The sequence below is a fragment of the Metopolophium dirhodum genome, chromosome 2, assembly GCF_019925205.1.
Source record: "Metopolophium dirhodum isolate CAU chromosome 2, ASM1992520v1, whole genome shotgun sequence".
NCBI lineage: Eukaryota > Metazoa > Arthropoda > Insecta > Hemiptera > Aphididae > Metopolophium > Metopolophium dirhodum.
The window spans coordinates 11956681-12100859 of NC_083561.1; the positions used below are offsets into that span (position 1 = coordinate 11956681).

At 30.1% G+C, this 144179-nt stretch overlaps 6 protein-coding genes and 1 pseudogene across 12 annotated transcripts; 2 read left to right on the plus strand and 5 right to left on the minus strand.

The window, feature by feature from the left end:
* Positions 1 to 1753: 1753 nt before the first annotated feature.
* On the minus strand, positions 1754 to 9193 carry LOC132939152 (uncharacterized; annotated as a pseudogene).
* Positions 9194 to 9854: 661 nt separating this feature from the next.
* On the minus strand, positions 9855 to 18802 carry LOC132939450 (sialin-like). The gene is made up of 8 exons (XM_061006617.1): positions 18438 to 18802; positions 13013 to 13518; positions 11477 to 11564; positions 11176 to 11399; positions 10949 to 11101; positions 10739 to 10871; positions 10419 to 10657; positions 9855 to 10246 (listed from the first exon to the last, which is right to left on the minus strand). The coding sequence occupies exons 1-8, from the start codon at positions 18451 to 18453 to the stop codon at positions 10034 to 10036; spliced, it is 1572 nt and encodes a 523-aa protein (XP_060862600.1). The 5' UTR covers positions 18454 to 18802; the 3' UTR covers positions 9855 to 10033.
* Positions 18803 to 21667: 2865 nt separating this feature from the next.
* LOC132937986 (proton-coupled folate transporter-like) lies at positions 21668 to 28188 on the minus strand. 4 transcript variants are annotated; one of them, XM_061004632.1, is made up of 9 exons: positions 27958 to 28188; positions 25982 to 26078; positions 25642 to 25913; positions 22854 to 23408; positions 22685 to 22786; positions 22339 to 22476; positions 22186 to 22269; positions 21944 to 22109; positions 21668 to 21869 (listed from the first exon to the last, which is right to left on the minus strand). In XM_061004632.1, exons 3-9 carry the CDS (start codon positions 25901 to 25903, stop codon positions 21788 to 21790), a joined length of 1389 nt encoding a protein of 462 aa, XP_060860615.1. In that variant the 5' UTR covers positions 25904 to 25913; positions 25982 to 26078; positions 27958 to 28188; the 3' UTR covers positions 21668 to 21787. The 4 variants fall into 4 exon arrangements, with proteins under 4 accessions (XP_060860615.1, XP_060860614.1, XP_060860613.1 ...); XM_061004631.1 differs by lacking the exon at positions 25982 to 26078 and having other exon boundaries at positions 27958 to 28187; XM_061004630.1 differs by lacking the exon at positions 27958 to 28188 and having other exon boundaries at positions 25982 to 26155.
* Positions 28189 to 33818: 5630 nt separating this feature from the next.
* Positions 33819 to 41539, minus strand: LOC132937987 (translation initiation factor eIF-2B subunit alpha). 4 transcript variants are annotated; one of them, XM_061004635.1, is made up of 8 exons: positions 40924 to 41539; positions 40150 to 40251; positions 39710 to 39852; positions 37166 to 37282; positions 36472 to 36584; positions 36234 to 36378; positions 34827 to 34952; positions 33819 to 34137 (listed from the first exon to the last, which is right to left on the minus strand). In XM_061004635.1, the coding sequence occupies exons 1-8, from the start codon at positions 40934 to 40936 to the stop codon at positions 33985 to 33987; spliced, it is 912 nt and encodes a 303-aa protein (XP_060860618.1). In that variant the 5' UTR covers positions 40937 to 41539; the 3' UTR covers positions 33819 to 33984. The 4 variants fall into 4 exon arrangements, with proteins under 4 accessions (XP_060860618.1, XP_060860620.1, XP_060860619.1 ...); XM_061004637.1 differs by having other exon boundaries at positions 41025 to 41538; XM_061004636.1 differs by having other exon boundaries at positions 41137 to 41537.
* A 243-nt stretch (positions 41540 to 41782) lies between these two features.
* On the plus strand, positions 41783 to 43977 carry LOC132937989 (protein AAR2 homolog). Its single transcript, XM_061004638.1, has 6 exons — positions 41783 to 41920; positions 41981 to 42188; positions 42298 to 42527; positions 42602 to 42782; positions 42854 to 42967; positions 43057 to 43977. The coding sequence occupies exons 2-6, from the start codon at positions 42022 to 42024 to the stop codon at positions 43481 to 43483; spliced, it is 1119 nt and encodes a 372-aa protein (XP_060860621.1). The 5' UTR covers positions 41783 to 41920; positions 41981 to 42021; the 3' UTR covers positions 43484 to 43977.
* Positions 43978 to 45213: 1236 nt separating this feature from the next.
* LOC132939401 (UDP-glucosyltransferase 2-like) lies at positions 45214 to 49614 on the minus strand. Its single transcript, XM_061006546.1, has 4 exons — positions 48666 to 49614; positions 48127 to 48346; positions 47837 to 48056; positions 45214 to 46374 (listed from the first exon to the last, which is right to left on the minus strand). The coding sequence occupies exons 1-4, from the start codon at positions 49506 to 49508 to the stop codon at positions 46086 to 46088; spliced, it is 1572 nt and encodes a 523-aa protein (XP_060862529.1). The 5' UTR covers positions 49509 to 49614; the 3' UTR covers positions 45214 to 46085.
* Positions 49615 to 60606: 10992 nt separating this feature from the next.
* Positions 60607 to 117966, plus strand: LOC132939014 (uncharacterized). The gene is made up of 5 exons (XM_061006013.1): positions 60607 to 61000; positions 80148 to 81289; positions 106193 to 106403; positions 108313 to 108489; positions 115694 to 117966. Exons 2-5 carry the CDS (start codon positions 80156 to 80158, stop codon positions 116908 to 116910), a joined length of 2739 nt encoding a protein of 912 aa, XP_060861996.1. The 5' UTR covers positions 60607 to 61000; positions 80148 to 80155; the 3' UTR covers positions 116911 to 117966.
* Positions 117967 to 144179: the final 26213 nt, after the last annotated feature.

The following is a 144179-nucleotide window of genomic DNA, read 5'->3' on the forward strand; positions in this document are numbered from 1 at the left end:
CATCGTTAATATTTACTACCTATGCACAAGCTTACATTTAAATCAATATCAAATAATAAAGTAGATATTTGTGACTAGGTTACGTACTGTTAATCTGTATTACTAGTTTTGATCTGTTTTGAATTTTTTTCTCAGAATTTACACCTCAAAGATATAACAAATCCCCTTTCGAGACCAAAAAAATACCTATTACTATTGGCTATTACATACATAAAGATCAAGTAAAAAAATCTAAAAACATGTATATTAAATATTTAGTTGGAGCTTTACGAAGTTGATTTATATACCTATTTGTGGGTCTCTGGAATAAATTGAAAATATGATACTGTCGACAAAATCCATTGTTTCCACCAATTTACCCGACAAACTTGTGTACATATATCTTAATTGTTTTTATTTTTACTTGCCATTTGACCAGAGATCTACATAATATGACATTGCTCTGGATAGTGTAGTTAAATAATTGAAGAAAATTGTTCACAGTTGAATAAAATAATCAATATATTGCATAGATACACTTGTTCATTTGTAATAGCTAGTGTAGTACAATTTATTATAGTCGTAAGGCATAAAGGTGTATGCAACTCAACGGCTATTATAATACATCTGAATATTCTGTTTCTTGGACTCTATGGTATTATTATTATATATTTATATCGTGTTTCCTATACTTTTTTTCCTATACCAGAAGTCCTACAATTTAGCCAACACCCTTGTTGCTGTTTTTCGTAAGTGAATGTTGTTTTTGTAGATTCGGTAGCTAGATACAATATTCACAATATGAGCAGCACTTCAATAATACAATATTAGTATTGGACAGTTAGTCATCTTGGGTTTATGAAGCCAATTAATATTTCTATGTGTCTCGGCACGGCGCAGTGGCTGAAATCAATCACGCAACGTGATTTTGCGTAAGCAGCTCCTATTAGTTCCCGGATGGGTGACCACCCGGGTCCATAGTGGCAAAAACCTTGACACACATACACGTGTTGCCAACCAACCGTACCAACCTTTATAAGCGTTACCCCTACAGTAGCTCGTGGCCAAAGTTGCCGGGCTCTATATTTTATCCCCCTGATATACATGATATGATATAATAAATACAATCAGATAGTTTGGACTTCAATAAAATAATGTAACTTCGTAAAAATATTGAAAAAATTTTAATTTTATCTATAGATAAAGACTTTCAATGGCCGAAAATATCATCAATACAGGTTATTTATCAAAGTAAAATATTAACAAAAATGTTTATATTTTAAATATAAATTTAAAACCATTCAAAAAATGTAATCATAATAATTACGTGTTTTATTCCAACTAAATTTGGATACCTTACTAAGAAATATTTTAAGTGTTAACATACCTAGGTTTTAAAATGTTTTAATTAACTGAAGTTAAATGTCTTTAACAAGATACCATATTATTGTGTTGTGTAAATGTATAAACTATTAAATACTGTTCAAATTTTTTAACTTAAAATCCATAATGCAAAATTTAGGCTGGTATATAGGCTTTTTAAAAGTATTTTTTACAATACTGGCTACCACTCAGTTTTGTTACTTTATTAACAAACTATGGAAAAATACAAACTCTTGAAAATTATGATAATATATTACGTTCTTTGTTTCTAAACTTATTTTAATACAACCCACAATATATTCAATTTCCATGTACAATGTATGTACAGTAACATTACGGACAATAAATTAATACCTTAATAAAAACAATCGTCATTTGTAACTATACATTGGTAACAATAACTGAATAACGGATGGATGGGTGGACCACGGACACAACGGGTATATAAAACATATTCTAAACATATATTTACAAACCTAAAACTGATACATTTAATTGAATAAATCCAGAACCTATCTAATTCTACATATTAAAACCAAAGATGTACCAACATGAGATAGGCCCAGTCTTAAAAAGTTAAAAATAAAACTTTTATTTTGTTTTTCGAATACAATGGATAAAAATGTATTCAGAATAAGAGTTCAATAAATACTTTTCAAAAAAATATTATTAAACTAGCTGATCCCGTGTACTTTGTAGCCCGTTAAAAATACCAACTAAAAATTTGTGTTCATAATATGCAATTCGTTATTTAATACCTAGCTTAATATTCAAGATCTCCCGTGACAAATTTCCGTGAACTTACCCCATATTAATCTCCATTAAAGATTTTTAACACAGTCATATAAAATAAAGGTCTAAAATTATATTCAATCATAATAACAATATATTTTCTCGCATTTTTAGCTTTGTATTCGTAAAACAATTTTTTATATCGGTAACTAATAAGTAATAACCAATCGCTAATTTCTTCATCATAATATAAATAAAAAACAATAATAAAAAAAATTGAATGATTTATGCAACAACAAAATTATGAAACTTCGGTCAAGTAGTTCCAGAAATAACCCCGAACCAACGAACAAACAATGTTTCTTCTTTATAATATATTAGTATAGGTAGATTACATTTTTTCTTATATTATACCTATCTATAAAAGTATTTAAATTATATTATGTAGGTACGTTTATAATACTTTATATGACTGCATACTGCATATTATATAGTATATTATATTATTACTATAAGCTATAGGCATATATTATTATCTTATAACCAGTTTATTATGTAAACAAATTTAAACAAATATCTGATCACTTATGTAAAATGGAAACAGCCTATAATATTGATAAGCAATCCAATAAATATACTTTATACATATATAAAATACAATACAATATTCTAAAAGCTTATACAGAAATTAATATTACATAATTTATTATATTATTAAATTATGAAATTATTTAATTAGGTACTTATGACATAAATAGATTGTTGTCTTGTTCTTAAAGTTCTTGTAGCATCTCTTTCCCAAAAGTCTTTGCACTTTGAATATAGAGTCCTAAAAAATAATGCGTTTATGTGTATTAGTCAAAAATATTTTTTGGAGATCAAGCACTACTCACATATATACAAATAAAATAGGTATAGTCAGAATGACATACATCAAAATCACTAAACAAAAATGACCAAATTTAGTAGAATACATATTATCACATGCGGTCTTATATGCCTCAATTATACCAAACGTCAATACAGAGTTCATGCACGTTTGAATGGAATACAATCGTCCTAATGCAAAATAACAATTTGTCCACTTTTTAAATAATTAATAAATCTTAAAATATACTAATATACATACCAAGATGATCGTTCTCTACTATTTTAGATGTTAATGAAATTATAATAGTTACAGCACTACCATGGCATACATATATCATGGCAACTATATAAAGAGAATATCAATTATTATTATTCACCACGATAAAATAATATAATGTAACGATCTAAGTATATTGATAATATCCATAAAAATGATTAACATTAAAATATTGGTTATTAATTATTATAATATTATTTACTAATAAAAATTTGCCAAAATTGATTTGAAATAACGTATACAACAGCAGCAATGATATAAATGATGCAAGCTGATATACCAATAGCTAGGTCACTTATTTTCATATTGTAACTCAACACAAAAACTGAGAACATAGTACCTGAAATAAAATGACTATACTTTAATAAATAAAGTAAACATACAACTTGAATGTACGAATCAAAATAAAGTATACTATTATATTTTATAACGTAAGTTGGTTTACTAACAACTAAAATTATAGAAAGTATAATAATATATTGCTATATAGACAATATTATTAAACAGTATGTGTACAAATATATATTTAAATTCCTAAAATAATATTAAATATAGAAAATGTTTATTACTATTAATTGGTAGATTTTGTTTTAAATATAAATGCCGACTATGGTTTAGTATCATAATTATTTCAAAATATCAAATATTATAATATTATTTCTTATATCCGCGAAATAATTTTTCTAAAAACAATTAATATCATTTAATTACAATAAAAACACAAATAATTACCAAAAATAATTGCCAACATTTTTATAACACTGAAATAAATATAGTCATCATTGTACCAAATAAACAAAGTACTTATATACTGCATTATTATTTCATATTCGCCTGAAATATTGATTTAAGAGGGTAGAAAAGTACATGATAAATATTATTTAATGCATCACAATACGTATATATTATAATAGACATATTATATACATATATATGACTATATAATATGTATTATATATAATATATATATATATATATAAAGTACATTGTGTTAACATGCACACCATTTTATAATAAACTTACTTCCTATTCTCGCTACTATGACTGATTGGCATATTATTAAAGTTGCTAGTACAATAGGAAACCCTTTACATTTGTTTTTAAATAAATCAATGATACCTTTGAACAGGTAGCTTGGTTTCAACCATATTATATAGTCTTCGTTACAAGTTCCAGAATTATCCTTAACATACAAATGGCCAATCAGTATGGCGAATAAATTAAACAATATAGGTACTACGAACAATAAATAACGATGTAAATAGTCTGACCAATTTTTTAAAATTGCTACTAAACCCCACCCTATTAACAAACTAAATGTATATGTTACAATAATTATCCCATGTTTCAAAGTTCTACATTCAAATTTTGAATTTTCCGTTACATATGACATCACACCAACCCAAAACATATTTCAACCGACGTACAATCCAGGGATAACTGATGTAAAGATTATATTAAATGTTGAACGCCAATACCAAAAGTGATTCACAAAGTATAATCCATCGGTTAAAATCTGTCCGATGATTGGTAAGAAAATCAAAGGTTTACGTCTTCTGCCATGACTGTCGCTCCATGCTCCTGAAATTAACTCACGTCAATAAATGTATTGTTTTTTTAGCTATAGTAATAAATAGGTAATGGTTTAATTATTTAATAGCTTTGTAAATTTTTCATAAGTTAAAATATTAAAGGATGTCCCAAAATTTAAAATGTCTATATTATAAGTTATCCTCGCATGGGGTACCTTAATTGGTAACGGGTATGACAACTCCGTGGATCCCAGTCATTGGTATAGGGAATATGGCGTTCCCACAGCTCAGTATAATAATATTATACAGCAACAGCTATTTTCCTGACCTTAAATGGTTGGGAAGATCTGGTCCTCCAAGTTGGGGGTTAAGCGATGGGCAAACAACCCGTCCTCGTTAAAAATATACTTGTTGTGAATCTTCTAAATAAGCCTCGGGACAGTCATATATAGGAACATGAAATGGAAAACGGAACAAGCACAACAATGGATTAAAGATCAGTACATGGAACATAAGAACTCTATTTAAACCGGGTGCTATGAAAACATACCAGATACAAAAGTACAAACTACCAGTTGTAACTTATAGCACTACAAGAACTACGATGGCCTGGCAATGACATTGTAAAATCTGAAAATTACACTTTTTTATATCGGAGAAGGTAGGTATGGTTATGGAGTAGAGTCCATGATTAGTGACGCAATACTACCACATGTCAAAAGCTTTACGCTAGTAAGCGATCGTCTGTGCATTTTAAAATTAGAAGGGCGTTTATCGGATATTATGATAGTAAATTGTTATGCCCCAACTGAGAAAGGAAACAACGACATCAAATGTTAATTCTACGAAGAACTAGAAAGAATATATGACACGTAACCTAGAAACTGCATAAAAATACTAATGGGGGATTTCAACGCCCAAATTGGATGAGAAACTTCGTATAGACCTACTATAGTGCTGGAAAGCTTGCACTTAATATCAAATAATAATGGCATGAGAGTAATTGGCCACACGCCTAACCTAACCTAACCACACGGCCTATTGAGAACGATTTGGTGGTCAGATTATACACCTTTGAACAGGTCGATGACTTTAAAGGTTTAGAAGTGAACATCATTCATAAAAATTATATGCACAATGAAGTTAAACTTAGGATAAGTCTGGCGAATCATGCATATTTCTCATTGAATAAACTGTTAAGTTCAAGAATGCTGTCATCGGCAACAAAGGAAAAAATGGACTTAGCTTACTTACACCCAATAATGACATATGCCTGTGAGACGTGGTCGACAACTCAAGGAGATGAGTAGAAGCTTTTTATAACTTATATTATAAGCGATATAACTTCGATTGACCTGTTTGGCGGTGAAACGTTTTTTATTTTACTTGATTAATTGGTATAAATAAATAAGGCATATATAATTACTAATTAATATCAATTATCATTAAAAGTTAAGGCACTTACACAATCTAACGAGTACTGAGTAGGTAAACAATACTAGGTAATCAAAGATATGCATATAAATATATAATATATAATATTATACGTATATTACCAAGAATATATAAAATAATAAATCCAATATATTGTTGACGAAAGTATCATTACGCAGACATAATAAATGTTTGTGTAAAACAAAATACATAAAAAGTCAGACATAATGAATAAATATAGAATATATTTTTGATATTACTTAACTTCCATAATTTGTCTCAATTCTCTCACCTATTAATGCAGGATAGTTGTGTAGTTAGTTATTCTTCATGATAATAAATTGTATAGTGTTAAAACATTGTATTATAGATAGGTAGGTACTCTAAAAAAAACTCACTTATTTACAAAAATTTTTTAAAGGAATCTACGCAAAATGGGTCAACGTAAATGTGCCTTATTAGTTATTACGCTTAGAGAAATTACGAGAATATCGAAAAATATGCCCAATAAAGAAAATACTAACTAGCTATAGCTATACAGTTATAACTAGACAAAATTATATGCAAATGATAAAAAAACTAATATTGTTACGTAACAATTATTATCGATACATCGATAAAGCGTAATAACATCAAATGTCAACTGTAAATTTAAAATATGTACATAAATACGTTGTTTTTAACTTGTGTCAACATAATATATTAATATAGTTAACATTTTAACATATTATGCGTACAATGTTATGAATTATGATCAATTACTGGACACGGTGTAGTTGGTAGATATTTTATTCCAACCGCTCCTCGCCTTTTCCTACCCTCAGCATATGACCCAAAAACCTAACGTTTGTATACATATGCAAATCGATTGGTTCAAATGGTTTTGATTATTTGATTCGGTTCATACATACCTGCTAGTAATGCAACAATGAATGAAATGGAATATTGTAAATACGTGGCGCTCGATTCTACTCGGCGTTGACCTTCATATTCACCTATTGGGCATTCACCAAATGGAATCAACGGGCCACAGGTAGATTTCTGTATCAATGCATTTTTAATAGAAGTAGACACCGTCAGTGCTGTGGTATAAAGTATCGTCACTATTATAAGGGAACGCTCCGGAGCGCAGTCGTATCGTATAAGGTCCATTATAGATTTACCACTGTATGTTTGAAGGCACTGAAAAAAGTACAAATTATATGAGGTATAGTGAACTTCTAGAATACTCCATAAAAACTTATCGATACTCTGAAGTGCGTGTATTCAACTATGTATTTCTATTGTACCTATCATTTCGTATAGGCAAAAGGCATAGTGTGTATGTTAATAATATAATTGATAATTGCTTGACAAAAATAAGTTAACAAGTCAGTTGTTTTCTATAAGTACATAATATTATTATGTACTATCTTACCCTTCGTTAAGCATTTGTATAGCGATTATGGCCAATACGATACCAGTAAAGTTGGAAACAATCGAATTCTTGGTAGTTACAAGATAGTGTGCTGTATAGTATAACATTATAGGTACCTACATGCGAAACGAGTAAATGCAAACGAACGGTTTGACTGACTTAAATCTGTTGTGCAAACGTAATAAATGTCAAGACACCTAATTTAAGTAGGTAATGCATAAAATAATATGTAGGTTCTCAGTACCTAAGTATACTATGTATTATTTTTCAATTTTTGTTGTGCAGCGTTTATATAAGTTTATAAGTGTTGATTACAGACTAGTAAGTTAATATTATCATTAATTTCATGCATTTTGATATTTTTTATAAAGTAAATACAAACAACATAATAATATACAAAAATAATTTGTTTATTTTATTAGATATAAACGGCGAATTTTATCTATAATATAAAAATGAATCGCAAAATGTGTTGGTAAGCGCATAACTCAACAACGCTTGGACCAATTTGGCCAATTATTTTTTTTAATGTTCGTTGAAGTACAAGGATGGTTTTTACAGCGAGAAAAATTCGAATAATTGCTGGGAAGACCCTAAAAACAGCCCTTTTCTTTTTAAAACAGCCCTTACTATAATATGGATATTGGATAGTATAATATTGATCGTCTCCATGGCAATGTAATCACTGATCAAGAACATCATCTATGGTGGTCGATTATTTGTGAGCTCTCTGTTAATGAACGATTAAAATTATAATGATTTGGTAGATGAACAATTTACAATGCAAATTAAATTAAATTAAATTCGTATATCGTGTTTTGTGCAGAGTGTTAAGTTACCTATGATCACTAATTATTGCATGTGACACAATAATTTATATTTGATATGCCTCCTATACAACGAAGCAATTTAGGTAGAAAAATCCGAAATGCTACAAACCAAGGTAATTACCGATCTAACCAAAATGCACAAGAAAGTGACGACCGAAATGAACGTGAAATAATTCGGATATCACAAACGCGTGAAGCGCGAGCGCGACATTCAACTAATAATCGCGCAAGTTTGAATCGAGCTGCTTTCAGTTACGATGTGTCAATTGACTACAGTAACTACCACTGTGTTATTATTGGTTCTATGAACTCGGTTTGCTCATATTGTAAGGCTTTGAAATACAAAAACGAAGCCAATGGATTGTGTTGCGCAAATGGTAAAGTGAAATTGATACCATTGGTATTAAGTACATAGAGCATTTACATCCAATTCATTCCTTCGTCTAGCAATCGAGTATGGGCCCGATATTAAATATTACGCTCATTCGAAAGTAGAGATTGGTGCTATGGACAAGGAATGTCCGCATTGTAATGCGCTTAAGTTCAAAAATGAGCCAGCCGGTATGAGTTGCGCGTCAGGAAAAGTGCAACTACCGGAAATTGAAACACCACCTGAAACAACTGAAACACCACCCACGGTTTACTTATCGGTACGGATCCAGATTCTAACCTGTTCCTGAAGTCAATTCGAACATTCAAAATGTTTCAAAATGACATCGTTCGGAGCAACAGAAATAGTTAAAAATAATGCTGCAATTTAATTCAACGACTTTTATGAAATTTTATATGCATATTCAGTAGGTCTGAAAATAAGCTACTATCTATTTTTCATACCCCTAAGTGATAATAAGGGTTGTCCAGAAAAAAAGAAAAATAAAAATAATAATAGTGTATTATATATTGGTTGCTATTAGTTAATAGGGCATGTTTGTTGATTTGTATTATTATTTTTTGTCAAAATATATACATAAAAAAGAATTTTTGTGTGTAGATTAGACCTCTGGGAAGAACATACCTAGGCTAATTTAAAAAGGATTAAATTTGGTTTTTTTTTATTCATTGGATTTTAGTACGGTTAGGTTAGGTTAGGATTTTGTATTAATTGATTATATTAATCCACCGTAGGTGGAATTGAGTAAAATCGACAAACTTGGTATAACTCTGATACTTTAGAGTTAAATCATACACTTATGTACAAACAGCACGGGGTCCGCGATCTACCGCAGGTAGATTGCCTACCTGATAATATACTGCTGCGAATTAGAATTTTTATTCCAGTCAACAGAAAAGTTAAGATAAATCTAGAACATCATACACCGAATATTAAATAACGCATTGAACAAAGTTTGAGTCATATACAGTTTGTACATTTAACGGGTAACGAAGTGCACGGGATCAGCTAGTATACTAATACAATTTATTCTATTATTTCCACAGATAACAGTACATTTTTAAAATAGTTAATAAAACAAGTGTTTGATAACTAAATTAATAGGTACCTAAATTGTATTTATATTTACAATGTAAAGGATGGTTTTGACAAATTTGTAATTTTTATAGTTATAGATTATGATTAAAACTATTTTGATGTTTTCTCATCTTCTATTGATTTCAATTGTATTACATTTGATTCATCATGTTTATTATCTTTTTCATTTTCACTTAGACGGTACTGTTTTATGTCATCCCATGGCTGTACTTCACCAGATCCCAAAAAAAGAAATATTAAAGAAGTTGACATCATGATTATCACCATGATCCAAAATACCAAACGCCACTCTAAAACGGTTCTCTAAAACATTAAAAACAAAATATTAACTAGGTATATTATATATAAAAATATACTAAATAGCATATACACTAGGTAACTAGTAGTATAGAATTAGCATTTAAAAATTCAGATCAGGTTAAATAAATAAATTTAAATTATTATTTAATTTGTATTAATGCATTAGCAAGCTTACATTTGGTGTGAGGATTCCTACGATGTATGGAGTGGCCATTCCTGACAAACATCCAATGCCATTTACCAATCCCATCAGAGTAGGTGAATAATTGGGTGACAAGTCAAGTGAATTAATACGTAAGCTAGGATAACAGAATCCCATGAGGGCCACGCCGAAGGTAAAACACAATGTTGCAATAATTTTATTACATCCAACGAACGAAGCACACATTACTCCCAGAGCGGGACCAAGATTTCCTGAAAGCATATACAATTTGTAATTTTTTTACATCATTACGGATGGTATACTTTAGTGATATTTTCACTCAATGTTTATACCTATAAAGGCATACATTTTTCTGACTTGGGTGACTTTCATTGATCCTTTACTTATTAGGCGATCTGCTAGTATACTGGCAGCAACCGATGTAACCCATTGAGCGAAAAACGGTATTGACGATAACAAACCGTTCTATACCATAAATATTTAAAATTAATATGAATAAATGTACTTAGTACATTGGCATACAGATTTTGTTTTCAACTTACTTCAGTCACGGAAAAGTGCAAGACATCACTCATGTACTTGGGAAGATCGCTGATTAAAGTAAAAGCGCCCCAGTCGTGTCCTGCTCCACCAATGACCAGCGCCCATACTGGCCCAGAGGTTAGTATGGATTTCCACGGTGTAGGCGTCAGATCCTGTACACATAAATAAAAATCTTAGTTCGTACTGTGTTAAAACAGAGGAGTACTAACTAAGAAACTGTCCAAACCTTCTTCCTTTCTAGTCTTCCGATGGATCTTTTTAAGTAGTCCCGCTCTTCGTCCGAGATGAATGGGTGAGAATTTGGATCGTTGTATACGAACATGCACCAGATTATAAACCAAATGATTGAAACAATGCCAAAAAAGTAAAAGACGTTCGGCCAACCACCGGGTATGTACCGCATGATGAACCCGCTCAACAAATTGGACAAAATATTACCGATTTGTGCACCTGTGTACAAAGTTATCCGAATAATTTATCACATAATATGTACAATGAAATTCTATCTCGTGTATAATACACGTTACCTGCAAATACCAGCGTGGCAAACTTTCCTTTTTCTTCAGGGGGCGCCCACTGCGCCAGGAGTGTGCAAAGCGCCGGAAACGTCATGCCCTATAGTGGAAAAATAATGAACTCATAGCGTACTTAAGTACAACCGAGAGTAAGTAAAAATAATGGAATATCATATATTTGTAGGTATATATACATAATAAAATATACTAGAGTTATGAGATAAAACTCACTTTATAGTAAACGTATCGAAAATATCTGTACCATTAAATGATAATTTTTAAACTAATTCGGGTTTATCTGTTTGAGATAGTAATTTATAAGGTATTTTAACGACTTTTAGAAAATGTATGCAACATTTTTAACCACGAACCCTTATAGGTAGCTCATCATATATTGCATAACCTGTATAATTAGTAATTATGCATTCGTAAATAATATGCATATTATATTATGTACAAGTGCGGTACACTTAATCATTTATAAATTTGTAAAAAATGTTTTACAGTGGTAATATGCTATTTTTTAGATTTTATAAAATAAGATGTTTACTAAAATACTATACGTCCTATTCTAACATAATAAATATATTTTTTTCATTGGTCTAGAGTCCGGCAAATATGGCCATTAACTATTGTAGAGGTTACTGTTGGGAGGGTTGGAACGGTTGTATGGTTTATTGTTAATACGTGTATATATAGGTTTTTTTGCCACTATGGACCCGGGTTAGGTTAGTAACCGTTGCTTACTCTCAATCACGTTACGTAATTGATTTCAGTCACTAACAGTAATAATATTACAAACCATGAAGTTTTAAAATGTGTAAATAGGTAGGTAGTTAATGGATTGTTCAATTTAATTATTTAGTAGGTATATTTACAATAATTATTAACGGATACCTATTGAAGTGCATATTATAATATACAAGTGTGTTTGTGGTAGGTATAATATATAAATTCATAATTTTACAGTGTTGTAGGACACAAGTTATAGGTCATCGTGCAAAATATTTTATATAATATTTTTCTAAAAACATTAATAATTAATTTTATATTACATGTTGTGGATTTTTATTCAAAAGCCCTCGTGATGCATATGTTTAAAATGTACTATATATGATTAGACAATATTGTTTGTGAGCATTAATTTTAAACCATCAAATCTACCATGTACCTACGTTTAATGTGAAAGGCTGGGCATTAACGAGTTAAAAAGTTAAAGTTAAGTTGTTTTTAACCAAGTTACATTCCTAAAAGCATTTGCTTTCGTTGTATACTTTTATCAATTAATGTACGTATTGTGATTTGACATGGATTGTAAATATTTAGTTATCAAAAAATGTACCTGATTTTTAACTAATTTAAGTTGCTTTTTTATTAAATTTAACTTTTAACTTATTAACAAGTTATAATAAATAAAAGGCTCTTTAAACTTTAAGCTTTACCTCCATTTTTCTAAATTAACTTGACTTAACTGGCATAGCGTCGGCCTTAAAATATATGATAACGCATAAACAGGTAACGTAATAGAATTGTACGCATGCGCATTACTTCACCAAGTCCTTCGACGAATCGCAGGATAGCCAGCGGCCTGGACCCGATGTGTGCCACACACGGTGTCATCAGCGTGAATATGGCCGTGCATAGTATGCCGATGCCCATGGTGTGCTTTCCTCCGTACTTCTGGGACAGCACACCGCCGGGCACATGCGTGAGTATGTAACCGTAGTAGAATGCCGACAGCACCTCCCCCTGTGTCTCCTCGTCCCAGTCGAACCTCCGGCGGTCGCCGTGCACGTGCCCCTGTTCCGTCGTCGTGGCCGCCACTGACGTCTGGTTGGACGCCGACGAATGCAGCAGTCGCCCCTGCGCCGTCGTCCCCGGCAACGGGCAGTAGTCGTGTTGCACGGCCGTCAGAGGGTCGCTCCGCCGCCCCTGCACCTGCACGGACACCACCATTTGCGTGAGCGTGATGCCCAGGCACGCCCGCATCACGTACGCCATCGTCACGCCCAGCATCCCCATCACGGCCATCACCCATCTCTGGGATACGTTTCCTGCACAGCCGGAAAACCGGACCCCCGAGGCGAAGGAAAACATTAAACAACGTCGATATTCTATTAATATTATTTCAGCAAAGGCGGGGAAATTAATTAGGTACCTAGTTAAAAAGTCTAAGTTAAAAAGTCATTTTTTTCAAACTTTTCTACTTAAAACTAGTTTGTTAATTTTCTAATTAACTTAAACATTCAACTAGAATCCAATGTAAGAACTTAGCTATTTAGAGTTGATTTGAAAAACATTGCATTGAGTTAAAATACATGTAACCCATATCTGTTGTTAACACTAATCAGTTAAATCAACAACAAATAATATTTATAGACATAATATTATAAATATTCCTTGATTTAATAATTTTGTTGATACAGATGTCTGATATTTCCTAAAGCGTCACAACTGCTAGATGCGTTAATATTGTACTTGTTACTAGTCATTATTTCCTGCAATATTTATAAAAAAATTACAAAAAAACTAAAGTTACATAATCACTATATTATATATTTATATATAGATGGTATTATGGAAACAGTCACTATTATAATAATTATAGGTGGTAATTAAAAAAATAATTTAAAAATTTCTTTTTAACAAAATTAAGTTGATATTTGCTCCGAATTAACTTTTACGTTTAAATATATTATTTGTTAATTATTTGCTTATAACTTAATATTCTTAACTTTGATTTATCTTAACTAGTTCAAGTTTATTATTTTTATTAACTTGCCCAACTTTAATTATTTGTATAAAAATATAGTCGTTTTATATCAAAACTATATCGTGTGCCCTGCAAGATGAGGAGGGTTAAGATAGGTATGTCGTGGACTCAGAACCTAAAGGTGCATATCGATTATTTTTCGATAATACACTTTATATAATATTAGTATATATTGGTTATTATTATCAATGCTCTATAATTCAAGCTCACCAGTAACAAAGTAAAGCTATTATTCAAAGAGTTTATAAATTTGTAATTTATTATAGTAGGTAATCTATAAATAGAACCTGACGGTTATAACAATTTAATGTTAAAACCAATAGATTTTTTTTACGTGATAAAATTAATTAGTGATAATCAAAAACAACTGTTCCATATTAATTGAGATATCATACAGAATAAATAATAGTATACAATCTATTATTTTGGGTATTACATCACGATATTATACCTATTCATTTTTACTTACTCAAAAAATTTTTTCAAGGAAACATACATTTAATTCAGATTGAAAAAAATTCCTACTGAGTGATAAAAATATATTAACAACCAGTCGGTTCAACCTACATCTTAAAAAAATAATAAAATGGGTAGAATTAAGCATGGCTAAATATATAGGTATGATCGCATTGAGACGCATTTTCGTAATGGGCTGCGCACGTACAATTATTGTATGTTTTAGCATGGAAAGGAATCTCAGCTGGCAGTGATTTTTGGATTTATTTAGCCAAGAAATTAATAATTTGTATGGTTTTGTTAGCAAATAAATCGAAGTGATAAAATTCACTGCCAGTGGCGGCCATGACACCTGCGTATAACAAAGTTGCGATCATACCTATATATTTAGCCATGGAATTAAGTACTTACAGGCACGTAGTGACGGATGTAATGTATTGCACTCACAATTTAGTAAGTGGCTGAGTAAGTTTACCCTATCCATACAAATTAAAATGTAGTGTAGGTTTATCAGGGATGGATCAAAGAATGAAAAAAGGGTGGACTAAACACAAATTATTTATCAATAATCTAGGTACCCATGTAAATCATGTAAACTAAAATGAAATACTCGTAAATATAAACCTATAAAGTACCTACCTATTTTAGATTCTAAGCGGAGCGGTGAATGTATTGATTTTACAATGATGTGTGTTTTTTTTTTAATTTTTAATTTTTTTTGTGTCTTTCATCACCTTTTAGAACAGTAAAAATGATTAGATTTTATTCAACAGTATCTTTTCTGATGGGAATGTGAATCTAGTTGGTACTTTGGGTGGAGGGGGGGTCAAAAGTAAAAAATTCCAAATAGTTTTCAAAAATGCGGTGAAAAACAAAAGAAAAATTAAGGAAAAACGGGAATTTTTAGGTAAAATTGGTATTCAATAATCGGTTTTGGTTTTTGGTGTAACTCTAAAACAATTTAACAGGAGATATATGACATTTTCACTGGTTGTTTATATTAGTATTTTCTATACACGATAACATTTTCAAAAACATTAATATGTTTTGAACTGTTTATGGAATTTTCAGTTTCAATTTTTTTCTATAAATGTCAATAAAAATGTATTTGTTGGGTAAAAAAGCTTGAAAATGTAATGCAAACCTCTTAATATATTGTTACAACAATATTTGAATAATATTAAAAATCCATAGTCACATTTTTTTTATAAGCATTTAAAGTTAAAATCTTGACAAAATGTATCAAATTAAAAATTTACAAATTATTCATTAGTTAAAATTTTTTTAAATGTTCTAATTTTATAGCTAAGGATTGAAAAATCTAAAACAGGATTCCACGTAAAGAGGTTATAATTTTATAAATATTTAAATTACTTAATTCACAATAATATCATAGGCTGACTGACCGTCTTCGCTCATAATCGTTTTTCTTATACAATGATATTATATAATTGAATTCTATTTTAGTACAATCCATTACAGTAATCTACTTGTAACCTAGGTACTGTACAGCAGAGCTACACCCACTTGCCCACCTTTTTTTTGTTGTCAATGAACGTCCTGAAATATACGAGAAAACATCTTTAAAATATCAAAGGGTCTTCAGTTCTCATAACTGCCTCTCGGTTTCTGAGTGAATTTTGTATATGTACCTACTATAACATCGTAGGTCTGATATATTATACGCAGAGTATGGCCTATATTGGCCTCGGCATTTTAGACGATTAGATCCTGTTGTTTAATAGTTTTCATTTATAAATATAAAATATAATATAATGTATATTATTATCGTGTGAGGCGGGGTTAAGGTTATGTACATCAATTATAACCACGATAACGTCATGCAAAAGTATTTGATCCTCGTTGCCAATAATAATAATAATAATATTATCAGTTATAAAAGTGGGCTTACAGACAAATGCGTTTGTAGAAATTTCGTCAATATGAACAGAAGGCTGAAGGACCATAAAAATATTTGATCATAATAAATTAGGTACATACATATATTATTATGATATACCTACAACGTGTCTAATTCAATAGAACAATTACAATTTTTGTTTTACTTCGAGAAATGTACATACCCGGTCGGTAGTTTAATCACGTTTAGGTAGGTACATATTATAGTCCAAGTAAAGGAAAATGTATCTTGTGTGCCTTACCCTTGCGTAATCTTTGCGCACAATGCAATAGTGTTCACTATTCAATATTAAGAATAGTTATTTTATTTAAAAGGTCTATAACACAAATCAATATTTGCCAGAACATAATAATCACACAATAAGAAAACTAAACGCACTGGAATAATTACAGATTGATATGAAGTTAATAATGTCAAGACTAAAAATATAAAGTGTTGGATGACATTATAATATTATAATGACTGATAAACAGAGATAATTATGTTTGAAATCTATTTTCCACAACAACCATTTACTATGATTACAGATTAGTGACTATATTTGTTGTATATACGATTGCTTACTTCTTTTTTTAATAAGATACATTTTTATGTTATAAATTTATAATAATTAAAAAATTATTTTAATTGATATTTTTTATTGTAAAATCATAATTTATAATGACTAATCAAACTCTACAACGATACATTTGTAAATTGATTTGTTCGGTTTTTATGAATCATAGTTGTACGCTGATAAATAAAATATATGAAATAAGTAACAAATAATAAAAATGTTTGAACACATTATAATTAATGTGTCTCTACGTTTTTAACATAACTTATTTTTAATCTTACAATTTGATTTTCTAGATCATAATATAGGTACCTATACTATTATTTTCTTAGACGTAATTAATTTTATTTTTCACATTCATTATTAGGTATTTATAGTTACTGATATTAGTTATGTCTTAAATAAAAAATAAAAATAGTGTTCCTAAATAAGAAACTTTTTTGTTATTAATGAGATGAAATAATTCTTTTGCTAAAAATAAATATATGTTTATTTTGTTTCAGATATTATTTTTATTTATTAATAATTTATTCTTATATTATTTTTAAATTGTTTAAATATACCATCAGTATATAAGGGCATAAATTCACAGTAAATATATAGGGCATATATATATATAATATATATGATTATAAATTATACATAAATATTTCAATGAGTGGACAACCGTTCAGTAGAGAAACCTATTAATGACACTAACAATAATACTTCATAGAACTTAAATACTCCTCAGTAAAAGATTAAAAAAAAAAAGAAGAAAACAGTATTCCCAGTTTGACGCATCTATTATCCTTTATCCTTCTATCCTTTATTTAATGCTCTCATTTTTATCGTTAAATTTTTTTGTATAAAACTTAATTTCGCCAAATTAAAGTTTATTATGAAGTTTTATCCAATTTAGTTAGTTAGAATTAGAGTTGCCTCATTAAATATTAATATTAATAAAATGTTCTCATTATTGCAATACTCGCGGTCAAGACATCAAAGCATGACTAAAACATAAAATGTTCACATTTTAACGCCCACAAAATTAAATAAATAAATCATAGAAATATTAAGTTAATTGATATTTACATCGCATAATTAAGTGAGAAATTATTTTGTAATATTAGAATAAAACATCAAAAAGTTGTATTATAACACATATAAGTAGTACGCATGGTTAGGTTGCGTTGTACTCTACTATACAAGAAATTTATTATATTCTATTTTAATATAAATAGGAAAACATATGCTATTAAAAAGTTTAGGATTAACGTTTACTTACGTGAATTAAATATCATAGTGATGGTTATAAATCTCTTGTTGTCTGTGTATATGCGAGAATCGTTTATTTTGGACGAAGACTTATAGATGACCGTCGTAATTCGTCCGAAAAATCGTTGGCCTTTTTACCAATTGACTTATTGCGGTAGTAATACCGTATACAAGAATCGTGGAAAGTATTTAATATTATACATCTATATATTATTTTTAATCCTATGCAAGACGTTGCCGTTGAATAGTTTTGTTAATCTGTTGAGTTCGGCTGCATCTACATAATATTATAATGGCAGTTTCTTCACAATTAATTGTATCGAGACACGAAATAATACTGTGGTCGTGCTATTCGAATAAAGTGATTAGTACGCTCTTATTTTGTATACCAATCATCTTATCTGAATTAATAATGGAGCCATATCACTTAAATTAAATTTTAATCATTATAAACACGCTGAATGCATACAATGTTTTTTTTAATATTGTTTTAGGTACCTACCGTGTATAATATTAAGTTACAAATTATATAGAATCTTTATTTTTTGAAATAACACCTTGTAGTAGTTTATGGTAGATTGGTAACCTGTTGATGATAATTTTATCAAAGGTCAGCGATTATCTGTAAAGTAAATTGTAATTGTAATTTTTTAATCGTTAAATACACGGAATCGTTTAGGTTTGCCAATTTGGAATTATAGTGATTTTTAAGATTTAAAATGTCTGAAATTAATATTCTAGAAAATAAGATTTTTTTAAATCGTTGATGAATACAGTATTATGTTGTATAGTTTATACATGCCAAACATAAGCTAATTTATCATAAATTATAGATACTTAAGCATTTACGACTTAGGTTAAATGCAAATGGAGTCCATAATAATGGATCGTTAAATATAGGAGAAAATAATGTATACTCCAACATTTTGACCATTAAATCTATATAGATTATAAGTAACCAAATGTTAAGCACTCTGTATTAATAAGCTGAATAATATTTGATTTTTTTTAAAAAATTAATTGTTCAGAAGAATATTTAATTTCATAGTATTAAATTTCAAAAGCCGAACCCAATATAATATAGAATATGAGAATATGTTTAACTTTAGCATTGTTGATGCAAGTTAAATAGTATTATATTTTCTATTGATTTATCATGGCAAAATAAAAAAAGGTGGATAAGTGGATGTCGCTCTGCTGTACAATAGGTTACAAGTGGGTCACTGTAATGGATGGTGTTAAATTTGAATTCAATGATATTATAATATCAATGTATAAGAAAAACGATTCTGAGCAAAAACGGTCTGTCATCCTATGATATTACCAAGTAAGTTTGATGATATTAATGTGAATAAAGTAATTTATATATTTATCTATTTACGTGGAATCATGTTTTAAATTTTCAATCCTTAGCCATAAAAGTTAAACATTTTATACATTTTTAACTAGGTACAAAATAATTAATAAATTATAAATTTGATAAATTTTGTAAAAATTTGAACTTTAAATGCTTATAAAAAAAAATTGTGCCTATGTATTTTTAATATTTTTCAACTGCTATTAGAACGATATATCAAGAGCTTTATATTAAATTGTCACGCTTTTTTATCCAACAAATAAAATTTTATTGATATTTATAGAAAAAAAAACTAAAAAAATTGAAAACTGACAATTTCCGTAAACAGCTCAAAAAGAGTCAAAATATTTTCAAAATTGTATGGTCTATAGGAAATTTAATTATAAACATTCAGTCAAAATTTCATGTCCCTACGGTCATTTGTTTTAGAGTTACACCAAAAACCAAAATCGATTTTCTCGAAAACAGAAAATGCTAATATAAACATTCAGTGAAATTTTCAAGTATCTACAGTCATTCGTTTTTTAATTACAATAAAATAAGAAAATTGTTACATGAGAAATCGAGTGAATATCAAATGTTGTAAAAATATAAATTTCAGACGCTCATAAAAATTTAATTTAAGTTTCTTGTAGACATTTTTTTTTTTGATAAAGGTAGACAAACTTATGAGTAATCTTATATTACATTTTAAAAGAAAATTTTTTATAAATTCTCAACTCAAAATAATTTGCTAATTTTCGTGATTTTTCCGTATTTTGTCAAAATTTGAACTTTAAATGCTTATAAATAAAAACTGTGACTTAGGATTTTTAATTTTTTTCATCTGCTTTTGAAACAATAACCGAGGAGCCTTCTTTTAAATTTTTAAGCTTTTTTACTCAACAGATAAAATTGTATTGATATTTATAGAAAAAAAACTAAAAAAAATGGAAATTGACAATGTCCGTAAACAGCTCAAAATAAGTCAAAATATTTGGAAAATGTTATGGTCTATAGGAAATTTAATTATAAACATTCAGTCAAAATTTCATGTCCCTACGGTCATTTGTTTTAGAGTTACACCAAAAACCAAAATCGATTTTCTCGAAAACAGATTTTGCGTAAAAATTCCCGTTTTTCCTTAATTTTTCTTTTGTTTTTCACGTCACTTTTGAAAACTACTGGGAAAACCTAACCTACTTTTGACCCCCCAAAGTACCAACTAGATTCACTTTCCTATCAGAAAAGTTACTGTTGAAGAAAATCCAAGCACTTTTACTGTCCTAAAAGGTGATGACAGACACAAAAATAAAAAATTTAAATCAATACATTCATCGCTTCGTTCAGAATCTAAAATCAGGTAAGTGGATGTCGCTCTGCTGTACAGTAGGTTAAGAGTGGGCCAATGTATAATGGATTGTATTAAACTTGAATTCCATGATATAATATCATTGTATAAGAAAAACGATTCTGAGCGGAAAAGGGTGTGTCAGTCTGGATTTTTTATATTGTTATTATTAATTATTATAGCCTGTTAGTTGAATTAATATTATAATATTATTATTATTTTTTATTCGTTGCTCTGGCCATAAACAAAGCGTTAGAAATTAAAATCCCGTTTTTAGCCAGTTTTTGTAATTTGTCGGTAGTTTTTCCTGTAGCATTAAATAACTATTGAGAATTGAGAAAATCGAAAAATGACCTGTCAAAAGTACCATCTTGATCCAATTTACTAAAATATAAGGTACTATATGTTGAAATCGAAGCACTTCTTCTGGTAGAAATTGTGTATACAGGATATAAAAAAAAAAAGTAAAATAAAAAAAAATAAACACCATTGTATAACCTTAAACCACTAGCTTCCTCGCTCCGCTCAGAATCTAAAAATGAACAATAAACAATTTAACACAAAAATGAAACCAATAATATAATATTCCTTCTGTTTTCAAAAGTTAATTAATAGCAGTTATATGTATTCAATTTCCACAAATAAAATATAAAATAACATTAAAACATTATTATTAACTTATAACGTATATATTATCTTGTTTTACTGTAGGAGTATCGTTTTGCATGACATGTTTGTACTTAGAATACAAAATCCTAAAAAAAGTAAATATAAATATATTTAATAGGTATGAGTAAATAAATCATTTTTGAAATGAAAAATGACTTACACAAACACAGATAATATGGGTAGAGTCAAACCGACATACAATATAGTGAACAGACACAAATGTCCAGCTTTAGTATAATGAATGTAATAAAATGCTAATTGATAAGCCGTAACTACACCAACAGTCAACAAGGAGTTCATACACATTTGAATGGAATTTAAACGACCTAGAAGTACATAAATATTATAATTTTCTAATAACATTGACAAATAATAGTATAATAAAAGTCTATACGCAGATACCGAGTTGTTCGATTGGTACCAATTTTGATGTTAACGAACTAATAATAGTGACCACTGTTCCATGGCATAAATAAATTATTGTAACTAAAACAAAAAATATTATTATATTGGTATGATTATAATATGAATTATAAAATATAAATTAATATTTACTCATAAATATTTGAAAAAATTGACCGGCAAAAATGTAGCATACAGCAGCTGCGATGTAAAAGCAGCAAACTGAAATACTAATTAGTAAATCATTTATTTTCATACAATGACTTAAAACCGAAACCGAAAACACAATTCCTGGAAACAAAAAAATAGTACCTATATAATAAATGAGCTTAAGATAAATTATGTAAAACAATTAAAAAGTATTAATACTGAATATACATTTTTAGGTCCCCAATACCTAAACTTAACCTACCTACCTACCTTAACTATACTTAAATACTAAAAATTCATCAAAAAATAATTTGGTTTTTTTTAACAATTAATATAATTGAATAATTACCGACAAATATGGCCATCGTTTTTAAAACGGTAAAACAAACTTCTTCATCATTATACCACATAAACGACTCTTTTATATACAACATTATTAAATCATAGTCACCTGAAATATAAAATGTCAACACAATTTCCAATGTACAAAATTTATAAAAATAATAATTATTACTTACATCCTATTCTTGTTACCAATATTGATTGACATATTATCAATATAGCTAATACAACAGCCGAACTCTTTAATTTATCCTTAAATAAATCGGTGAACTCCTTGAGAACATAGTTCGGTCTCTGCCACTCAATATCTCTATTACAGGAGTCAGATGTGTCCTTAACGAGTAAATTGATAACCAATAACGCAATCAAATTTAAAAATATCGGTACCAAAAACAGAAAATCATAATCACGATATCGTATTCCTATTTTTAATAATGCAACTAATCCCGCGCCCATTAAGGAACTTATAGGATAAGTTGCAATTATTATTCCATGTTTTAAAGTCCTAGATTTAACAGTAGAATTTTCTGATACATATGACATCACGCCAATCCAGAAAATATTTCGACCAACGTAAAGTGCAGGAATTATCCATTGAAAGATAAAATAATTATAATAATACCAATTCCAATAACTATTGCCAAAGTATAAACCGTCTGTTAAAACCTGTGCTATAACCGGTAAGAAAATCAAAGGTTTACGTCTTCTTCCATGACTGTCACTCCATGCTCCTGCAAGTACGATATAAAATCAAATTAGTAATTATTTAAATTCTGCAATGCAATTTTATAAATAATAAAGAATCAATTAAATTATATAGAACTAAATGCCAAGTGGTTTCTTAATGGTAAACATCTCAATTTCTTGAAAACCATTAACGCTATTAGAAATATATTGTTTTACATAATTTTATTTTATTTTTTTTATTAGGGGCTTTAACTACTAAGGTCATTAGCCTGTGGTACTGTGGGGGGAGGGTACTGTAGATTTGTTTACACATGTGTGTTTGTTTTGTCAGAATTTTTGATTTGGGCAGCCGTGGTAGGTATCTGCCATGCCCGGTCGGGGTATAGCGGCTTCTCACTCCAGACAGATGTCTATCCGGAGAAAAGTGCCGCCCGTGACCGAAATTCGAACCGGCGACGGTGGCATTGCAACCGACGCTTTAGTCCACTCGGCCACTCTGTCCACCATGTTAAATAATTTTAACTTTTGAAAACCTAAATATTTGATAAAAAAAAATTCTATATTTATTATTTTAGATTCTGGGGGGAGGGATTGAAGCGTTGGGGAAAAAAAATTAAGTAAAAAACAGATATTTTTATGCAAAACAAGTTTTTGACGAAATTCATTTTTTTATTTGTTGTAACTTAAAAACGAATAACCGTAAATACTTGAAATTTTCACCAAACATTTATAGTATCATTTTCCGTGTATAATAAATATTTTAACTCTTTTGAGCTTTAAATATCCATGAAAAGTTTAAGGTTTTTTTTATCAATAGGTAATTATCAATAAAAATGTTTTTGCTCGGTCAAAAACCGTGAAAATGTAATACAAAGTTGTATTTAAGATGTTACTAGTGTAATTTCACTATAATTTTTTGTGAGCGGCCAAAGTTAAAATTTTGACAATTTTGTCAAAATTTTGAAAATTTGCAAATTACTTAGGTAAATTGTAGAAGTTCATATAAGATGTATTTTCATACCTAACATTTTACGACATTGGATTTACATCCGTAATTGAACGATTTCCCGTCGAACGATTTTCTTATTTTGTTGTAATTCAAAAACGAATTACCATAGATGCTTACAATATTTATTTTATAATTTTATATACATGATATAATTTTCAATATATTATTTTGACTTTTTCGAGCTATTTATAGACATTCTCAATTTTAATTTTTATATAATTATTTTTCTATATCTATCGATAAAAAAATTTTAGCTGGTTTATAATGCCGCTTGAAACTAATATACAAGGTTTCTCATAAGTAGTTCTTATCGTAACCAAAATATCTTAAAATGTCTAAAAAAAAAATTGGACAAAATTATACAATATTTTAACGAAGAATAACGATTTTAATTTATTATTTTGTTGTAATTTAAAATACATTAAAATACTTTTAAAGTATATTATTATGAACCCGATGGCATTTTCAAATGCAATTTTTTCGGAAAATATCAATTCAAACTACTTTGTTACTAATGTTGTAGTGTCTAATACTTAACCTTCATATTTGTATACCGTATAGGATTGAGTAATGGTAGTAGATTTTAAATAAAACATATTTTAGCTTTGAAGTAGATTTTTGAATATTTACTTAGGATAGGCTGGAGTTGATAAAGTTATATATTTAATTTTAATTTTGTAAAGTGATTGTGTTTTGCACAAGTCGGACGTTTATCGACGGTGAGTCCTATATAGGCATTTGTTTATGCAGCTTTAGGTACGGGTTTATTGTTTAAGTGTACAGGTAGGGGTTGGTCATGGGGGAGAGTCTAAGTTGTATAGACACATTTATTTTCATTACATTTTAACGCGCCACTGGGGCACCAGATAGATAGGGTGTTGAGTGATTTTAATGAACCTCGTTGATATAAATGTATTATTTTAATCATTGATTGATCTGGGATGTTTAATGATAATGATTAATATCCAAAATGCAGCAACCAGCAACAGCAGCAGTATACAGTATACACCTAACATGTTTTATCTTTCTATTCATTATATACATATTAAACTTTCATATTATTATAATAGTGTGCATATTATACATTAATCCACAAATGCTAAAACAATCTAAAATAGTGGTTTGTTTTTGGGAATAAAAGTAATATTCAAATATTGTTATTGGAATCAACGGTGACAAACAAAAAATAAAAAAAGTATAACTCGGTGGCCAATCACGATTTTTTCTTATTCAGTATATCTGTATATCTATATGTAGTTTTCACATACCTGCTATTAAAGCAACTGCGAAAGAAATCAAATACTGTAAGATATTAGTATTAGAATACACCAGGTGTTGACTTTCATAAACACCAACAAGGCATTCGCCGAACGGAATTAATGGCTCGCAGGATCTTTTACTGCTCAAGTTATTTTGAAAGCTACTAGACACCGTCAGCGATGCCGTGTAAAACACCGTCGCTATTATCAGGTAAGCCTCCTGACTGAAGCCGTGTCGTTTTAGGTCCTCTGTCGGGTTGCGAATGTACATTTTAAAATTACTGAAACCGTTAAAATTTTCACAGTTAGTCCCAAATACTTAGCGTCACCGCGTTTACTATTTTAATACCACTCGCAGTAAATTCGTACGATGTATTATTATGCTGCAGCGGCGGCGTATAAACAATAATTCATATTTTGACACAACAACTGATCTAAGCGCATGCCTGTAAAAACTACGCGCGTATAGTAGCGCGTATAGGTAGTATGGAAATGTCTTAGTTGCGCGTACTATAGTATTGTACTAGTTATCTACAAAGTGCGCATGTTTGTACTCGGCTTGAATTGCGTTTAGAACAATGGTAGGTACCATAGAACCGTGATTGACTCATTGTGTCAACATGATAATTGTGTAGGTTAGGCTATACGGTGTGTCCGCTTAATGTATAAGAATCGTAAACATTCAATCAAGTACCTACCTATACGTAAACGTTAATGGCGACGTGTGTATTTGGGGACATTCGTTGTGGAAATCGATGCTGCAGACCCGTGGTTATTTCAATAATTAATATTCGCTGTAGCCTATAAGTAATATTTGTGTATAAATGAGAATTTGAATCTCATAACTTACGATTATAAGGCAATACGTCCTAATTACGTCCTAAATACAGCAAACATTTCCGGAATTATTAATAAAATCAAACATTACTAAATATTAAAATATATCGAAGATATTATGGTGCTCTTTCGGCAGCTTTCTTAAGTCGGTGGATAAGTAGAGAGAAAAATAACAAGGAAAGGTGGATTAATTAGGTGGAAAATTCAAGTAAAGATTATATTTATGATATTTATAATGGAAAATTAAGAGTACAGAAGTCGCTGAAACCACCAGATAACATGTACTAAGAAACGAAAAGCCAAGAGGAATGTCTGCGGTCAAGTGGTGTGAGTCACCTACATACTTGATAATCTACATTAAGTTAGCGGTTGATGTTTACATAATATAGTACCTATATATATTATATATATTTATAAGTCATGCACTCACAAGTGCCAGTTGACACCATTAAAATAATTCTAGTAATCAGTGATTCATTCGTTTTATATTTTGTTACCGGGCTTGTACGCCTAAGGTTTGAATTTTAAATGTTGAAGTGATAAGATTTATTTGTAATTAAGGCAACCGGTACCCTTGCCATTTTGTCCTCAAAAGTATACTCTGCGGGAATAACGATACCGCCTTGTAGAATCAACCAAATTTCATAATTTTTTTTTTAATTGCTTGAGGGAAATATTTTACAGCCTGCATCGATCTCTGTTTTTCAATATTTTATTCTCAAACTTTATAATATGTCTAAAAAAATACAAGATAAAAAGCACTTTTTTACATTTTTTTTAATACAATTATTTGAAATAAAATACAAAATCAGAGATCGATGCGGGCTGTAGGAAGTTTTCTTCTTTCAGATAAAAAAATAGTCATCAAAATTCGACAAATCTACAAAGTTTGAGAGTTATTCCTGTAGTCATTTTTTTGGATATAATACGCCCTATCAACCCCCCCCCCCCTCCCCCAAATAGGTATAAGGTAGTAGATTAGTTGATTAGTAGATTAGTCTTATAATTGAAGTGGCAACTAAAATATTAATTTTAATTTTCAAATTTTATAGAATTGTGGGACACTTAAGTGTAAAACTGAAAATTAAAAACGCGAATTGTGACAACAAAATCTAAAAAAAACATATTCTGTATAAAATATTATGGTTGGTAGATTGGTAGCACATCTACAGGCATAATAATTTATGAAAGGCACAACATTAGAAACCACTGCATATTGAAATATGGCTGTGTCAATGTCAATGACCCAAGACCTTGGATGTTTTTTACAAAATATTTGCTTTGTAAATCATCAATTTTTCTAGTTGCCAATCGATTACAAGCATATAGCAGCCAAGTACATATATTATTAGTACCTACCTAATAACATTTTAGGATTACGATTTTTAAAAGCAGCAAGTTACAAGTTATAAATTGTAGTCTATAAATCGTGTATTATAATATCGTTTCAGAACAAAAGAAATGTACTCAAGAATGACTAATACTTACAGAAAACAATGATCGTAGTCACATCGTAGGGATCGTACACATATTATATTCCATCAGTATAATATATTTTCTTTTTAAAATTATAACGGATTTGTGTGGCAAACACTTCTGAAATATTACTTAAAAGTTTTAACGCAGTACACAGAAAACTATAGATAATAGATAGTGGCGTGATTGCACAGAGATACAATACTATCGTGGCAGACTCAATTATTTTGGTATAATATGACATTGTATACTATTATGTTGGTGTAGTGGTAAGGCAATGTGTACTATTTGTCGGTTGCGCGCCAAGCGGACTATAAGAGTATAAACAATATACTTAATACTTATTAATGGTGCCCACTCGAGTTCATAACTTATACCTACATACTAAATTATAATAAATTATACTAAATTAATACTAAATATAATTTCAATAAATATAGAGGTATCAATGGCAAGCTTTAAGTCCATTTTTTCTCCTCAAAATCCATAAATCGTATTCTTATTTTTTCATAACTGGCTGTATTAGTTGTGTAGTTAGACCCCGTTTTTAACTGCCTATTAGGTTGTTATTTCTGGGCTTTGTAAACGGACTTGATCGGAGTGATATTAATAATAAAGAAGGTCTAAGGCCAGACATATTATATATTTCGTTGTGTACTTGACGTGTTCATTCCATCTGGTCAGCTGTTACATTTGTGACCATTGTAATTCGGTTGTCACTAGTCCGTCACTTTATCGGGTGATACAGAGTTGTTTCTACCTGTTACTTTGTGACCTATTTGTGTAATTTAAATTGCATCTTCATTTTTTTTTTTTTTGGTAGGGCTACTTCAATTTACTACTAGTTTCTAAACTGCAGTAAAATTGAAATTTAGATTTCATAATTATTACACATTATTTTTTACTAGTAGGTACCTATCTCAAGTAGTAGTAATTTATTATACTTGATATTTTTCCCTATATGACCGTTATCTCACTATAAGTATCTGATAAGCAAGTGGTGGTCCAATCGGTATTTTCTTCAAATTTCGATAGTTAGTTACAATATGCAATAGTTACTATATGCAATAATCGATAAGAAAATCAAAGGTTTGCCATTTTCCACAAACATCTCCTTCCATGACTGTCATTCACTCCATGCACCTTGCCACCTTAAAATAAATTATATAATTGTATTCATTGTTAGGTATTTGTTAATTATTTAAATGTTTTACATTATTTAAGTTCAAACTACCCAACCACACCAACCCCATAATAGCCAATCAAGGCGAAGCAAACCCACCTAATAATCCTACCAGTCGGTTAAAAAGACGTTGGTGCAGGGATTTACTAAGCCCCTGACCTCAATGACGCATGAGAGTTCTATCACTGGACAGTCTCCCTCCTCATACTAAATCATCTTGTAAATATTTTCCGTAATTATTGTCCTAGTTGCTTATTGTACATATGTTACAGATTGTAAATTTTCTATTTTAAGTGAAATAAAAATTATATTTAAATTAATTAAATTTAAATATTTGAAGAAACCCATTTTTACCGTTTTTTAATTTTTAGGTTTTTTCTTGAATGAAATCATACTTTTTAAGTATAAAATCTGTAACAGAACAAGTTTCTGATAATTTTAATAGGTACATAAAATCTATTTCGGAACGATAATTAGGATACCTATCATTTTATGTATTAGTCCTAAGTTGTAAGTATTAAAGCTTAGAAGAGTAGGATACCCATTTCATAATATATTAATAGGTATAATATTACACTTACATAATATTATTAATCGTAAATTAGTTTTTATACGTCATATTATGTACCTACTTTTAAAGTATTTAGAACCAAATAACCATAATATGTATATAATTATACCATTGATTTTATTATATAATATATTATTGTCTATTATAAAATCAACCTTACGTAACAATACTTAAAATCCTCTTAAGTATAGGTAATATTATACTGGCGATAAATGATAATTATGAAGAATATATTCAAGATTTAAATTTTAATATACCTATACTTCAAATAGTTTTCTTTAGTTTTTTTTTTGTGGTAGGTAAGATATAAGTTTATATTGATCTACTGAATGTTGCGTTTTCATTTTTAAGTAGGTTAACCTGAAAACGTATATTTGTTTAATATTATTTTTTAGATTCTGAGTGAAACGATGAATGTATTGATTTTACAATGATGTGTGTTTTTTTTTTTTATTTTTTTTTTTTTTTATTTTTTTTTTATTTTTTTTTTTATTTTTTTATTTTTGTGTCTGTGTACACGATAAGTAGTCGAAATAATGCTTCGATTTTCGACTTCAGTATCTTGTTCGATGGGAAAGTGAATATCGTTGGTGCATTGGGGAGGTCAAAATTTTAATTTCCCAGTAGTTTTCAAAAGCGATGTGAAAAACAAAAGAAAAATTAAGGAAAAACGGGAATTTTTACGCAAAATCGATTTTTAACAAAATCGATTTTGGTTATTGGTGTAACTCTAAAACAAATGACCGTAGATGCATGAAATTTTCACTGGTTGTTTATATTTGCATTTTCTATACACAATACAATTTTGAAAATAATTTGACTTTTTTTGAACTGTTTACGGACATTGTCAGTTTTCAGTTTTTTTAAATTTTTTTTCTATAAATATCAATAAAATTTTATTTGTTGGGTAAAAAAGCTTGAAAATTTAATAGAAGGCTCCTAGGTTATTGTTTCAAAGGCAGATGAAAAAAATTAAAAATCCTTAGTCACAGTTTTTTTTTATACACGTTTAAAGTTCAAATCTTGAAAAAATACGGAAAAATCACGAAAATTTGCAAATTATTTTGAGTTAGAAATTCATAAAAAATTTTCTTTTTAAATCTAAGATTTTAAAATCTAATACAAGATTCCTCATAAGTTTGTCTAACTTTATCAAAAAAAAAATTTCTACAAGAAAGTCAAATTAAATTTTTATGAGCGTTTTAAATTCATATTTTTACAACATTAGATATTCACTCGATTTCTCATGTACCGATTTCCTTATTTTCTTGTAATTCAAAAACGAATAACTGTAGATACATGAAAATTTCACTGAATGTTTATATTAGCATTTCCTATACACCATACAATTTTGAAAATATTTTGACACTTTTTGAGCTGTTTACGGGCATTTTCAGTTTTCAATTTTTTTAGTTTTTTTTTCTATAAATATCAATAAAGTTTTATCTGTTGGGCCAAAAAGTGTAAAAATTTAATACAAGACTCCTGATATATTTTTACAATAGCAGTTGAAAAATATTGAAAATACATAGGCACAGTTTTTTTTTATAAGCATTTAAAGATCAAATTTGGACAGAATTTATCAAATTTATAATTTAATAATTATTTTGTAGTTAAAAATTTATAAAATGTTCAACTTTTATAGCTAAGGATTGAAAATTGAAAACAAGGCTCCACGTAAATAGGTTATTTATAAATTACTTTATTCACAATAATATCATCAAATATACTTGGTAATATCATAGGCTGACTGACCGTTTTCGCTCAGAATCGTTTTTCTTATACAATGATATTATATCATTGAATTCAAATTTAACACCATCCATTACAGTGACCCACTTGTAACCTACTGTACAGCAGAGCGACATCCACTTATCCACCTTTTTTAATATGGTATCTAGATATAGCGTACGAGTGTATTACTCATAAATGCACTAAATACATTATGAATATAATGCATAATATGTTTTGATAATCAGCAACAATTTGGATCAAAATTATCTCTAACAACCAAATTATGATAAAAAAATTAAGTTTAAATTTTTAAATAAATCTATATTCAAACAAGGTTCATTTCTTCAGACCGCAAACTTGATTCAAAAATCGGCACCGCTGTTTATCTTTAGTACCTACCTTATATTCTTATAAATAGAGGATATATTTATATTATATTAATTCATATTATATTTATTAGATATTATTAGATATTTTAAATTTGATAAGAAATATTCACGATTTAAATCATTCTAGTTAAATTAAATCCAATTTTATTTTACATAGGTATTTTACATATTTTTAACTTTTTTAACTTATTATTATTAATATGTATATTTGTAATTTATTAGAAGATGTTTTTGTTCATAACTCATATTTTTGTTTTTAGCTTATTTTCACATATTATACAGTATACATACTCCGAATTTTAGCTATACTGATTTGTCTAGCAACTCCCTATAGTGTACATATACTATATTATACGATCTACAATTTTATTAATAAAAATAAGATAAGTTTAAGAAAATACATTAATAAAAACATAATATTGAAGTTTGTATCTCCACAGAACACTCCTTAAGTATTACAAAAAATATCAAGGTTTAAAAATATGGTCTTAAGACTTTAAATAGGTACCTATATTTTAAAAATCCAAGAATCAGATTTTGAATAATTGTATTATTTAAAAGAAAATAGTTACTATGGTTGGTGAATCTCCCTGCAGTATTTTTAACATTTTTTTGTTGCTATAATTATGTACAATGTAGAACTGTAGAAGTATAGAAGATGTTAGATAGGTACATAGTATAATTACGATATTTATGATTATAATTTAAATATTATACCCTATATCTACTAATAATTTATGTATAGGTCAAACTGTTGATGCAATAGCAATACCATTTGTGGGAATCATGGTTGACAAATTCGGAAAAATAGAAAAATGTTGTGATTTTAGGTAAATACGTCTTTAGGTACTTACTTACCTAATATAAAATATAAATATATTTCTGTTAATCGTTTTTATAATGCAATATGATAATTTATTACACAAGTAAAAACTAATTGAACATTCACATACTTTCCAGGCACAGTAATGGAAACCATACATTTTCCGTTAATATATTATGTTTGGAATCTGTCCATAGTCGTAGTTATCTTGACTTATATTTGCTCGAATAATATTCCAAATGACATGCCGGGTTATTGTTCAAATTCCCCGCTTGTCGTTGATACCAGAGCTAACTGATTTGTGTTTAGAGAGAAGCAAATATACAGACCGTTTTTAAGGAGTTCAATATAGGCAACTTGCTATGTCTGTATGCGGGTCGTTAAAATTTGTGCGTAATGCATTGTAAGTTTAAGTGACTATGTATAAATAAATACAAAGCACATGCATCTGCAATCTAAATATCAATAACGCATAACACAAATATTAATTATTTTGTTTTTTTTTTTGGCCAAAGGTTTAAAAATGCCAAAGGTATAAGCTAGACAAAACTGCACAAATTTGAAAAGTCCGATTTTAATTCTGAAAAAAATTTCTTATGAATTTGATTTGTCTAATAAGTGTTTGATCGAGAGTTTTTTTTTAAGAACAAAATCTAAACTATTATAAATGTTAAATACAAGAAACTGTTTTTAATTTTAAACATCCCGACTTTTAATAACTGAAACAAAAAATGCCCCGATCGATTACTAGTAGAATAAACAACAATTTCAGAGCCGTTTTCAGAAATAAAATCCAACCACCCAAAGCCATACATATTACATGGTTGTTTCGTTTTTTGGTCTCCATTACTATATTTTTAAATTGGTGTCCAGAATTTACAAAATAATTAGGATCACACAGTGATTTAGATAGGCAAATCAGGTTAGTACACCATGGCAGAGTGTTGATTTTCCGGTACTTCATTATAATATATTGTATAATATAATTGAAAAAAACCTCAATGATATTATCTAATAATTAATTTAAAATAAACTAGAAATATGGTTAGAATAAATAGTTTAGAATAGTAACATTAGTTTGAAAGGTAAATTAGATGTCAGTGGCCCCTATTTCCATATCAACAGTAATCACACGATACAGACGTCTTGATGTTTACCAAATGAAAAATATAATATAATATGAGTGGTATATTTCATACGAAAAAACATAGTTTTAACACAATCAATAATATGCATTATAAGATTAATACTATGATTTAAATTTATTTTATTTTTTATGTAGCATAACATTACATTTTCATTAACATAATTTTATCAACATACCAGATGTATTAAACATTTACAAGTACAGTTTTATTAATTCGTCACTTACAGCTGATGGCATCAATATTCCGAGGTCAGTAAAAAGCAAGCTGATGTAAGATGGGTGTGTATAATCCACTGAAGGGTGAGCATATAATAAATTATCATCATTTGAATTATCCCCATTGTACTAAAATGAAAAAAATAAAATAAATTAGTACTAAAGATAATAATAGATCTTTGAACATTGACAATTAATATTTATCAGTAATTAACTTTTAGAGAATTCAACTAAGGGTAACAATTTTATGAAAACCAAAGAGCAGTAAGTTACTATAGCAAATCTCACAAGATACAATATGCTAAATTGAATCGTATATCATGGTCTCAAATTTTTAATGTATTAAACGATAATTATGAAATTAAATGTATTAAATGATAATATTATGAAATTAAATGAAAAGAATCAAATAATATTCATAATTCATTGTTGATACCAAAATTGTGCTAAGGTTAACAATTTTGAAGTTTTGGTACACCTGGATTCAGAAACAAATAAGATTTAATAATATATTTTAAATGCTATCTTCTTAATAGAATAAATTAAAAATATAATATAATATCTCTTATAATATGTTGAAATTATATTAACTTTTTTTTTAACTGTGTAAGCTAGCATAAACTTAAAAATATTTGTTGTACCGTGATAAATCAGTTTTTAGTACATTGTAGGATAATTTTTATATCAATGTTATTTGTTATGTTATTATTATAATAAATTTGATAAAAATATATAATATATATAATAATAATCTAGCCAAAATTATGATTAGATTTAATCTCTATACGACCACATAAGGTTATGCATAGTAAACTTACTTTGAAATCATTAGGTAAATCTTTCTGATTCAGAGGATACATTCGCGAAAACTTGTAACTTTCTGTTAACACGTAAAATGGTTTTTTGAATTCTTTAGCACAAATAGCCATAGTACAACTTCCAATCTATAGAAAATAAAATATAAAAGAATTAACATTAAACTAGAATTACTTTCTATTAAAAAAGGATTGTTCAATATATATATATATATATAGTGAATAGTGATATATACTGGAGGACACTTAACTAATCACTTACACCTATAATCATTATCATTAAGACTGAATTTCAGAGGCATAAGCATGGTGTGACTAAGGGTCCGTTTTACAATCATAGTTTAAACCTCGGTTACGCCTAACCCACTAATTTTACCGGCCGAATTCGGTAGCTTAACGATTGTAATACAAGCACTAAGAGGGTATATCTCCCATAAATTTTTTTTTTTTGTTAAATTTTTAAAATATTTTATGTATTTACCCAAATATTATAGGTTATAGCTTCTCCATATAAATTCATCATGCTACAACCATGTTAAGAAGGGTGACATCGCAAAAAATCATAAAATTCCTGTCATAAAAAAATGTGTTACACCTGTATGCATCGAACTAGTACAAATTCTGTAAAGAACTCTGTAGTTCAACTTCTATTATTTTAAAATACTTATTCTGTAATAATAATGTTTGCATTATTCAACACTTAAGAGGACTTCACACTTCCATTTGTTGTCACTGTATGTTGGTTTTTTACGATTATTCAGTTTTTAAGCAAATTATGATCATTTTTAATTTACACTATATTATATAAATATAACTTGCTAAAAATTGAAGTAGTGTAAAAAACTAAAATAAGAACACAGATAATGTTCTTATCATCAAGTTTCATAATAGGGCAATTCGCACTAAAAAAAAACAACGGAACTAAATGTGATCTGCTGAGCGTAAATTTGCAATTTTATGCACTTGTAAGACGAAAACAACACATGTGGGTGTGGCGTCCTCTTAAAAATAAAATAAATTGTATATAAAATTAGCTAGGTAATAGATTTTGATTATTGAAACAGATTTTTACATTTTTACTCATTAACGCCAATCATTGTGTGAAGTCAAGCGCTGCACCTGATTATGCGTTTGTAAGACAGAGAGAATGTATGCGGGTATAGCACCCTCTTAATTGAATGAACTTACCAAGTATAGTTATTTATTTTACATTTACTATAATATTAAATGCATGCTAAACGTAACTATTAGATGATAACGGATATTTACCTAGAGCTATTAAAAAGGGAGTGAGTAGTCGATTTAATATTATTATAATTCATAGACTATTGTTATAGTAGCTAGAATAACATAAAGTTTGTAATATTAAATATTGTTAATATGATAAAAGTGTGTATATTAATTTATTACCTTGTTAATTATTCCGCCACTCTCTACAACACATTCAGCTCCAACCATGACCATATCAACCCTTTCCATGATGTAACCAACAGCAGAATCTAATATCAATGTGCAAGGAATATCAAGTGCCTTCAAACAATTGTACATTTCAATTCTAATAAACAAACAAATATATTTAAAAAAATTGGATAAATTATATTATTATTATCATATTATTATATATGAATATTATACGCCACCAAATTACCCGCTTTTATCAGAAGATGACTCCGATACAAAAACATGAAATCTTTTTTGTGAATTCACAGCTAATTTCATGGCTTCTAACACCACTCTAGATTTTGAATGTGTCAAGATATTCTAAAAACAATAAATTTACAAGGAATATAATATAATCTATATTTAAGGGCATAACTGTTGTAAATGGGGTATAATAAATTAAACATTTTTGTTTTTTAATAAATATGTATATACAATCATTGATTAAATATATATATATTGATATTTAATCAATGATACAATCTATTCAGATTTCAGCCTAGTATTAAGTACATATTGTGATAAGAGGAGTGAAAAAATATTAATAGGGATTAACAGATAAATTAATAATAAGATGATTAAAAATACTTTGATGAGAGAGGCAACCCATTAAGGTCTCTCACATGATTAATCAATTCAATTTACTCGTTATTATTAAAATATATTGTTAATTTCATTACATTAATGGCATATTTACAGCTATGGTTACCTATATGAATGTATATTATACTTGAGGAGAATATATTTTATAAACATTATGTATTATAATAATATTATTTTAACTATTATATTACCTATGTAACATAATAACCTATCACTGTTATATTTTTCTTTTAAAAATATCTAAATATGCCAATTTATTACATTATATATGTACAGTAGGCATGCATATTAATACTTACAGTGCCATCAACAAAGAAAGGAAGAGTAATTTTGGCAACCTTATTTCTTGCATCAGTAAGTTTCTTCAAAAATACTTTTCCTCGATCCAACATAACTTTTTTACACTCCGCAAAAGTCTAAAATTAAGTACATAAAAGTATGCATATTAACTGAAGTACTTTTTTGTTTTAAATTTAAATTTCTTGCTCTTGATACTATTAAAATTAAAATAACAGTAAGATAGATTCTTGATTATAATTTACTAAAATAAATGTAAAAAATATTTTAATAAAAATTATATCTAATTGAATTAGTCTATCATCATTTTTATACACCGACTAATATTATAACAATATAATATGAATAAGCAATTTAAAAAAAGTATTATTAACAATGTACATTATTATTTTATTTAGTTATTTTCTAGAAAAACTAGTATATTTAAATGTATATATAATTTAATAGCTCAAATACTCTTGTATACAATGTTGTTTATGATTAATATTATACGAACAAAGAGGCAGAGCAAACTTTAACACATTAATCACATTAACATAGTAACATATTTTATAACATTTGTTAATTTACATAACAATGTAATTAGATTTTATATTGTATATTATGTTACTTAAAACTAAAATGTATAAAATTAACTTTTAAACACATACAAATCTACTAGTAGACATTAAAGATAAAGACAAACAAAAAACAATGATTTTTAACTAATAATTTGATGTTTAATCTTTTTTCTTTTCAGTGGAATTAAAAATTTGACCTGAATTTGTCAAGACTATATCTTCATTTAGAAGTTATGAGGTATCATCTTCAGTATCATCTTCATCACTTATCTGTGGGTCAATGAGTTCTTGCATTATTTTGATTAAATCTAATGATTGATTTTCGGTCAATAGTTTGTTATCTAACTCCGCATAATTAATTGAATCATCGCCAATCAAGCGAATCAACAATGCTTTATAATCATTAGTTGCAATATTGTCTTCTGTTTCATTTTCACCTGAGATCAAGATACCAGATTTAATGAAACTATTTCTAACTGTTGATCTTTTAACTTCATTGATAGCGTATTTTATCCAAAGAATTGCATGAAGCACATTGATTTTATTTATTAATTCAGAACCATTGTCCATTGTTGATAGATGATGTTTTAATACGCATTGTCGATATAGAGTTTTAAAATTTTGAAAAATTCCTTGATCCAAAGGCTGGCAAGATGATAAATATGGTGGAAAAAATATTAATTTAATCGATTGCAGATTGTTAAGCGAATGATGAGAACTTGCATTATCTAAAAAAAGAACTATATTTCTTTTTGATTGAGTCATTCTGTAATCAAAATCTAAAAGCCACTCAGTCATAATGTTACGCGTCATCCATGCTTTAGTGTTGCACTTCCAAACAATTTCAAGGCTATTTATATTAATGTTTTTAAAACAATTATGTTTTCCAACTTTTCCTATGATCAATGGTTTTTCAAATTCTCCAACCATGTTAGTACATAACATAATGGTCAGTCTCTCCTTTGATAAATTTCCATCAATACAGGTCTCGTTTATAAAGCTCATTGTATTTTCAGGTAGAATTCGATAAAATAGACCGGTTTCATCACAGTTAAATATATCACATTCCTTATAACCTTTAATTGATTCTCTTACACTATTTAGCCATTCTGTAATATCACACTCTTTTAGTAATGTAGGATTTGTTCTATAAGAAATCTGATGCCTGTCTTTAAATTTTTGCAACCATCCATTAGATGCTTTAAAATCATTGAGGCCAACTTCTGATGCCAATTCCAATGCTTTTTCTTTCAGTACTGGACCCGAAATTGGCAAATTGTTGACACGAGCATGTAGGTACCATTGAAATATCACTGTATCGATTATTTCACCGCCCGATTTTGGAAAATTGCGTTTTGATTCTTCGTTTCCTTGCTCCACAAATGTTTGTGATAAATTAACTTTATTTTTTAATATATCACTAACCTGTGTTTTTCCAATATTAAATTTTTCAGCTACTGCTCGTATTCCAATATTTTTTGCTTCCACAAATTTTATAATTTCAATTTTTTGTGCCAAAGTTAGTCTTTTTCGCTTTCCACTAGACATAATGGTGTACTCGTATACATATATAATATATGTATACATATATTTTTCAAATATAGAAACTATGAATAATTGCGCTTTTTGAACTGATAATTTTTTCAATGAAGTCTATGTAAAGCCATAACACGGATGAATAATATTTGTGGTAAGTATATTAATTAATTATTTTCACTATTGATTAATGTAAAATTATATTTATCTTTACACTTGTTGGCTATTTTAAATTAAAAATATATTACAGTTGTATCGAAGGGTCCAGTAAGTTAGGAATACTTAAAGCCTATCTAAAAAGTATATTTTTGCTGGGACCCGATAAAATATCCATTAATAAGTAGTCCGCTATTGTGAGAAGTCCATAAATTTAGGTTCGCTGTCTAAATATTCAAAATGAAACTTATTTAAGTAAAATATTAGTAACACTATACATTTAAAAATACTTACAATATTATCCAATTTGGCAAATGTTATAAACCTCATAAATAATGCACATCCAGAAGATACACCAGTAATACGGAAACTACTATTGGTACTAATTACTTCTACTGCAGATTGCAAATTCAAATCGAGTTCTTGTACAGTTTCAGCTAAACATTAAAAAATAAAAAAAATTAATAATTGACTACATTTAAGTAGTACAATTATTATTAAATGTGTAACAATATAGTAAGTTGTCACAATAAATACAAAAATAATTATCAATGAGTCTTTCATTGTAAAAACATGAAAGCTTTCATATTCGTTTGCCAAATTTATAAATTTGTTTTATTTAACTGATGGTGTTGGAACTTGTAACTTTAAATAGTAATGTAATTTAAATTGTCTAAAATGTTTATGATGTGGAATCTGTACATAAATCTATTTATTTTCTAAAGTGTACTTACATTTATCATCTTCCAATAATTTCATTAACGTAGTGATTGCTGCTATACTAGCACTTATATCTGACTCTTTTTCCATAATATTACTAAAATATTGAGATACCTCTGAAAAAAAAATATAACCTTGTATTATTACATAACATTTTGAATAGTTATAATATATAGTCTGGATTTAGTTAAAAAATCAGCACACGTGTCATAAATGTAATATTTTTGTCTCCATATCCTTTATACTAATAAAACATCTGAGGCGTTACAATTCTCCTACACATAATAATATATCACATATTAATTTAATTAGACTTATAATTTCTTGATATAATTTTAATTGTCTTAAACACAAACTTTGTATTAAAATATTAAAGAATATTCCATTATTAATTCACATCTAATTAGTTTTAAAAAATGGTCAGGTTAGAACTGCAAAATTATTGTCTAATATATTCTATTATTATTATTGTTGTTTTAAATACTTAATACTATCAGATTGATATTACCATTGTTTTATTCTTTCTTAAGAACAGAAATAAAAGAATAGGTACAGAGAAAAATAATTAGATTAGCTACCTAAATTAAAAGGTATTTGGTATAAGTACTGTTGTATCAACAGACAACAGCTTTTAATATTAATGCAATTAGTATATATTATATATTATATTATACATTGGTATTAGTACACATGAAAGTGAAGTATAGCATAAAGCATAAAAGCATAAACATGGTCAAATAAATTGACTAAAGTTAATCATGCATTTTATATAACATACAATCGCTTACCTTCTTTAAACATTAATTAAACACAAACATAGAATTTTTTAACGAATAAAAATAATAAGTTTTAAATTATGAATAATTATTTCTTTGAAATAATTAATTACCTATTGTAAGTGAAACATTTAAGTCAGCAAGCAGAATGAGTATATTTTACAAAACGAATATTATGCCGACAAAATTATTAATTTGTAATAATAAGAAATAAGAATAAATTACCTATTTACTATAATATCATATTATTTTAAATAATTTGTATTTATTAATTTATACTATGTGTATAGTACTATAGTATAATTGATGAGTGATGGCATCAACGATCAACAGATCAACTTGATGTAACTCAGTAGTCAGTAGACGGTTGAAGACTTGTAGCCATGATATAAAAACAAGGTATGATCGTAATTTTATGGTCAGATCATTCGGAAGCACGTGACGTATTGCGCAGACTTGGACCAAATCTGGACTTTTGCGATCATACCATGTTGTTTATATCATGCTTGTAGCTGTAGCATGTTGATAAAAAATAAAAATGAATAGATTAAAAAAAAACATATAGTGATTATAATATTACAGGATCACAATCACCCGATCCACCACACACGTCCCACGCATAGATAATATAAGATCTTATATTATCTATGGTCCCACGAAGTAGAATGCGGATTATCTAGTATCTACTTTCAGTACATCAACAAACTACGGCCATAATGCCATATAGATATATCGCCATCTATATTATGGCCATGATATCAACCACGGTCTTAGAAGATCTTCTAAGACCGTGATATCAACACTACATCGGCTGACATCGCGATCCAATCAAAACAAACAGTCACTTACCAGCTTGTTTACCTTGTCTTTGTTGATAGTATTATCAATTTTGTCAACAACACGGTTATGACGTCCTGTCTACCATGTATAGATTTTTAAATGTGTAAAGTTTAAATGTTTACAAGTTTAAATGTTTAAAGTATACAACTAAACACGTCTTACAACACAAGTAGGTAGTTTTAATGAAAATAATTTACAAATGTACCTTATTTTCAATTGTTTATACTAGCGTCTACCATATATAATATTGAATTGAATGATACATCGATCATGGATCAAGAAAGGGCCATGAAACTGTATCTGAACGGTGCGACAGCGTTTTTTCTCGACATACCTTCGGGCATGGAATTTGGCATCGATATGATGTCCTGGGCGACTGGTGATAAATTCAAAGGAATCAAAATGATACCTCCTGGTATACATTTTGTGTACTACAGGTAATATGAATACAATGTATTATTAGTGATTTCAATTTACTACTTATTTATAATTTTAAACACGTTTGTAATAAGAAGTTCATGTTTAACAACAGTATCATTTTTACAGCGCCACTGATAAGTATGGTAATACAGCTCCACGTTGTGGATTTTTTCATGGTTTTAAAAAAGGTGAATGTCTTGTAAAAAAGTGGGATGCAAACAATGAAATTTTGGTAGATGTACCCAGAGTAGAAATAGTACAATACAAAACAAATACCTTATATTTTGATGACTGTTTGGGACCATATCCATGTGAAGAACTATCCAAGTGGAATGGTTTGTCTTCACTACTCACTGGTATGTATAACTATTAACTATAAATCTATGTAACAATAAACCTTTAGTTATCAGTTATTTATTTTTCATTTTAGAAAATTTAATACACAGGTTATGCCCTGAAACAAAATTAATCAGATCGGCAATGGAGTTATTTCCTACATCGGTTAAGGAAAACACAAAAAAAAGAAGAAAATGGGGTCCTATTAGAAGTGAAACAGATGTTGGATATGAACAATTGCCCAACTTAGTGCCGAAAGAAGAAAATAAAATAAGGTGAACTTTGTTAATTGGTATTATAATATAATGTACTTTGTATATAGATTAATATTTTCAATATTATTTAGATTTACTGAACCTCCGGAGTGTCATTATCCACCTGGTTCATCACTTTCTGAAATCACTAAATATTCACTTGATACTTCATACATACTCGATTACATGGCTGAAAAACATGATAGGTTATTATTATATTTACATAGTTATTATTATAATATTATTTTCAGTATTAATTTAATGCAATAATGTCTTTATTTTTAATTTTTTTCAGTAAAATAGATTTATTAGCTGAACTACAATTTTCCTATATTTGTTTTCTTCTTGGTTTAAGTTATGAGTCTTTTGAGCGCTGGAAGAAGCTGTTTCAATTATTTTGTATGAGTAAAGATGCAATTGCACAGGATCAAAACTTTTTTGCAAAATTTTTTATAGCAGTACGTCATCAACTAGAAACAATACCTGAAGAAGGCTTTTTGGTCGACATTGTTGAAAACAATAATGTTATTTATAATGGTCTAAAAGAATTATTTAGAACATTAGAAACTTGTGATTGTATACTGGAAGATGATCTTAAAGATGGCACGATTCAAATAAAGAGATTTTTGCAACAAAAGTTCGGTTGGGAATTCAATGGGTTAGATGAAGAGGATGACGACGAAGCCCCTGTTTTTGTGGACTGTACTGAAGATGGATTTTAAACTTTTAATATTGGGATCTCACCAACACATTATTACTTTTAATACAACTTCTTAGTTTTTATAACTTTATTAAAATTAATAATATGAATATAATTTATTATGTCCTAAAAATATGATATTATAAAAACTTAAATCAACTATTGAGTTATTAGTTGTTTCTCTTAATATCCTAATAAAATAATATTAGTTAAATATTTAGGTAAGTACCTATCTTATTATGTATATACTGCAGGCATTTAATAATATACTAACATAAATTAAAGCTGAAGAGGTCATGGCACTCGGTGAATTTAATGAGAAATTAAATCTTGGTGTTAATTTTTAATTGTTTTTTATGTGTATGTTGTGTATTGGGATTCATTGATAATATTAATAAATAATAATTATTATTGTTAACCTGTATGTAATATTAATATAACATGATATTTGTTACAAATATGCATTTGTCAGTAAAGAAGTATACCTGTTTTGTCATGTATCATATATTCACACTATTTAACGAAGTTTTACTATAATATATTAACTCAATATTATCTTATTAGTTGTTCATAAAGGACAATATGCACATTGATTATCTGTATCTTAAAAATTCAGTGACATAGTATTATTATGTAAGTATTTTCCATATTTACAATAGGTACAGTTTTGTTATTTTAACATCAGAGTAAAGTTACAAATTGTAAGACATAAAAATCAAAATCATTATCCATGCTCTCTTATTGTTATTTTATAATAATGCTGTTTACATTATACTATATCTGTACTATTTGTTGCTAGTACTTTATCGGATTGAAATGGGTGGATAAGACTCAATAACCATATTTATATTTCACTTTGTAACTTTTACATTTATATAGCTATATTCGACACACGACAACCACATTTCTGCCTGAGAACTGACCAGTGACTATCATACATCACTGTCTTCCACACCTAATAATCAATTAATAACTCATTCATAAAATCTTAAGCTAAATGTTACATTTTTTTCTCTTCAATTAATGCATATTATATATTTAAATAATAGCATGCAAATTTAAGCGTATTGGTGGTTTAATTTCCCTATCACTTTTTCTTATGTTCACTTCCTATGGATCTATAATTCCTGGATTAATTCCTAAACTTTTATCTGTTGTTCTGTTATATTCTTATCCACATTAGTTTCAATAAACTTAGAATTGTCTATGTCCGGATAAGGAGTTACTATTGTATTATCATTGACTGTTTCAGGAACTGTTAATTCAGGTTTATCTAACCTATCAATAGTTTGATTAATATGCATCTTTCAAACTGTGTCTCCTCCACACTTAATTAAATAAGTCATTGGAGATAGCTTTTGCATAATTAACCCAGGTATCCATTTACTACTATGATCACTATAATTTCTACACTTCACCTTATCATTAACTTCATACTTTTCAGCTCTACCTCCAATATTTCTAATTTTTGCTAGTACAAACATGTATTATACTTTTCCTTTGCTAGAGGTAGTACCTATATTATCAAAAATCATACTCATTTGCCGACCCATGTGCAGCTCAGCAGCAAGGATTATAGATAATAAATTATTATCTATAAACCTTGGCTCATCGCTTAGATCATATACTAGTATAGTATATGATATTTATGATCTAAGGCTCAGCAGTGCTTACTTCTGTATAGAACAATGAATCGTACTATTATAAGATAACATAAACTTGAAAATATCAACATAAATGTCACCAGAGCTCTTATTTTTATCAATTTTTATTTTCAAACATTACAATATCTTATCTACAAATTAAAAATGTTTCTTATTTCTTATCAAACCCGGATTAAGACATTATGAGGCCCAGGGGCCAAAGTTTAAAAATAGGCCCATGTACGAAAAAAAAATAATAATAGTTTATTATATACATTATGTTTATAATGTATACATTATTTAATATTAGGCACCTGTTAAAATAAATATATTTGGATATTAGGTACTTGGCAATAAATAATTTATCATTTTATTTATAAGCTTTTTTCTTCTCAAAATAATCATCAATTTTGTTTACGCGATTTATGCAGTGTTATAGCCTATAACGAAAAAAGTAATGGACATATCTGATGCCCTTAAATAAATTCTAACTATCGAGGCCCCCTCTGGACCTCCCCCCCCCATTAATCCGGGCTTGTTTCTTATGTGCACAATGTACCTAATGATAAGAAATATAAATTATAAAAATATTTACAAAATTTGAAATAAAAAATACACATTTTTGTAAGAGACGTAATATTATATAATTATATAAAACATTGTTTGTAGTTTTAATTCATATACAATTAATATATACATAAGCTATATGCAATGAACATTTTTAAAAAAGATTATAAACAGGTTATAGCTAGGACAACTAGGTAGTTATATACAGATTTTGGTCAAGTTGACTTAGAATTAGATTTTAAACAATACCTATATACATCACATTCATAGATGAAGACACATACAACGACGAGTTTCATTATTAGGTAACATTTTGTCATCATAGTACGAATTAAAATAGCATGTATACATTGTGCACATAGACTACAGTGATAGATATTTAAAAATACTAAAAATAATTATCCTAAGTCTAAATTAAGGGGTCTTAACCTTAACATAACTGTGTGAATATTTTGAAGTGTACTCGCACATAAATTTAGCAAGTTTATAAATTATGAATAATACTAATATGATAAATGTTAATATTACAGCGATCACATCCAATAGAAAGTATTGATACCACGTTAGATTAAGTCCGTGAGATTTTAAATGAGGCGCTCCTTTATGGCGAATAACATACTCCGTCCAATAAACAACTGATTGTTCTGGTGACATAGGTCGATCTTTGAAACGTTGAGAGGCAATTTTCGCATTTTTCATGTATCTAAAATAAAATCATGTTCACAATTAATATTTAATATTAATCAACCATACTTGTAGAGTTTTTTAGATTCTGAGCGGAGCGATGAATGTATTGGTTTTACAATGATGTGTTTTCTTTTTTCTTTTTTTTTGTGTCGTCTTACACGAATTCTTCGATTTTCAACTTCAGTATCTTGTTTAACGGGAAAGTGAATCTAGTTGATACTTTTGGGAGGTCAAAATTTAAAATTCTCAATAGTTTTGCAAAGCGCCCGGAAAAACAAAATAAAAATTAAGGAAAAACGGGAATTTTTACGCAAAATCAGTTTTTGACAGTCGATTTTGGCTTTTGGTGTTACTCTAAAACAAATGATCGTAAATACATGAAATTTTCAATGAATGTTTGTATTAGCCTTCTCTTTACATGAAAACATTTTCAAAATATTTTGACTTGTTTTGAGCTGTTTACGGATATACTCAGTTTCCAACTTTTTTAGGTTTTTTTCTATTAATGTCAATAAAACTTTATTTGTTGCGTAAAAAAGCTTGAAAATTAAATACAAAACTCCTACTATATTGTTACAATGAGATTCAAAAAATATTAAAATACTTAGTTTTTTTTATAAGCATTTAAATTCAAATCTTTAAAAAATACGGAAAAAAACAAAAATTAGCAAATTATTTTAAGTTAAGAATTCATACAGTTTTTCTTTTTAAATCTAAGATTTAAATATGTAATACAAGTTTATTCATTAGTTTGTCTACCTTTATCAAAAAAAAAATGTCCACAAGCAAATCAAATTAACTTTTTATGAGCGATTGAAGTTCATATTTTTATAATATTGGATATTCACTCGATTTCTCATGTAGCGATTTTGTTATTTTGTTGTAATTCAAAAACGAATAATAGTAGATACATGAAAAATTCATTAAATATTTATATTATCATTTCCTATACACCATAAAATTTTGACTCTTTTTGATCTGTTTACAGGCATTGTTAGTTTTCAATTATTTTGGTTTTTTCTTCTATAATTGTCAATAAAATTTTATTTGTTGGGTAAAAAAGTGTGAACATTTAATACAAGGCTCCTGATATATTGCTTAAATGGCAGTTGAAAAATATTAAAAATACATAGGCACAATATTGTTTATAAGCATTTAAGGTTGGAATTTGACAAAATGTATAAAATATTCAACTTTTATAGCTAAGGATTGAAAATTTAAAACAAGGTTCCATGTAAATAGGTTATACCTATATAAATTACTTTATTCACAATAATATCATAGGCTGACTGACCGTCTTCGCTCAGAATCGTTTTTCTTATACAATGATATGATATCATTGAATTCAAATGTAACACCATCCATTACAGTGACCTATTTATAACCTACTGGCTACTGTACAGCAGAGCGACACCCACTTGACCACATTTTTTAAATTTAATTTAAGATAATAGGTCCTATGTTATTTTAAAACTCACTTTTCGTTGTTAACGAGTTGTAAGATATTATTTAACAATTTTTCTTTGTTGATTGTGAACAGGTCCATACTGATTGCCATTTCAGCAGTAACTAAGTTGTCTATATTTCTCGGCTGGTCAAAAAACAAGGGAAAACCAAGTACAGGAACTCCACCGTCTAATGCTTCATAAACTCCGGATATCCCTCCATGACTAATAAATAGTTTTATTTTGGGATGCACTATACAACATTTTATCAGATTAATTACAATAAATTATAGTATGAAAATTAGTTTATTAAAATATCTTACGAAGAATATCTCGTTGAGAAAACCATTTTTTTATCATCACGTTCTTTGGCACGTCTTTCATTTCACCTTCATATTTCCATAAAACTCTTTGTGGGACGTTAGCAAATGCTTCTTTAAACGATTTTATAATATGTTCTGGTAATGAAGATAGTTGAATTATTGAACCGAATGTGAAATAAATTACTCCATGAGGCGAATCTTCAATAAAGTCTAATACATCCTAAAACGGACAATGGCAATATTATTATAATAACACGCAATAACCACTAATAGTTTTTAATGTTTTCACATAAATTATTCAAAATATGAAATTCCATTGAAAAAAAAAGAATAATATAAATAATATTTATGTAATTAACTGTATATAGCTATTGTAGGTACCAACTACTATATACACTATATCCCCATATAATAATTATTATATATTTTACAGTTAGTATAATAATAGGTAGTTTCTTTAGGTAACTGGGTAAGGAATAGTAAAAGGAATTATTAACATTTTATAGATAAAAATATAGAAACTGTATTGTTTTACTTACTTGTGGTATACTTTTTGGTGGTTTTAAGTGGATACCACCTACGTCAACAAGATTAGGCAAAACTGGTCTCGAAGACTCAGTTATGTAGTGGGAATTTTGAAATATTATAGATGGATGAACCTTGGGAGATAAGTCGTACGGTTTTGGATCAGTGACTCGCAGCATCCATTCATCGTATACAGTTATTAGCATACTATACGCCAAAAGTCCGGTGTTCACTGCTCTTTGGACGAACGTCTTGGGTACGGCTCGTTGTGCTAATAAATTAGAGACGACCGCGGGGTTCGATATGTGTCCGGTAAACGTACGTTCTGCGTAAGTAATCATGGGGGACGGGATCACATATATTATCGGTAAGTTCAGTGTGCTCGCCAGGTATGACATGCAGTCGACACTCAATGGTTCCATGATGATCACGTCGAAATCTTCGTTGTATTCACCACGGATTACGTCATTGAACCGCCGGTTCCCGTAAACCGAATCACAATATCGTCTGTTCAACCCAGTCTTCTTATTCATGTACACGATCGGATGGCCGTAAACGGCCAACGTCGCCGTCATATCCTTTGCCATTAATATCGGAAAATTGTTTGACAAATCCACTTCCGTGTAGTTGTCCCGGTCGCCGTCCAGAAGCGGGGTGAACACGGTTACGCTATGACCGGTGTCTGTCAGCGACCGCAGCACAGCGCTCATAAAGTTCCAGTGGCTTTTGCATCCCAGCGTCTCCACGGCCAATATTCTAGCATTCTCCACAGGCAGTATCCAGAAATTTGAAATCGTAAAGAATAGTATAAATACAACGATGGACGAACGACTGCAGTTATTCAAACTAATAACCATTGTGATTGTCAAGAAAAACTTTAAATATAATAACTTTGAAAAAAAATATGGTACGTTTGCTGCAACAACGAACGAGACGCATAGTCAATAACTACTACTGTATTCCACTGATTCATTGTTATTGGTATTTATACCCTGATGCGTTGTCGCGTTGACATAATATATTTTTAAATATAATGTAATAATGTAATCAATTAAATCTGATGGCATATTAACGAATTTAATAGAACACTCAAATTGAAACACTCAAGTGTTTATTTTTATATATTATTTAATTAACATTATTACTTTTCTATTTATAATTAATGAGATTTAGATATTTTATTTCTCAACTTGGGTAATTTACAATTATTACGTCAGCGATTAAATTGATTTTCTTAAAATAAGTATATCATATTGCATTGTTGGCATAAAAAATAATTATAAACAAAATGTTTGAATTATCTACATATGATAATTTTTTGATTTACAACAAGATTCTTAACTATGAAATATTTAGGAGAAAAGCTATTTTTCGTTTCAATAACCAATTTTGTCAACATTTTAACTTCAAACGTTTATTGTTTTCAAAAACAGCCGTTGCTATAATATTTATTTTGCTTTGTTTTTAATTTTTTTTTCACAATATTAAAATATTACTTATGGTATTTCAAACATTTGTTACAAAGAATTTTCTAATTTATAAGTAGATGATATTTTCTATTCATTTCGCAAAGAAACACTGTGTTAATATGTGGAACACAATTAATCTAGTCAGCAAACACCATTTTTTTACAAACTTTAAAAATTATGTTTTTTAACGAACTCTTTTGTTATACCTACCAACTTATTTTATAAGATTCTTCAGTTTTAAGGTCTAGTGTACTATTTCAAGTAGATATGTGATTATGTGTTGTACAATTACACTTGTATGTTGAGTAAATATGTGCGTGAAGTTACCTCCCACTTCAATCTACGGTCTACGCACTTTCCAAACAGTAATATCACTTATTTATTACAATTGTTGGTGCAATTTTTATTACCGAATTCTAAAAATAACAGCAAATTAAATGAAATAAATTGCAAATTGTTTGAAAAATACTAGAGGCTTCGGCTAAAGTGGGAGGTGGGAGGGCGAATTAACTTCACGCATTTTGTACAGGGTGGTTTAATCATGTAAGACTTGGTTAGGTATCAAATTTTTCTAACTTTTAAATATATGTTTTTCAATCATAAAATGGTTTTAAAATTATTTTAGATTCTAAGTGAATATAATAAAAAAATAATATATATATTATACCTTACCTAGCTATAGCTGTCTAATATCAGAGCCATTATCTGATCAAGTGGCTGAAGCAGATTTCCTGCATCAGTAGCATGTTTCAACCGAGGGTTTTGAACATACATTTTTGTTTTTATGACTGTGAACTGGATTATTGATTACAATTTGTGGAGCTATAAACAAAGTTTACGTTATTTTAAAAATATTTTCTTAATTTATAAATTATGTAGTAGAATATTGAGTATATATTCAATTAATGTGATTTAACTTTTAGTTATGCAATGTCCCAGTAACTTGAAATGTACCAACAGTATTACTACAACTATCATTAGATTCATATTCAGATTCTAAAAATATTTCATATCAAATTAATAACTTAGTAATTTAGAAGTATAAATATTTAAGTAGGTACCTGAATTAATAGGACATAAAGAAAAATCAATGGCGAATGTCAGGGCCGTCCCTAGGGCAGGGCGAGCAGGGCCCTCTCCCCGGTCACTGCGCCTTCGCTACAGTTGGACAGGCCCCGTTTTTTTATAGATACAATAAAAAAGTCAAGTTTATGAGCAAAAAAAATGTATCATTTATATTTTATACATTCAATTGTTGTCGTTTTTAATACCTAAGGCTATATGTACCTGCCTATATTTGTTGACGTCAAATGAATGTATCGAATTTTAAACGAGTTAATGACTAAAAATTCAATTTTCAAAGCTGAAAATTGTAAAAATAACTATCCACGAAGCGATCTGTTCTAAAAAAAGTTCTTTTCATATAGCTAAGATTAAAAATTTTAACAGAGGACTTCACATAAATATTTCTACCTTTAACAAAAAAAAATAGTTTACTTAATCAAAGTATATTAATTTTTTAGGAGTGTTTGAACTATTATAATGCTTATGATATTTGATATTCAGCAGTAAATTATCGAATTCCCATTAATCGATTTTTGATATTTTGTATTTCCAAAACGAATAGCCACAGACTCTTGAAAAGTTCACCAAATATTTATATTAGCATTTTCCATGCATAGTAAACTATTTGGACTCTTTTTTAGCTTTTTATAGCCTTGATCATTTTTTAAATGTTGCAAATTATTTTTCAGTTAGAAATTCATAAAAGTTTTTCTTTTCATAGCTAACATAAGAATTTTAATAGAAGGTTCCCCTTAAGTTTTTGTACCTCTATCAAAAAGAAAAAGTTCAACGGAAAGTCACGCTATTTATATAGCCGTGGGATATTTTCGATCTTTGATAATTTTTTAACTATTTAATTTGATTATTTATACAAGTATGCTAGGCTGTACAACGTCTCCGCTCAGAATCTATTTTTATTTACAATGATTTATCATTGAATTCAAACATAACACATCTATTACAACGACAACTACTGTACAGCAGAGCGGTACCCACTTGTCCACCTTTATTTATATTTTATTAGTCATTGGGTACCCTCTATATTTATTGACTTATTCGATTATCAATATTATTATATTAAGTTGAAATATATGACGTGTTGTGTTATTAATTTATTTACTTATTCGTATTATTGTAGGTACAAGGTACTATACTACTATATTTTTAAGTCTATTTGCGCGTTGCCCATTCATACCTATATATAGGTATATATCATAATATGCTATAGCTGCCAACTGACTATAATGACATTTTAGGCCCCGCAATTTTACTCTGCCCAGGGCCCCGCAAATTGTCAGGACGGCCCTGGCGAATGTCTAATCCTTGCATTAGTTGCATTTACGTTTTGGTTTTAAATCAAAGTCTTAATATTAATTTACGAATTTCTCGGGTTTTATCAAAATACTTGGTGTCATTTTTGATCTAGTTGATGCATTCAGGTGGGTATTTTTTTGAATTTCACAACACTTTTAATAATTTTGGAAAAGTTGGCAAAAAATTACAAAACAACTGGATATTCTACGCAACACTAGTTTTTAAAATAACTTAAATTATTGTTTACCCAAGAGTCGAATACTATGCTTTTTTTAGAGATAGTATAATTGTCTGATTTATTTTTGAAACAGTGTTATTTTTAGTTATTTCTAAGTTATATTTTAAAGATCTATATTTTTGTTTGAAGTGGTGATATTATACCCTTTTAGCGACATTTTACCTTTATGGCTATATATATGGCTTATGAGATTTCTTTATTCTCTGTAAGCCCTAGAAATAATTCTCAAGACTTTAGATTGTCTGTAATTAATTGTGTTACTCTTCTTTATCAATTGTGATAAAATAAATATTATATTATATTTATATTATTATAGTAATGTACTAATGCCATAGGATTAAGCTTTACTTATAGGGGATACTCTTTCTCATAATTATAATTTGATTTATTTTTAATAAATCTCATTTAACATTTTGTTATTAGTTTTGTAGAGCACGTAGGTATGGAATTTTACGTCTGGATTTTTTTTTTTTTTTTTGGTATGGAATTTAATTAAAACTAAAAGCCATGTCCATCTACAAAATGTAGGTACCTACCAAAAAAAAAAATCAAAATTAAAAAAGGCTCATTGAGTTTTCGAGTTATATTATATTATATATTAGATACAAACTGTACTTTCACAAGGTTTTCTTTTATCAAAAAAAATATTATATTATATTACTTAAGTTTTTTTTTCTATTATAACATAATATACTTTTTTTATTATGTTTGAATGTACATTACACACATTGCACAGTGCTGTAGGTACAATATAATATAATATTCATTATGCTTTTTTACTTCGATTTTTTCATCGATAGTTCTGCACGTCTTTATTAATTAATTTATGGAACCCACATCACTAAAATAAAGTATATTCAACAACATTATTAAAAGATCGACGATTGGTCTTTATAACCTAAGCAATCAATAACAAATCTTACGTAAATGTTTTTTTTCTAATTAAGAAGTATTTAACTCTTTAAAGTTAAACACGATTAAAATTAAAATGCTTTATAAAAAAATAATCTTAAATCTATGAATTTAATTTTAATTTTATCGGGCTTCGCAAAGCGAAAGAACACTATTAATTACTCTCCTGAGTGATATTTTTGGGCCTAGAGAAAATAAAGAACTATCTCATGAGTGATATGAAAAAAGTATGTGGGTATGTCATGTTTTGTTTGTATTTATTTAGATGATTAAGATATGTACTAAAAATGTTATTTAAATGTTGTAAATTGAAAATCAAACAGTTCAAAAATATTTCCGGTTTTAATAATATTATTATTATTTAATAATTCTTGCAGATTTGTAGTCGGTTATAAAAATGTAATAAGCTTGTAAGGTAGATAAAAATGTATTATTAAAGATAGGTGTTGCTAAACAAATTTTAAACTGTAGGTTAAAAATTTCTATAATGAGCCACCAAAACCTCTTTTAATATTTATTATGAAGTATGATCGTAGATGTGTGGTCTTCGTTGATGGGTGTATACAATTCTGAAAGTAACAACAAATCACTACATTAGAAAAACCATTTGAAATTAAGCTTGCCGACTTACCAAAATATGGACTTCTTATTTTTAATGGGCGTCACCGTATAAGTTTTTTTTTAAATTTCCACATCTGAGTTTTTTTGTGATTTTAATTCGGAAAATTATGAAAATAAATGGTTTTATAAGTTATAACGAATAATTTCTATGTTCAATTTGACAGTTTATAATATGAAGAAGTTCTTCGAGGAACTCTTAAATGTTTTTACTGCTCCGAAAACTATTAACCGAAAGAACATGTCAGACAAAAGGGAGTAGCTCCCTTGACGCCCACTATAATATTTGTTCATGTAATCTATACACCTTACACTTATATTGGATATTTTAACACAGTCCATAGGTACTCCCAAACTAAATTATATTGCAATGATGTAACAGTAATTTCATATACATGTATCTGCAATCTGCATATTATTAACATATTTTTGTTTTGATTTAAATTTCATTTTACGTATCGTAAATGAGCAAGTTAAACGTTTAGAAAGAAACTAACAGTAACTATTTTAATGGTAAAAATGTTAAATCAAATAATATTATCATAACCTGTATTTTTTTATACGATTCTTAATTTAGCATTAAACATGACATTTTTTGCAAGCCCTGTTTATTGATATGAATCAATGTGTTTTTAATGATTAAAATACACGCCAGCATTCCAATTCATTATAATAAAATATTGCTGGTTGCGATCTTCTCATTTCCGCACAACCTCTATTTGAGTCTTAATTATGAGGTATATGATATTATACAGCATATTAACATTTATTGTGATTTGTCATATAGCTGGTATATAGACCTTACCACGGATTATTTAAAGAGCATTTGGGTTTCTATAGTCAAAACACTGAATCGCTTCGAAAGATTTGAAAGTTTCGAATTATCGATTTTAATAATTCACGGTTGCAAAGTAATAAGACCGACGGACTACGGCGAATATGTAGGATTACTCTTAGTCTTAACTCTGAATGAATCTATGTAAGTCAAAATCAATCTACAGAAAACGATCTACGGTTAACCAAGGAAGTGCATAGATAGGTACAAGAACTATACAAATATGTAAGTAATAAATATTATTAATTTTGAACTGAGTATATGTAGTAATAAGTCATAATATCCAGACAATTCTGATTCTATATTATTATTTATTAGGATTTACAAAATAGTACCGCATGAACACAAACACGCTTAACTATAGTAGCCTAACCTAACCTAGAATTTGTTTTTATTGCATGGACATTAATTCCTATTGCATTTTGATACATTCTAATTCAGAAATACCGATGATGGTAAATATATTAACACAATAGATATGTTAGATATTGGTCACAATAAATACCTTCCAATAGCCAATAGGTACCTAATAATAATGTACCTATTGCACATTTGCACTATTGCTGAATATTTAATAATTTATAATATTAATGATTACTATAAGTAGATAGTGTAAACATTATACTTTATGTCTTAATTATAATATTTTATTTTAGCCTAATTACCAAGTTATTAAAATAATGTATTAAAGTCCATTTAATATTTAGTCAAATTCCGTTTTTATACTTATATTCCTCGATAAATATACAATATACATACATTATACTACTATACTTCGTAACCTAACCTGGACATATATAATAATAAAAACGCATACATAAGATATAAGAAAAGTGTTAACGTTTTAATTTCATATAATCGTTAATGTTTACCATACTGATTAGAATAGTTTATTATTTTGAAAATTAATACAAACAACAACCGTGGTTATTCGAATGAGTTTTGATTTTGTTATGTAGGTATATGTGTACCTCCTATTATATAGGTGTATGAATATAATTTTGTTATTACACACATTTTTATTTAAATGGGTGGTATTACTCATACGTTCGAATAAATTATAAAAATAATAATTACAAGATATAGATTTAAGATATTGAACCTTGAAACAAACTAAAACCTTTCTCGTATTATAATTTAATTTCAATTAATTAAATAATTATGCACACATGACGTTATTATGATGCTGTCGCCCTTTCTATTGTTCCAAACGGTGAAGAAGATCGAGTTCATCATATTTATAATTTATACATATATTTATTGTCAATGCATCTTGAAGGTAACAATGAACACTCTTACGGTTAATATTATGTTTAATTAAAATAATTTACAATTATTTTGTCTAAAAAACAGATGGAAAGATAAATTTGAACTTGTTACTTATTCAAGTTATAGAACTCCGAATTTTAGTGAAAACACAGACTTTATGATAGTCACGAGATTTGTGTCAAGAATAAAATTGAAATCATAAATGTTCTACAAGAGCCTTTATGTATGTATTATACATGGGCACCTGCCTGTACTTACCCATGTGTAACATACATTAATATAATAATATAATATTATACTATACCTATATCTATCTATATATAATATATATTATAAGCGACGTCCTTCTCTAGCTCTTTCCTTTAGAATTATTCTATTGTAAACTAAGAATTCTTTTGTATACACGTTTGATTTTTATGCATGCGCTCCAGAATTATACATACGTGATAATTTTTAATTTTTATAACGAGGTTAGTTTTGACTATAGAACGCAGTTGATTTTCTATAATATACATTATGTACTATTATACAACGAATGAAGGTACCGAATTTACCGTAAACTCACGTACCTTATTATAATATGTCTAAATGTATAATACATAATATTATATATAAAATCATTAAGCACGCATATATATTTTTATATAAGTATACTATTTTACTTTCTTCATTTACGATTCACTGAATTAATAAATAATGGTTATACATAATATATTATAGTATACAGGTGCAATTAGATTATAATACGTAAATCCGTGCATTTCGAATTATGCTTTACTAAAATTATCACTAATTTAAAAATATTATTAAAACAGTTAAGTCATGTCATGTATACTATGAGTCATATTATAATGTATAGTCGGCCCCATCGCCAAAATAATAATAATGTAGGCACATAATTACTCAACATAGGTAATTTATAGCCATATTGGCATGATAAATGTTAATATAGGTAACAGGTATAATATGATTTGGTACAATACGATCAAACGATCATACTGGTATACAAGTACCTTCCAAACTGTGTAAGAATAATATTATGCTCGTCCATTTGAGAACGCAACTATACAGAGTGCGTAACATAAAATGTAACAGATATAGCTGGCAAATGTAATTAACTAACTAGGTCGTCATGTAATATTTTTTCTTATCAATTTTCATTTTTTCCGAATACTTAACTAATAATAATCTGTTAGGTATGTATATTAAATTTTTTTTAAAGATTGATAGCAATAAAAGTTATTACATATAGTTAGTTAAATTACATACCTATGTCAGTTTTTTCTGTTTCACCATTTATATAGTAATAGGTCATACCTAATAACATTCATGCACGTGTCTGAAAAGTTTATATGTGTATATGTATGACGTACATGGACTAAGTAAGCAATCTTACCAAACAAACGGCGCAAGCCATAGTACTTCTCATGACAACATGGATGAGCGAACCGAACCATCTCGTCACACGTAATGCTGTTCCTATCAGACATGAATCCTGGTGACCTGCTTAAATTGGAAAAACTTGCACACCAAGAGTCAAGTGGACCTGGCCTCTTACAATGACAAAATAAAATAGCAGGAAACCCACTATCGGTTGCTGGAAGAGCAAATGGACAAATCCCCCGATGGAACTTGGTGAAAAAGGTAGCTTCTAAACCTCAAAAGGTTGTTGGACAGACCTCCTCTCGATACTAGCTTTCACCTCACGGTAATAACTGAACATAAACGTAATAAATAAAAACTACCGGTAATATCTTCATCAAATGAGAAATATGAAAATCCCTGCACATCTGATCTGGCCAGTGATCTGACCACCAGGATATCAACGATCAAACAAACACTTTTCTAGGTGTCCATATTATCGGGTGGATAGAACACAAAGCCGTAATACGATTGGTACTATACCAATACCCAGTGTTAGAACACCTTAAGAACGCATCTGTGGCTTCAATAGGGATTACACTGAAGAAGACTAAGCGCTTCCATATTTGGAATTCAAATCCAGAAACTGAGGAGGAAAATGAGGAAAGGACGTTAAAATTGTTTAGGTTAGATTGGACGCATTCAATGGAGAGGGGTAATTGAATGAGTAGTCTAAGCTAGCTTCAAACTCCAGAAGAGGATGATTGATGGATATAATGAAATGTGACTCCATAGACCATAATTTCCAGCCAATCAAGAACCTTCTGAGACTCAGAGTGGATGGAATGGAGGAATGTGAAGAGTCCTATATAGCTTTAATGTGGTATCTTCTTACGGGGATTTAATAATTAAATATAAATATGGTCAGCTAAGATGTGAGCATAAGCTAAAATACGTCTTATACGATGTGTAAATTTGTATTGATACTTTTTATAGAATTGTCTTTGTAAATTAAATCACATAATTTAATAAAATATAGTGGCCCACGCAGAAACTGAATAGCCTAGGTTCAGCACTCCTGGAGTTACCAGTTAAACTGAAAAAAAAACAGTTATATAGATATAAATGTATAATATTATAATATACTATTTAATTATTATACGATTGGTATCAAAATTAACGCACAAAATGGCTGAAAAAACAATTAGATTTTATGTATAAAAAAGTTAAGTATTTGTAATTTAGACAATATAGGTACAATGTACATACAAATATTAATTTTGTTTTTTAACAGCGTGACGTCCGAATAAAATGAACCATTCGAGTTTAATTATTCTAATTAGTATATTATATACTATAGGGAAATAACGTTTTGTTTCTATACAAGTATACAACTATGATACCATTAGGGTAAGCATATTATATTTGAAGTGGCTTAAAAACAAAAAAATCAGAACATATTTTCGAACTGTGAATCCCAGTCATTTTTAATGTTAGGTAGGTATTAAGTATTAAATAAATGGGAATTTGTTGTGTGCCACTCCACCAAGTATGTTAATACTAATGTTGAAATCCGTTGTATAAACACTCAGTACAATCAATAATCATACAATAGGTACAATATAATATTATGATAAATAGTTAAATGTTATCTCTAAATATGTTATATAAATTAAAATCCTCAGCATTAAAATATAGTTTTCAGTATGTGGGCGGATCTTATTATTATGTTCATATCGAGTGCCCACTTGTTTCACTAATTGCTTTTATTTACTACAGTGTTATGACAGATATTATAGATTTGCAGTAGCCAATGTGATTTAGCGATTGTATCAGAAAATCTCGACGAGAACCATCATAAATAACTATTAAATCCGTACGACGCGTACCTATAGCTATATTAGCTACTCATCTATAATAATATTATTATTACGCTATTTGGTACTATATTACAGACTGTACTCACTAATCACTATACTATATGATAGAGACATGATGAGTATCATATGAGTATTATATTGACACATAATATTATATTGTTATACTGTCATGGCTTAAGCATATTTTATGAGCATACAACACGAAAAGCAATAAAAAAATAAATAAATACGAGTACAAAATAATATAGTACCTACCTCTTCTGTAATGTATGTATCTGGTCTATATGTGTGTAATATATAATATATCTATTTTCAATCAGTGTATTATTTTTATTGTGATACGATTGTTGTTATATTATCGGAAAGTAAATAAAAAAACGAGACATTTTTGCTCGTCATCCCGCGGTTTTCGTCGTTGTCGTCGTCGTCACCGGCATTCATCGTCGATCGCGGAATAAGGACGATAATTCAATATAAATCGTACTGCGCGAGTGATGTTTTGGTCCAACAAGCAAATAGGTAGGACGCACGAGTATAATATCGCGGGCATAGAGAGGCCGAAGGTATATTATAAAGTGAAAAAAAAATAATAATACTTAGATTGATCAATCAAAACCGTATACAACATTGTTATACGCGTTGTACTTGTACATAATATTATTATCATGAAATATATACTGAGAAAGAGAGAGACAGAGAGAGAGAGAGAGAGAGAGATTATACTAGGTATCTGTGGGTATCGGATCTATCAATATTACAGTGTAATAATAATAATAATAACAACAATAATAATAACAATAAGATATTATATTACTATATTGTATTTTTGTTTATACGAGCATTTATGTTTTTCCCATTTCTCTCTGTATCCGATCGGACGAAAGAAAAACGCCGGCTCGGCAGTCGCGTGTTCCCCCGAAACGAACGGCCGTCGTAGCCGCCGCCGCCACCGCCACCGATGGTAAGCCGCGCCCGCCAAGTCCGTCGACGATACCATAGCCGTCAGTTAGCTGTTCTCTCGTGTCCGGTTCGTTTTGTTGCCGCCGTCGATCGTGATCGTAGTTGTGCCCGAAACATAGTTTGGTTTTTAATTTTTACATCTCGCACTATTCGTTATAACAATTATACGTCAAACCTATTCGGGATACGACTAGTTAATATCATTCCGAGCGGTTAAATGAACGTTTTGTCTGAAATTTAATTTTTGTTGGTTTTGTTTTTGTTTTGTTTTTTTTTTTTTTATATTTCTTCGTACCGCACTCTGTTTTTGATATTCTCAATCGGTACGACGGTATAACTATATACCCTGAATAATTAATATTGTTTGTGTTATCATCACACGTTCAAATGTGGATTAATACATTTGCCGGAAACCTGAGAGACACAGGTGAGTTCGAAATATAGTATTACTGACAGATGATATAGCCTCGAGCGGGATTAACCCTAAGTTGAAAACTTTTAGGGCATATTTTTTGTATCTTGTCAAAGCAAATTACTTATATTTTTAATTTTATAATTTTGAAATTCACTTGAATTTTGCAGAGTTAATGAGACCCCCACGGGAGCAAGGACACTCACGCCTCACCCCAAACTTCTCATTAGTGACCTATAGGCTATATTATAACTTATTACCGGCTCTTTTGTCACTAGTTTTTTTTAGATAATAGACGATAATCGCACTCTTTGGCCTGTGAAAGGTTCAATAATTGGTGGATCATTTTATTTTGCGATCGGATAATGCTATTTAGCCTACTGAGTAAATACCAATACCTAGTGTGTAGACAGCACGTATAATAAATTTATATGCCTAAATGTTCGCAGTAGGTAGATTTTTAAGTTAAATTTCTTAAAATAATGAAAATATTGTGTGCTCGACGATGAATTTAGTATGTTCTGTGCATCCCCCGGGAAAACATGGCTTTATCCCCACAGCACCAAGTACCAACAGGCGCCGTTTCCAGTCGCTGGTAATTAAACGGCGTATATTTTGATGAAATTTCCGCTCGGGGCAACACGGGGTAGTACAGCGTTAAGATTATGTTTTCCATCCCAAATACACCGCTGCGCAAAGGGCCGGGGGTGTTTTTCATTTTAAGTCTAATATAATTGGTTTAAGTAGAAGGCTATTTGTGTAAACGCAATGATAAATATAAACGCTTGCAAACGGCGGGGGGATCGATCGAACGTATTTCACCGCACAAATTTGCTAACGGATACAACATTCATATACATATTATAGGTACTTATATAGATGTATACTATTTATATTATAGTTAATAACAAAACATGGAACGCGTGTTGTACACACAAGCGTTGAAATTATTCAACGTCACGTTAAAATATATATAATATCATGACCGATTGTGGTTTTCGTTTGCAGCGGATCGTAATGTCTCGGTGGGGCTCGCTTATTATAATGTAATGTGGATTTGTTTCGAAAATCGTATTCGGCGGTTTTCATGGTTTGAAAAAGATTAACATTTATTTTACACACTTGACATTTTAACGAGGTGGGGTACACGGTTCGAATTAAAGTTCACGATAATGCGTATTAATGTGTATACATATACAATATATTATATTATAGTAACAACAATAGGTACGCGTGTGACATTATTTTTTTTCGTTTTTTTCCGGCAGCCTTTTCGTTGGACATAAAAACAATATTGTTAGGTATTGAACGTACAACACGTAGGTACCTATAATAATATTAATGTCGCTATAGAAACGTATGGTGTTCACCTCGAGCCCTTTGAATATAATATACACACATGCCTGACGGTCGTGGTAAGTGCATATTGTATAATATTATATTTATGGACACCATACAGTGTTTTACACATATGCACCTATATTAACATGATGTAGGCACGTATATACAATATAATATAATATTATGACGTATAATGAATCTTATAATATTAAATACTCTGCGCTGGCATTTTGAGCAGAAAGCGCGGTATGGCTGGTAGGTATCTGGCATTCGTCTCTTGAAATAGTTCGTTAGATCGCTTTAAAATATACATACAATATTATACACACTGTGTACATATATGTATACTATATTATATACTTGGATAAAACAAAATGCGTATATTTAATAATATATGTATAAAATATAGAATATACAGGTGGTAATAGTTTATGTAATACTTCGACCTCAACTGTATGCGCACGGTGGTTATAGACACCGCCAGGAAATTTTCATTTGTATGTATAGTTAAACTGTGAACGTTTACAAGTGTGAAGTTGTACTGTACACGTTCCATATGAAAATTCGGAAATAGTCGTGAAGTCGGGCTCGGTCGCGCCCTTGCTAGGAGGCGTACACGACGTATTTAATCTTATATAGTTTCGTCTAATATTAGAAAACCACGTGTCCTCGCACCGTTTCCGAGCAACAAAGACTACGTATAATATGACATGTGTAGACGCTGCTTTAGGCTCATATTATATACATTTTTATGACAAATGGGTCCGTATAATATAAGTGTTATAATATTACATACACACACAGTCACACAGAACCGCTACTGCAGAGTATAATATTATACATTATAGTACCTATATGTATAGATATATTTGTGTCCCTGCAGCAGTGACTTATTATATTGTTACAAGTATAACGACCAATAGTGGCTAATGGTTTCGACACGCGTTAAGTACCTATATTTTTTTCACTTCTCTCCGTTTTTTGATTGGACCACATTATGGCGAGTTAATAAAACACAATATATATTATCACATATAGGTGGTAGGTATATGCGTTCATTATTGCGGTAGCTATAGTAGGTACTTATACTGTACGCCATCACCACTCACTCGTATATAATATAATAACATTATAGTCTCTCGCCAGTTTATCGGCATTGTCTTTGCAGAGAGCCGTCGTCATTATAATATTATGTTATTATTGTAGTTTTTTTTCCCACTCTATACGGTGACGGTCGTGAAGCCGTACTGCAGCAGCCACACTTTAATACTTTATACGTACGGCCGCCGATATTATTACATGTACCTAAGCAATAATATAGATCGACCGAGGCCGTGGCTTTTTGACCCCCCAAGTGCGTTGGCGTTATGAAAAACAAAACAAAAAAAAAAAAAATCGCAACAATTCTTTTCCAGTAGTCACCGATCGAATTTCACCGCGATTCATAGACTTTATATTATGGGACGTGTAGTACCTACGCCCGATCTATACTCGGAGTGTAAATCCAGATCGAGGTCACTCGAATCGTGCGTGCCTGTGCGCGTGTATGTGTGTGCCGTTTTTGTATTATTATTATATTATTTATTATTATTTTTGTGTCCCGTGTGACACGGTTCCTCTCTCTTTCTCTTCGCGGGACGGTCAGCGCGGGTGCTGCCGCTATATATATATATGTAGAGCTTGGTAGGCGGGTTGTATATATATACATCTATTAAGACCGACCTAGAACCGGAGGTGATACGTGACCGGCCGGCTAATACCGGACTCTCGAACCAAAAGTCTTATTATCATCATTATTATTATTATATAAATTATAATATACATTATATTCTAGTGTGAGTAGGTAGGTGCATACACCCACTACGACCAAAATGCAATAGTGGCAAAAATTGAAAACTCGAAAAACCGTACACACATTCTCCACTGTCGACGGCTTGTGTCTCACGATCACTACAACTGCAGTTGCTGCAGCTGTGGCACCATCGCCATCACCAGTTCTACCTATATAGGTAGTACACAACAACTGTGGACATAAAATAATATCGCAGTAAATGGGTTCTGCCTCGGTCAAAACTAATTCACAATAATATTTTCGTGGACTGGCCGGCCGTGCGTCGTCGCCGTGTTCGTACCTACTTGTGTTTGTTATTGTTTTCTCTGCCCGTCCTACTTGCCGCGGCGCGCACGCGGTTTTTCGAAATTCCAATCAGTCGTCGGCGCGGAGCCGATAAACGAAATTCGGTGGAAAAAAAAGAACGAAAAAAAACTATACATATATATATATATATATATATATTACTATACACGAATCACGTAGGTCACGGCTGTTTTGTCACGGACGGATATAATATAATGTTTTGTTTGCGATGACATTAATAATAAAACGTCGATAGAAAATAATATATATCATCCGATTCGATCGATAATCCACGAAACGTTGTGTAAAATAATGAAAAAAAAAATCATCATCATCACACGCGTTACATGCATATAATATATTATATTGTTATACCTGTCTTACACGTCGTATTATAATGCCGTTATAATAATATGAACTGTATAGGTAGGTACCTACGTGATGGTGGAGATTTCCCGAAAATCGATATATCGCGGGCACCGACTCTATATTCGTTAGTATATAATAAATTATATTAGGTATTTAAATTTTAAACGCATCTTGTTCGTTCCATATACTTGCACCGAGGACACGGTATGTTGCGTGTTTCGGAAAACCTATGTACACAATATATATCTATAGTTGCAAAAGTTTCATGAAAGTTTCACTAGCGTTTTTCGTGTGCTTTATTTGTTGTTATTTTTTTTTGTTTATATCCCCTTCGAATTTAGTTTTTTGTCGTTATGTCAACGACGCATCTAAATACGTGTGCACTAAAGTCTGGCGTGTTCCGATTAAGTGTATACCTGTATAATATTATTAGGAATATGATTTATACATGCAGTATAAAATAGTAAAATGTGCATTTCGTTTTGTTAAAATATGCTAAAATATACAATGGATTTACCAATATTTTCCAAACCATTGTTATAAGTGAAAGAGACGTAAGACGTTTCTTATAAAATATATAATAAATGATTTTAAAACAAATAAAGTTGCAGTTTACTTCAGCTAAATTATATTTTGTTATTCTAACTTTTAAATAAATAAATTTCATTTAAAATTTTTTTTCGTCTAAATCACTGATTTTATGAGATTGAAATTAGGGGCGTACCCTATATGTATTACGAAATGGCTTCTAGCCTTTACACTACTTTTATTCATATAAACCATACAACATGACATTGTATTTATCGCGTTTGTAGTTAAAATATCAATATTATAATTTATAGCTAATTCATGGACATAAATACCAAATTCGTATAAGGATACTGCAAAAAGCACATATACCAATGCTGAATGCATGTAAATCCTAGCCCTAAATATTACGAATGAAAAATATGTGGTAATAATAATAATAATAATAATATATATTTTTGTTATTGCGTTTTAGAGTAAATCGTGGTTTTCACGTAAGTTATTATTCGTGAGCATTGCAAGAGAAAATGTGTCGGTCTTATATGAACATATTTTTTTTCACTCCGATTTTATTATGCGCTTACGCGTTTGTTTGTACTTACATTAAATTATGACGTGTTCCTATACATATTATGAGTATATGTTTCAAGTGACGAGCGTTTATTTTGTGTTTGATTTGTAAAACATTCGGGCCCTGTTATGTATATTGTATATAATATGATGGTATTTGGCATCACCTATGGGGTCATTTTTTAATGGCAATACAATTTTATTCTTCTTAAAATATCGTATAGAATAATAATATATAATATTATACAATGACATATTTAATCATTGTTATTAGGTAGGTTATTACTCTTCTTCCCTTTTGGTTTTATAATTTATAGTCTGTTATCGAATAACCGGGACACACGATGTCCCCTTTGAATAATATATAAGTTTATAACCTGCAATGTACGTATATAACTATATAACATAATAGTATTACCTTCTTTTGAAGTCTGAATTTGATGTAATGTTTCCGATTGACGTTTGACCGTGTTATTTTTTTCCAACAAGGTAATATTTAAACAAGTCAAACACATAATTTTAATCTAAACTTCTATTGTTGGATATTACCATTTCTTGTGAACGAATGCATTAGTAGAATCGTGTTTAAAGGGTTAAATGTTTACGCTTCCAAAGCTATTTATACAGTTTACATATTGTATAATTTTGTTTATTATAAAAGAGTTCGTTTTATGTGCAACCGGCTATTGAATCATAATCTAAAATATATTAACTGTAAACCGAATATTATTTATTTAACGAGTCTAATGTCGTGTGTGTAGCCGTGGTGGTAATGCCTGATGTGATCACTATTCTTTATCCATACATAGAGATTAACACTTGGGAGAATACTCGCATTATTGTCGAGTTTGCTATATTTAAACTATTTTACGGATATGAAAACTCCCTAGTCATCTAAGGAGAACCGACCGGAATCACAGCTGTTGCAGTAAATTGAAATAGATAAAAAAAAAGTATGTTAATTAATATTTAATATAGATATTTGGTGCAAATCAAATTTACCTATAATAATAATTATAATGACAACTAACACAATTTTTTTATTACGATTTTTTTTATACACTTTGTTTGTGATTTAAATAGAAATGATCGGGCGTAGGTTTATATAATATATATGTATAGGTATAGCTAATAAGTATAATATTGGTGTCGATAAAACGAGTGGATATAGCAGAACAACAAACCATCTCCAATATGGTATCCGAATGTATTGGTCGGTTTTCGTAGGTGTACAACACGAGATCAACGCGTTTCGACCACATATGTGACTTTCATACCTACATTAATTAATGATTTTCAATTTTATACTTACGTCGACCGTATTATTGTAGCCACAGGCGGAAACTAAAAATCTTTTGAATGTCTCTTATTACAGCAGTCAATCATCATTCAACATGACGCACTATCACACACTCAATATAATAATATAACGTATATAATGTATATTATTCACAATTCAAGTGGTAAGCCGTAAACAATTATAATATTAATATTACGATACAATTGCATTGTCTCACCGTTGACAACGATTCCCCGTGTCTGCGTATTATCTACGAATACTATAGTGTTGTATAGACTGTATAAGCGTGGACATAAGAATTAACGTATAATATTTTATAATATTTTATATTGTATAATGATAATAATTAATAGTAAGTCAATAATTACGCTAAATGGGAGACATAGCTATAAAGTACAAAGCCATTTCTATTGGGCTAAATCTTTTTGTATATAATTGATATATAATATGCGGACAATATAATATATAATACGACCGATGATAGGTCTAACCTAGGTACACATGTTTTGGATTTAATATCATATCTACCTATAAGACATTGCACATGATAATATAATATTATACAGACTTGTACGCAGACAGTTTCATAAGCGTGTAGTATAGTCAAATATGATAATAACAACAATAATAATAATAATAATAATAATGATAATAACAACTAATTAATAATTACCACTTAGTAATAATAATTATGATACGTGTAATCCGTAGGTGTATGGTGTATTTACCTACGTTTCGCGTTTACACTGAGCAACGCGGACGAAATGGCTCGAAACCAAATTTCACTACGTACTTACTGTAAATAATAACGTGCATAATAATAAATATTATTATTATAATGTATGTATTTCTCATCTCTGGAACAAAAACCGACAAACCGTACGAGTTCATAAATACATAATAATATTATATGTGGTTGGAGCTTATCTTACAGTAATTATAGCAGATAATCGCGTGACTTTTTTTCCACGGAGTGAAAGAGGGAGAGAGAGTTTCAATTTGTATACGTTTAATTTCTATTTAATTTTCGGCGCATGACTTTCCGATACGTGCGAACGGTCGATTAATAACCGTACATATTATTACAGTCGTATATACGCACATATACCTACGTGCGTATATATATGTGTGCATGCGTTCACTATAATTATAATCGGTATAATGACGTTTAATCGAGACGAACCTATACATCGGTAATAATATAAAGATGTGCGGGAGTGTGTAATCTAAAACCTTCGTGGTCTTCGTAAATCATGGTTTTTTGTTTAGTTTTCAATCAACACCGTTTTTAATACGGTTTTCGCGCACAATGAGTAGGTAATAGGTATGTGTCTATTATATATTATCATTACTCGTAGTGTATTATAATAAAATAGGCACAATGCATGCGAGCTGCAGTGACGTTTAGCCGATGAACTGATCCGCTTTGATTGAGTTTTACTGAAAAACCGTTTTAGACATATTATATTATACTTACAGCCGTCGAGGCGCGAGACTCAAGTGCGCGCCATACACGCTTTCACCTGCTTGTAGCATAGTCGTTCGTTCCATCAGCACATTCTTTCTACCACCATAGTACCTTCCAACGAAAGCGCTCCAATTATGTACATATACGTATAATAATATATATTTATATATAGTTACAGTGCGATATTTTGGTCCTCCGCCGCAGCATAAATGTCTCGTAGATGTATACTTATAAGCACGACGTGTCTTTCACGGCTCATTGTTCGTTTCAATCACACACATACGCACGCACATCAACGACGATAGGCGATTTACACTCAAGTCTCCAAACACGATAGGAACGGCGTTATTATTTTTTTCAAGACTCCCCGCGGTCGTCGTTTTATAATTTTCGAGTATTGAGTACATTATTTTATTGTTACCTATTATTGTTACCTATTATATAGAATAGTTGTCGTATATGATCGTTGTGGGCGCACGGTGGTATATATAATCACTGCAGCTGCAATTTGTTATTGAACTATAATAATTCGTCTCGTTATATTTATATATATAAATATAGATGGAATAGATTCGTTCTCGTTCGCAAAGACGATATATATATTATATTATGTATATATACACTATAATAGTATTACATTTTATATCTGGCGACACATTTCGGGGCGTTACGCCGCCGCCGCCGCCGCCGTCGGGCCAACCCTGCCGAGTATAACAATAATAATAATAATATATTTTATATTATATTACGATTTAGAAATATGTAAAGTATAAATGTATAACACATATTATAGGCAATACACATCGCGAACGATCGTGATAAATGATTTCGCGATCGATTGTCGTGTGTCCCACATTGGGCACGCGTGGAGAAAGTGGCGCGCGAAGTCAAACGATCAAGGCCACGACGAGTGCGTATACGAATATAATATTCTCGTACAAGCATATTATTATTATTATTACAATATATTATAAGTACATAATATTATATAGACGGCGTACGCACAACAATACAAATTCTGGTGTATGCATGAAAATTTAGATATATACACAATTGTTCATACATACGTTGTACACTGCAGACGCGCGTATAGTAATAATAATAATAACATAATATGGTGGGTAAATAATATTATATATACCGAAGGCTTAGAACAAAGCGTGAGACTCGAAGACGACGACGACGGGAGAGATGAAAGTGAGTTGTTTATTTCGGTGTGACGGCGGTGGTGTGCTGCACTATACTATACACTTCGTTATAAACATAGCGAACGTATCATATAAGTAACTAAAATTACTAATATGATATATAGCAAAACAACAATATGCTCAGCCGCGGTGCAGTTTTTCACGGTTTTAAATGCAATGTCGTATTATTATTATGTACGTATATAGCTGGCACTGCGTATAATACTCGTCGTGCCGTGTCCGTATATATATACGCATATACGATAATATAATATGTTATAAGATATATACATATAGTCGTAAAGGTCTATAGGTTGTGTATGGGTATAGTATACTTAAACTGTAAATGCATCGATGCGAACAAGACGATCGACCGATTTACGCGACGGGCGGGCGTCGTGCGCGGCTTTCTAGTGAAAAAAAAATGTACACACACATACACATATTATTATTATACACGAAGATGTATTACATCGCGCTTGCACATCGTTCGTTTTTTTTTTCAATCTCAACCGACCTTGACCGAAACACACACGACCGCGTGTGCAAGTATTTTAGGAGGTTAAGATGCATATGCGTTATACCGCATAATATCCATATTAATAATGTATATTATGCATAATTTTATAATGGAATTTAAATTGTTGGCATACGCTCCAGTCGATAAACTGAATCATTGCCGTTTTCGTTACCCTATAAATATATTTTAAGTTATAACAGTTGACAACGTCGCATTTTTTTTTTTTTTTATATATATACACGCATAATACTTTACGATATATAAGACGTAAAAATCGATGCGGAAGCATTCAGATTCTTGTTGGTGTATCAAAGTATTATTCGAAGACGGAAAGTCGGAGAGTGTCAAGTATATAATGGAATCGTAGACGGTCATTTTATGCTTTTAAAATTTCAAAATAACTTTCACAAGTCAATAATCAATTAGGCAATGGAAATTAATTACAATATAAGCCCGTGTATTAGCACGTCCATAATAAGTCAAAGTCATTTAAGATTTCCATCACGATATCCATAGTAAATAGATATTAACAAATTTGCTGATACTTAAGTCAAAAATAATTATTTTTATTAATTGAAATGGCATTGTGATTAATATGAAATATCACCATATAATATTAAAAACTATATACCTACTTACGTTTATTCTTGTTCGTTTATATCTCAACATGTACAACAATCACTGTAGGGTTAAAAATTAAAATATCTTATAATTATATTATAAAATATCTTATAAATGTTGTGATTATAATCAGAAAATTATACTCACACATGTTCAAGGTTAGATGTGTTTGAAGTTTAAAATATTTTTACACTTTTACACACCTTAAACGTGTAAAATATATATATACTAACAAAAAAGTTTTTTTAATTGATGATTTTAACTTAAATTTTAAATTATGGAAAACAAGTCTATATTACATTTTAATTACATTTTCAATACCTAGTTCAAAAAATATATCATAAAAAATCAGATATTTTATAAACAGTAACTAGTAAGTATCTATGTAGTTTTATTTCGTAAATAAAATCGGCTAGGTATAGAATCTATTTATTTTTTTTAAGTAGCTTAACAGCCCTACTATTCTTTAGAATTTAGATACATAGTATAATTTCAATTTTAAATATTTCGAATAAGCGTATAATTAGTCATACTGACATGATAGTCAAATAATTAGACTTGTATCTATATGTACAAAAATTAATGTATTTTTATTATATTAACATTTTCTATTATATTATATTAATAAGGTAGGTACATCATCGCGTATATACATATTAATATGTTATTATAATATCATATTGAAAACATTTCATCAATCATTATTATTCATTATAAATATCGAAACTCATATCTAAACGCTCTTATTTTGTATTCAGATGATTTAGATACTACGAAAGTATGAAGCTATATAATCTAATATCTTATATAATATGTATAATATTATATCTATATATATGTGCATAAAATATATTTACTATAACTGCTCTGAATTCTGAAATGAAATGATGTGATAAGGATGTATCATGCTTAAGTATTCTACCGTCGTTGTACAACAGCCGTGTTCCGTATAGTGTTGAATCAGTACCTACTACCTATACCTAATCAGTAATCACTAATCAGCAATCTCTATTATAGATCTCGCGTGTTCTCTTGCTAACCAAACTTTCAACTCGCAACAGTACTGGCTAATTACGATCGGCTATAATAATATATAGATGTAAGTACTCTTATTAATATGTTATGTTATGTTGGCGTATCGTAAACGTATTTAAATTACAATAATTTCATACTCGCTGGTCTACCCTGACGGTTCACCAGCCTATACCTACTTGCCCGGATTGAATCACTCCGGGCCACGCGTTTATAAATAAGAAAATCCAACGAGTCTTACGACTAATACTTTCGAACTAAGCGAAGAAGAGGTTATAGGAAAAATAAAAACAACTTTTTTGCTCATCTCGCGTGTGTGTGTGCGAGTTTATAATAATTCGAAAGGACACGTTTCGTGGTGCATCGCATACTATAATAATATTATACACGACTGATATACGCGCGTATTATTATACCACTTGACCTTTTCACCGATGGTTTCACGTTTGGCAAAAACCGAAAACCGGTGTGGTAAAAACACATCCACCGCCGCTGTCTGCACAGTGCACCGGAGAACCGGCAACGTTACGAAATCGCTCAATTGAAAAACAACTCGATTTGGCCGGAAACGGCAATAGTAATAATTATTATTAGATAGGTATAATAGAGAGTAAAAAAAAAAAATATTAATATAACATAACATAATAATATAATAATAAAAAGTCCCCAGATCGGTAGGTATGTGTTATTCAAGCCGATTACGATGTCGTTTGCTTTCTATGCATACATGTTCAAGTATAATAAAATGTGCGTACGGGTGTGTTGATATAGGTATGTGCTAGCATACCAATGATATGCGTACATACCGAGTATACGGCTTCCTACATCGCATCCGCTGTCGTATATAAGCAATTTTATATTTGAAAGTCCATTAGAGAAATTGTGCGAACGGAGTGTGTATAATAGGTAATATAATAATTAGTGTTACCTATAATAATATGATACATATATAACAAGCCGCAGCTACCGTCGCCGCGATGACCTTTAAATACCACGACGTGCTAAGTCAATACAATATAATCAAATCTATATAATATTATACTTAGCACTTAGGTAATAATGTAATATTGTTAAATTATATATTATACTTCCTGGGTTTTAATATATCAACCATCCACTATGTGTATTATGTAGGTACTCTACCGCGTATGGCATGCGAATTTTTCTTTGACGATACTTTTAACGATTTTCTTTTCCTTTCTTTTCCGGAGAGCGTTGTTCGATCAATGTTTTATAGTGAACAAATAAAATAAAACCATGTAGGCATGTATATAGCCCATGTATGATATGTATGGTACCTATATCGTAATATTAATATTATTATGCAGATAATAACAATATTATATAATATTGTCTATAATGAATTTAATGGTGGAAAAAACAGATTCGACCTTATAAGAAAATGTACGCCCGTGGCGATTGTCCCGTTTGGCCTCCCCTTTATTGTAACTATAATATGTAATAATAGGTGTAAAATACTAATAAATACGCACTACTGCCGCAGCTGTGTCATAAACGACTAAATATAAACCGATAAATTGCACAACTTTAGGTACGCCCGTGAAAATCTCCTCTGCATGCCTATACAATATAAATATAATAATATTGTATACGCACGTCGGGGACCGCAGGCCAACGACAGCTACATGGACGTGACGCATACACATATCACACATGATATATATTTTATATTATTATATTATGCATCATACGTATATATATATTATTATGAGACGCGTGTCGGACCATTGTTGTGTATAAATATTATTATTATTATTTTTGTTGTTATGTGCGGTCCAGACCAAATCTCGTATACCTACACGGCCACACGTAACATTATAATAATAATAATAATAATAATAATGGGATCGCATCATTCCGATAACAATAATAATTACGAATCGTTAATAATATAATATATTTATGTCCTTGCCGCAGGCATTAGCGATATTTTAATAGAAAAGAATAATACGGCGGCGTATACACTTCTTCATAATACACATTATTATATATGTATGTACGTCCTATGGTGTAGATGTAGAAATTGACCTTTTGTTTTTCGACCAGGACCAATTATTAAACGTCTGTCGGCGTTCCCACGCGCAGACTGTGCATTTATGTGTATTATACTGTATACACGCAGGTATAATATTATTATGTACTATATAATATTGTATTAATGAGTCAAAGTTTTCCTTTTCTCCTCTTGACTCCGCGGAACATTGCGGGTTTGTTTTTGTGTGTACGTGTATTGGTAGACGTATTGTTCTTGTCGATTTTCCCGAACGTTGGTATATAGGTACAATATATACGGTCGGCGTGCGATTTAGAAAACGCGGTGAAACGCCACACGTACCTGTACACATTGTTTTCTTCATTATACTGTTGGACAAAAGCGTGTGCCTGTGCATTATATATTATTATATATACTATTTTAGTGTACTACTATACCAGGACCGTCGACAAGGTCACGGCGAACCGTCGAGAGCTTTCGCAAAACTCCGGTACCTTTACCTCTACGTATAAAACATTATAATATTCTTCAGCCGCCGCCGCCGAATCGATCCGCGGATTTATTTTAAATCGTGTTTTGTTTGCGGACGATGCTTTATACGCAGCTGAAATGTTTTGACGGAACGTGAAGTACCTAAACAATTAATTACAATAATATAATAGACTTAATCATTGATCGACAAAAACGACCTATACGTTCATCGAAAACGATCCGCGGGAAACTATACATTCATGCACGTATAACGGATTCCGATTAAAAAAATATGAACAAATGACGCCACTCTATTTGTGGTTTATTTATTATGTACGTCTATAATTTATACAATATGTGATACGGTGACACCCACCCTGAAATATACATCACCGTCGTCGTGACTATATAATGTACAGCCATATAGCTGTTGTATTATAGGTACATATTATTAAAATAACAATATTAATAACAATGCGCATATTATATTACATTGTATACATAGGACGCGCGTATGACTCGACTGATGGTTACGCAAAAATCCTTACTGTTACGGTTGTTATGTCTGCGCAAAACTCGCGTCGTATATGCGTTTTCTAATGAGTTTCTTTAAACGCGTGCTTTATGCGTAATCCGCGTTGGAAAAAAAAAAATAAACCATCGTGCTCACGGTTTAACGCGGCATTATAATATATACACAGCGACGTGTGTAACAAATGTATATACGCACATTTCTAAACCGAGAGCAAACACTTACCGGGTACCTACCGACTAATATATATGATTATACCACCCGTCGTACGAGAATATAATATTATTTGCGTGGAGAACCGTGGTGAAAAGCGAATAAGAGAGAAAGAGAGAGAAAATTACGTCGTCGACCCTAAGGATTTTTTTCTTTTTCATAATACGCGCGAAAATACACGCGCGTGATGGTGTACGTCTCGTCTCGAAGAGAAATTCATAGAGATAACGGTTTTCATCGAAATCTAATAATATGTTTATTATTTAAATACCGGGTGACTTTCGTTACATTATTAATTCAGCCAATGTTTGTGTGTTTAAAGACGTGTTTCTATGTAATTTACCTGCATACTGTAATAATTTTGCCGACACAAAAATAGAGTTTTATATTACCTATTTTTTTAAATTTTATAATTTTTTTAATGGCCAACTTTTATTATTATTTCATATTATATCAAAATATTTGAAAATGTGAATAATATATAAAACAGTATATAAAATAACTTAAAAGTTTAAGCTAAGAAATAGTTTTAGAGGTGCAATTTTTTCAAAAATAGGGAAAGTAATTTAAACTTCTCGAATATTAACTATACACACTATTCCACTCCTGTGGACGTTAAATTCAAATAAATAATAAACTAGGTAAAAACTAGATAAAACTAGATTTAATAATATTTAATATGCGCTCATACTAAAATGTACGGAAACATTTTTGAATCAAAATACGAATTTAAAAATAGAGGTTAACATTAACAATAAAATGAATACAACATACAGTGGTAAAAGTAAAACATTTGAAGTTTTTTTTCGACAATTAAACATAAATGTAGTGTTCAAATTAATGTCACAGATTTCTTAAAATTAAATTTAAAAAAGTTAGAAAAAATAAGAGTTTTCTGAGAACGACCGTCTTGTATTATTAAACGAATCATCGTGTACAATATACAGTGAATTAACCTGACCGCCGCCGTCCGTGGGTTTCATTTAATTGATCGTGTTAAAGTTCTTTTGGCAGAGTTTGTAAAACAAAAACGAATGGTAATCGTTCGAGGTGTGTTTTATAATATTTTGTCGTCAACACCCATATTGCTGTTGCCATAAGTCCCCACGTATACACAAGTCATATATGAATATATTGCCTTCATATAATATTTATTATATTATACATTTATAATCATAGTGAGCCTAACCCGACTGACGATATTGCGTCTCTTTAGGAACTTTGAGGTCTACCTATCCTTATAAACACCTACAAATTGTTCAACAAAATATTGTAATAACATTATAATTATTAAAATTGCTTCCTCTACTTAATTCGTATGCGTTTAATACTAAAATATCATATATTCGTACATACAATAATAATTATTTAAATCAAATTTGTGTTGACTATATTTTATAGTTAACAAAATATTTAATTTAACATTTATAAGGCATTTGTGTACGTCATCCTTTTAAATAAATAAATAATAATAGTTATTAGATAGGTAATATTGTTTTTCGTCATTCGTTACCTAGTAGTAAAGTAACTATATACATAATATATTCCTAATATATACCTGTTTTGTAGTGAATTGGTAAATAAATTTCAATCAAGAACAAAGATAGATTATTATGTAATTCTGGTGTTCAAGAATTAAGTTGATATTAGCCTATTTTTAAAGCTTTTTAGAACGGAAAATGACATTTCACTACTACGATTTTATAGTGAGTGTTGGTCGCGCGAAAATATCATAAAAATGGTATCTATTATGGGTATAGCTGTATAGGTATTGTTGTTGATTAGTACTTTAATGTGCATTTATAGACTATATTATACCATTATAATGTTTTTAACGCTCTTAATGTCTTGTTGGTTTGACACTTTAGACTTTAATTTACGAGTAAGACGGAGTGGGTATAATATGATGGGCAGTTGGACTGAATGTTATATGCGTTTTCTAATAAATCATGATATTATGTCTATGAATTATAGTTAGGTACACGCAATACAATGTTTACCAGAAACGGAAAAGAAAATATTCACCACTCTGCACTCACATGTAGGCCCTCCTCATTTCGGATGCCATACCGTAACCAGAGGCATAATATATTACCATGGGAAACATGCCACTGACGACGGAAATTTGTCGATCGATGATGTCGCCGCATAGTATTTTATACCTATACGTTCGAAAAACCGTTCACGCGAACTCGACAATATTATCATACACGTCGTACAAACACAATCACTCGAGTAGTAAATAGTTCGTTTTCGTGGTAAACATCATTGCAAAACCGCTGCCGTGACGTTTGCATTTCAAACACCTGCCGCAGTGTGTCTACAACACGAGTTATTCAATATTATGCATATTTTGCGGAACGATATCGCAAGTCGTACACAGCCGTCGTCGTGTCGTGTCATTCATTATTCAGTTAGATCGTAACTATAGGTACTATGTCCGAGGTCTGAGTGTCTGACATGCGCACGCGGTCACGCGTCCACGCTCTACATTTGAATTTGATTTTATTTATCGAAAATGTTTAAACGTATAATATTATACATAAATTTAATTACAATCGGTTTTATATAATATTTTATACATTTGTCGATTAATATAATATTGTCCTTTCAGCTTGCTTGTGAGAGAAATTGTGAGTTACAGCGGTCGTATAATTGTAAGATTAGTTAATACATTATTAAACTTATCATATGATTACTGAAACGTCTTAACTCTAGATGAAATAAAAGATACGGAAAAAAACAGAAAATATTAATTTAATGCGAAAAAAATAATTAAGACTAAGTGAAGTTGTTAAACTATAACCATCATATTTTTCTTGATTATTATATTAATTAGTATACATCTGCGTTGTAGGTCCCAGCCGTTTTTATTTTTTATACACATTTTACGTCAAATTTTTCACAGAACGGGTTTACTAGTAATACAAAATCATTATAATAAATTATGGCATGAAGAAAGTTCCATACTCAGTTCAGTTAAACAAATTCTGAACATTTAATTTTGTTAATGTTGTACCTAACGGTTCTAAAGAATTGTCGTATAAAACACCGCATACCTACTGGACAACCATATTGGAACACCGTTTGATAAAAGGCTAAATAGATAGTAAAAATTATATTTATTGGAAAGATTCATAATATAAGTTTATTTCATGTGTGAAATTATGATCGCAAAGCCAAATGGATGTTATATATGTATTTAGGTATTTATTGTTGATTTATAATTATTTAGACTTAAGGGTTAAGGCAGTAATTGTTGTTGTTTTGTATTATTAGTTTTTACTGTAGCTAATTTACAATTTTTTTCATCCTGAAATCCATACGAAAAAAAAGAATATTGCGTTGCGCAATCATATTTCAAAGTGTCTTTTGTATAGTGTTTCTGTAAAATGTCAATTTGCTCGAAAACGACATAGTCATTCTACAAATTCTAAAACGTGTTCACATAAATCAAAGGTACTTTCGTTTTATGAATACATTTCGAATTTTGACCGTTAGCGCAATAAATTTAAAACAGAAAATAAACTTCTATGTAATACAAGCAACGCAATTTATTTCGATTATACAGTGCAGCATGGCAGCGAGTATGATGAGTGTAAATATATTTTTTATGTTCAGAGGCTCACAGCCCATTTTTATTTTTCACAGCAGTAATCACAACACGTTCAGAAGGGAATGTCCCACTAAACATCTTTATTTTACCGTAGGTATACCTACACATTCTTTGACCGTCAATTTATTGGTCAAACAAAAATATTACCGTTTTCTCAATATCATACACGTTGACTACATTATAAAATATTCTTTTGTTTTTATTTTAAAAATTTGGTACCAAAATGTTAAATCAACTATAGAATTAAGACATATTTAATTACGCTTTTAAGTTAGTAACTAACTGTTGTTTATCCAAGTTGTGTTGTTTTCAATTTTCTGTGAACCATTTTCAATCAATTGGGTTTTTTAAGAGTATAATTATTTAGTAATTTATTTGTTATCAAATTGTAAAAAAAATATAATATTATAGTGTAGCCAACCTGGCGTAGAATAATGTGTTTACAGTAAATACTTTCGTGTGACCGATAAATTGACGGTCAAAGATTCTGAAATCTCCCTGTAATGCATATTCGGTAAAATCATGATTTTTTTCGGGGACATTTTCCCTTGAACATAGCGTAATCATCGTGATTAAAATGAAAATAAAAACGGGCAGTGAACATACACATGGGTATATCGTATATACTACCATGGCGTACTTTAATTTTATTATACAATTGTAATTAAGTTATAACTTACCTACTTCTCACTGAAAAAATTACTTAAATGTTGTGTGGTGTTCATTGTTAGTTTTTATATGCGCTGAAGCATTAATCTGTCTGCAAATTAGTAGTTTTAAATTTGAATTTTTATACAACGAAAATGAAATTTTATACTGTGTTAAGAATTCTAAATCATTATAACTGTGTTAAAAACATAATAAAAATAAATGTTTGTTATGTTACCTGTACTGTTACACTAATCAAAATACCGATCGATTCTAAAGATGAAAATTATAAAATACGCGTAGGTATACTGTGATAGACGTGAAAATGAGCAAAGGGAAATCACTTACTCGCACTAGTCGAAATAAAATTTGACCAACCTCACAGAACAGACCGTTAAATGTATGGCTTTATAAAAGCTAATAATTTGATGATATTATTTATATCTATATAGTGGTCTGTCGCGTCATCTGCATAATACATTTTGATTACAAATCTAAGTCTTGAAGAGTGAAGTTATGAACGAAACTGCATCTGTGAACATGATAATAATAATATTACAATTTATGATAATGAGATATTATTTGTTATTTTCAGAAAAATGAATGATGCATTCAGAGGCTTTGGTGTGGTTGACGACGGGAATCGGCGGTCCCCTGTCCGTGGTATGGCTGTGTTGGGCGATACTGGTGCTGTGGTTCGGACGGGGCCAATGGCGGCCGTCAGACCCGCTTCTCATAGCGCTGCTGGCTGAGGCTATCGCTAAACAGGCGGCCGGGACCGCAGGCTCGGCGCTGTCGCTGTTCCGGCCGGACGAGCCGGCGCTGTGCAGCGCGGTGCAATGGCTGTGGACGGCCGCGCACACGATGCAAGCCGGAACGCTAGCATCGCTGGCCCTGATGGCCGGGCTGAGGCGCAAAAAGCGGACGGTGGCCGCTGGCGGCCGGCCGCTATTGCTCTACCACCTGGCCAGCCTGTCGGTGGTGAGTGCGTGCGTGGGCGCTGCTGCATTGATCGCCCAGACAGACCCGTGCGCGCCACCATCCGACCGCCGGTACGCGGTGTTCTCGCTGGTGCTACACGCGTCCCTAGCCGCTGTGGCCGCTGCGTCCGCCGCGTTCGGTTGCGCCGGCCACCGGAAGGGTCCCAACCCGCTGCTGGTCAACTCGTCGTCCGACCTGTCGTCGTGCATGTCTGAGATATCCACCGTGTCCAGCTGCAGCCGGGGTGGTATACGGCACAGCGTCAGCGACTGCAGCGACCGTACGACGGTGACGTGCACCACATCGGCCACCGGTACCGGTGGCTACCACCGAACCGACTGCGCACTGGTCAACGACCTACTCCGCTTGCCGTCGGCTGGTAACGCCCCGCCGGTCACGTTCCTCAACGGAGCGCCCAGGGCGTTAATGCACCACCAGAACGGCGCTGTGGCCGAGGACGATACGCTGCGCAGGATGGACGAGACCAAGCGGCTTATCGACTCTGGCACGTTGCTGACGAGCAGCGACAGGGACAGCTACGCCGCATCCACCATCAGACCGTACCGGTACGGCGGCGGCGGCGGTCTTGGCTCCCGGTATCAATTGCCGTCTACCGCGGCGTCCGTGTCCGTCACGTCCACCAACAGCCGTGCCCCGTGCCTGGCCAAACGCGTGTCACTAGTCCAGGACGTCCGCATTGGTTACGTGGTGGCCATACTGCTTATGTGCTATTTAGTCGACCATTTGCCCGTACTGGTAAGTCCGAAAATCGATTAAGTGTTATAATATAAGTTGTATTATACAATATTTTATTATTATTTTAAAATAATATGTACGCACACAGTGATGTGAAAGTCATGCACATAATAATTTATATAGGTATATGCATTCTCGTGTTTTTGTTTTTTCGATAACTATTTTCCAGAAGTTATAGGTATATTTCTTGCAGTAAAAGTTGCTTCCAAAGACATATCATTGTTTTTTTTTTGCTAGTGCTTATTGCAATGATAAAAAATATTGGACAAAATGCATTTAATAGTCCAGTCAATGTTGCCTAGCAAAAAATACTATAGTTTTGAAACTTAGCGAAAAGTTTCGTCTTGAGGCCCTGATTGACCAAAAAAATGCGTCATCCCTCCGAGATTCGCGACCGTCCGCCATCTTGGATTTTAGGTGAAATTTTTCACTTCTTTACGGTTTTTTTACAATATCTCTAAAATTATTAACTTTACGATAAATATAGCATAAATAAAAATTGAAGATCGTAAAATTTGTGACAAGAAAAATTCTATACATTTTTAGCGTAAGAGTAATAGATATATACCTATTCTATGTTTGATCCATTTGCAAACTACACGCAACTAAAACACAAACGCTGAATTACTTAATTGTAATTAAATTATATATATAAAAAAAAATACACGCGTATATTATCTCGATCAGTATAAAGATAAACATCCAGAATTCGGGACAAATCGCTAAAACCGCAACCCACCTATAATTATACCGTTAATAATGTAGGTACTTACGCTGCAGATCTAGTATACGTGATCTATTTAGAACGGATCTATAGATGATTATGTAATATATATATAAATAATATGAAGTGACAAAAATTCCTAAGTAATACTTTTGCCGGGTTGCAAAAAAAATTGATTAATTTAATGGCTCACTAAAATTTAATGAACCAATAATGGGCCACTAAATCATATTTAAGGGACCATTATTTAAATCTATTAATCCATTAAACATTTAGTGATTGTTTATTCAACCAGACATTAATATTTATATTATGTCACGTGACTGGATTTTCTAAATCTGTTGGTAAAATAATATAATAGGTAAATAAAAAAATATTATAAATAAATGTCGAAGAAACAATTACATTTTCACAATTTATACAAAGTGCTTTTAAATAATAAATGTCATGTTAGGTTAGGTTAACCTCCCTTTATTATCCGTCGTCACTTGTCATCGCGGTCGTCACGGTCACGCAATCCTCGTACGGCGCTTTTCTTTAGAATGGAGGTGGCACGAAGATTTATTTTGTCATATAAAATATTTATGGAATTGCTGTCAATTTTTTTTTTAAATATTGTAAGAAAAACTTATAAGGGATGTTTTGTGTTAAGTTTTAATTTTGATTTACCTAAAAACAACTAGTGTTTCGCTCATAAATCAACAAAAACTAAAAATTTAACTAAAAAATGTAAAAGAAGTACGAAGTTTTACTGCTCTCGAGGTAGACAATATAATATCGTAGATGTTTTTTTTAGATATTTAAGTTGGATTTTGGTTAGTAAATATCACACTTAGAGAACTACTTAATAAGTATACGCAAAAACACAAGTCCTTGGTATAAAAAAATGTTCTGTACTTGCACCTTCCTAGATAGTATGACGGTAACATACCTTTATAATAATATTATAATAGTCTGAACAGGAAGTTTATAAAATTACAAAAAAAAAAAAACGTTTACAATATTTTCGTCACGTACTCCACGTGCACGTTTTTCGCGATCGATATGTATAGGTTAGTAACTTTCTTTCTATTTTTCTGATATAGGAATTGCGTGTCGTATTCTCATTTCGTCGTTAATATAATATAATATAATAAACGCGTGAAAAAAATATAATTTCTAAAAAACGAACACTATACGGTGGTATCTTCTACTGCATACAGCTCGAGGTTCTTGTCACGTTGGGGCCCATTATTATTGCAGTATTGTAATTGGTATCATTTCAACCATTTGTGTTTTCTAAACGTCAGACGTATTATAAAGAGTGTTATGTAGACGTGAAGCGGACATTTCTGAAAGGGTTTTTATTTTAAATTGAATTGTTGAAAAAATGCACAAATAATATAATGGCACCTCGAGTTAAATCGCGTTTGCTAATCCCGTAAAAATTTAATTTTTATTGTTCTTTTCGTGGTGTAACTGGTTTAGGCCATTGGTTCACCCACGTTTTCGGTTTATTATCCAAGTCATCAATAAAATATAGGAACACATTTTAAATCAATAAAAAATAACAAATTTGTATGTGCTCCAATTGATCGTAAACCGCAGTAGCCACGTATTGCTCGTTCTAACGTGGTTCGCCACAAACGTTTAAAATCAATAAGAGAAAACCGGGTTTGTAGGATCACGCGAAACGCGAGTCTCCACTCCCAATGTACCTAACATGTAATAGTACTCCTATTCATTCTACTTACTACCAATGTCACGTACGACTTAGATTTAGATTCGACTGTAAAATCTGAATCATTTTTAGAAGCACGTTTATACTTTTTTTAGGATTACACAAAATATTGATACCGATTGAATGTTTCGGTCACTTTCGCAATACTTTTTATCAAAGTATTGGTATATAACATGTGACTATTATAGTTATTAAGTACCTTTAATAGGTATTTATTATTTTTTTTATCAACAACATTTATAACCATCGTTTTCATATAGATAAACTACAAATAGATCTTACTCTAATTTTTAATATTTACATTATATTTGTTCGATATAGTCTCTTGACACTTTTCATTGTTCAGCATCAGATATTTAAGTATTACAATAATATAGGAAACCAACCAGTGTAACCAGCCAGTTAGTTATTTCAGAACTGCGCAATTGAAGTTGATTTTATGTGTGGGGTGCTCTACTGGTTTCCGAGTTAAAATAATCAGTTGTCAGAATGCTATTAGTATTTTATGACGTCAACCGCGTACATGTAGCCATATTATATTATATTTACATCGTGAAGTTTCTTTCATAACTTATATTAGAAAAAACAAATTCGTCATAATATTCTGTTTAGCGTGGTATATCGTTTCTCTTTTAATCAATATACAATATACATATTATTATATAGCCAAACTGTTTGTTTGTGTGGACTATGCCAATATACGTATAAATAAATTAATATACATTTAATAACATGCAGTGGCGCCATATCATTTATACAATGTTGTGACAGAAGCTAATACTGAACTTAAAACAGTGTTAACCGCCCACTGTTTTACACGTCAGCCTGACACGAGAAAGGGCGCTTGAAAAAAATATTAAACATATTAAAATATATAAATCATTATAATGTAAATTCACTAAGCTGTGTTGTATCGGCGATGGTTACCTATATAGATTATACGCACACCTCTATCGACAGTGTTTATATGTAGACAGGGCGGAAGTAGTGCCGGAAGATTATGTGTTTGGCGCCACGGAATTAAGTATTTGAGGATTACCAGATAATTTATATTCTATGCCGAAAAATAGAAAATATTTTCTGTACAATACCTGCAAACCAAACATAATGACATTGGAAGCCGTAAGATACCTTATGGCTTATTTTATATAATAACTGTGTAATCGTGTAATGAACATTATTTATATAACATTCAGGATTAAATTGCGTTTTTCACGGGCCGCGTGAACAGACCTAATTTTTCCGGCTATCCTATCCGGTCTAGTGGTACTAAAGGTACTACATAATCGCTAATACGGTTAGGCTATGATATTCGTGTGAAATATAATATCTACGCATTATTTTAACAGAATTTTCATTTTATATACGAATAGTAAATATCTAGTGGCGACGACTTTAAAAAGTAAAAGTATCCGACGACATACCTATACTACTACTATACTATTGTGTTTGTAATTTGCATTATTATGTAAACAGACCGAATAAATATCATTTTCAACAGAATAGTGCGATAGCGAGTATTATAATACGAATAATTTATAATCAGTGGACAGTGACTAGCTATACTATGTACAATGTTAACAAAATTCTATTATTTATTTATAGATACTTTTTTTATGATTACTCGCAGATATACTGGACAAGCGTAAAACTTTCATCTCGGTTATTTATTTATTTTTATTTAAATTTAAAATGGCCGCTTTTCAAGTAGGTACATACCCATCTAGTGTGGTATTTTTTTTTATTCAGCCGCTTGGTATGCAAATGATACGAGAATTTGATAGTATAATTTTCGTTGAAATTCCAACGAATACAATACCTGCATACAAGTCCACCGGTCGACACGCCGAGCCGATTTCACCACCCACGTGTCTTCGTACACAGTAATATAGGTACAATATGTTTTTGACCGTTCGCACCCACGCGCTGAACGTCATAATATTTGAAATATTGGAAGTAAAAAAGCTATCATTGTTCACTGCCATCATCGGAGTTTGCATCAGTATAATGGGTGTTCCATTATAAAAATAAAAATAAATCCGTTTTTTTTATCTCGTTAAGTCCCGTCAGTAGGTACCTATAGGTATTATGTGGAATCTCTTCAGTAATTTTATACCGTGGTAGTTGCGGGTTACTAACAGAAGATACGAAGGATCCCCACACCCACATTTTTTTTTATCAAGGACCAAACCAATGGCCACGAAAATACACGAATCATAAATATATTTTGTTTCTTTCCTGAATATTATTACGTTACATTTTAACCTTTGATGTTATCATATTAAATATTTTAATTAACTAATATTATAATAACGTTATTTCTAGAGTAAAATGTAGTAAATACATAATATTAGTACAAATAGGAAAAATAAATGTCTTGGTTCTATTGTAAATTAAAAACACTTATCGGAGAGCAAGTAAAATTATGCAAATATTAAAAATTAAATAAAATAATAATATGTAGGTATATTGATTATTATTCTTGCAGTAAAAACAAATTGATGTTAATTATTTAATTTTATTATAATGATTTTATTATGAGTATTTCATATTACATGTTGAATAATTAATAAAAATAATAGATCGATGAACTGTCCAACATTAGAATATTTGAGTAATTTTGGAAAAGCCCTTTCAGTAGATAGTGTTGCAATGTGTGTAATATATATAGTAATAAGAAATTACGTTTTTCTATGGTAAAGTTCTTAAGTCCTTAGCAAATGCAATACATTTTGGTTTATTATAATTTATTCTTAAGCTATTATTGAAAAACCACCAGTCATCTAATAGAATTATATCTGATTCTGCTTTGTACCAAGTCGATTGACAGGTAGAGTAGGAAATTCAAGTCAGCGTATATTTTAGCCATTAACGATTAACCTAACGCAGATATGAACATATTATAAATGATTGAAGATAGAACTATACCCTGGGATTTCTGTCTTAAATCCTCAACTATAAAATTAGTTTAACCGCTTCTAATTTTTATTATGTTTTTCACCTTCAAAATAATATATTACGAGGCCCACATTTAAATTTATCTTCCTAATTTGTAAATATACATTTTTGGTATACCTATACTATTATTCATTAGGTACACATAATATTATCCGGACAACGCACAAACTGCAAATGATTGAAAAAAACAACGTGAAATTAAAATATTTTGTGTATGAATTTGGTTAGCGGTCCGGTAGGCTAGGTTAGCCTCGTATAGCATAATATATTTTTTTATATAATTTATATAATATATCTGCATATTGTTCTCTTTCTTGAGAATAAACTGTCTATTGAAATAAACGAATAATGCAGTTGAATGGTTTTTGGCATAATATGATATTAGTACAGACATATATTTGCAGATTTTAACGTAATAATGGATTACGGTAACCCATACTATGAATTGTGTACAAATAAATATGTATATATATGTTACATTTTCTATTAGGAAATTATATATTATTATATGGACGAGTCGGACGAAACGCGCATACATTAAACTGCCATCGAGTTTTATCTTGCCGCGTAATACTTCACTCTCCGAAATGATAATAATGCAACTAGTAATTACACACTCGAAATCACACCGCACTAGTGTCATCATTACAATAATAACATATATAATAATATACAGGGTAATGCTTCTCGTAATGCAAACCGGGCAGTGTCTGATCAGGGGCATTTTGCTTTTTTATTTTAGTAATACTTATACCATAATTTACAGTATAATATTACACTACGCGTTTTTCACAATTTCATTTAAATAGTTTTACACTCGAAAGTGAAAAAAAAAATAAAAACAATAATAAAATCGCGTTGAATAGGATTTACATTGCCGGGTTAACGATAAAATATCGACCCGGTACATTATAAATATGTTTAAATATATATACAATACGCTCTGGCTCCTCTGACCGAAACGATCACCCGCGGTGTTACGTACGTATATTATTATTATTTATTATATATTATTATTATAGTGCCCGCGTAAAGTTTTTAACCGTCGCGGTTGCGCAACGCAAATATTTTCCTCGTCGGAAAACGGGAAACTTCTTCGGCCGCGTTCGACGCACAGATATAATAATAATAACATTACATTGCGTACACTTATGTGCGATATCGCCCACCCGTGCACACAAAAACGAGCGGTGTCTAATCACCGGATCCCGAGAACGCGCAACGGATCGCGGATTTTCGTCGGCATTGTTCTCCGAGATTATTATATTGTTCGGACGGTTTTTTCTTCTTTTTCTTATATTATTATTATCCTCTCCGCGTCGTCCGATCGAAATTTCTTTCCACCCCTTCCGTCGCCGCCGACGTTCAGACGTTTCTATACACAATATAATATATATATTTACTATCAGCAATATCCGTAACGCGATCCAAGAGCAGAGTAGTTCTCGCGGTCGCGTCGACGAGATTTTCGCACAATCGAAATGCACCCAAATTACGCAATTGTTGGACGATAAAATGTTTGTATATACATATAACGCAATGACTCCGCGTTTTATTCAATCTGCGTTCGCGGATACGTGACGGCGGTGGATTATCTTATTATTTGACCGGATATCCTATTTTGCAGCTGGTGTTTATTGCGTCGAATACCTACATTATAATAAGCGTATATGCAATATATAATAATTATTATCGATCTCGTGGCGGCGACGTTTGTATGTAATTGTTCGTCCCCGTTTCTCGGACGCGTTTATGGTAATAATAATATGTACGGGATACCTAGACACGTCTAAAACGGCTGTATATATATAGAACGTCGTGTTTGTTTTTTTTTTTTTACATTTTCTTTGTCAACGTTTCGGCGGCGGTGTAACTTGTTTCGGAAATGAGTTCAACCAAATCGAATATATCTATATAGTACGCACCTAATATAATATATTAGTACACACGTTCGCCGTCCATGGTAATAACACAGGCGTCTTGGGGCGAACGTCTGCAGCACACCCGCCGCAGTTGTCTTCAACCGGAATCGCCGTAAACGTTTTACACGTGTCGAAACCGGATGGTCGCATAAAATGCAGAATATCCAAGTGCGCGAGCTCCTTATACATACATATTATATTGTTATAACGCACAATGTAATGGAAAATTGAGAACGTTTCTCGTGAGTCGTAGAATATATAATATATTATTATATATTTATATTATGCACATATAATACGCGGGCGTCCACCACAGTTCTACCGTATTGCGCAATTCGTTTACACGCACATGCACGTACTCTTCTCATCTTTACATATGTTATATTATTTAAAAGAAAGTCTCTTATGGACTTTGCTTGTTCGAGACATTCGAAACTATCGACTCGATTGACATGATGTTTTTTTTATATTTTGTCAATAATTTTTCAAAAAAGTAAATATAGTTGGTATAATAGTTTATTTCAGGCAAGGTAATCGATTCATAATATTTATTGATTATTTTTACCATATTTATGTTAAACGGCATATATATATACAGGGTGATTCACCAAGTACTTCCTTATTTTTCTTCAATAATGCAGTCATCAAAATCTGATTTTTGAACTTTTAAATATACCTACTTTAGGACCATATTTTCAGTTTCTTAATATTTTTTGTACTACTTAAGGAATGTCCTGTGGAGATACAAGCTTCTGCTTTTAAAATGAGAAAAAACACCCCTAACCAACTATAAATTATACAGTAGATAATTTTTCTGAAATTGTTGACGTATCAAAATAAATATTCGTACGAGTAGTTTTTGAATTATTTAATTTGGTGTTCTAAGGATAAAAGGCCTATGATAATGGGTTTATAAGATATGAGGGCAATGGTGATTTGAAAACTGTAATAATTTCTATCAATATTAATAATTTGTGAAAATGGCACACGTACAATAAATACTAGATCCAATTTTATTTCTAATTTCTAATTATGTAAAATCATTTTAAGGACCATATATTATCCTAATATTTCAATAACTAAGAAACTACTTATTCGAATTTTTAATGAGGTTCTTAAATCAAAATTTTCAAAAAAATTATCCACTAAATAATTTGCAATAAGAAAGGGGGTTCTAATTTGAAAAACAGAAGTTTGTATCATCATAGGACTCTCCTTCAGTGGTACAAAACAACTCATTAAATTGAAAATATGGTCTTTGAGTATGTATAAAAATTCCAAAAATCAGAATTTGAATAAATTCATTATTAAAGGAAAAAATTGGGGTGCGCATGCTTGGTGAATCACTCTGTATATAAAGACAAATATTTATTTATAAAATAGTAAGAAGTTACGGGGTTTTCCGCAAATATATAGAAGAAAAGGTGTTTTATATGTTCCGGATCCGACTAGACATCTTCCGAATTTTTTAAGCAGAGTTATTCAAATTGCCTCTTCTCCTTTTACACGACGTCACTCTTTTTTCAAATGGTTTAGCCAATTTTTGAACATGTATTAATTTTGAGTTGATGTAGGACTGAATATCAGTACCTAACCAGTATATCAGTTGAATAATTTAAGTTGTTTTCAAATTCCGATGGGCGACCGGTGGACAGCAAAGTGATATGGTGTAAAACAAAATACGGTTTGTAGTAAAAAGGACGTTGGGTTGTTTGGATTTAAGGGTGCAGGAATAAACTTCAAATTTTAAAACGTGCGTTGTGGCTAGCTGCAGGTATAATATTATGTTAATATATATGACTACAAAACTGCACCATGATGATTCCCATTGAAAAATTGCAGGTTCAGAGCGGGGGACATGTTGATTGCAATTCATTTGGATCCGATAAATATACGTTTGTCGATGGCAACGTTCATATTATATTATATTATATTATTTTAAAGAAATATGGGTACGACGTCGTTTTAGATTCATAATAATGACCGATCGTAAACACACACACTGCACCGGGTGCAGGGGTCAACCACCGTCGCCGCCGCGTATGTATATGCAAATAGGCTGTTGTGGCATATTTTCGAATTTATCGCGCGTTAACAACAGTTGTTATTACTGCTCTGCTGGTTCAATAGCAAAAGCGGCAGCAATTTTTTTTTTTCATATCGGCTTACGATAATAACAATAATATTAGCAGGGTTATATCTTGTATTAATATATAGAGTAGTAAAAAAGTGCGTATTGGTACCTATATTTACTATACGCGGCGGCGGCGGCGATAACGTGTGAAATTCGGAATGTCGATTCCGTGGTTTTAGCGGTTGTGCCAAGGACGCCCTTGGGGAGAGTCCTCCGCGCGCGCGGAAACAGCTGCCGCCGCGCACTGACCCCGATTTACAACGGTCGCCGCCGTAACTTACCGTAAGTGTCCCAGTTTATCTCGCGGCCGGTTTATAATAATGTGTTATAGTATTTTATTTTGTTTCGTCCGTCAGTCTTCATTTCGTTTCGCGTTTATCGCTATTATAATAATATTGTTTTTCGTCTCTCCGTGATACAAGCGACAAGCCTATATTATAATATATTATATATAAAAAAAAACTCCGTTCAATTCCATCTATATACCTATATACACTTACGATGGATATTGTTATGCACGCACATAATATATTAAGTACATAACTGTATACACCACCATCTGCAACGGCAAAACACTGTAGTTGTCGGTATATATATAATATAAATTATAACCCGCTTCGTCTGTTATCGTAAATACTGCGCGCGCGTTACGTTACACATTATTATTATTATTATTATAATGGCGTTGGCCGCGTATACGATAATATCATACAAGTACCCGCGTATCGGTATATTGTATTATTGTCCACCGATCGGCCTTTTACGGTTTGTTCGTTTGCAGCCCGAAAATCGACCGTTTCCGTTTCTCGTACATAAAACGTATCGTTCGGTTTTCGGTCCGACAATGACCCCCGAGCACGCAACGCGTCATAATCTAGCGAGTTCTGCGTCTTGTATATTATACACTATATAGGTATATGAACGCGGTCTTCTTATACCGGAACTGCGGTTTTCCGCCACGACCTTGGTCTTCCGTGATGCTATAATATATCTGTAGGTACTTATTATATTCACAAATATATTCCAGCTACAGTATTTTTTTTTTAAATAATAATTTCGTATATTTAGTCAAAAGCATATTTTATAATATTAAACTTTATACAAATACTACATTTAAGGATCATACATTATAATTAGGGCTGTGAATTTAATGCATTAAAAAACCATAAAAATGCATTTAAAATCTCAAGACCTGCACTAAAAGTTCAAAATTGAAAAAAGTAAGGAAGGAAGAGAAAAAACTATATTATTTTTTAATTTCATATTTTAATAAGTTTACAAAAGTTAAAAAATAATTCATCAAATGTAGGTAAAAAGATTCGATTGACGAAAATTATTAAATATATCCAAAAAAATAATGAAAAAGGAAAACATGATCTAGAAAGTCCAAAAATTACTTCAAAATTGAATCAACGGTATTGCATTTATCATTAAAATTCTTCTACTACATAACTACATTATTAGACTTAACAATTAACTATGGTATATATAGGTATAACGTGCTTTATTATATCTTTATGTATACCTAATTATAGGTCTCAAGTCTAATCTGATAATCGGATGATTTGGTCGTGAAGTGATTAATATTGTTTTGTTAATGAAAATCTATTGGTTTTCAAGGTCTACGATGACTTAAACGGACAAACTAATCAATCGGGTGTTATTTCTTCTTTTCGTTATAGAAGACATTTGAGAGTTGTGACAGTATTATGGTCTTGTAGCTGTTTGTTTTTTTTTGCTTTCATTCATGTTAATGTCGGCATTCGAGTAACATAAATAATATATTATATTGTACAAGGTATATGGTGCATGAAATGAAAAAGTAATTTTTTCTAATACGAATAGTAGATAGAGTGGAAGATTTCATTCTCTGCAAGCATTTCAAATAGGTCGTATAACGTAGTATTAGTTATATACTATTTTATTGTATTTTTTACCGACAACATCGTGGCACACTCTTGCATTCAATAAGCCCGTCATTTAAATTATATATATATAACATATTATATTGTATATTTGTGTGTAAACCTAATACTAATAATAAATTTATATTATAATTTATAACATAACATAATAAGTAGGTATATTTCAAAAAAAGAAAAAAACACCAAAACTATGTACAGCGTGATTCATTAAGCGTAATTATTATCTCAAAAAGTATTAATGTTTTTGAAAATATTTTTTATCCTTATAATTTTTCAAGTTTTTAACTTTTTTGAAAGACAGCATAGTTTTAATTTCATATTCCAAAGCAGAATATTTTTTTTCAGTATTTTGGTTCATAAAAATAGAATTTAAACTACTCTTTTTAAAATCGAATTTTATGTATAAAAATACTTAGAAAAATATTCTGCTTTGAAAATTAAATTAAAACTATGTTATCATTTAAAAATGTAAAAAACTTAAAAAAATATAAGGATAAAAAACATTTAAAAATATGATTTTTTAATAAAAACGTGAAACTTGAAACTATGTAAAAAAATATTTTCAAAAACATTAATACTTTTTGAAATAATCAGCGTTTTACGCTTAATTAAATCCCGTATATATAACGTAATAACATCGTGTTTTTTTTATAATTTATTATTTTAATGTTATTTATTTAATAATTAGGTATGTTATAACAATAATATATATTAAATGCAACTATCGTTTAGAAGTTAGAACACTCGATATTTCGTTTGTAACTTGTATAACTTGTTTGAGTATCATTCGTGATAATTCTGCATGATTTTCAGAGCCTAATATATATTATTATATGGATGTCGTATGTAAATAATATATATATAACTAAATAATTATACCTATCATAGATATTGAAACTTGTAATGTATTATATGTATATTATGTTACCTATATTTTTATATAAAACCGATATAATACCTTCTTAATATTTTCTATTACACAAGCTTTTACTATTCTTTTGGTTGTAACTTGTAAGTATACCTATCTATTTTGTTGTATAAAAATATTTTTTTTCGATTAAAAAAATATAAGAATTTATTACAATTACAAAATGTAAAAATGTAAAAATGTTCAATATGTTAGTATAATACTGTCTAGTGCCTACTGCGAACCGTGAACTATGAAACCTTAAGATGATATTATATTCTAATATTATATTCAAATATGTTAATCTTTCTTAATTTAGAATATAAATTTAACTATTTATTTAGAAAAGTTTAAATTTAAATTTTTAATTTGAATGTATCATTGGTTTATAATTGTATTATTTCAATTCATAAACCTCAAGATTGCATTTAAGCTATAATACTTAATTCAGTTGGTTTGAACGGATTCAACCGAAAGACAACTAAACATAAAATTGATAAAAAAATTTATATTTGAAAAATATTTTAATAATTAACGATTGTAGAAACGATAACGTAATTTATTGTATTGTCAAATCATTGAATGGAAACGTATTGTTGTATTGTTAAATACATAATGATAATAGGTATACCTACTTACTGATACATCGAAAGTGTATACGTCATTAATTGTAATAGTTTATTTTATTATTATAGATGATAGAACAATATAATATATTAAATAATTATTGATTGAAAAATACATTAGATAATATTTATATTAATAAGTTACGTAAACACTAAACGTGCAATATAATATAATTATTTAACTACTTTATTTTACATATTACATATGCTTGTGATAAAAATAAACTTATAAACGACAAATTTTTGTTTTCTTATATTACAAATCTGTTTATTTTAATGCAATATAATAATTTTAATTTATAAAATGTAATAGTAATAGGTATTTATATTAAATGTCCATATTATATCTCTAACAATATTAGTAAATTTAGTTATCAAGGGTTTAGCGTACATCAATATAATAGTATCAGTATACTTATATAGAATGAATTCAAAACATTTTTAGGTTGACATTTCAACGAATGAAGTAGTGTTATACATAATAAGGTATTAATAACATAATAAGTAGGTTCGCTTATTAACTCACTTAACTTTTGCGTATCTGGATACATCATACATGTCTAAAGCTTATGAAAATAAGTAGAAAATAAAAATATATACCTATTATCAACGAATGTCAAAGCAAAATAGAAACTAAATTACAGTGTTAAATGGATCGCTTAATGACATTGCATTATGCATAGATGTTTGACAGATGGTTTCTTTTTTTGTTTTTCAATGTATTTAATTGGGTGACACTGTAAAGCAAAAAATCAAAACACTTACAATTAAATTACGAAATCCGCATCGCAATGGAATATTTCTTCGTTATATAGTCATCCGTGATCCGTATATAGAAATAATGATTTGATATTATTGTTACTTGCTTTATTTGTTTTATGAGAACTTTTCGATTGCAATATAAAATTATTCACACACAGTTCAATATTCTATACGACACAGTATAATATCTATACATTATGGAGTGATTTACGGCTATATTACGTTTTAATACATGATATATTTTATGTCCAAATGGATATCAAGACCTATGTTTAGTTTATGTATTATTATTCATAATTTATACTCAATTATTATGACTTTAAGTTGCCATTATGGTAATAAATTATATACTATATTATATATGTACTAATTTATTCAAACTTATTTAAAAAAAAATTACAAATAGAACCTACCCATATACATTCCAGTCGAGATTACACCGGAAATAATATATTTTAATGACTCTAAAATTATATCAACATTTTGCCAAAATATTTTCAGAATTTACTACATCAGTACATCCTATAGTTTTTACTAGGTTACCTAGGTGTGTATAAAATGATAATCGTTTTGGTAACATATACTGATCATATTTTAACAGTGGTTGTTATTATTGCAGTAATGCTCATTGTATAAAATATTTCTTTTTGTTATTATCGTATGGACATATTTTAGTATTGTGTAAAGTTTACAGTGTTCAGACAATATAGTTGTTAACTACGGTTATTATAAAATACAAATACGAAATATATGTTATATATACATTAAACATAATACTAATAATAATTGTCATCAATAATAGTTTAATTTATGATACTGGTTGGGGTAAAATAGCAAATCTACATTTATATATTCGTAAAAAGAAAATAATGTTAAATAGATGAATTTGTTTTCAAATTATTAGGTATCTAAAGAATAACTTAGTCTATTACTCTAATGTGACCGAATATTTTCTATTGGTAAAACGGAATCATTTTTACATTTTTTTTTTTTAAACAAATGAACCTACTTATATTTTTAACGTTTTGTAACAGCCCGCATCTAGAGAATACTACTTAACAAATATATATTTTTTTGCCATTATTTTTGTTAGTCATTTTACATAAAATATGCACAGCATGACATAATTTAGGTACATATATGTTTCTTTTTATTTTTGTGGAATCGCGGTCATCATTATTTTATATTTTAACTTCTTAAATTGTTATCTTTATGTCTTGAGAAAGTTGTATAATTAAAATATAAAACTATATATTATCTTTATAATGATGCGATGATATTTGGGAGAAAAAAACATACATAAAATAAATGTTATCATTTTTACCTAAGACCTAAGTTGACAGACTTAGTGGCTTACTTTAGTTATTTAGACAACAAGTTATAGTTTAAATTTTAATAACTGGTTTTTATGCTTGTTTGTACTTGTACTTGTATTTTTTTTTTTGAGACTTATATTTTAGTGATGGTAATGTAGAATTTCATCAGGCTGGAAAAAATAATGAATATAATAATCGGTATTTCTGAAATAATTTTGTCTTCATTAAAATATCAAAAATATTTTATAATTTGATTTTTATTACGGCATTATATTTCTTAAATCAAATAATTCATTTTAAATATATACACGATTCAGTAAAGAACTTGTCGATAAAACGTTTACACATTTAGATTTAAAAATAAAAAGTTTGAAACTGAAAATATTGTTACTGTAATATTATAATAGTTTTCTTATTATCAACAGTAATCTCGAAATCAAGCGTACTAAATACCAGTACGTATACCTTTCGTACTTAATACAAAATATTTAGACTGAATTTAAAAACATATTAATTTAAACATCGATAGAGTATAGTTAAGGGATTGTATTATACTCCACTTAAATTGGTTATATTATATTGAATAATTAATTGTAATGTTATATTTCTCGTAGCAGTGAATGATAAGAAAAAAAATGATCACTTGAGAACAGCGATTTTTATGTGTTTATAAACTTATACGTATATCAAATACTTAAGTGTGTGTCAACTTGTGTGTCAAACTTGTGTGTGATAACTATTTTTCTCTTATAAATAGTAGGTACTAATACTAATTATATGATCACAACATCTTATGCTATTATTGTATTCAATCCGTGAACTGAGTTTATAATCGAGCAACGATAATTAATCTTAAGAAATATAATGTTTACAAGCCCGTTTACGGATAGTACTGCATATTTACATTATGTCCTCCATTTTGACACCTTATTGGAATATATTCTATAATACACTTATATCACGTGTATGCTATTACAGTATTAATTTAAGTAGACATGTTTCAGTCCATTCACGATCCGACATTCTTATTCGTCGACGGCACCTAATTGTTGCTATAATAGAAATTGTCTTTTTCTGTCCGAATGTTAACAAGCGACTGTGTGCCATATGAGATATTAAATGGCATGTAGTTGAATTGTAAAATTGTATGCTAAAAATATATAATTTATATTATACCTATTTATACACCATACATCACTAATATAATACGCCAGAAACTAGGACAAGATATTGCTTTTGTATGCTATTGTAGTACGTTTTTATAAGCAGTGTGTGTGAAATCTATACGGCATAGCAGTAATAATATAATATTTTTTTGTTTACTGTAAATAGATAACAATTTTAAAATATTTTTTTCAATATTAATGATCTATACATATTATAAAACATAGTGTGGGTTATAATTAACTATTTTTGATGATGGTGAATAAACGCATGTGTGAACTTAACATTAGAATATTTTATAGCTTCTTGTATATTATATATTATACTGTATAAACATATAATATTGTGTCCAACGATTAAATTATAAATTTAAAACAGTAGGGTAATGCAATCTACATATTTTCTCCGTCTTCCAAAATTATTAAATTCTCACGGGACACTCATCGGTGTATGCGGTATAATATGATGGTTTAAAAATGAAAAGTAATTATATTTTTTAAATTTTCACTAAGCTCTGAAACACAATTTCTATCTTATTAACGCTGTGCCTATATAAATATATAATATATATATATATTTATCTCCATTTTATGTAGTAAATATGTCATTGCATTTTCTTCGCGTACCTATATTTTACTAATCACATTTTATCGCACGTTAGTTCTGACAAAGTTAAATGCACCGTGATTAAGTTTCTCGAGCATCTAACTAGTGATCATTGTTGCCTCAGGGGTCAAAATAAATTGACATAATATACATCATTATAAAATCGCCGTGTTTCCCAATTGAACTGTACCTACTATGTATATACGGGTTGGTAACCGATTGCATCATGGTCCACATGAATGGGAAATTTGAGAATAAAATAGATTACGCTTCGAGAGTAATTTCCATTTCAGAGTAGGTTCATGTATTTATGGACTTTTACAAATTCTACAGGCAGGTCATGGTTGCATAAAATCACAGAACTTCTGTTGTACGAGACTTACACGGGGAAAGGAAATTGTAGCGCTCACCTGGTGACATTACTACAGAAACAATTTATTTATATCTATAATAATCATTATTTGTTGATGATTATTGATTAGTAAAATATTATTTCAATGCGATACACATTAATAAGTTTTTCCTATGGATAACGGTAGCATACACTATAGCCCACATTACTATTACACCATATCAATTTTTTTTAGTTGATTGTTTAATGATGTTCTGAAAAATTACACTGTGTCGTCCAAATAGTAATATTATTTCGTGCGTACATCTTGTTTCATTATGATACATATCGTGTTATAGATAATATTTTCTTATCTGATAAAATATAACATGGTGATTGAATTTAAAACAAATTATAATACATTTTACTTTTAACTATAGATTTAAAAAAACAACGGCGTAGAAGGTAGAAAACGAAATGAATAAAATATAAATTATACGCCAAATTTATAACAGAATTTATTATTGTGCTATAATTAAAATACATTGTTGGATTCAATTGAATTCCAGTAAATCTGAACTTAAATTGCCTCTTTTATTTTCTACTGCATAATAAACGAATTTATTTTACGTCTTGTATTTGATATGATTCTCTGTTATATTTTCGTATTTAGCAATAATTCTCCACTCACATAGCAATATTATATATTATGTACAACTGATGTGAACAAAACAATGCAAGTTATTATTTGCGCATATGGTGTTTGTGAGAAATATTGATAAATACGTGAATAATGTATACCTATACCTATTATTATTTTATTAAGCTATTGAGGCCAATTACATAAATTACATTTAATCACGTATAGCTCAAGGCGTCTGGTTTTATCGACAATGGATCTTGATCTTGAAAAATGGGTCACACGTTATTGTAATTATTGTGAATATATAGATATCAATTCAAATTTCACTAATCGTATTAAAGATATACCTAAATATCCAATATCTATATTATAGTGATAATAATTATAATTTATAAAATGTTTTCTGTTGATTTGTTGTTGTTCTAAACAACACAAAATTACATTTGTAACTATAATCGAATTATTTGTATGTAGCATGCTATTACAACCTAGCTGGCTTATGCCACATGACTCTTAAAACTAATTCGATTATCAACCAGAAAACGATATTCAATAGTAGATTTAAATAATCACAAAACTTTTGTGAAATTCTATATCCCGATTAATGTTATGAAAGACTTACGTGTACCAAGATTATTTACTAAGTGGAAAGTTTTTTTACGACAGCTTATTTAGGTTTATTAAATAATCAGTACCTACCTATCTACCTAATCATAATATACTACTATACTAGTGTGTACAGTACTATAGTGCTTCCAAATGTGCTTTAATTGCTTGAGATTATTTTAAAGTATAAAATAAGGTTATGAATTATGTTAAAATCAATATGGTATTATGTAAATTAATATTATTTTAGATATTTTAGATCCTAATATCACATATTAAGTAAGTGATCAACTATGTTATAAGTTAAAAATACAAAATCATTTTAAACGAAATATGAAATGTACCTAATATATATGGAAAAAAAATTAAAATGTATACTACTTCACCTAAATATATTATTATTTAATTAATACGGAAGTGTAGAGAATTATCACTGCATTTAAAAATGTATTAACAATTTAAAATAAACATTTATGATTGTAAAATTATATTTAAGTGTAAAACATTAAATAGATAGTTCAATATGTGCTAATGTTACGGTTACAGATGCGAAATAGCTTAATTGGGAATTAACAAAAATCAGAAATGTAGTATAGCTATAATAGCTGTAGACTGTAGTATAATTCATGAGTTAATATTATATTAACTAAATCACGTAAGTCCAGGTACTAGAACTTTACAAAGTTTATTTTTTGTATATACCTACAACCTACCAATAGATATTTTTTTTGAACGAGAATCATTCAGAAGCATACTGTCAAAAATCAATATATCCCACGTTAAAATCGATGACTTTGTATATTTTTCTTACTACATAATTAATATAGAATTTAAACAATTGACCTCACAACAATGAGATATATTGTTCGATTATTACGTAAAATCTCGTGACTGACAAACGGCAGGTGACTATATTATATCATAATAAGCTTACGAACTCTATAATGTTGAAGTTGAACGTGGGCTTATTAGTTATTATAAAAACAAAAATCAATTTTGTTTGAGATTATATAATTACTCACACAGATATATTACTATAGAGTTGTATAACACGAACAAATAACAATATAAGTATGGAGTATATTATTTGGATAGTTACCTACATAACACAACCGCAACAGAATATATGCACAGTGAATCCAAGTTTATTATTATATATTATTGAGTCACCTGCGAGTATCTACATATCATTTTAGGTTTCCGTATATTATAAAATGCCGTACGCCTTATTTCATCCATCACAATCATTTTCATTGCTATGGTTATTTTTATTTTACTTACCACTAATACCATTTTAGCCTTTATTATACACCCTCAAATCAAAGTATGATATACAATGCAATTTGTTTCAATATGCAGGGGATTTAACAATTCTTTTAATAATGATTTTATTCAAATAATGAATTTTTAATTTTTCAAGTATACCTACTTCGAGACCATATTGAAAAATCTATACTTGCCTAGTTTTTATTTGAAAATAAAAAAAAATAAGTATTTGAAAATGAACCTTTTCTGTAGGCTTATTTAAAAATTCTAAAAATCAAATTTTAATAAATACATAAATAAAGATTAAAAGGGGGATGCACATGCATAGTGAATCACTTTGTATATATATTGTTTTATTAACGCATCAAATTAATTAAACATTCTATCTGCTTCTTTTAAGATGCCTTTACCGTTTTAGTTTGATTTCATTTTAAATAGAGATATGTATCTTTGCTCTGCTTTTCCTTACTGGTTTAAATAATTCCTCGCTTTATATATTCACGATTCTCTATACTGAGATATCAAAAAAAACGTTTTTTTTCACGATTTCGAGAAGACGAAATTGTTTGTATTACAACTGACTTCTCTAGATGTCTATGCAGTTATTATACGCATGAAGTGGTTAAAATGGAATTGATTTTCGTACACGTAAAAGCGTGCGCGGGCGAATAAATTACCCACCTAAATAGTGTCGTGGGATTCAAATAATGTTTGATCTTTAAGCCTGAAGGTGCAGGTTATTAACACTCTAGTAGGTACCGTAAACATTTATAACAGACATAGGTATATACCATATTTTAATAACATTTAAAACTAGACAGCCATATTATACAAGTCGAGAACCTCCCCACACACGGTTTTCGTTAAGGATAAAAAAAAAATGTATAGGTCTATTATATTATTATTATTATATTAATATGACGATGTTATTGTTATGTCTTAATGCGTTACTCTCAATAATATATCGTCGCCGTTCCTTCCAAAATCAACTTTGTGTGATGGATAAAAACGTCTTCATTGTACACCTACGCGTGCGTACACGTCTAAATATTACATGTATTATATATGTATAATAATATGTACATTCAGGTATATATATATATTACATTCTAACCCTCTCGTCGCCGTATATAATGTAATTTAGAGTCTAAATTTTAGACGATAGGTACACGTTTGACGACGACCCCGTTGGATCGTGAATAGACGTCGCGCGAGGAACTAAGTGCCGAGTTTTCCGCTAGCCGGGACGAATTATATATTATTATAACGACGTCGTTATTATTTAAAGGCGCGCGCGAACACACACACACACACACACACACACACACACACACACACACACACACACACACACACACACACACGCGAGGCCGTATTATGCATTCGCGACGTCAGGTGCCTATAAAATCGTTTGACACGAGTCCGTCTTTTGTGCGTCTCATTGTGATAGCGTCTGTGATTAATGTGCGAGGCGACCGACGGCGACGTTTCCACATTATATATTGTAGGCACAATAATATAGTACCAGCCATATATTATACCAGCCGTGTACGTATGGAACACGCCACGTCCTTAGCGCGCGCCACAGATGTCTGCGAGCCGAAGCTTTTATTACATTATTGTCCCGACCGCGGTCACGCGCTGACCTGCAACCACTGCAATAATATTATTTTTCCTACGCCTTTGCGTTTGAATTTCATTCAGCGGCGCCGCTATAATACGACTCTGCGCGTTGATCGTACACAATGACGAACCACCGTGGACACGATCTCTGCGGGTTTACGGCCTCCCCCCCCCCCCCTCCGACCACAAACTCCTGCTCGCGTCCTGTCTTAATAATAATAATAATTATTATTATTATTATTATCCTCTCGGACGAAACCGTATGCGAAGACGGCGGGTTTACGCAGCTATAATATAATACCTATTGACTTTAAATACATTATAATATAATATATGTACCTAGATACATATAATACACACGTAATCAACATAATATAATAACATTTCGTGTACACACACGACCGCTGCACGAGTCGCCTGTGCGTGTTCGTCGAGTCGAAATCCAATTTCACGCGTTTTTCGGTTAGCTTTTTTCCGTCTTCTCTCTCACTCTCTCCTCACGTGTCGTCGAGTGGTATTGTATGCTCTATTATATGTGTACACGTCCTCGTCGTGTATTTTATTCCTCTCCCAAGTCCCGTTAAAACGGCTGTATGATATTTTTTCTCCGTTTATTTCTTGACGTCCGAAACAAATTTTCCCTCCGCATGTAGTTACATCATTATTATATTGTTTCTCGTATCGGTATAAATACACGCAGGCATACACACAATCGTCATATTATTATACATAATATCTTATTATATTTTTTACACAGACATAGTATAGCGTAAACCTCTCCCAGTCCCGCTATCGCGTGTGTTACGACATGACGGGTAATATATATTATTATTATTGTTATTGGTAGTATTGGTGTACCTATACAGTGTACAATGTATATATTGTATAATGAATATTATATACCTATGCCACAACAACAGTACAAACAACTCGTATATGCACGCGGTCGGCCGTTGTCGCTAATTATTATCATCGAACGAGAGTGAAAATCCGAGAAAAATCACGGCGAGATGATCGTTGCATGATATGGGAAAACGCCTCTTGGGGCTCACATGTTATGTATATTAAACACATATATTATATTATACATACGACCCGCGTGGTCGTGCTATTATTATTATTATAAGTTTATAACGTCCGTGATATTAAAGTAGTATGTGCCTCCGGGGCTTAAACAATATATATATATATATATATATATATATATATATATATATATATATATTATCATTATAATATGTATACCAGTGTGAGAGAGAAATATATGAATACATTTCAAAAATAATAAATGGTAATTCGGCGGCATATTTAGACGGATAGACGCGGCACACATACGTGGCCCGTGGAAAGAAAACGTTTAATATTTAATAGGAGGCAATTTACTGTGTATACATACCTATTATAATATATATGTTCGTGAGTGTGTGTATAATAGTTGCGCCGCTGCAACAGCAGCATCAAACAGTAGATATGCACGAGAAGAACGAATTCTCCGTGATATTATCAAAAACAATTTTTTTCATCATAGTTGCGTTTCATATATTGTGTATAATATACAATGTTTCGTACTTACGCATTTAATGTAATAGTACGCGAATAAATCATAAATCAAATCTCAACGGGCCGTCGCCGCTGCAGTGCAGACGGCCGGAAAACTATTTTCGAAATCACTTATATAACTATAATAATGTATAATAATACACAGTTTATGAATGTCTGAAACGCCAAATATGTGAGTAGCAAACGGCAAACGACGTCTGCAGTAGTATTACTATAATATAGTATATATATAAGTACATAAATACAATATTATGCACTATTAAATTTATACTATTTATAATATATTAAATTATATATTAATATATTATACACAATATTATTATATTATTATTATGTTGATAAATGATAAGTACCTATACGTACCCTTTATCACATTATACAATGTGGATGGTTGTCTTGAAATGTATATTAATACACATCATTTGTTATACCTGCTTGTTGAACAATTTTTTAAATAATACGTCGGGGTGTGTAATATATTGTAATCAAATTAGTCAATTATATCGTCCACGATGTATAGTGAGTATTATATTATGATATAAATCGTCGGAATTTCATAATTATTATTATCATTGTGGTTTATTTGAATTTCACGTTTAACAAAACAAAACCGCAATGTATAATAATAATATTATATTTTGAAAAATTACGCAGGCATGAATATTTTTATAACCATGTTTTTGTTGTTGTTATTTAATACATACTATTTCATCGTGTCGAAAACAATAACAAAAATATATGATTTTTTACGTTGGTATTCTGGACATATGGTTTTTCATAAATTATTTAAAATATAAGAAGTACCATGTCTATAATAGTAATAAACAATATTTTTTAAAAATAATTGTACATTTTAATTTAGGTACCTACTTAAAATAAAACAAAAAAGATTTTTTTTTAACAGGAATTTATGTATGCAAATATTTTTATCAAATTATTATAGCCATCTAATAATGTAAAATGAGTAATGGGTGACATCGTTTATAAATTTTAATTACGAGATATTCATTACTTTTTTGACAATATTTCAGTTACCATCAAATTAAAAATAAAAACCCAATTAATGACAATAGACTGATACTTTCGTAAAATTACGGTTTAACAATGTCGCCACTGCGGCCATAATATATTATTATTATTATATAATATTAAATAACATTATGATAATTTGTCTAATTAATACAAAGACGTTAGATCAGTTGAATTTTATCAGTGAATAGTGAATACTATAATCAGTAAAAACTGGGTGTGTTCAGGGTGTGTATACAATATACATATTGCACAGGGGCCTTGGATACAGTGTGGCGTATCAAATTGGACCCACTGCAGTCTTGAAAAGGCCTCGAATTGACATAGTAATTGACATCAATTATAACATGGACGAACTTATTTCGTAAATTACACAATTCTTCTTCTAAGGAGTGTTTTTACAATATGCACTAATAGTTTAATATAAGTACTCAGTACATAGTAAGGTTTTAAAAAAAATGCATACTTTGTAGAGAGTAATTTCTTATCAATAAAATAAAAAAAGCTATTCTATTGAAAATTTTTAAAAAATAATTCATATAAATTTACATAAGGAATATAAAGTTTTAAAATAAATGTTATCAACGACCTGTAATAACTAAGAGTGTCCATATATAAAATAGGATCGAAGAATAAAATGCCATAAATAAACGACAGTAACTAGTTGTATATGGTTTTATCTAATGTGTTAAGTTATTCCTTGGATTAGGTATCAAAGTATTAAAGGAAATTGTTTTCTAGTACCTGTAGATATATAAAAGTAAGGTCGAAAGTGTAAGGTTTCGATGTAAAAAAATATAGAAATTTCTTATTCTGTGTAAGTAAAATTATAATGTAATAATAATGTAAATAAATTGTAATAATATCATCACTATTTGGACGCATATAATGTATTATAACTGAAATACAATTATTATGAGTTATAATATTGTATATCGTCCCGGCCTACCTATCCCGGCTTATTTTTATAAGTATTAAAATATAATATATTATAATATCTAGAGTAGGTATCATAATATTATTGTATTGAATTAACTGCAAACGATCATTCATTCTAACGGAGAAATTCGATGCGTTACAGGTGCTGATGGCTTCCGAACATTTCATACCTTCAAGGTTTGTGTTTTCTGCCGATTACGCGCCTGTGGTAAAAAATTTACCAATGCTGGCGGCGCTGGCCGAGGCGTGTCTGTGGCCGGTGGTTTTGCTCCTGTTCGACGACCAGTTCGTGCCCCGGCTTTCAAACTTGTACCGGAGACGAAGCGTTTCGGACCGGGCTAAGCCCCCTCAAGGTAAATAAAATGCATTTATTTTTTACCATCGTCGTCGTTTTGTACGAAGACGCATTACTTATCCAAACACCGTATATTATAATGTTATGTACTTATGTGTATCTAATGTATATATATATATGTGTGTGTGTGACATTGTGATATTCGTACTAACCATTCGGTTTCTTATCCATCGGATAAGGTGGCTGATGACAGATTCCCCTCAATTTTCCAGTTAACTTGATTTAGTTTACACAAATTAAAAGAAAAATCCATAATATTAACATTTTGGAAACCTCCTGTATTCCTATAGAATTATGTACTAACCTGGATATGATGCACCTGAGCGTGTAACATAATAATATTATTACATACGCAAATGCATCAAATGCAAATTGAACGAATCGTTTACTCGAATATTTATTTGATTTTGACTCGTTTCTGAAATGGAAACAAGTTGATATTATGGTATTATTATATTATATTTTATATATTTCTCATTTCACCGATATTTTTACATGGACGAAGTTAGATCGGAAACATATTTTTAATAATAATGATACGCATATTTTAAATCCATATTTATACACCTAAATAGTTTACCTGTTCTCTGCTCCTACTGCATAATTGAATTTGATTTTATTCCGCGTTTTTGACAACTCTTTCGTAGGTGTATATTATATTTGTTTAATATAAATCGTCATAATAATGTAAACATCGTCAAAAGTGTATTTTATTTCATTATTTTAGTTAATTGTCGAGCTGTAATGGTCTAGTGCTAATAGCTATAAAAATAAAAAATAATTTCACGAATTCTCGAACTCTTGATATCTAATTTTTAAACAAATAGCTTCTGTAAAATATATCGTGTTTAAACTAAACTAAAAAAGACGTGTTTAATAGAAATTATTTTCTCTTTCTAATAACAATAATGTGAATAAAATATACTGAGAAAATTATAAAGTAAAACAAAAACAGAACCTTCTACAGCTGTGGTGTTGACTATTGACACCGAAAGATATATTACATGTTATTATATTATGTTTGGTTAGATATAATACGCAGCGTTGACTATTTCATTGCTTATAAAAATTAAATTATTTTTTCGTTTCCCATTTATTCAATATTTCATCTCTCGGTGAAAAATTCGTGACTGTTACGCCATTGTATTTTTAAGAAAAAATACTGCAATACATAACTTTGAAGAACGAAAGTATTTAAGTTACAACGTTGAAAGTATTATACATATATACAATTATATACGGGATATAATATGATATATATACTGAAATTGTTCCAAGCGTAATTTACTGTCGTGTCCCGAAAAATCGGAAATGAGAATGATATATATATTTTATTCCTGCAGTGCAGCAAATATGTTGCTTCTAGAATTCTAGAAAAGAATAGGCACTACTACATTCTTCACCGTATATTCAGCGAATCGACCGAATAAGGTTGGTGGTGTGTAAGGCAATCTGCCTTACACATCATATACAGGATGTCAGGGTGAGAGTAACGTTAATATCATCAGTCATTATATACATTGGCGGCGTGTAGTTAATGTAAAACATTTAAGCCTCTATTATATATTATACTGTCCACAAGGAACCCCGATTCTTAAGATAAATCGAAAACGATACACTTGTACAGACTGATTAATCAATCAACCTTGCGACCATAGGCAATGTAGAATATATACGCCATTCGAATATTACGAGTACTATACATTCAAACATAATAATATAGAATCGTTTCAAAGACGGAAATTCTATATTTCAACTGAATTCTCGACGAATACGATTATAATATTTTGCTGAATACTAATATTACTTATTGTTATATCGAATCAAACACGCCGTAAAAACTAGAAAATATATTTTATTGATATTTTAATAGTTTTCGTTTAACACGCGTTCGCGTTCGTTTGCAGGCTTACATGGCAAGTTCCGCCCGTACAACGGTTCGTTGCAAGACGCCCGAAGGCCTCCACCGCCTTCCAGCGGCGGCGGCGGCGGCGGCGGCGAAGCGGTCAGATTTCCCATCACCAACGGATCTTTGTTCGCCAGCCTGGATGGCAGAGTTCCGGTTCTGCACAACTATAGACGAGGTTCGTATATACTCACTATCACTCTCTCTCTTTCACACACACACTCGGACATTTATTGGCATCACTCTCAACAGATGGCTGATGAACATAGGAAATTAATTGAAAATATCTTAGCAAAAATTAACAAATATCTAATAAAACGACAAAATATGCGAAAAATCCTGAAAATGTGCTGCAGTCGGCGTTTAAAAGAAAAATAATATTTTTTAAATAATTATTAGATAGTACAATATTTAAACAAAGTAAAATATTATTAAACACATTTTGTATACTAATAAATTGTTTTAATTATTTTTATAGTAAATTAAATACACTTTATTTCTAATGCTACAATGATAAACATAAAGAAAAAATTCTCGAATGTACAAATCAAAATTCTAATATCTGACTATAATAGCAACACGCTATAAATACGTATTGATTTAATTTCAATATCAAATAGTATAACATATTTAAATTTATTAAAATGTACATGATAGTTTAAGAACGTTACAGATAAAATCTCTTATTTATGCATAAATATTTCTCATTCTCTATGCATATTATGTTAATAGATAATAATTGAACGCCTTGCGCACTAGTACGAGTATAAATTTACTATAGTTCACCCAGCGCTGGTGCAGTAAATAATTGTTCACTTGTTCTAGTGATTTGTAAAAAACCTCAGCACATTATATTATAATATACTAAAAGCACTATAGTCTATATTAAGTACCATAATATTATAATACGCATATTATTATATGGTACCTAAATAATTTAAGACCTGCGTGTAGGTCGCGCGGTTGACCCGACTCCCGACACACAATATAATAAATATTATATGGTGACGGTTTTTGAATTTATACACACTCAATTGATGCAGTTTTTTTTTTGAGAGAGTATACAGCAATAAATAATAATATTTTACGTCGAAACGAGTCGCGTGAATTGGTTCAACTCCGTAACGACCGTCCATTTCTGTTAACGTCGTGCCATGTATCGATGTACGCGCACTATACGGGATTGGGATATATTTTGTCTGAATGATGTGTACATAATATATATTTTATTATTATATATTATTGTATTTTGTTTTGAACCCATAACATGAAATTATTTTAGTGCCGCCAGACAGACCAGTCCACATGCGAATATCTGATCGTAAAATCTCGTATCCATATCTTCAGCATAATATAATATAACAACAAAAAAAAAAAAAATAATAATAATAATAATACACTACATAGTACACGGTGATAATATTAATATTGTATGCGTGTCGGGTCTGTCGAATTGCGCATCAGATGTGACTTTCTCGAATAATATTATATTCACACACGGATAAGCCGGCGTGTAGGAGGTAGGTACGCGTTATATTTTATACATATCCCGGAATTCGCCTCGTAATAATAAACGCGTCGTGTTGTTATTATTATTATTATATTACCGACGACGACGACGACGACGACCGCCCAATGCCGTCCGTACATAATATAATATATTATAACACCAAAAAACACAATATAATATTATATCGGCCAACGTGTGCAGTGCGTGTAATGGAATTTCTACAAAGAAAAATAAACAATAAAAATCTAACAGATTTTATAAATTGTACGTCACCGTCGTCGCGTGATAATACGGCTGCGACACGGAAATGTTGAAAAAAAGTGTTAAAAAATATTCAATGCGAATATTGCGAGCTCGTATTGTCGCGTTCCATCCGACGTCGGCGGCAGCGTCGATCGAATTTCTCGCAAAAAAAACGAATAAAATCATTTCGAAACTCTCTTTGCGCGCCGTCCGTGTTATGTGCACCTCACTGGGTAACATATTATATTGTTGCAGTGTACAACACAATAATAATATCACGTGTTACCTATATAAATAATAATAATAAATAATAATATTAAACCTCCGATTTTCTTTTTCCGCGAGAGACGAGACCTGATGACCGGCTTATCCCGATGCCACATAATTCGCTACGACCGCCACAGCGGTCGCTTCGGGCCCGGTCAGATGTCGTGGCCACATCGCCGTACACCTATAACTCGAGTTGTTACTTATAGTAAGCTTATTACTAAGCGATTGTTTCTATACTTCGTTTGTACATCGTGCTCGCCACAGTTACAAAACCGTTTGACTCCAGACAGACACGCACACTGCAAGTACGTGCAAGTCCGTCCGAACGATTATGTCCACGATATCGTCGACTTACGCGTCATTCAAACGGTAATAATAATAATTAACGAGTCATAATATATATAACTATGGGTATCCGTACATTTAACAACTGGTTACACTAAATTTTCAAGTCAATTCTTGCAAAATTTATGGTCCACTTCTTCGGTTATCTAACTAATTCAAGTGCTTGTGATTTAAAAAAAACCATTTGTACAATGTCTTATTATGCCGGGTAAGAAAATAAAACATAACATAAACTCAATTACTGCCAACACAGACATCTAAATTGTTTTTTTAAAAAAGAAATACAACAAAAACCAGAATCTGTTACCCGGCTGCAGTATATTGGCAAAATGTTTTATACGAGTGTTTCAAACAATTAAACAAATGATTTAAACATTGCAATAAAAACAGTTGTTAAAAAAGCTACTTGCTTCTTTATAAGTTTTACTTTAAATTTGTAGCAAAAGTTAATTATTATTTATCTTTATTTTGATAATTAATTTGATAATTAATTGACAATTCAGTCGAATATATTTTAGCTTTTGGATACATATATTTTTATAAGTAAATTAAATAATGTTTTAGTAATTAGTAACTGTTGAATAAGTAATACCAATAATACCATTGATTATAAATAGTATTATAAAATCAATGATAATACTAATAAGTTTCATCTCTTCTGGTAACTACGAAATATCTATAAACAATTAGTTTACAACTAAGTCTTATAAATAAAGATAAAATAGTACAAAACTAACATTATTTTATAATAAATTACAATACATCTTACAAGTATAAATAATTGAATAAGAAGTTACTCTTTTAAGTTCATATACGTATCATAATCAGGTGTCTAAATCCATAATAATATGGACGTCCCAATTTTTTTATTTCGTTTCAAACTCAATTAAATTGTGTTTTAAGTATGTTTCAAATGATTTAACAAAACAATCGAAAAGAACATATTATTTTAAACAAAAATTCATGTTTTAAACGATTAAAAGTTAAAACAGTTGTTAATTTTGTAAAATATTTTTCTTATCAACTCTGATTTTATCCCGATGTACACATAATTACAATATTTTATCGAAAAATCAAAAATTGACTTGAAATATTAGTGTAGCTATTTAAATATTGTTGACCTCGTACAAACGAGGGGTTTTTCGTGTCTTTGGGTCGCCGCATGCCCTATTATACGACCGTGTATTGTATACGAATATGTGATATTGCAGGTAACTGTAAATATTATCATTCACGTGTTATCATTATTTTCGTCTTCGTCATCATAATCATCATCATCAATCGTCATTACTGTCATCATGATCATCATCGTCGTCGTGTGAAAATATTAACAACGCGGGCCGCGATGATATATAGGAACTTCGCTCCATGTATTATAAAATAGATGGTATACCTACCTACCTATACCTCATCGCCGCATATATCCAACAAAATAATATTGTAATTCGGTCGTGTCGTCGAAACAAAAAAATTGTGTCGCTCGGTCGTGTAAAACCGAAAATTCTACACGCGAAGCACAGCGTGAATATTATAATAATATTGTGCGTAGTACGAGTACGGCTGTAGGCCCACTCGTTATAAACATATATAATATGCGTACACATAGGTATAAATATTATATTATAAAATGTGCGCGCGCCTATATAATAAAATAATATACCGTTGTGCGTTATTCTGTTCAGGTTGTGCTACGCGTTTCGAATTCCGCGTGTGTATATATTGTGTTATTATGATAATATTATTTTGTACCTATATCGCGTACCTGCCAATATCATGTTTGTACATAAGTATGTATGCTGATTAATAAAACACCGTGTTTGATATTATTACGGTTCGCGTGTTCGATTCGTTAAATTATTTCGTTTACCAGCGTCTCTTCAGTTGTTGTCTATTCAGTCGCTGCGTCGGCGCGCCATCACTACTGCAGTTTTCCGTGTCGTCGTCGGTGAACAAAAATAATAATATATTATAAATGATTCATAGTAATATTATTATTATGATTATCGACATAGTGATTTTACGACACAAGCCATGCATACTTATCCGCGACTATCCGTGTGTAATGTACAATCGTTATTTCTTCTTTTTTTTTGGGAATTTTATCGGTTTTTATTTTTATTTTTTGGCTCATCCAATAATTGCAAACGAAATAAGAAATAAAACTCCTACGAAACTAAACCGTCTACGTGTCAAAAATCCATTAGGTCGACGCGCATACATACATAATATAGAAGTATATTATTATAATATTTGCATTATGAATTTTTTTTACCTCGATCAGGACCACTTGAATTTAAAAGTACCTAATACAAAAACGACAGCGACATGAGTTTGTAACATGTTGTAGGTGTTTAATTTTTCACCAACGCTGTACCGCGTGTAGGTAATTACCACGCGTGTGTATAATATATATAGGTATCAGGTATATAACATTCACGTACGTAAGACCACCACTCGGAGTAAATCGGCGTGAAATTCGTTTTTAATTAATGTCGTCGATTATAATATAATCTGGTTATGTATCCATTTCTTTTTTTCCGAGTAACTCGACGAATATAATATCAGTCGAAAGCTGCACTATGCCTGCGTACTACGCGATATCATATTTATTCATTTGTAATTTAAATAAAAGATACACTATAGTAATAACACGAATACTGTTATATAATGTTATGTTATCATTGTAGTGAACACGGGAGACTTGTCGGCCGAACTTCGATTATTTCCGCCGACTTAACAATCTTCTCATCGCTGGTTAAATATGATAGGTACGTGAATAATTAATATCACGAACGCGGGGACGGGGACGGATAACTGCGAACCGTATACGAGTTTCGGTTGTAGCAAAAAAAATCATCTCCGTGTGTATGCCGTGGTGCATAACTGATAGTATAGTACAGATATATACCTACTAAACTATAACAATTATATATATTATACATAGTATGTAATAAATAATAACTAATAACGGACCTATTTTTTTTTAAATATAATATTTTTATATATTTTTGATAGGTACCTACAAAATATATAGTGCACGCACAGAGAGCGCGTAATTATCACGGCCTTCGTGCCGAATACGTACCAATACAATATTATATATACTTAGTTATAACATTATTATACCGTATTATAGTAATATACAAACAATAGGCTTTTCGCGATTGTACAATATAATATAAAATATAGGGGAAAAAAAATATCTGTAGAACGAATGAATAGCGACGTGATTTGGGCACATCGAGGACCATTGGGATATTTATTAAATTTTTCTCGTGCAATTCCCGGGCGTGTAACACGACGTCCAGCAAATATAATTATTATATTATATAGGTATACATTATATATTACATCGCCGAGTTTTTTTTCTTCATCTATATAAAAGTATATTATTATTATTATTATGATCACGGCGGCGTTGACGTTTGACCGTGCACCGTAACCCAACAATATAATAATAATAATAATAATAATGATATTGTCTATATATATATATAGGCGTCCGAGTATTTATTTTATTGCCGATTATTAGAGGTTGGCATATACCTATTAGTTATTACCTACAATGTACAAATTATAAAATTATATTATATAATACGGGTCACAGGGCTAAAAATCGTGTGCCGGTAATAAAAGGCAGCAGGTATAATATCCTATGACACACTTTGTAAAAAATAATGTATTATATTTTAGATAGGTATACAATGCACAGTAAAAATCGAGAAAGCGCACGTAGCGCAATAAAATATTTTGATGTTTATATTGTTTAAAAAATGTAGTTTTAACTTTTAATTGTATATTCTGATTTCCTAGAAAATCTATTTTGGCCTCACAATGATGTGAACGTCACTCTAATATTTTACTCGGTAAACAATTTTCCAACCGAGATTTCGTGTAAGTCGATTGGAAATTCGAGAATTCAGTATACCTACCTTACTTTAAATAGGTCGTTTTTAAATTTTCTCATTAGTTTGGGGAAAAATCACACGTGAGAAAGGTCGAGAAATGTCGACAGGCAAAATAACCCACTTAAGGTTAAACCTTGGCCGTTCTATACCCGTGGACGGTGGACTACCTACACTGAGAATCATTTTTCAAATACAATACGTATAATTATCAATGTGATTACAAATAATAATACATCACTGGATTACGCCGATGTGAACGAAACGATACAACGTTCAACAATACACATCCATATTCTGTATTATAATACCTATAATATATTATCTAGTGCTTTTATTTATGTTGCGTATATAATATGTAACAAGTGCACACATTTGACTAAAAACGCTAAAAAAACACATTTTTATTACTTGGTCTGAGCATAAAAATGCCAAATTCACGTGACACGCTTAGATAGGTCACATATAATATTATTATAATATATTTTTACAATTTTCCCTGCATAGTCTAATACCGTTTGGGCTTTTGTTATTTGTTTGTCTCTTGTCTTTACAACCGTATAGTCGACATCGGTAACCACAGTATCTACCAGTGACATTATTGCCAATAGGTATTCAGCCTAAACAACGGTGACTTTATCTTCCTTCTGACATATTCATATGCACTAATCTGACAGTTCTTTAATTGTTTTTTTAATTATAAATGTTTAAAATTAAGTTATTACATGGTAAAATATAAATACAGAACAGAAAAAAAATGTAGAAAACAAACTAATGAGTAATGGAAATTGGTTAGATTGCGTCTATGCCGTGAATATCGTGTGGGAATGTAGATACAGATAAAGTAGAACCGGGTTTAAACAGATTCAATATTGACGAAAGCAAACTTGCTTGAGGGAGTGCTGTTAAAGGTCAAAATACAATAAAAATAATAAATATACCAATCAAATATTTTCAGAAAAATGTAACTGCATATTTAAAATAATAAATTTCAATTTTTTTTCTCGTATAATTTGAAGAAAATAATATTTTAACTATAAATAATATATTATAACATCAGATTTTTGAGACTTATGCAATATTAATATTATTGTCTTGTGGTTTTTCAGGCGTTAGGACAATGAGTGGCTTACTGGCTTCACCACCACCTCCACATTTTATACACACAGCAACCGATTCGACAGTCGGCCAATGTTGTGAAGACGAACATCACCACCACCATCAGCAGCAACAGCATCAACATCAACAACTACAACAGCAGCAGCTTCATCACCGGTCACTTCGGTTCGCCAATATGGTGACCGCGTCAGCGGCCATGTCACCGACGACGGCGGACGACTGCAAAGTGGTGGCGGACGACTCGACGCCGGCCGACAGCCTGGACGACCAGACGATCGTGGCGGGCGTCGCTGCCGTAGTCAGTGGCGTTCGAGCGACGGACAACCGATTGCCTCAAAACTTACAACAGCTCCGCGAAAAGTTGTACGCCCAAGACGACGACGAAGATGACGAGGCAAGCTGTTGCGGCAGCGAAAGTGGCCGGGACGCGGCCGTGGACGACGAAGGATGTCGGGCAAACAGGCCCGAGGAGGTAACGGCGGCAGAAACGACGGCCGACGATGAGGACGATTCATCGGACGACGGATGTGACAGGCGGGACGACTGCGACGACTGCGACGAAGAGGGCGGGTACGCCACGTTGTCCGCCCGGAGCGTGTGTTCGGCCACGACGGCGGCCAACGATGATTTCGAGTATTTCGCGGCGTCCGTTGACCGATCTGGTGGCGATGGCGGCAGTGGTGAAGACGTCACGCCACCCGCGACTGACCGATCACCCGTTAGCGGTCGGGTCCCGTACCAGCGGGCGCCCACTAGACGAGCCAGGCACCACCAGCCGCAGCCACAGCACCATCTGCACAATCGGCACCACCAGCATCCACAGCCGTCACAGTATCACCAGCAACACCACAGGCTCCAAGTGCGCGCCGCAGCACCAGCTCTGCCACCCACTCCGCCGACGCCACGCAGGCCCAAGGCACGTCTCACACCCGTCTTGTCGGTCGACTCGCTTGTCGCGGCACAGGCGGCTGCTGATGCCGCGGGTTATCCGCACGCCTCTCAACTGCTACAGCAACACCACCAACAGCAGCACAAGCAGCAGTTTCACCAACAACACCATCAGCTGCACCACCATCACGGCGGCAGACATCGCGGTGGCTTCGGTGGCATTGCCGGCAGACGGCTGGGCGGCGGTGGCGGTGGCCGCGGACACCACGGCGGTAGTGTGCCCGACCTGAAACGAGTGTTCATAACGGATTTCCTGTAAATTGTGTCGCGTGTCCACGCGTGTTTCGCACCCCACTATCGCTTCGGGACGTGTCCCATAATTTCCGGTCATCAGTTTCCCCGGAATCCGTTATCGTTGTATCAAACGAGATTTGTCCATAGAGAAATCGTTTTTTTTCTTTTAAAATCTTTTAATTTTTTGAATATCGTTGAAGAATTGATATAGTGTTATAATTTATATTTGATTATGTCATATGCGTATACAACACACGATGACGATAGGTCTCCAGATTGAATAATATAATATATATATTGTGTATAATGTATAATATATATACCATGCACATGTCTGAGTCACGTATTTAAGTATATTTAGGTAGGCATCTTGATAATAATTTATTTAAACCAAAATCTGTTTTTGTATATACAATTATTTAAGCCGTTTGGTTAGTTCAGTTTCCTTTTTAATTTTTTTATTAAAATAATATGTAGGTGCTGAATGTGCGTCAAATCAATTCGCAGTAGGTTTATGTATATATATACGCATCTACATAGCCACGGACGGCCCTATATTATTATACTATTTTCGTTAGGAAATCGATCAAAGACGCAAAAGTATATTATATATGTTGTGTTATATAGAAGGGTCATCCTCACACCCCTCTGCAGTATTTTACCGTGTCTAAGTCTAAAAATTCGTTTTCGTCGTATTTCTACTCTAGTACGACTATTATTATTATTATATAATATATTATACATAGAATGATTATTATATTGTTAGACTTAGACGTTTTGTTTATTTTTTAACACTTGGTGCCAATTTTATTGTAAGATTAAAATGTATTTATACGTTTATTATTATTATTATTATTATTATTTTTTTTTTTGTAAATTGAACATTGTTTTTGTTTTTGCTTTTTTAAATAATTAAGATTGTACATTATATTTAGTATTTAGTGTTTCACGTTACGTTGATATATATCAGATATTTAAACAGATATTTTAACGATTTTAATTTTATTATTATATTCTAAAACATTAACCAGTTTTTGTTTGATAGTCGACAATAATAAAAAAGTATGTCAAATAAAAACAATTATGTAGTCTAGAATTTTGCAATTTACGCCCATTTAAAATACAAACAATTTTTCATTCTGGTATATACTTTATTAACTTAATGATAATAATAATATCTGATTCAATAATTGTTTTATTTTGTTTTACGTAAAACATATTTATGATAGCAACCGCCGAAGCAACTTGCAAAAGTAGGTATAAATATTAAAAATAGTATCAGAATATTATTATTTTTCCGAAGTTAAGCAATGAATAATAAATGGAATTAAACGTACACATTCGTACAACACAAAAAAATAGTTTGGAATATGGATTAACAATCGTTTAACCCAGAACCGAATAACTTTTAATACAACAATGGTATTATATTATTTTAGGATTTAGAAGTTAATAAACTAAATAAATAGTTAGTAAATTATAATGTATATCAATATAATATACTTTTTCAATCAGACTATCCACTTTGAAAATATTAAAAATTAATATATTATAATATTATATTTTGTATAAATGGATATTATTAAGTTGTTCAGTCAAGTGTTTCTGTCGTTACGTGCACTTTATTGTTTGCTGGTAGAACATTTGTCAAAAGTTAGAACTTATAAGAGCCAAAGAAAAAAGTATACGAATTAAATTTAGAACAAAGCTAGAAGAGAGAAACAAAAAACTCGAAAGTCAATGGGAATGTGAAAACTAAATATAAGTACCTACTAAAAGTTTACGATGTAAGTTTGGAAAGACGACAAGTGTAAAGCTTAACGTTGGAAACATTGAAAAATCAAAGTTTTGTTATTTAGTTTATTTATAATGCACTATTGAGTGATTTAAGATGTTATGTAGATGATATGTTCCTAAACGCAATTATTATATGCAAATAATATACATGTAGTATTAAATAATTGGGATCAGTGTAAATTTGAAATCAGCTTTATTAGTAAAGGTCTAACAATTTGTATAACTTATATGGTTGCAAGAAAGAGGAATGACATCAAAATTATATTATGTAATATTATATTTTATAACTTATAAGAACTTGGCGTTTCCCAGTAAATTTCGGAAAAATCGATAGTGTAAACGTAAAAAAATCTCGTTTTCCACTATATATTTTGTCAAATTGTTGGTAAACTAAGCAGCATCCCCGAGATTTTTTTTTTATAATTTTGTTCTATAAATTGTTAATATAATTACAATGAAATTATAATATATTTTCAAAACCATAACTTAACGGCTAAACTTATATGAGTGGACAAATTATACTTTTTCAAGGAAACATTAGAGAATTGTAATTTATTTTTTGAATGAAGTTAGTCACAAAAAAAAAACAGTTTAATCTTAGACAAATGGAATTGTTCGGTTTATAATGATTTAAAATAAAAAAAAAAATAACGGTGAGATACTTTTGTGATGTACGAGTGTACGACGGTCGACGGCGCCGTAAATAACTTTCTATTATTTTTACAATACAATACATATATATAATATACATTACACAGTATCTTACATACTATAATGTTGTGTGACAAACATCTTGAGGATCTGCTGATCGCATGAGTACTTATGTAATCCCCACAATTTTTGTCACATGAAATTTGTATGATATTCTTTATATGCAGGTTGGTTATGTATAGGCGTTCTTGGATAAATTTCGTCCGAAAAGCAGTGATACAAAATCACTCCACTAACTGCCACGGAATTTATAAGTTATAATAATACAGTGAAACTTCCATATAACGAAGTCGAATAAGCAGCAAAAAAAATTCGTTATATAGAGGAATTCGTTAAGTAGAATTACGTATTTTTTTCAACTTTTTTTTTTTATTATTTTTTTATTATGTATATTGTATGTATGTAAAAACAACATCAAACATCATATTACAGTTTAATTTAATTTTTAACCTTAAATATAATTTAAAAGAAATAATCAGTAAGTTTTGTTTGCTTAATATTTTTGAAAATTGTCCTTCTTTCGTAAAAAGTTTCTATATCGTCTAGTTTTAAAAAAAAATCATCGGGAACATTTGCTTCTTGTCTAAACCATTTCTTACCACCCATAAATCGTTTAATATGTCTTCTTCTGTGAGTTTGGATTGTTCTACTGCATGTTCCTCTTCGTCATCTTCTTCTTCAAATTCATCAGTATTTTCTTTTTTTTTAACCTCTTCTACAATACTTTCTTCAGTAGGTGATTCATATACGGCGATATCTTCATCAATTTTCAAATAATCTTGTAAAGTAACGCCATCGCAGTGTACTAACTCCCATTCTCGTTGTACATCTGGTATTTCAATATCGGTTTCAATATTTTCATTTGTAAATCCAGCTTTGAAAAAATGACATAAACTATCAATTTGATAGTGACAACATTTACAAAAACTGGTTTTTATCGAATAATTATTTCGTTATATAGAAACATCAGATTCGTTATTTGGAGATAAATTTACGTGTAATTAATAATGAAGGTCATAGTTCTTAAAAATATTTCGTTAAACAGAAAATGTCGTTAAATGGAAGTTCGTTATATGGAAGTTTCACTGTATAATGTTCCAGAGAATATAACGATCAAAAAGCAATAAACATAAATGTGATTAAATTGGAATTTTCATAATATCAGATAAAAATAAAATGCATCAAATTTACACTCGTTGAACCCAACTTGACCCACGTATAAAAGACGCGACACCAAATGTGGGAGATACTTACCTACATAAATACATTCAGAATACACCTAATTTGTTATTTTTACATTTTTAACACTTTATCATAAAATTAATGCTTACAATAAAATACAATAAAGCACATTAGTACCTACATGATATTTAGGAAAAATACCAATATGGAGTTACATAAGTATCTATTGACACAACTTCAGGTTCTTACTGAATTTAATTTTTGTCTAGTTACGATGAATTTATTGTTAAGATGTTCTCTAAATCATTAAGGCCAACGATATAGATTGTCAAAAAAGAGTGATAAAAGAATGACGGGGTACAGGTGGGTTGTAGAACGAATATTATGTGTTATTGTGATTTGTGAATTTGTTTTGTAGTAGTATACTGTGCAGCTATAATATTATAATGTAGTGAATCATTTTTGGGACTTTTGGAATTTTAAGGTATGTGAGTAAATTGAAGTTTCTGACATAATAATAAGCATTTGGTAAGACGACAGGTGAAAATATGTTTGTTGGAAGGAGTGAAAGCTATTGATGTTTGTGTTTGACATTTAGTTTGTACCACATGGGGGTTCCAAATTTCAAAAATGTTAATTATTAGCAGTATAGGAAAGAGGTGGAAAGACGTGTTTTTGTTGCTCTCGATGTAACTTTGATTTTAAGGGTGAAGGAGTGTCGTGTAATTTTCAAAACTTGGATTTGCGAATTCATGCAAGGCGTGCTAATTATGATTGAACTGCGCATGAATAATTAGTGTGAGTTTTTGCAGTGCGACGTGTGGTAGACTGGAACGGTGAATTTATTTTACAGTAATAATAATTATGTGACGTTGCATAGTGCATGTTTATATACTACCTATACATCCTCTTAACGATCTATAGGTTCACGATAATATACCTTTATTATAATAAATAGTATGCTTACGCATCAGGGAGTTCGTCTGACGGGGCAGCGCGTGCCAAACGCCAGTAATCGGTATGTATTTAATATACTATTTATAATATTATTATAATGGCGTGCGTTTATATAATTTCCTTTTCAAACATTTTCCTCCGTTTTATTAATATGTACCTATCGTTATCGATATACCTAACCTGTATATTATTATATTTTACGCCTGTGTTGGGTATTGGAGGATGTACGCGATAGACTTGCTTTGTAATGTATACGTCACGCAATTGCGTTAAAATCTATATCCATATACTAATATATAAAGCTGAAGAGATCGTTTGTTTGTTTGAACGTGCTAATCTCAGGAACTACTGGTTCGAATTGAAAAGTTATTTTTATGTTGGATAGTCCATTTATCGATGAAGGCTATAGCCTAATAACATCACGCTACGACCAGTAGCAGCCCGGAGAGGTGCTCAAACAGGGATTATGAGATTTACGATGGAAATGTTTGTTTATAAATAGTTGCTATTGGTTATAGTAGAAATAATTAATCGAAATAGTATTTTTTTTATTATTGGTAGTCATCGGTTAATCGGGCAGATATGCAGGTACAAGCATGCATCAAATCGAATTTTCACACATTGCCTACCATGGTGGCTGAGTTGCACTTACTGCAGCGAGTTACCCCAAAAAAAGTTGAACAAAATTACAAATTTTTTAAGAGTTGTAACTTTTTACTTTTTACGCGGGATGAGCTAGTGTTCTTATAATATTGTAAATCTAGAAGTCTCGTTCGATATAGAAAACATCAATGTTTTAATTGTGTACGCACTATTATGAATATAACAACACAGCGATTGTTGTGCCACCTCCCTTGTCGAAAAATGGAGTTATGAAAAAATAGCAAAGAATATTATGGTACACTTATACACTTATTATTACCCTGGATCATCAATAACTCGATATTATACTCATTTAGGTGTCATCGTGTATAAGCTGAAGCTTTAAATACGAAATAAATAAAAAATATGTTTTTACTTTTTAGTAGTATTCGACAATGAATGGTTCCCCATACCTAATCAATGTACTTCTTAATTGATAAGTATATAATATATACTTATCAATCCAAGCTATCAATCAAACTAATGAAGAATATCTAAGTGGAAAGAAAACAGTGGGGTCATTAAAAGTTGTGAATGACATAGCAGAGCGAGGAGTGTCTTTAATTTCATCTTTTAATTCAGTTCTGACCAATCAAGAGGAACAAAAACAGTTTTTACTGCAAGTCGTTGAAAAACATCGTCAACAGTATCCTGACCCAAACAAAAAAACACTTCAAAATCTCTAAATGCCTTATATTTTTTGTTTATATTATTAATTTTATAACTATTTTGTATCTGACATAATGCAAAAGTATTAAAAGTATTCACATTTATGTATAGAGTTGACGGAAAATAATAAATTATTAATTTTCAATATTTATATATTTATTACTATTCAATTCGGATTCATATATTTTTAAATGCATTGAGCGACCAGTAAAACTTGATTCAGAATTCTAAAACTTCATCGAAATAGTTTTTATGGTAAATAGAACCTGATAGTAAGGTAAGAAATGTAAAAAAAAAAAAAAATTTAAGTGGCACCCTAGCATATATGAATGTAATATAATTTAGAGAAATAGGGGCTGCTAGAAATTCAAAACATTCTGTCCTATGCGGAGAAAAAGAAACGCATCATGCTCAGCTTGTCCTTACACGAGCAGCCCAGAAGATACCAGAAGTTATCTAAAAAAAAGTTTTTGCGAAAGAATTAACTTGGCACGCTTTTACATAAACCAAAACCATAATAATACAAAATACAAAATACAAAATTCCATACAAAATCACCAATCAATAATCCTTTATAAAGTATTTAATTTTATATATTACATATTTGTTTTATTTATATTGTATTCTATATTTCTATTTTCTATTGTATTGTATTGTATAGGTACCTATGTTATAGGTATTATAACAATGGTGTGTGCACGTGACAAGAATAATAATAAAAAAGGGATAGGTTAGTGTATACGGTCGGGGTGATCAACACCGTTCAATTGTAGGGTTTCATTTTTTTATCTACGGTTTAGTTATTTATTATATTGTTCAAGTAATTATTGCTCAGCTTCATTTAATCACATTGATCATTTTGATTCTCTTATATTTATCGAATGATAGATAATGATCCCCATAAGATATATATATATATTTTTAAATAACTCATATTACCTTTTATATACCTTCAAATTTAATAAAATAAAAGGAATTATAAACATGTTATTGAAAAATAATTTACAGTTATTAAGAAAAGAAATCATCAATAGGTTTATTTGAGCATTGCGAATTTTATTTCCCATATAAGCCTAAAATTACATAGGTAGTCATTATGTCATGTTATAACTTGTAACTGATGTGCTCAGATTTCAAATTTTCAAACAATAAAAGTGAATAAATTATATAGCATACACGGTGATTCTAAGAACATGACAATTTAACATACCATAATAATATTATATTTTTTACAGCTTATGATTTGGTTTTTATAATTTTAAATCAATAAATGGTTGTCTCTATAAACCTACAATTATTAACACATTAAACGGAACTCACTGTAATATAAAATATTTTATGCTATTATTATAATAAAATGTATTTTTTTTTTAAATTTAATTTTGTTCATAAAATATAAAATAATAATAAAAATAAGTCAGTGGGCCAAAAAACGGGATCGCGAAAACTCTAAACATTATTTAAACCACGGACGTTGTGTTTCGACAGGATATCATAATGCGTAGGTACGAATGTGTTTTATATTATGACTCGTGTGGTATGTGAGGTTGAATGTAACGATTAATCAATTACTTTCGTAAACATGTGTTCCCACTTTCCCAGCGAAGAAAAACAAAACAATCGCATATTATTATACATGGACCGTTGCTGTGTTTATTGCTGAACATCAAAATGTAATAATAATCGAAGCCGACATGACCAAACAAGATAAACAGTTACACCGATGGACAAAATAATTATACTCGGATATATAGGTACTATTATTATTCTGCTGAAGCCCATTTTCATCGAGTTACTCGTAATCGTCATAATCGCAATATTGATCCTCGTCTTGTGTTGATGGACGGCGATGATTATTCAATTTTCACACTTAATAATGAACGGTTTTTTTTGTTGTTGTTGAAAACTCAAAATCAAGCGAGACTGCGTCGAATCGCCCGTTGCATTGACCACGAATAACTAGACGTGCAAAGCCATACACAGATTTGTTCCAAGTTTAATGTCGACTTATTAATAATAATAATAAACGTTGGTTCTCAACGATAGTTGCGAACGTACTCAATAATATAATGTTTTACGATTATTATTTGTAAATTGTAATCGAAGGCTTTCGGTGGATTTTATTGAAACAATTTAATATTTCTCAACAACTGATAGAGTAAATAACAATACTGTTGTCGAATGACTTAAACCAATGATGGATGGAGTTAATGTTACAATTAAAAAAAAATAAAAAATTAAACAGTTTTAATTGGTGATGAAATACATTCCTGAAATCGAATTAAAACACGTTTTTCCACTAAATAGTATTACAGCCCACTGGTTCTGTACCAATCGGCGTCTGATGAAAATTAAAAATTTAACAATATAATTAGTGTGCGTGTTAACAAATAATAATAATTTATTCATAATGGTATACATTATACATGTATATGGCAAAAGCTCTAAAGAATTGATTAAATTGTAAAATTTGTATATTAAGATGTATTTATTTAATATTATATATTATTATTATGTAGTATATATCTATTCATCTTTAACATGTAAAGTGCAACGATAATAATATGCTATAACAAAAATAAATTTAATGTAGGTAATAATTACTCTTATGGGTAGAATGTAGCTAAAACTAATAAAAAATATTTCAAGATTATAATAATTAAAATCTGTAAAAATACGAAAAAATTATAAATTAAAGTAAGACATTTAAAAATATTTTTATTTGTTGAGATGTATTATTATTATTATTTTTTTTTTATTATTAGTTAACCCGCGGCAACTTAGGCCATTGGGTGGTTTTTAACTGTGTGGGAGGGTACTGTAGGTTGAAACACGTTTACACTGTTTGGCAGATTTTTTAGTGGGCACCCAAGGTATCTGTCATACCCGGGTGGGGGATGGCGGCACTTGTTCTCCAGACACTGTGACTTGCCCAAAGAAAAATGCCACCCGTGAACCGAGGTTTGAACCAGCACCGGTGTGCGTCACAACCGACGCCTTAGTCCGCTCGGCCACCCTGTCCCCCACATTTATATTTAGTCATAATAATCTACATTGCTCTGCATTATATTACAATTATAAAATTATTTACAAACATTTTTATACTTTCGTTAATAATCATTTAGAATGTGAACACATTATAATATGTAATGACTAACATCGATTAACAACTTCTTATATGGTCATCACTCATCAGATATATTACATTTTAATATTAACCTATTGCGTAAATATACGACATACGACATACCTACATATTTTAGATTAGCACTGAAACGCGTTTATTATATTTTAAGTTTATACGTAATATTATGAAATAGATATCATACACGTATGCAATATGAATTGTGTGGAGGAATATTCTTATAATAAATTATAAATTATAATGTTTCAATATGCCTTAGATGAACGGAAAATGTCTAGGATTTAAATAAATAAATATACATAAATAGGAAGGCAATGATTTTTTAAGAGTTTGATATGGGCAGTTTTTTAAAGGATTTATAAGAAAACTAAAAATGTTTTAACTGGTGTTTTCATAACAAATAATACCTTACAATAGTAGTCCCAAGTCAGTTACATTGTTAATAGTTGCATAAATATAAAATAGTATAGGAAAATGGTTTAGAATTGGTTTAGAAACTGAGAAGACTAGTTACCTTTATTAATAAGAAATACAAATTAGCAGTGATAAAATAACAACATTTTGACTGTGCATATCACTTAAGTGGGAAAAACATACACAAAATGATTGAATATTACAAAAAAAAAAATGATATTGCACATTCAAGGTTCTCGTCTATTTATGATCAATGTGGTTTCTTTACTAGGATTATGTAGCCCACTAGCCCATGTGATATGGTTCTTTCTCGTGGAAAAAGCTTTGTCGTCCTATTAATTTGAACCGACTACAGTGGAATTGCTATGGCCATAAATTGCCTACGCGAAGCGCCGTCTTAAACGATAAGAGCTTTGTTTGATCAATAATTACTTAATCGTGAAAAGGTAGTACTTTCGAAATTTTTGGATTCTCTAATATACGAACAACATTGAACCGAAGCATTTAAACTTAAATCGAAAACACAACGAAATATTATACTAGATTGAAAAACCCTGCAACGTCAATAAATTCCATTCGACCGTATAAAAACATTAATTGATGGTATAACATCGTCAAAGTACAAAACTACGATATATACATAGCATATACCTACATAGAAATGCAGCATAAATGAATTAAAAAGTTACAGTAATGTTCAAAGTTAAGTTAATTATAACTTTTTTAACTTAAATTTAAAAATTCTAAGTGGATCGATGAATGCGTTTTATTTTTGTGTGTGTCACTTTTTGGGACTTCGAATTTTAACTTTGCGAGTGGTCTATAGCTCTAGTAGTAAATTGAAACTTCGGGGGTAAGAGGGGGGGGGGTTCTCCAAAGTTAAAAATTAACAACACTTTTCAAAATAACCAAGGAAAAACCAAAAAAAAAAAAAAATTAAGGAACAACTGGAACTTTTGCGTACGAAATTTTAATCTTAAGTTAGATACCTACTAATTAAAAATATAGGAAATAAACTGGTACAATACATTTTTTTTAAATTTAGAATTTTGATGTAATTCGTTAAAATTGCATAAAATGTTTAAAATTCATAACAAAGGTTTTTAAATTCAGAACAATTTCAATAAAAAGTTTTTGTTACTGGAATTAAAAAAAGTTTGAAGTTTAAATTTTGTTTCAAAATTATATATTTACTCGTAAAATGATGATTTCTTATCAAACAATTTTCTTATTTTTTTAAAATTAAAAATAAAAATGAATTGTTGATACATAGTTACGTGATCTAATTTTAAAAATATTTTGACTATTTCTGAATTATTTATAGATATTTTTAATTTTTGTTTTTTATAAAATTGTCGATAACATTTTATGTCAAAAAACTTGAAAATATAATAAGAAGTTTATACTAGAATCAATAAATGTAAATAATATATAGACTTTTTTATAGACATAAAACATTTTAATTTTAAATGTTGACGAAATTAAATGGGTATTCAAACATAGTAACTATAACAATTTTAGTCAATTTTTTGTAATTTAAAAATATTATTCATAGGTACTTGAAACATTTAACGTATATTAATATAATAATTATTCTATTTTGTATACATAATATCACCATGATATTTTCAAAACATTTAGAATAGTGTTATGCTATGGAATATTTATACCATTTTATAATATTAATACAATAATACCACAAACAATATAAAAACAATTTTTATATAATAGGTATTTAAATAAATACATATTTATATACATAAACAATATATTTTAACAATATAACACAATCAAACTGCTCAACGATAAGTCGGAATCAACTCAAAAGTTAATAACACTAATATTTTATGATAATATTATACATTAATGTATACAAACAAATATACATATAATAATATATATTATTATTTATTTTTTTTTTTATTAATCAACCCGCGGCAACTTAGGCCATTTGGTGGTTTTTAACTGTGTGGGAGGGTTCTGTAGGTTTAAACACGTTAACACAGTTTGGCAGATCTGTCATACCCGGGTGGGGGATGGCGGCACTTGTTCTCCAGACACCGTGACTTGCCCGAAGAAAAATGCCACCCGCAGCCGAGGTTTTGAACTGACATCGGTACGCGTCGCAACCGACGCCTTAGTCCGCTCGGCCACTCCGTCCCCCATATATATTTTTATATTATATAGTAATCATATATTATTTAAGTAGAGAAATTTAAAATTGAATTGTTAAATTTACTTCTTGCTACCATTAATCAGAATTATATAATAAAAAAAAACTTATGGCCATTTATCGGATATTTCTATTTTAAAAATATAAAATTTACATAACCTAATTAGTTAGTAAGTTTAATGTTAGTTTCTTTTTCATAACAATTAACTGATTTAACTAAATTTAAAAAAAATTTAAATATTACCTGCTATATATAATAACATATTTCAATTTTAGAATGTTTTTGATCGCTTAACTTAAATGGTTAAAAAATATCATTAACTTGTCCAGCCTTGCATACGTAATAGGAGCGTGTGGGTGTGTACCTAAATGGTTTAGTCAAAGGTCAAACATGGTAATAAATTTGTTATTTATAGGAGCAGAGAATTCATACTTCACTCTAAAATTTATTCCTGTTGACATTTTCGACGGGATGAACGGCAGTGAAATGAGCTATTTCATGCCAATATGGCAATATCCCGAAATTAGTATTTTGAACTTATAACCGTTTTTGAATCTTAGTAACATTCGTAACCTTTTAATATGTTTTTTACAAATTACTATTTCCGTGTTTAATCCCCTGTTGCATTTTATATTGTTATCATTTTATTAGGTATAAATCTATAATTTGTTTGTTTGCGATTTTACGACCAATCTGAAATTCTATTTTTTATGATGTACAAATATAGATACTTGCATTTAGGTTAATGTATATGTTTATACAAATAAATATATATAAATTTAAAAATAATAGTTGTATAAATAATAATTCAACATTGAATTAGTGCATATTATAGTAGTAACGTGGTATAAAATAATATTATTTATTACAATTTACAGTAGGACATATTATTTTAAATCTTAGACAACATAAAATATATTTTATATTACCATTTTGTATAATATAATATTGTACAATATAATATACTCATTGATATTACTTTGTATGTCAAGTTAGGTATACTTAATTTAAATGTTCTATTACTGTAGTGCTATCTACTGGCGTTGGTAAGCTTCTTGAAGTTTACTTTTACATTCTTTAACCCATAGATGGCGTTATGGTTTCCAATATTTTAGCAGGTTTCAATATAAATAATTATATGATATAATAAAGGAATTTTAATAAATATTCTAAAATCTGACAAAAATTATTTTTTTATTTTTTTTAAGACAATTTGGCAGCAAAGATCATCGGAATTTACAAAAAAGTATTTACAATATTTAAGTATGTAATAAACGATTTTAAAACTTGTACAATAATTAATTTTACAACTTTTTTTTTTTTAAGCGATGTTGAATTTAATTAGTTAATTGACTATTGATTTATTTGAGTAAGGGTATTGTTAAGTGAAGTGGAATTATGTTCTCATAGATAGGCTTTTTTCCCGAACTAAATTAGGCATTTCGTTAGTAGATGTTTGATACTCAGTTGGACTCCACACGAAGGACAAATTGGTGGATCTTATTTGTTCATTAGAAAGCTCTGGGATATTTGAGAATGGCTGATGCAAATGGCCTGTTTATAGCTACCTCGATTTGTCTTGATAATATATCCAGTGGATGTTTCCATGGTGATATATTAAGATTTTATATCTATAAATTGTTTGTATAATATAATATTTAAGGGAATTGGAAGCGGTGATTTTCTCTCTTCGTCTAACACACGTGGAACGTAAGTAAAGTGATAAGAATTCTAAAAAATATTTGAATTTGTCGTCATGTCTAATTGAGATCAACTTTCTCTCATTTTTGATTTCGGTTCCGAAATGGCCGAAATCTTAAAAAAAAAAATGGTACTAAAAAAGAAACGGAATATTTATGTTTTTAAGGAAGTTAAAATCAAAAAATTAAAAATCTGGGTAAGTAGATCTCAAGTAGAATTAATGAAAAATTTTAATCTGTTTTAAGAATTCTTATCGCTTTGCTATATCAGTCGGAATCAGTACGTTGGAATGAAAACCCATCTAAATTCCTATGTTCTACATATTGTGTTTAAATCACAGATTCCAATCCTCTTAATCTATATAGTATACGCAAATTGAAGAATAATAACTACCTACATGAAAATGATTTGCATAATTCATTAAATAATAAAATACTCAACAGATACACTGAGCACGGACAGGAATCAAAAAGAACCGGTTCTTAAACATAAAAGCCCTTCAAAATATCGGGATTCGTAATTGAATTTAAATATTTTCCAATAACTGGAACTAATTTTTTTAAACAAAAAGTAATATTTTTTTCAGATAAGTATAAGCAGTGCTTTACTAAACTAATATTATTTTGGTTTAGTGCTTTAGAGCTGTTTACTTCTTAGAAAATCTTATATTTTTAAGTTATTTGTATTTACAATCTGTATTAGTAATACAATAAGTACATTTGATCTCAGAAAATACCCATTGATATTCCTTTGCCAATGTATACACATTAGTATTAATAACATTATAGTAAGTTAACCAGATATAGCTCTAGAGTTCAAGTATTGTTTTTTTTCTAATATATAAATAATAATTAGGTTGAAAGGTCTCTCGACCATTTTCTATTTATTCGTAAGTTGTATCGACTAGGGATTGGGAAATCTTAAAATTTTAATGGCAATTGATATTTATACTTTATTTTGATATAATATTATAATATTATTTTGTTTATGTATGAAAATTTAACAATACGCATACCTACCTATATTTTAAAAAAATGATTGGAAACGTTTAATATAGATTATAACTATAACCCTTAATGTCCCCATAGGACCGGAACCGGATTCAGAACCTTTTAATGAAGTAATTGAGTACCGGAACTAGAATCGGAACAGCAAAAACAAAAGGTACCAGTCCCCGACATATAGCGATTATGTAATTATTGAATTATGTGAATTAAACCTAACAATGTTTTGAAAATGTATAAATTGTCAGATTATATATTTTAGTCGTAGTCTATTAATTAGTCTATATAACTCGATAGAGATACCATTTAAACTTTTATATTAAGTGAATCTGGCTGTTACATAAATAAACAGGAATAATAAGTATGCTCACATTAGTGTGATGATGGATATCTTTGAAACGTATTTAAGTATTTATAGTATACTATTATTATTATGACTAAAGTTTTCTTTTACATTTCGTTTCTATTTTGTTTTACGCTAATTGCAAATAAGGCAACCGTGCATGGAAGTATAAGTTATCTACTTTCTTGAAATGTATTATTTGCTGTTATTTTCGTCGTGCTTAAAATTATACATTATTACATTATCATAGCGGTAACTGTTTGAATAAAGAGATGTATTCGGATATTATAAGCATTACATCAAATCGATTCATTAATCGATAATCGTGTAATTATATTATACTATAGTATACAGTATACACAATACATAATAAGTAAAGACTAATGTTAATAAGTTTTTTTCTTTATTCTAGTAAAAAAAAAAAGGTTATGACGTACAAAATTCAATCATATGATTAATTTGAGTAAGTATTAGATTCTTTCTTTTATTATTTCCATCACGAATTACTAATTAGGATCAAATACTACACGATAAAGTATATAAATGAAAACAAATTGTGATCGCTGATGCATATACGTAGGTATATAGTGCATTGTATGGTTATATTATATCGTATTATTATTATTAAAGTTAATGCGGGGAATTTTAAATCTATTGAAAAACCAGACGGAATTGGCCGGTTCATTGAACACGACACAGAGAACGAAAAACTATAAAGACAATCGTGAACATCAAACACGCCGCCGCCGTGTCTAACGAAAATGTTTTTCTTGAAAAATAATATTACGACGCGGACGGTGCCGTACGGGTTTCGTCGAGCGTATTATGATAACATTATTATCATTGTAACGTAACAATCGTTTACGATTAACGCGTTTTTGTGGCGAATATCGCTACAGCAGGCTGTCAGATCGGCGGTTTTGTGATTATTGCGACACGCGAAAAAACGCTGAAGAATTGGCACTGCCACCTTATTGTGTGGCTTTCATGTGTGGTGAGTTCATATATTTTAAGATTGCATAACAATATCATAATGATATATTCAGAACCAATCACCGCGACCGCATGGATTTTACTCGGAAGACAAAAGTTGCCGATGACATTATATTTTGGGAATTGGTTTCCGATCGAATTCACGTCGTTACAAAGACATACATTCGCTGACGGTGTGAGTACCGACTTTGGCTCATAAGTATTATATTATATTATTAGTACACATTCGTGTGTCATCGAGGACTTTAATTATGTGTATGGATAGTTAATATACGTATAATGCCGATGAAAATAAGTACCAATGTTGTTAGGGATCTTTAAAATGTGGAAATTGTGTCAAATCTTATTGAATCATAATATATTGAATTGCTATACTTGAACATCTATTCTGCGTAAGTACTAATACTTGTAGTTTATTCATATATTTTTATAATGATTGTTAATTTCAATTTGTTCTCATACTATAACTTATAAGCGGTGTATCATGATCAATAATATTATATATTTTAATACATATTATTATTTATGACTTATTGACATATGCATATTATGTTGTAAATATTATCTGTTGAAATATATAACAAGAAAAGTAAAGTTGGTCTTATTAATGTCATTAGGTACCTTTGTCTATAACGATTATTATAGTATCTCAGAAAATAGTAATTGTTAGTATATTTTTCATTTATGTCATATTTTTATGGAAAAATTAATCTACCTACTGTATCTACGATTTTTTTTTCTTTAGCTCATTTTTTTCCTATTTAGAGAGTAATATTGGTACATAAGTATAACAGTGGCATAAAATAGGGGGGGGGGGGCTAAATTATGAGAGGATGCAAATTTTATATTTTACCCCGAGTAAAAAATATGCTAGACCCGGCCCTGTATGTTACTACATTTTAACCATATTATATATTCGTAGGTACTGCATTTTATCATCAAACTGTGTTAGGTATTAGGTTTAGTTAATCTGACCTAATTTCATATTTTGAAAAAAAAACAACACGCACCTACTTGGCTACTGGTAATAGTTATTAGTATAATCTAATTAAAATTTTAATATTCGATAGGTAACACGTTTTAAAGTTAAATAAAAGTTATTCTTTATCTGTCTATCGAACTATCATATTATAATAAAATCAGGTTGTTCAATAAACAATGTCCATATCATATTTATATTAAATTTACAATAATTTTGTTAATAACACAGTTATGAATTATCAACAACATCATATATTACACGTATGGAGTATAAGATTATAATAATTAATAATATTTGAGTTTACGTTTCCCGACAAAGTGACACTCGCCTGTTATCATATTATTCATGTTACTCTGTTCGGCGTTCGCCAAAGGTTATATTCCAATTTCTACAAAAATAAATTTGTACTATTTGTAACTTATTATTGATATTTTTTGAGAATCCCTGAACACAAATTCATTAAATATTAATAATTACGATATTTATAGTATCTATGTAATGTCATATCAATTAATATATTTTCCCCCACAACAGAATCATTTTGAAGCTTTGATTTTAACCTTTGCATAACCATAATACCTATTTTATATTTATACTTATGTACGCCGTGACTCAAATAAATACCCAGTTAATAGCGTATACGTTGCAAAATATATAATTACAACTTAATAATTGAATATAGAGACTATACGAGGTAAGGCGAAGTGAGGTGCGATTTGACGGATTTAAGGGGTCCACAAAAATATATTAAAAATAATTAATAATTTATTTTGGTGAAAAAAACGGACACAGTGATAACGTCAAGGGTCACTTTGGTGGATAACGCTGACGCCCCATAATAATATGTATATTCTTGTATAGGGACCCAGCTAAACAAATGGAAAAAAAAATACAATTAGGTCAAAACCTTTGACCCAATTTCCAGGGGTTAGTTATTATTGTCGTTATTTGTATTTGTTATTATTTTTTTTTTTTTATAAAAGCCTTTTTCTACCACTGAAGCATCGTCGTCGTTGTCGTCGTCGTCGTCGTCGTCGCGTCACAGGATTTCGTTTAAAAACATAATTGCTGATCGTAATCATACGGGACGGGACCGGAATGATCAACGAGGAAGCGACTAAATTTTTTTTTTAAATGGGTCACGCGGGCGCGGTGTTGGCTCACATTAAAGTTGCATTACATATAATATTATATAGTCACGTGGCTGCCGATGGCTATATGCACAGTTTTAATATATAATACCTATGTATATAATATGAGTGTGGTAAGCGGCCGACGGTGCACTTATGGAAATATCTTATTATTATTATTATTATAGAGGATCGAAGTTCTGGGAACTGATGATGGCGGCGGTGCAGGGTTTCTGGAAGACGTTAGAAGTGCAGTGTATGCTTACACAAGAGCGATTATTATTATTATTACTATTATATAGGTGTATACAAATGTTTTGTATATATAAGAAACCTTGTGCAAACAAAATCGCCACTGTAGCCGCTTTCAGATGTATATTATAATATATTATATGTGCGTAGAAGGTATATGTAATGAATTCGAAGATGAAGCAGTTCGTTTGAATTACATACTATCTCTAATATGTGCTAAATGTGTATATTATACTTATACATATTATTATTACAATAAATTTACAATTAATCTACGATTTCAACACAAATCCGTCTTTGTGATTTTAAATTTCAACCTCTTGATCTCTAGTGTTCGCATTCCCATCGAGTTTTCATAGTCGTTTTCTCGCTTTCGTTATCATACTCAGACAACGGCCGATGTTAGAATATATTCCAACATAGTACTGATAAGTTATTAATTTATTGCAAATTATCTCAAATGCATAAACGATGTAGCCTATATTTTATAATATGTACAAAATGTACAATATCAATATATCATAACAGCATATTACACTAGTTCAGTACCAAATCAAGTGTATTGTGAACTCCGTAGATAACAATAATGGTCGATGATCGTAAATATTTGTAGAGGTAGGGACGAAGTAATTATACTCTCTCATGTGCTACAAAATTATTTAAAAAAACTATTTATTTATCTATTTATTTTTTTAATATAAGTTGGAGTACCTATATGATAAAATAAAAATGTTATAATATATATATTAATGATATGAAAAATTAACCGTTTTAGTTTTTAACTGAAGTGGCTGTAACAAATAAATGTATACAAATCTGATAATTATTACCTACTTTACTTTTTTTTCAATACGTTAAAAGAATAATAAATTAAATAAATTACTCTCTAGTGGCAAATTTAACAACACAGTACGGTTTGTTATAGGTAATAGCCGTATATATGTACTATATAGACATATATTTGCCACTCGCCACATAAACAAAATTGTATTTTACGTTTCAACTTTTTCGTATACAATATAATATTATTATAAAAATTGATAGTACATTATACGTCGAAAATCGATACGATATTTGATATATTGAATTCAACCCTTTTGGATTCAATATATACCTACGCGTACCCAATTATCCTGTTAGAAATACCTCGGCATGATTAAGATTAAAACATTTCTTACAACAGTAAGCACTTACCTATATATAATATTGCTATAAACCATTAATTTAATATACAAAAACAGCCCATGGTTTGTTGGATATTTTGTTCTGATTGGTATAGGTATATAATAGGTATATAATACTATATAATATCGACTCCAATTATTGTTATTTGTTATTACTTTATACTTATTAGGTAAATTTGCTTGTATATTTTAATGTATATTCGCCGTAATACCTATAGTGGCATTTCATTTTTTTTTTTATCATTCATATTATTATAACGTACAAAATATATATTTTTGTTTAAATTAGGCTGCTCTTGGAAAAATAAGATGAGCTATGATAGACTGGAAAAAGTTTTGAATGACAATACGTGTGCATGGCGTGTACAGATATATGTGTTTGATACGATTTAACTCGACAGTGCAGTTGAACTGAAACTAGTAGCAGACCTTTCCACGACTCGTCGACCCTTATAAAATGTTTGAAACAAGTTTTAAGTAAATGTCGATCACGTACACGAACACATAGTGTAAAGTTATCCAGGCAAAATTGAATAAAAAAAATAAAGAAAAAACATTGGAGCGAATCGTTATTTTCGAGAAATAATCAACCATATACCGTATATACACTTCACGTCATACAGCGAATGCGAAAACACGTTTTGGTTGGTCAGAGTAGTTTTTGGTAAAGTGAACAGATGTAATATAATAAATATATATATATATCGATTGTTGAAAGTCACATACGTGTCTTTTATTTTTCATATGTGAGTGTCACTATACGACACATGAGTGACAAGCCGTGAAAGACTAAATTATAAATTAAGAATATTAATTTTTAATGAACAAGAAAAAAAATGTTAAATATGAATTCGGTTCAACAATGAATTTTAATATATTTAATAAACAAAATTGAAAACATAGTAATAGAAGATTTCTATATCTGCTGTACAAATAATAATTTTGCTATTTTATAAATTTATATACAACTAAAAATATTTTTATATTTATATTTTCTAGATGACTGAATCAGCCAATTTTTTTTAGCATTTATGCAACTTAATGATATTATTAAAATATAGTATATAATATATTGTACTATGTATTTAATATTTATATAGTATATATTTTATAAAAATAATTATTATAAAACTTTGATCTATATAATAACTATTGATTTGTATTAAATACAATTATTTCATTATAGTATAGTCATGTATATTTTCAGTAACTTTTTGGATAAAAACTTTTGTGGGATTACGCGTTCTATTAATTATTTTAGATTTTAGTACTACCTTTTGTAACTTTATTATCAACGATTTTAGAATACAGTGATTAAAAACATAAATTCTATTTGATCCTTATTTGATAATTACCAAAACTTCACTCACCCTCTCTGTTCAGTCTCTCCTTAAGTTAAGTATTTAACCATGCATTTTGCTTATTAGTTGTTATACTAGTAAAGTTTTTTTTAAATTTGAATATTAGATGTTATCAAATTTTAATGACAAATTGTTCATGATATTATATTTATTTTATAATATTATTTTAGTACCTACATTTTTAGTTTTAAATTTATAACCCGAGTAGAGGAATATTATATTGTTATCTTGGAAATGTCAGATATCTTATATGCGTATGATATTTTAGATTTTAATCGGAGCTAGGAATGTGTATTGGTTTTTATTTCACTATTTGTCACATTTGAAAATGTGCACCAATCTTCAATATTAATGGTGGTTCTAGGTATCAAAATTCAAATTCTTATCATGAAAATATATATTATTATTACCATATAAATATAATCGTATTAAATGTAATGAATATATTTATTATTATTATTATCCACAGTGTCCATCGATCTAACCGGTAACCACAATGATTTAATTTTTCGTAGCTTCTATAGGTTACTAGTCAACGTCCCTTTCTGGCTGGTGAATATGCCGAAATATAGGTCTTAACCGTTATCAAAGATTACAACTAACACGGCCGCGGAATTTTAGTATATTATTGATATTTGAATATAATAATATACCAATGAGAAACAAAAACGTACACACGATTCTCGTGTACATCTATAATGTATTCCGTATTTTAAACCCGTGGAGACACAACTCGGACGGAGCTAATCGCAGGACGAAGGACGTAGTCACCTCGCACTGTGGGCACGACGTGGTCCCCCGATACCATGGCCAAGGACAGCGGACTCTGGCCGTGACTACTCCCTGCTCTCCTGGGACCTTTGGGAAGTTCTGGAAATCCTGGTGCGACGTGGGTCAAGTTTAAATTTGACGCGTAACTCTACCCAACCTGGAGAGACGCGTTGGCAATACATCCATTTCCCACGAAACCAACAACCGTAGCTGTGGTTTCGCTTGATATTAAATCGAACAGACTCGTATTAAAATTCAGGAATGATGTACCGATAAGAAGGCTAAGTTCGTAACGATAATTCGTTTCAATGAATAATCTACATAAATTGCACAGTCTTCATTTTAATATAAATCAAGAATTAATAATGATGTAATATCTGTCTGGGTTTATTGCAAGTTTTTAATGTGATTACTAAGAATAATATACTTATTTTATTTTAAATTAAATTAAAAATATTTACCTATTATTTCTATATTAGGTATATCTTTATATCTATATATATATATATATATAGATATAGGTATTTATATTTCTCTAAATACATTTAATAAATGTATTTTTAGCTGTACTTATATTTATCTAGATATTTATTAAAAAATTTTATTTTTCAATCTATTATAATACAAGCTGTAATTACACAACTTACCTATTATTTGGTATTGGTTAAATATCACATAATAAATTATTGTAGGTATATTACATAATATTTCTAGTACTATCATAATAAATGTATATTATATTTTAAATATTAGTATTGTTAAATGTATTGATGAAACAATAATATTATAATGTTTAAATAACTGTTATATCTAGTTCTAAATAAATACATATATTTTAAAATAAAACTACTAGAAATTTAAAAATACATTAAATAATTAATCTAAATTGTATTATATTATTTAAAAAAATAATTTAGTACAATTAATATTATGATAACACGGCGACTTGTATAGTCAATTTAGCTACACAATGGCTGTGGAGTGTTGATTCATTTTTTTTATCTATTTATTTTTGTTAATCGACGAATAAATTCAATTGAAAAACCGGGCCTTAATATGATAAAATATTTTCTTATTTAAAAATTCATAAAATATATAAAATTATAAACACTAATCTATTATCTTTTAAATAATATTTTATCTAAACAGTGTGAATATTGTTTTTCAAATACAATTAATAGTTTTATAATATATTTTTTTAATATTTCGTTTATTACAGTCATATTAGTGACACGTTGTTACATTAAGCCTTAAAATATATTTATATTTTTTATATGATTTTAAATTTTTATCAAATACTTGTGTTACCATAGACATGATAAAATTTTCAAAATATTTTGGTTATTTTCAAACTATAATTATTTTAATTCTTTAAATCTTATAAAATGTTGAAATGTTTACATTTTATATGTTTTTAGGTTTTTTTGGTGTATGTAGAAATTTTAACTAAAGGATCTTCATACGGTGTTCTTGAATAAATTTAAAAATATTGAAGTATAAAAGTGTTTCAAATTCAAATTTCGACGATAATGAACGAAAATGACGATTTTGTCTCAAACATGTTAACTATTTAGGTGTTGTCTAAAAAAAATAACTTGAAACTCTCCACTTTATCTTTTCTTATTTTCTATTCCATAATCGTTTGTCTAACTAATACCATACATAATTGATTGTGTTAACAAATTACCCACGTCCCACATGTATAATATTATAATCATGAATGCACACACCAATATAAATATATAATGAACACATTTTTTTTTACAGTATATATTTATTATATAATAACATATTCTACACGCTCATATATTATATAGTATATGCGCAAGACTGTTAAAAAGTCTACTTTAAATTTGTTGGATAATATGTTATAACACTGTATGTGCATAATAATTTAATACTGGGTTTTATATGTTATTACTTATTTCCATAATAATAAGTACATGTCTTATGAATTTATCACTTTATAATGACACAATACATCATTATATTATAATTGAATGTGATGTTGACGTTAACCAAACTTAAATTGAAAAAAACTCAGGTTTTTTTTATTAATTGTATACAATATTATATAGTATTATACTATTATTATTATAATTATACTCGCAGCCATCGAGATGTTAGCGATTTCGGTAATTCACTGATTCCTACTTTCGCAATTTTTGTATATGTTGGGAGGGTTCTGATAGATGTGTGGAGTGGTGGAGTTATTTGTATAATATTACATAATATTGAGGAAACGTATCGAGATGGATCGCGTTTATGCATATATACTTACTTATGTACTCACTGCAACGTACACGCATACAGCACACCGATATAAATATATAATAATATATAATATTATATTAAGAATGTATACGCGTAGTATAAAATGCTCGGAGAAAGCGGAAGGACTAAAAGGTTGTGCATGTCGCTGGAGCTACTTGTCCTGCAGAAGCAGCAAGCGGCGAGGAGCAGCCACGCCGTCACTGAATAGGCCATTGTAATGTACTTATTATAGTACATAATATATACACACACACACACACACACACACACACACATATATATATATATAGGTGCATACGTGTGTGTGCGTGTATAAAAAAACCAAATACTTACTGCGGGGCACGTTCAAATTACCTAAAAGTGCACGCTGTGTAAACATATTATGCGTTCCGTGTATATATTTCGACCACTTTTTGCCCGCCGTCGCCTGGTACACCGCCGACGTCGTCTAGCCATCTTCAAGTTTTTTCTCCCTCCCCCTCCCATCCCTTACTGCCACTCTCATGACGACGTATATATATATATATATATATTTATCATAAAGTCGTTGAGAGTTCTCGTCTGGCCAACCCCTCCCCTTGCAACTTTTTATTATATGTATGTTGGTTATATATATATATATATATATATACAATATACTATTGTACTGCACACAGCACACATTATACTACGGGGGTATATAAACTCGTATACAGACCCTAGGCTTCTCTAATATACACACACATATATAATATATATGTAATATGTATATACTTTATACAAGTACAATACGAATGCCAGCTATGCGTATGGATACACGACGTATAGGCCGACGTGTATAGCTAATTTAAAGTCGACTGGTCACGTATTCCGCTGCCGCCGCCGCCGCTTTAATGGAAAACTCCCTTGTTTCTATCCCCTTGCGTAATATATGTAATATATACGTTGTAGTGGATGTATAGTATGGCAAAAGTAGCTAGTTATACATATATACATAATACGTACCTCGCGTACAGTCGTTCATCGTCGAGGGGATGACTTTCGCATAGACTATTTTATTATACATTACACACACACACACCTAATGCAGTTCGTCGGCATAGTGCTTGTATAGGTTAGGATGGCATGGTGGAGAGTGCATTCGTTGAGGTGGACTTTGTAGGTCTCAAGTCGGGGGACACGTAGTTATAATAATTCCGTTTCGGACTGTATCGGAGCCGAATGAAAGCATGAAGCCACACGTAATATATTATATTACATACCTATATGCACATATATCATGTAGAGGCCAGCATAAATAATATGTTCTCGAGCCACATGGACAACTATATCAAGAGCCAAAAAATGTTCAATCATTATTATATGCAAAAGTTATTAAGATAACTTGACATATCTGCAAGCTATTAGTTACCCAGAACTGTTCTGACATCAATGCAAGCAGATATTGAGAAGCTCACAAAAAATAATACTTCAGCGCACAAATATTTAGCTTTACGTAACTCGAAACATAATAATATGTACCTACTTGTATTCATCTATTTATATAATTACAAAATGTTTTCATAAATGCATACAATATAAATTCATAATATGTATTAACAAGTAAATTTTGTTTTCGTAAATAAGACGTGACTCTTGGGGCCGTATTCATGGCAAGGAAAGAGGACATGGGCCAGGGGCGCAATTCTAAGTTTATAATTTATAACCATGTATATTAATATATTATATAAGAGCAGTTGACAGACGTTGTTTTAATTTAGGAAATACGTAAGCCAAATCACTCTATTTATAAGTCTTGAGAATTGAGATGACAAAACAACTGACTGATTTAAATATTATAAAAACTATCCGAGAGGTGATTGTTTATTGTTTATTGCGTATTAACTAAATATACTTTTTTAATTCCTCAATTTTTCTCAAACTAATATTTTTTTTCAATGGATTTTTGATCGTTTGCCTTTGTTTAAAAAGTCAGCACCTCGGCGTGGAACCATTATCGGTCAAATTAAACTAAACTAACACTTCTAATTTTCAATTAACACTGAAATACCTACAAAATGTTTGAAAAAGAAAACAATAAGTAATAACTGCAAAAATATATAGAACCTAGTGTAACGTCTCCTTTTCACCTGGGCTCTTACCCATTCAGGTGTCGTTCTGTTTATATTAACGAGGTCTCGGAGACTCGACCTCGGTGTGTGATATTATTACTAGGGATCAGGGTTACCTTATGTGAAGCATATACACGTATAAGATACATAATATTTTTGTATGAAGACATTTTTTTTTTTTTGTTATAATATAAGAAATAGTGTTTAATTTCATACAAATTACATTGAAGAAGGTACATGAAATATATCATAAAGTCACAAAAACATTGAAAGTATTATTTTTTTTTTTATCAATATTATAATAAATGTTTATAATACATTATAACATGTTTGAATTCAAAAATATACGAAACAACGTGCGTGTAAAAATATTTGTTTTGTTCAACTTATTATATAATTAAAATTACAAAAAAAAAAAAAAAACGCTTGATATAACAATATATATTTTAAATATTACACTCAAATTATGTCTAGTGTTTTAGTACAAATCCATTATATTTGTCCGGATTTATAAAAATTAATATCATTTAAAAAATATTTTTATAAATACATATGCATATCATTTTTATTTTTATTATACAACCCTTCGCTCCAATTGAAAATGTCCGTGTACAACACTGGTGATGCCTATATATGGTTTTAATTATTTTTTTACACGGTTTTAGTATAGTACAGTACTAACTTTTTAAACATATCTGGACAACCATGGTGTTGAAGGAAAGGATGCTATATGAAACTCCTGTAAACAATAAATGCTTAACTACAAAATAACGTTGTTTACAATAAATCATATTAATATATGGGTAGTTAATAAATTATATTATTTTTGATTCTGGCCACAACATCGGGCATCGCGTAGTTATAAAACGATAATAACTACGCAATACGAAACATAATTAAAACCAATATACAAGTGGAATATAATTTTGCTTAGTATTAATATTTGTTTAGTCAAATGCAATATTTTCATAATGTATTGTATAAGTCAATGAAAACTGGGAAGAGACAAAATGCATATCTCGTTTAGTCGTCTACATAATATAATGCTCGATCGCAGTTTATTCAGGATTTTCACTTTTTTACACAATATGCACAGGTCATTCAAAAAAGAAACGACCAAACATTAAACAAATTATACAGTTATCGTTTAATAATAACGACTTACATTTTTCAATTTCAAATATTTGGTTAATGTTTGCTCTTTACCGGAAGGCGAACGCCTTGCACATATTTTTTTAGGTTAAACTATGTACGCGGGTCTTCATGTCAATGCACCATAATACTTATGCACTGTGTTTCAGGTCGTATATATAGTTTGTTAAGTAACTTCTGTGCGCAGTTTAAACTTTAAAGTTTTGCTGTGATGATTTCACTTTTATCTAATTTTATTATATTACTAGCTCTCCGAGCGTCGCTGGGGGAGACTCCCAAACCCCTCGGGGTCGGCGAACCGATGTCGGAAGCTGCAGTGGTCTTTTGATCAGGTCGATGGTCTCGAGCCGGTTGGTGTGTGATAAG

Coding starts and splice junctions, on each gene's coding strand:
- LOC132939450 (XM_061006617.1), bottom strand. Junction 11,565..13,012: donor TCGTCGAAGGACTTGGTGAA/GTAATGCGCATG, acceptor TTTCCACTATAG/GGCATGACGTTTCCGGCGCT. Junction 11,400..11,476: donor TGCCACGCTGGTATTTGCAG/GTAACGTGTATT, acceptor CTTTGTACACAG/GTGCACAAATCGGTAATATT.
- LOC132937986 (XM_061004632.1), bottom strand. CDS start 25,903: ATGTACATTCGCAACCCGACAGAGGACCTAAAACGACACGGCTTCAGT. Junction 22,787..22,853: donor ATTGGTAACAAGAATAGGAT/GTAAGTAATAAT, acceptor TTTATATTTCAG/GTGACTATGATTTAATAATG. Junction 22,110..22,185: donor GGTACCAATCGAACAACTCG/GTATCTGCGTAT, acceptor ATGTACTTCTAG/GTCGTTTAAATTCCATTCAA.
- LOC132937987 (XM_061004634.1), bottom strand. CDS start 39,310: ATGTATACATATATTATATATGTATACGAGTACACCATTATGTCTAGT.
- LOC132937989 (XM_061004638.1), top strand. CDS start 42,022: ATGGATCAAGAAAGGGCCATGAAACTGTATCTGAACGGTGCGACAGCG. Junction 42,189..42,297: donor ATACATTTTGTGTACTACAG/GTAATATGAATA, acceptor TCATTTTTACAG/CGCCACTGATAAGTATGGTA. Junction 42,968..43,056: donor ATGGCTGAAAAACATGATAG/GTTATTATTATA, acceptor AATTTTTTTCAG/TAAAATAGATTTATTAGCTG.
- LOC132939401 (XM_061006546.1), bottom strand. CDS start 49,508: ATGGTTATTAGTTTGAATAACTGCAGTCGTTCGTCCATCGTTGTATTT. Junction 48,347..48,665: donor CACCAAAAAGTATACCACAA/GTAAGTAAAACA, acceptor TGTCCGTTTTAG/GATGTATTAGACTTTATTGA. Junction 48,057..48,126: donor TTCTCAACGAGATATTCTTC/GTAAGATATTTT, acceptor AATGTTGTATAG/TGCATCCCAAAATAAAACTA.
- LOC132939014 (XM_061006013.1), top strand. CDS start 80,156: ATGATGCATTCAGAGGCTTTGGTGTGGTTGACGACGGGAATCGGCGGT. Junction 81,290..106,192: donor TCGACCATTTGCCCGTACTG/GTAAGTCCGAAA, acceptor GATGCGTTACAG/GTGCTGATGGCTTCCGAACA. Junction 108,490..115,693: donor TCTGCACAACTATAGACGAG/GTTCGTATATAC, acceptor GTGGTTTTTCAG/GCGTTAGGACAATGAGTGGC.